Source organism: Bacillus rossius, chromosome 2 (assembly GCF_032445375.1).
Source record: "Bacillus rossius redtenbacheri isolate Brsri chromosome 2, Brsri_v3, whole genome shotgun sequence".
Lineage (NCBI taxonomy): Eukaryota > Metazoa > Arthropoda > Insecta > Phasmatodea > Bacillidae > Bacillus > Bacillus rossius.
In genome coordinates, this window is record NC_086331.1 from 834,187 (window position 1) to 978,365 (window position 144,179).

The window sequence follows — 144,179 nt, forward strand, 5'->3', positions numbered from 1 at the left end:
TCCCATTTACACAAATATTCTAGTGATTAAGCACGTACTGGGTGAAACGTTGAGAAATTTTTGAGATAGACTAAAAAGATAACAGTTATCATAATTTTACAAAACATTATCACATTTAATTACAGCATAGTTTATGAATTTAACATTTTTGTAGAATAATTTTTTACGTGAAAATTTTGTTGTTTAATTCCAGGAAAATATATAGCTCTTACAGGAGTATGACATTTTCCGGTGTTTCCCTTCGTTGCAGTTTGATTATAAACTGGTGGGCATTCAGTAAAATAGTCAATAATATTGCTACTTTATTGAGCTCTTTTGAAGAACGGTTAAATTAAATACTGTTTTGTTTTATATTATAAGTTTTCATACTAATCACCGATATTGGTACCTATATTTTGCAGAATTATTGTTTCAAGATAACGTGTCATGACTATTGTTTACGAAGATTCATGTGATTTGTTTTAACAGACTCGCAATTTAGCCACAAGTGAAGAAATGTAATTTTTTTGCACATTTGCTTATATAAATTTGCTATTGTACAAGAAAAACAAAATCATTTTTTTCTTTGCTTTAATATTTGTCACAAGAATAAATTACAACAATGGAAAATTAGCTTGTTACATATAAAAATAAATAAGACTATTCTAAATCGTGAATTTATTACCTCTTGAATGATGACATTGTTGTGAATGAGCAGTGAAATGAACAATACTATGCTATAAATACAACACAGTAAATAACATAACAATTGGGCACTTCTTTGTTTCTGCTGGACGGTAAGCCTGTCATACTTAAGTGTGTTTATAGCATTTAATTGAAATACAAGTATTTTTACATGGTGTTTAAAAGTTAAACATACTTCTGGATGTATTTTTTTTAGTAAAATAAAAGTGTGTTGGTAAGACAACTCACAATTTTACCTAATACACTAGTCTAGCGAATTAAAATCTGAAACAGTTGAAATGAGATAACACAATATGATCAAAAATTTCACTAGTATTCTTAAGTAGAGTTCTGAAGATAGATTTTCACGCAGTGCATTTTTTATGAGTATACGTTTTATACTTTAAAAACATCGTGAAATATTACAAAAAAAAAAAAAAATACAAATGTTTGACGACTTTCTAGTTAATTTAATCTTAGCAATTGTACCGATTTCTTCGAGTAAATGTATACGGCTAAAAACATCCCTCTTTAGTACCACAAAAGACTCAACAAAAATGCAATTAAACTTGCTTTTTACATACCATGATAATATCACTGCCTTATATAGTTGTGTTCACATTTCCTGGAATGATTGTTAAATATTAATTTTTAATAGGTAAAACATTTTTCGTAGTAAACAGTTGATAATCACAAAAATAAATTAATACATAACACTTCAAAGCTTACAGTCAGATGAGCAAATCAGTAACACATTTAATTAAGCACATTCGATTCTTCATTTGAAATCGCTGGGCGCAAACTACCTAATTTAAAAAAAAGTGTTAAACAGTCTTGGTTTTATTAAAAAAAATGTTATGTTGTATTCTTAAATGTTTGTTGTGTCAGAGCACTTGGCCTATCACAATGCATTGAACACCTCAGTGCCTAGTGATGTACCTCAGCGTATGGACACCTTTAAGATAATTCAGGTATATCACAGAACAGCCATGGTTTCTATAAACATATTTCCTCGCTACTGTGTTAACATGAACTATGACTGGAAGTACTTCATGCTGAAGCACCAGATCACATTGGTCAAAATGGAAGAGTGGAATTAACTTTCACTTTCGTAACGTGTACTCATATTCCGGTAATATTTGGTAGTTGAGTAATTCCTATAATGAAAAAGAAATAACTTTCTTCGCATTGCCTCGTATAAAACAATGTTAAAGTGAACCACTTTAATCAACGAATCTCTCCAAAAGGTGTTGTTTATAACATGTGCAACCTTTGTCTCCACAAATACATCACGTATTTGTCGAGTAAGGAAAAACACACCAATATTTATATTTCGCTCCTCGAGTTAAGTTTAGTTAGCCACTTTCACAAAATCCGTATTGTCGTATCCTTGAACAAAAGTTGTCGCTCCTTTCCTATCGAAAGCTCTTACTCTCACGAACAAGAATGCAGCTACGAGACAGGCGACGACCAATACTAAGAGGAGCATTACCAACCCTCCAACAAAACTCGGAACTGACATGCAGACACTCCCAGAGTCTGGTGATGCCGAGGCAGACTGTATAACTAAAGTTTCGTTGCTCGCTGCGCCATTTAGTGCAAAATTGACGTCTCCTGGGGCTACGACTTGAATTATCCTACTCGTGTTGACGTCAGTCATCTCTTGAGCTTCTCTCTTGTAGACCTTGGTGACGACGACCATCGGCGCACTTCTCCGCCGGCGGGCGCCATGGAACTCCACCTCCACGGACCTGGGCCGTCCGCCCAAGGTTGCCAGGTTGCCTTCGATCTCGTCGATGACGCCGCCCTTCCTCTTGACGGTAGTGTAGGCGGCCTGCTGTCCAGGCAGGGGCGGCGGGGGCAAGTGGATGTTGTTGCTGCTGCTGCCGAGAGCCCCATTCTGGTGCGTCGACTGGGCTTGAGCTGGCGGCGGCGCCGAGGAAGAGTTCGGAGGGTTCGATGTAGATGAGCTCTGCTGCGCCTGAGAAGATGGCGGCGGCACGACGTCTGCTTTGTTTTCGGAATACGCCCCAGAAGGCCCAGTAGGGTGTCTCGGATCAGGGAAAGCAGGTAGGCCGTATTCGGAAAGGGAAGGAGGTCCATACTCGGAATGTAGGCTGTTTCCTCCAGTTGGAGGAGGTGGAGGTCCATATTCTCCTGAAAGTCCATTGCCATGAGGTCCTCCCAGGGCAGGTATACCGTACTCCCCACTCAAACCACCGCACTTAGGATTCGGGCAGCGATGCCTGCAGACTTGGATCACGCACTGGAAGTGGACGTTCATGGAGTCGGGGAACTTAAAAGCCTGGAAGTAAGCATATGACACTACAGATGCTGAGGGTCCAAAGTGCTTGATCTTCTGGAATTTGCTCATAATTTTTGGCCTCACCACACAACCATACTGATCAACAAGTTGTATTGGTGCTCGCTTACCATCGTGAGCAACGCAGTTTCTGACCAACATATCAAACTTGCTTTCGTCATCTTTTATGGCAAGTACCATCGTCATAGTTTGGCCAATTTTAACAATCCCAGAGACTTCAGAGGCCCAAGGGCCCTTCCCAACTTGAATTTGCATCCAACACTGAAGATTGTCTCCAAGGAAGTTCGCTGTAACTGCATGTAGCATGTCTACTTGGAAAGGCCTAAAGGTAACTGCTTTCTCGTAGAAGTCGTACCAAGTACAGCGCAGTTTCCTTGCTTGATCCCATACTTCCTGTACGTAGGGATCGTACTGAATGATGATCGTGTTTTCAACATAACTTCCGCTGGGCGTGGGACTGCCGCCATAGCCGTCAACATTGTGATTCGCTGAAGAAGACATACCGCAGCTGTTGAGGAATATTTCGAAGGTGGTGCTGAGATGACCAGTCCCAGGTTTCAAGTGAACACAGTGAGGATCACTGTAGAAACCTGTGAACACCAATTAGCATGGCATTAAAGATTCAGTGAAACAAATATTAATTTTTGGTCTGCAGTAAACTTTGTAGTTTTGGTTAACATGTTTTAATGACCTGTGATAGATACTCTTCAGCAACATATTTTCATAATAATAATGGAATCAATTAGTACAGTGTTTCTGATGAGCCTGTGGACATCTGTCTTCTAGTTTAAAACAAACATGTACTGTACGACTAAATATTTATAACACAGTACGAATGTTAAAATTATAGAATCATCTTCAGTTTTATTGTTTGTTTATTTTATTTATTTGCAACCGTTGTGCTGTAACAGTAGTGTTTCAATCCTCTAGTATTTTACACATTATTTCCGCAGAGTTTGCTTCAAATTAACTAATACTGTTTTGACAGATAATATACATCACCAGGTAAGTACTTAAATGTTTTGCAAAATTAATGTACTGTTAAAAATATTTTTTTTCCCTCTGAAAGCTCTAAGACATGGCAGCTCAATACACACACACAATATTCGTATTCAAATTCTTTATTTTAGTATATCATCCGTTAGTAATATTTTGAGTTTTCTAAAACCACAGAAACCTGAGTTTTCAGGGTTCTGGGAAAACCTTATTTTTATTGACTTATGAATGATATAAGTACCTAAAAATAAAGAGTCTTGAAACGATGGCTACATACGAATAAATAATTTAACGCTGTATACCACTCTATTTCATTCTTTTAGTACATGCTAGGACTGACATTAATATGTACATGAAGTTCATAATAACATCATAATAAGGAATTTTCGGTGGAAAAATCTTCTATAAACAGATATATATATATTATTTTAAATTTATTGAAAATCATGTGCAAAAACAAGAAATAGTAGTAGCTACATAATTTACGAATATATCCCTTAGACCCTGGCTGGTCCATTCTCTCTGAACACAAAACTGTTGAACGTCTACTGTAATGGTAAAAATGGTTACAACCGCTCCAAACTGATTGATGATGGAATATGTTTAAGCGTTTACGGTGAAATTTCACAGTTGTTCGCCTACAGGTGTGGCATCATGGTTGAACTTTGGACTAGTACCCTGGAGGGCATAGGTTCGAATCCTATAGTTTCCAAAAGTCACTCCATGCAATTGGTGGGAAGGGGGGGGGGGATAAATATCCTTCCACATGCCAGTGCGTGATGTGTGTTTATTTTAAATGACCTCGCCGTTTGCTTGTATCAATGACGCCCCTTAAAGAATCTGTCAAAAAATATTATCATATGTAGAACAAGTTTTCAGCAGATACCATTATGAGGCCATGATATTCTCACAGAACCACTGAAGAATTATTTTGTATACTTTTGTGAATTTCGTGTTATTATTTTGGTTCTGATATATTTATCTTCTATAAATACTGGTTTTTAAGAGAATAATTTTTAAGCTTCTTCATCGCATGGCACATGCTGAATGAACTGGTAATCAATAGTGACACATGTATTTCGCGATTTAATTTCATGTCAAGGTATTTCACAAAACACTGTAGCTTTTCCTAAGAGTCATGGCAAATTGTGAGGGTGCAGTGCGGTGACCCGTCAAGAGCGGGACGACACCTCTCACCGACCTCAGCCAATAACCACAGGAGAAAAGCTACAGTGTTTTGTGAAATACCTTGACACGAAATGTATTCGCGAAATACAGGTGTCCCTGGCTAATCAGACAGAGAAGAGCTCACCCTTGGAGAAGATCATGCCGTAGAAGGGCCGGTCGAACTCGATGTTGACGCGCATGTGCGTCTTCTCGCACTGCACCTGCAGGTGCTTGATCTGCGGCATGTCGGGCGCGGCGAGGGGCCAGGGGTCGTCGCCGCCCCCGAGCCCGCCCCCGGCCAGCGCCCCCGGGGGCGGCGGGCCGTACACGGCGCGGTGCTCCAGCGGCAGCGACGCAGACTCCACGTCGCCGCGCGCGCTCTGCAACAGCCGGTGCGAGTCAGTGCGGCCACTGCCATTCACACTATTCTAAACATACAGTTTAAAAATGAAATATAGGAACATAACTACTCTTCCGCCTTTTATTTATTTTTTATTTTTTAGCTCGGCATACCGTATGTGAGTAGCTATTTAGAAAGATTGATATAATTTATCAACAAGACGAGGTACAGACAATACTTTCCATTCCTTTTTTCAGTTTTTACTGTCAGGCTCTAACATGTAACTGTTAGGAGGAAATAACGGATTGTTTGACACGGGCCACTGTAGGCGACGTAATTTTGACTACGAATTTGACTTGAATTAGTGTTCAGCTCTAGGTGCTTGCTTGTGTTGGCAGGACACTTCAGGAGGGCAGCAGCTGACAGCCAGGAGTGCCTGGAGAAGCTAGCGCGCAGACTTCAGGAACGCGCGTGTTGCATGTCATACCGCATGATTACTGGTACAATTTTACTAACATGGTTTGACAATATATATTTCATCTTCAAATGAATGAGGGAATTCCTGAATATCTTGCTTAGTTGGATCGCTTTAAAACGGCACATAAACCCAGGATAAATTTATTTGGCGTGCGCACAGAGAAAAATATTAGGTCGGTGCAAACTAACATTTTATTGTGTATGGCGAAACAAATATATATTTGTTGTAACAAAATATATGTTAGCTTAACAAAATTCGATGTATAATAAAATAAATTTGGTACATCTTACGAAATATACTTTTACGCTGTCAAAACTATTTGTTGGGTCAACGAAAAAATCTTTCCTAAACAAAATATGTATTTGAATCAACTGTATACATGTATATATTTTACCATATACATACAAACAAAAATACATATTTTTGGGTCAAGGAAACCTTAGTCTAGAGGTATGTTTTTGTAATTCTAACTAAATTATTGTCGTTTTTTTAAAGGAAGTATAGGTATAAAGAAAACGAACAAATCACTTTAAGTAGATAAAACACACTTTTACGTGAACAATATCACGTGCATTCATATTTCTAGTGTAATATTATCCCTCTGTTATAATAACACTAAATTGCATAGTTCTTTACACTTTTTCATTATAAAGTTCCAATATATTTATGGTTGGTGGAGAAAAATCATCGTTTCATTAGTAAAGTGGCTGAATTCAGGCAATAAATCGTAAATTTATTTATGAGTGAAAATAACTCCTTTATAATGGTCTTATATCCATTATATATTATATTGAAAATTTAGTGGTGTATTAAAATTTACTAAGGCTTAAAGTTTAAATTTATTTATAACTTTGAAGGTTATTAGTTTATTTAACTTAAATCCTTAAGTTAATATAATAGTCCAATCACTGATTAAATTCTTATTAAATTATTTTATTATTATTATTATTATTTAAGTTTATAATTTTGTTATTCTCAATAACTGTCATAAAAATGTATGACTGTGTATGCAATGTATGTGTTTTAAACTGAACACATTTGAAACCCAAAAATAACCTAATCCTAAAACTGTATGAATTTAAGTTTTTCCTAACATAGTTGCCAACAAGCTAACTAAGACACCTGAATGTATTAAAACAAAATACTTTTTTGTTTCCTGTGCAATTACTTCTATAGTGATAAATAGCCTCGATTTGCCACACTTCCCGTGATTGAAGCATGAACGGAAGTCTTCAGAACAATAGTGGTGATGGAGTTGTTTGGTTTCTGGATTGTAGCCGCGTCGAATGCGACGATATCACTGGCGTTTTGGTCGAAGTTGCTGTCACCATCATCAGGGCAGTTTCCTACTCAATAGTAAAAACAGTAGGTGACTGCTCCCTGATGATCGCGATTGGAACGTCGACCGAAACGTTGGTGATATCTTCGCCTTCAACGCAAAAGGCGAGCAACTCCAGACCGTGGCCGCCACAGACTGCGATGTTTGCCGATAGTGTGATGTTTGTTTTGACATCGCGGCGCCAGTTGCCACTAGGCAACCAAGTTCACAAGCAAGCATACCATCAACTTGGCATCGCAAGCCTGTCAGCTCCGATCGAAGTTATCGAGGCGAGTTATGATGGCAAGCTCGACTCAGCCTTGCGGAAAAATACTGAATGCAGTTTTGGGCCATCTCCATAGAAATTAATCTCGACACATTCTCGAATAATGTTGTACCGGGAATGTTTGTGCGGCAACAACGTCGCTTGGAAATGGTTGCGTGAGATAAGCGGGAGGTATTGTCTGCGGGAGAGTGCGGGGCCCCCATTGTGTCGCAGCAGGTCACCGGGGCAGACACTCGGTTTCACTTTCTGACTTCCGTGCGGGCATCTGGCATCGCGTGGCGATCCAGCTGTATGCAGCTCTGCCGGGCGCTTCACGTCCAAGCAGTGCGTGAGCCACAAGTGTACATCATACACGTGGCTATGAAACAATAAAAAAATTAGTTTGGTCAAAATAAAAATTATTAAAATAATGTCTTAGAAATTAACAAAGTGTGACTGAAAGGTTAATGTATATATCGTACTGCCAGTCCCTATTAAATCGATCTTAGTAAATAAAAACATCCTCACCTTTCGCCTGGAGCCTAGCCAGGCCGGCTATGTGGGGGCTTCTAACAACTAACTCGTTCACTAGGTAAGAAACAAACCCACGACCTAACAACTAACTTGTTCACTAGGTAAGAAACAAACCCACGACCTAACAACTAACTCGTTCACGAGGTAAGAAACAAACCCACGACCTCAGGTTGGAAAATCATACACGCTGACCATTAGACCACGTTTCGCAACACAATAATATGTACAATTTTTACAGCCAAAAATGTTTTCATGTCAATAAGAAGAAAATATTTTTAAACTACAAATTGGTGTTTAGTAATAACAAAAATTTTGTCATAAAAATTCAAGTTTTCCACTGAAAAGATTATTTCAGCACAGTGAATTTCAAAATAATATGATTTTTGCTGGAGTACGTTTCAGGTGACGGAAATATTCGTTTCCAATCAATTTTGTGAAGGGTTCAATCTGTCCTAAAAAACTAGTTTATTTTGAAAAAGCAGACGTATTCTTTTGTTCAACACTAAACTATAATTCAAACAATACGTTAGAATAGTTGCTTGAAACTCAGATTCTAAGCAGAGATTATCATTTTAACTAATTGTAACATGTCTCATAGAGCACTTCGTAATTCTGACTCTAATGTTATCAGCTCTATAAGCAAGGCACGCACACAGAAAATGAACCTCTATTCCGCTGGTGAAGTGTATGAAGTGTCATCTTACGAAACGACAATCAACCAATGGCCCTGTAAGTAGGCTGTTGTATTGCATGTGTGTTGGCTCGATACCGTCTCAGCAACTTTATTTCGCCGTGAAGTGGTTAAAAACATTTATACAAAAATAAAAACACATCTCCTTGTATTGTATCTCATCCACCACAAAATATTGCTGGTGAAATTTATAAATATCTGGTATGAGTAAATTTGTTTGATTAAATTTACTACTTAAAATAACCTACAAATGGAATTAAATCAAAATATTTGAATTACCATCAGTATGACAAAGATAAAGAATGCTTTTCACTTTTAACGTAGGGACTTTCACTTGGAAATGATCATCTATCACAAATAAATATTACATGGCATGATTTTGACCAAAAACATTTAAACTGATTTCAATTAGCCTTATTTTCGGTATGAATATTGGATGTAATTTATCTGACTGGCACTAAATATAATTTTATCGAAAATAATTTTTTTCCAAAGAGATAACGAATGATTCGCCTAGCCAGACTTCATGTGTGTTTCAAAGCGCGAGTGAACTAACTACTAATGCACTGCGGATAAAACTAATTTTCTACGAATGTCTTGATTTTGGAATTCAAACAGAATCCCTTCAACCTCGAAAAAGGTTTTAGATATTTAGAAAACTAATTAAAACAATGACCTTTGTGTTCTAGATGTGTGTGCCGTTTCTATTATGTTAGGTTAATTTAATGTGTATTCCATCCGGATTAGCTTATGCAAAATCTGGCTCGTTTAACGTCCCAATAAAATAACAACAGTTAGTTGATTCTTTAATTACACTTTCAGAAGCCTTGCTTAAGATCTACTTCCAGTGCTTTACCGCCGCACATCGCTAGAATGTCTCAATGTACAAAAATTAAAATAGAGCCATTTTAACAGGTACTAATGTCGAATACAGAACATTTTATAATACGATAGGTCAAAGAAATGTTGCACGCCTGAGCGTAAAGCGTGCGGACATATTCTTACACCTAGTTTTTCGAGGAGTAGTTTTTTAACTTTTGATTTTAAGTGTGTACAAAAAAGGCCTAAGTGAACTGTGTGACATAGTAGTAATTGGAGGCGTTAGGAATACTTACGTCTATCAGCGTGGCTGGGAGCCATATAGTCAGGATCAGCACGGATCTCCACATAGTCCCACACATTGTTGAAGAGAATCCAGATTTCTGAAAAAAAAAGAAAAGAGTAGTTCCACTTATCTCGCTAGTGTCTTCAATACATGCTCACTGACTGCTACATCTGCTCAACCAAACTAAACATTTAAAAAATCAACATCGAACAATTTCTGGTTTTACGCTACGCATTTCCATACGAACAGAAAGGCTTCATGCATAGGAACCCAGTGGAATTTTACTAGGTTGGGAAGCTCTCGGGTCTCGAGCCTGGTGCTCATTGATGATGAGGCATGAGGCATGAGGCATGAGGCATGAGGCATGAGGCATGAGGCAGGGAGCGCATGCCTTGCCAGAGTTGAGACAACTCGGCAGGCATAGCCGTGGAATGCTTCCCAACAGAAAAACATCGAATTTATGGGACAATGAGAAAATATGGCCAAATAAGTGCCCACAGAAAGGTTATGTTAGTTGAAATGGATAAAAGGTAACTTCAGTACCAGCAACAGAAAACCCCAGTACAGAACATTCTAAAGTATTGTTACAGGATCAGTTATGCAGCACTTATAACCCATACATTGACAGACTGGAAGGATCGTGGGTAATAGCATTTTGGTTCCCACGTCCACATATTTTTCTCAGTGCGGTGAAATGGGTGAATAGGTCATAGGTCACCGTGTGGTTTTCAAGAGACTATCCATTACTTGACTGTAAGGAATTCATGTTTTGTTTAAGTTATTCTGCATAAAAATTGCTCGTATCACGTTCGCACTAATGAAACCAAACATATAAAACCCACTGCACACTGACCAGTTCACGTGCAATCAAGTTGAAAGTATTTACACGTCTTCATGCCTGAAAAATTATTTTCATGTGTTAATTAGCAGCCATTCGAATCTTTTACATATTGTTATATACTAATTTGCAATACAGTTTGCGTAAAATTACCTGCTTGAGTGAATTTATATACTATTGCAGAGCTTCATTGGCTACATTGTGAACTTCACAAATAACATTTCACAATAAAAATTATTTCTTAAATACACGCTCTTAATGCGCGCTCAAGTAATTAAGTGCACGCGAACTGAAAGTGGTCGATTTACACTTGACTTTAACATAACATCAGAAGACTATTTTCAAAGTAGATTAAAAGAAAGGGTGGTACAAACGCACTTCATTAAAGTATCAAACTCTACTCAGTAGCTACGTTTTTTCGCAATTGTAACACATGTCACTAGACCAATGTCAATATTAACTTTTTTTTGTGAGCTGATCTACTGAGCTTAGAATTAATGAACGAGAGCTTATCGTTAACCACAGAAACCTGAGTTTTCCAGGGTTTAGGGAAAGCTTGATTTTTGTCGATTTATAAATTAAATACCAAAAATAAAGCGTTTCAAGGCGAAGGCTTCATATACGAACAGTTAATCTAAAACCGTATACCGGTATACCACATGATTTCATGCTTTCAGCACAAGCTAGAATTGCCATACAATTTTACATTAGGTTCATTAAAAACTCTAAATAATGATATGTTTAGTAGATAAAAAATACTTTTAAAAGCAATTAAATGTGGTTATATAATGATTCAATTAAAATTATGTGCAAAAACACAAAATATTATCTGACAAATAACTTAAGATACTAAACCAATAATTGAGACAGGAAAAATTCACGGATTATTTCGTGTAGGTTAAAATTAAAGTAGTTATACCTTAGTGCTGCCTAGCTAATCTGAAGGACTCTGGGCCAGTGAGAAACACTCAGCCAGAACTGTATCTTCTCACAAGCCACTGCGTTGGGACGTCTCACATGACAGCAGCCAATGGGTGACATTTGCCCGAGTATACGTGGGACTGCGGAGTCAATCCTGGTCAGTGAACCCGCCAAATGTTCCGGTCCCTACCCATTAAGCGGCGAAGAAGTGAGAACTAAGAGAAACGGGAGAGCCACGAGAAAAGCCATCGGATCACGGCCACAACCGGAAGTCGAACCCGCAGGACCTTGGGGGAAGGCGGATGATCCGACGACTCAACCACTGAAGCCGTGTGGGCTCAGGTTTAGTTTGGACGCCAGACGCCAACAAGCCTGCTGGCTCGGAGTATGGGGTTAGTAGGGTCCCGGGTTCAATGACCCCCAGGATGGAATTCACAATCCTCTGCAAACTCTGGTAAGTATCACTTGTTCATTGGCTGCAGACTTTTCAAATTTCTCAACAGGGTAACGTGTGATTCGTTAACTCCTTTGTTAAAGATCGTCAATTGGCCCAGAGTCCTCTATATTAAGTATTAGCCAATAGGGGACGCAGCACAAAGGTATCAGTATTTGCATCTTAGCATGTCACGAAGTGGATGTGCGAGTTTTTCTTGTCTCTAGGAGTTAGTAAGTCCAATAAAAAAATAAACGACGTAATAATGTTGGAAGTAGATATAGTCCGGCAATACAACTAAGTAGGTGGCAACCTCTAGCCAGGTTGGCAACGCATGTGGCGCGGATGGCGAGATAGGCCACACAAAGCGAACCAGTAGAAAGTTAGTTCTTCCAGCGACACGCTTTCTAAGCATAGTCCTGCAGGAAAGAATGTCTTCTCCCGGGAGAGCAGCAAAGTGCAGACTGCGGGTCTGTGAACTCAACAACAGCGCCGGCCCACCGCGAGATGCCGCGAGTAGTTTCACAAACTACCCAGGGCTCTTCTTCAATTTACCGTTGTGTTCGTAAAGACACGGGTACTATACGAAAATAATCTTGTTATACTAGTGAAAAAAATGTCAAAAACATTTTCAGTTCCCTGCTAAAACACTCTCTTATTTCTTCCGCGAGTGTGTTTGCCCTATAAACATCACTCGGAAGTCTAAATACTGCCTATTTTCTACGAAGATTCAGTTATGTGAAATTACGAAGAAATGTTCGTTCATTGGAGGTGAATTCTTCGTTTAAAAGTATACTCCGAGAGTGTGCATTGCGCTCTGCGGGCTGCCTGGGAACAACTCACTTGTTCCTTGCGGATCCGCGCAAGCGCAGCAAGCGCAGCAAGCGCAGCAAGCGCAGCAAGCTCCCTGCCTTCAAGCAACACTGATAACACAGATTACGCGCACATTCAGCCACTGCTTCCAAATAAACTAGTTCAGTCCCGCTAATCTAGGCCTCACTCGCCGGACATCCGGTTAGTCCGGATCACAAAGACGTTTTGTTTTGTCAGTCCCACATCCGTTCGTAAATTAAAAACTTTGGCCTATGTATACAGCAGTACTGAAAATAAAATAACCTTATGAAAACTGGTATTTATGATAAACTCTAATCTAAAAGTTCAATAGCGTGCATTTTAAGGCAAATTCCGTTTAATCCAGACTTTCAGTGATTTTGTTCCATCCTGTCCGGATTAGTGGGACTCTACTGTATATTTTTTAAGTCACTAGAATGCTGCAGATATTATTCTTTAAGCTCATCCGTATTAAGTTTGTATAACAGTTTCAAATAAACCCATTATATATACATACACACACCTGAACATATGTAATTACAGTACGGAATTTGAATTTTGTCATCAAAAACCTTCCCATTTGCTGGTTCAGATTTTTTACTTTGCGTTAAATGCAAACTCGAATTTGCACTAGTCTGAAAGATTGTGATTTCCACCTTTAGAGAAATTCCTGTCAGTAGTTTCTAATTTATGAAATTATTCATTACTTAGTTTACACCTGTTTAGGCTGACAAAGAGCTTAGAAAATTATTTATCGTGAATTCCTTTTTTTTTCTTTTTTCAGTATGGGCCATTCCAATTGAGAAATATCGCGTAGAGTTTTAGTTTTTCCTTTTTATTCTGATATGTCTGAACCAATGTGACACTTAAAATCGTTTATTCGTGGTTGTATTTGCTTATTTGAAATGCCTGTTTTATAAAAATATTTATGAATGCCTTATTTATTTGCGGTGACAGGATTAACGTTAAAATAGGTATGGGGTGTTTATTTGCATTGGTAATGTGAAACTGGGAAATTGTTACAAACAAAAACAGACACCTATTATGGTAAATCTTTCTCTGCACTGTTAAAAATTGTCACCTTAAATTTACGAAGAACGCTGGTTATTAACTATTCACGCGTGTTCATAACGAAAAACAGAATTTAAAGTTAAAATGTGGCGTTGTTTCTAGGAAGACACAGTTATCTGGAATTACAAATAACTCTTCCTTTATTTTGAGCGAATTTCTCGTTGAAAACTCCATAAATTTACTGAAATTTTGTAACAGTGTGCCGTACATAACCAAAATAAGAGACCAATTGGGTGATTGGGGAAGGGATGAAGCAGTGGATTACAATTCTTCATTTTATGACGCCATTAACATCCATGACACAAGTGTTCGGACTGAGATTAATGCTACACCCTTTTTTCACTCAAGTATCCCACAATGTAGTACTGATACATAGGGATATATATTTTTCGCGAAAAAGTCTTAGAGCTCAGACTGCAATAAGGTATTCCCTCGCCTGAGATGTTTCTTCCTTGTAACTGGCGGCCGTCTGCAAGAGAAGCCAGTGCCCTATTTGACCAGACCACTCAGGACGCGTTTGCTTCGATACTGAAGGGCTGTGATTCGTGTGCTAACAGTTAACATGTACCTTCAAGACGATATTAAAGTGTTTTAACTCTCAACTAGTCCCCGAAAACTTTTCGCTATAAATACATCCCTCGCTTATTCACAGTTCCAGCATAACTACTCATTCATCCTTTTAGATAATAAAAAATTACATAAATGGTGGCAACATGATGATTACAGTCAGTATGAGCCCAGGCTAAAGTTTCCTAAATGACCACCACAGGGAAGAGACGCCGGATGTACAACAGAGGCTAATCAACATTATTCTGCAGTGGTTTGACATCTCCTTCCGCGGTTTGGTACGCGGAGAAGTATTATTCTTAACCCGCAGTTGATGTAAATACTGACTGGCTTACCGACTTGAACCGTGGTGTTAATAAGCCCAGGTATAAGCCAAAAATAAATAAGATCAACAACATAGTCTAGACGAAAACTAAATAGGATATAGTAAAAACAAACAACAAATCAGTTAATTTCCCAGGAAAAGTGTCAAAACTGTTACGAATTGATTCACGATGGGTTGAGACCTGAAATGTCACGGATTATTTTAGTAACAAAGTAGAATGCAAATATATTTACATTTACATTGCTTTGATAATTGGATCACAATTCTTTGGACACTCCCATCTGAGACTGTGGGTTAGGCATTACCAGTCAGCAATAAGGAATTAGCCAACAGGAAAGCATATATCTGTAGAATATATATAGGACTGTGAATTTTAGCTAGACACCAAATGAATCCACGAAATTTCCAGGTTAATAACGATAAGTTTGCGGAATAATTCCGCGATATGCTAAAATCCCATTATTACATGTGCAGAACTATGAAACAATGGGAAATCTTCAACCAAAGAAGTATCGGATCACAAGTTACCCAGCTGAGACGCCTCACAAGTCAGCATGCAATGAACAGGTGACGTTCGACCAAATATCCAGAGGATTGTGGAGTCTGTCCTGGAGATCACCAAACCTGGGAATTTTTCCAGACTCTAGCCGTTGAATGGGACTGGAAAAATTCGCGCTCTCAATGACCACTAGGATAGACTCCACAGGCATGCACTTACTCGGGAAAACAACACCAGCTAATCGGCTACTGACTGGTGATACCAATACGTCTCCACTGGGAGGTCTTTGATTCGACACTTTCCCGGTCGAGGGTCCTCCGCATCAGCGGCGATACAACAGAAGATGCAGCAGTATGGTATTTAGACGTATTTAAATGTTAGCCTATCGCGAAAAGAATCTGCGAAACCTTGTGGTCTGTATCTGACTGGAGAGAGTCACCTGTGGTGCGAGAGGCGTCGCTCCTACTGCGGACAGCGGCGCTAACCAGGCCAGTCTCTGCAGCCTACTGCCTCCCGCCGGCACACATTCGCGCGGCCTGCCCCTCCCCTCCTTCACCCCCTCCTCCTCCCCTCCCCTCCGCAGGTCGACCTGGCGCATAGGACGGTCGTGCGCATACAGCGCAACAACCGATGAGAGCAGAGTAGGAAGCCATTTTGGCAGCACTAGAGAACTGTCTATATTTATAAATAATATTGTGGCAAGAAACTGTAGATATATTACAATGCTCAGGCGCAATTCCTGCTTTAAGAATTAATTTATTCTATTACTTATAAGTCACTAACAAAAATTGTAAGTACAAATGTTTCCTGGTTATAATGGTTAAATAAAAAAAATTATATTACCCTTATTTATATGTTGAAAAACAGTGCTCATAAATTGCTGGTCAGATGTCACGGGATAATCATTCGGTAGTTAATACTGTACTTACGAACACTGCCAACAGTGTCGGATTGGCTGAAATGGACCGATTACGCACAGGTCGTGTGCAGTCAGCATGGCAGCTATGCGCTCGCTTGTGTTTTTAACTGAGAACTCAGCCTATCGCTGCCATGCCTGGCAGTCCCTCCTAGCACACGATGCATGGCTGACCCCAGCATGACCAGGCGTAATGGGGAGTCGCACCTAGGTTCCTTCTACGAAGTAAACTAAGCTTTAGTTAGGTTAGGAAAGAATAATAATAATGTGCAAATGTCTGAAGCCATGGGGCGTGGCGCTTGGCATAAATTTAAAGAATTCTGTATTAAATTCCGTGACCGAGAGTATGTGCCACATAACATTGGCTCATTACCAAGGTTAGATGTTACACATCTCTGGCGCGTATTGAAATACTCGAACACATTTTTTTTTTTTTAATATTTGTTGTGCGAAATGCATTTTCATGCGCGTTTGATTGTATATACCTGTAGACGATTTGGAAATGCCTATTGTGTAATGTTGCCGTTTCTGCGCTACAAAAAAAATCGCGTTTAAGAATGACACAATGTTGCGCCTGGAGCGACAGCGGACGAGTGGATCCGAGGACTGCGCGCCTGGAGACAGAGGTCTTCAGGGACGCAGCAGTTCGTGGCTACAAGGACCTCAAAGCTGGAGTCCACTACAATTGCTCACTTGTTCGTTGGCTGCTGACTTTGAGACGTCTCAAGCGGGTAACTGCTTTGTTGGTCTCCCAGATTAGCTGCGAGCCAACAGCAGAAGCAGCACAAGGGTAATAAGCACATGCACACCGACCAGCGTGGCGAGATCGGGACGCAGGGTGATCGGCGAGGGTCGTGGCTTCGACTCCAAGCCAGCCACAAGCCTCGAGTGGTCCGCACCAGGCCGGGTTTGTCAACTACAATAGAAACGCAACACGCCAAAAGTTTCAATAGCGACGTTTTCAAACACCCGATACAAACCACGTACGACGCCAAGAAAACAAAAAGCAAATCAAGCGACTTCTGGCAGACGGCTTGCCTTTCCCGCCGTGCGTTTATAAAGTGAAGAGTTCTGAAAACTTTTAAAGAGGTAGACGTTGTGTGACGATGTTGTTTTTTTATAACCTCCAGTTTTCACTTGTTACACTTTCACGAAGTAAACAAAATAACAATTTTAATTCAAATCATTGACCGTTTCGTATGTTTTCACGATAAACATTAATTATCAAAATAATCCCATGGAAAAAAAAGAATTTTTTTAACACGTTCAGTGTGCTTTATAAACGACTGTGGTTGTTTTGTTGCGTTGGTGGCGTGTTGCGGTGTTGTGGCGAGAAAGTAAGCTCAGGACGCTACAGTCGGGTCATGGCTGAGCGGACACTTGATGCGCCCCGCCACGCTGTATGTGTCTCACCAGTTTGGACATTATCCACGCTCATGAAGCTATGTGGGCGTAATAAGTAGGGCCATGTACCCTCGCGACAAAACTTTGTAGGATTGTCTGTTTCATGGTTGACTGGTTGTATTTCAGGCACGTGTCTACTGTCAGCGCACCAATCACAGCCATCCAGGGCGGAATGGCCCGGCCAAATAGGCTTATCTTGCAGACGGCAGCCAATTACAAGGAAACCATCGCTAGCCCCGGCATAACTTATTGCCTCAGTCTAATGAGCGATCTGATTATTTTATTCCAAAATTCATGCCCTTAGTAATAAATTCAAATGGTAAATACATTAATATAAATACATACAATCACTCCAATGTTAATAAGAATAAAAATACAATTCATACAATATAAAATTTTTGCTGGTACAATTGCCATACAGTGTATGAACACTAAAGCCTGCTGCGTGGCAAGTTCACGGCGCAGGCCCTGATTGGCTAGAGGCTGCATCTCCGGTCATGTGTCCTCCCGGCACGAAGCAGTTCCCTCGCCTCTGTCCTTATTCTGTGTCGGCCTAGATCCCCACATCATTCTGTATTAGGAACACCAACATCGCAAACATTTCTTGGCTAAAGATAGTCTACAAAACACACTAGCTTCTCCGTACTATTTTGGTTGGAATAAATATGTTTGACATAATGTAGTTATTTTTAGACCAATAATGTAAGAACTGTAATATGTTCAACAGCTGCGTTCTAAGTGGCTCATTTAACAGATATAGAAGCTTTTTTTTTATGGACAGACGCAGTAATGTTTGATAAAAAAATACTGTGAATGAATTTTTATAGCAGCAATTGCTGACGCTACATCTATGTGAAGTAATAAGCCCGGTAGCCTGGTCTGTTGAGATGGTGATTGTCGAGTTTGAACAAGTCGTGACTTGTCAGTCTGCTTCCAGAGCCGGAAGAGCGAGGTCGTGTTTACCGTGTCTGTCTCTGTCGCGCTTCGTGGATGGATTTCGAACAACGCGTTAACACATTTCGACACATTCCCGACATTGAGAGGACCACAGCGCAGCAGCCGAAGGCCCTTCAAGAAATGCTTCTAATCATGGAGTGAACAATGGAATAAGTGCGTATCGCTGGCCAAGGAGAGTATTTTGAAGCTCAGTTCAAAATATATGTAGGCTTATATCTTTGTTCGTAATCAAATTTTCACCGTATTTCTTCAACACACCTCGTAAATAAGGACAGTGATTTTTTTTTTTGCGAAACAATTAGAAACTCTACTAGGTTGCAACATGGTTTTCCTGTGCTAGCATTTTCTATCTTGCAACTTGCGTCTGTCTGGATGATAAGTAATTGCCTTATTTGGCCGGGCTTGACGTTTTTGATTCCGAAAAGAACGGCTGTGACACGCACGTTGACAGCAGCCATTTATTTGTAAGAAACTCGACCAATCGCGAAACACCCACAATGCTATTTTTTTTTTAACAAGCAGCTAAAACCAAAATATTTTCGCAAAATCTCACTGCTCCTATTAATGAGCTTTGCAAACATAAACAAAGCGTGTTAAAAATGCGACAATTTCTACATTGTAAAAAACCTTGGTTAAATTCCTGAACATGTGTGAAATTCACTAGTATACACATTGTTTGAAAAATTCACAGTGGAAAATTGGTACACGTCTGGCGAATTTAGCATTATACTAAACAAATGTCGGAGAAGTACCATGATTAACAGTAATATCTTTCCGTTTTTTAAATTTATTATTTGATCTATGTGAATTTCCCAACCATTTCCTACAACGCGGTTGAATAGAATACTGGTGACAGTGTGTCCACAAAAATCTGAAATAGAATACTGGTGACAGTGTGTCCACAAAAATCTGAAATAGAATACTGGTGACAGTGTGTCCATACAAATCTGTAATAGAATACTGGTGACAGATTGTCCGCAAAAATCTGTAATAGAATACTGGTGACAGTGTGTCCACACAAATCTGTAATAGAATACTGGTGACAGAGTGTCCGCAAAAATCTGTAATAGAATACTGGTGACAGTGTGTCCATACAAATCTGTAATAGAATACTGGTGACAGATTGTCCGCAAAAATCTGTAATAGAATACTGGTGACAGTGTGTCCACACAAATCTGTAATAGAATACTGGTGACAGTGTGTCCACAAAAATCTGAAATAGAATACTGGTGACAGTGTGTCCATACAAATCTGTAATAGAATACTGGTGACAGATTGTCCGCAAAAATCTGTAATAGAATACTGGTGACAGTGTGTCCACACAAATCTGTAATAGAATACTGGTGACAGTGTGTCCATACAAATCTGTAATAGAATACTGGTGACAGTGTGTCCATACAAATCTGTAATAGAATACTGGTGACAGATTGTCCGCAAAAATCTGTAATAGAATACTGGTGACAGTGTGTCCACAAAAATCTGTAATAGAATACTGGTGACAGTGTGTCCACACAAATCTGTAATAGAATACTGGTGACAGAGTGTCCGCAAAAATCTGTAATAGAATACTGGTGACAGTGTGTCCATACAAATCTGTAATAGAATACTGGTGACAGATTGTCCGCAAAAATCTGTAATAGAATACTGGTGACAGTGTGTCCACACAAATCTGTAATAGAATACTGGTGACAGTGTGTCCACAAAAATCTGAAATAGAATACTGGTGACAGTGTGTCCACAAAAATCTGAAATAGAATACTGGTGACAGTGTGTCCATACAAATCTGTAATAGAATACTGGTGACAGATTGTCCGCAAAAATCTGTAATAGAATACTGGTGACAGTGTGTCCACAAAAATCTGTAATAGAATACTGGTGACAGAGTGTCCGCAAAAATCTGTAATAGAATACTGGTGACGGATTCACCCTGACTTTTCCCCGGCTTTCCATGACCTAACCTTCACATTTCGAGAATTGTTTTTAATTATCATCTTAGTTTTGCTATTGTCTGAAAGAAATGACAAAAATACATCCTCCACTATTCCCATAGCTGATCTACAATTAAGTATATAACAAAATTGAAAATTCAAACAAATATTTTCAAGCGTACTTAATTTTAATGCGCTAAAACACTACATATATTAAAAAAAATGTCTAATACAATCTAGGTTATAAAAGATGGGAGCATGAAATTTTCCTTTCAAATTACTACCACTGGGGCATTTCAAAGTCTAGATGTGCGGGCATATCGCGGATTCGTTTATTGGCAAGCAAGAATGCAATCCTTCACGCTCTCACGCTGTTTTCTCGAATATACCGCAGTTACTTTGATGGTCCCTTCTGCAGCCGTGAGCCGACTATGCCCCGCCAGGCAGTGTTGTGTGACAAGAACAATAAGGTTCTCACTGAGAAATCAGCCAATGGAAAAGCAAACGTTGGTAGAGCAAGCATAACGTTATGATTTTTATCCTGAAGCCAATTGAATTCGCGAAATATTCGGGTCTCTATCTTTGACTAGAGACAAAAAAATTCGCGGATTCATCTTGCAATTGGCATAAATTTAAACGCTTGTACCTTTGCGCTGATTCTGGTATTGGCTCATCACAGTTTATCCGGAGGACTCTGGGCCAACGAGATACCATCAACTAAAGAAGCATCGAATCACAGGCTACTCAGTCGAGACGTCTCACAAGCTAGCAGCTAGTGACAGGTAGGTGGCGTTTTCCGAGTGTGCAAGGACTGTGGACGCTACAGCCTAGAGAATTGTTCCAGTTTCCTATGCATGACCTTCCCAGGATCTCAGTAAGTTCCCTGACTTTCCCTGACTTTCCAGAGCGTGAACACCCTGTGGCCTGTGGTAAGAAATTAGTGGCGACGTATCTGAAGCGTTGGTAGCCCTGTTGTCCGCTTCTTCTAGGGTCACGGGGAAAGCATCGATACCTTTTGATATCGAGAAGTTTTCTTTCGGTACCAAAACTTTTCTATTCAATAATTTTTAATCGATGAAGTTACGCTTACGAGCCTTTTACAGCCGGAATCATGACGAATAATCCTAAATTAATATTTTTTTATTATCTTGGAAGTAAAACAATTTGAAACTAATCCAAAATGTGACCCGCATTAGTCAGTTTCACACAAAATACAAAACAAGTTGTAACGAAACGTTTAGATAAAATACAAGTATAGGGGTTGGGTGGATGTTTAAACGTAAGATTTTCTTTATTTACATTTACTTGTATGACTTTTCAATCGTTTTGCAGTTTCAGTGTCAATCTGTTTCATAATTTCGTGTCATGATTTTTTTTTGTAGCTGAAATTTTAACATTGATTTATCCCTTATTTTAATGTTCACTATTTAATGTGATGAATGAACGTTAAATATCAAAGGAAAATTATCGATACCTCAAGGCATCGATACTTTTCATTCGAGACTTTTTATGAGTACGATACTTTACTTCAGGAACTACTCGGCGACGGGCCAGCTGGAGGTGTGGGGGGGGGGGGGGGGGGGGAGTGACGCCCCAGGTGAGGTCTGCCACAGAGGCGACAGCCCAACTCGCGACCTTGAAGGTCGACCTTCGCGCCTCCGCGCGATCCTTCCGCCGGGAATACAGACCGGAAACATTCGCGCTTTTATTTACAAATACCGAGCAAGAATATGCTCACGTGGATGGATGGCATTTGCCCGAGTATTCGGAGGAGTATGGAGTCTATCCTGGAGGTCAACGAATGTTACCAGTCCCTAGCAATGACGCAATAACTCCAGTAACAATACGTGTCGAAAAACTTTAAGATGAGGCCTCACACGAGTTGTTTAATGTCTTATCTCTTTCATTTTCTCGTCATTACTATTATTTAAGGTGTATTTCTGTACATTTAACACTGAACCTCTCTTGCATTAGTTGTTATGTCACAATTGTTTTCAACATATAGCTATTTACTAAGTGTTATATAATTAATCCAAAAAGTCACGCAAGTGATTTCAATTACCAACACTTGCGCGACTTTCGAGACACATTATATTGCACTTAGTATATCTGTTGACAATATTTGCGAGCGAACAACAAACGCAAGAGATGTACAGTGTTGAATCTAAATAAAAAATAACTTTAAAATTGGTATTTAAGGAAATGATGTAAATCTGCCTGGAGTGATTCCGTAAGATATCGGAGAAGACAAGGCATAGGGCTGCGAACCCGGGTCCTCCGTAGCACGCTAACAGTGCGTTACCACTACGCCACTCGCTCTGCTCACGAAGCCTTCATCCGTGCGGTCGAAATAACTGGCGTTGTTCCGAACTAAGTGGATTGGCCCAGCTCCGATTGTCTGTTCCTTGGCGACGACTAATCGGCAGCCAGAAACGCCTACACGGACTGGAACTGAAGGTTTTTTTTCTGTATAAGCATATTGTTTGTGTCACAGTCCCTGCGAGTCGGAACCCGGTTCTCTCGCGAGCGTGCTACGCCAACAAACAATAATAATTATACTTTTTGTATTTTCACTAAAGATTCCTTTGGAAACCAGATGCCAAGAAATAGCGTAATACTACGAGGAAAATATTGTAAATTTGTACAACACATTGCTCTGGTTCATTTAGCATGTATGAAATATGTTTTTAGAAACAAAATGAATATTTCTCGTCGTACTTTCGAAAACTGGCGCAAATGTTAGATTTTGGTTTATGTTTTAAACAAGCATAAATCTTTTTCAAACATGTGAAAGATAATCGAATATTCAACTTTTGGACTTTATTTTGGTTTTATTATTAATATGCTCAGGTAATGCTGGAAATATATTCAGGGAACAGTTCACAAATAACTAAAGGTACTGGGATAACACAAAGCATATATACTCAGGCAAAAATCCGAACCCAGTATTACTGCGAAATGTTTTTATAGCAATACAGTTGATTTCATGTCAATACATATATTTACAACTATCTGTAATTTTATGAACATATCGCTGCTGAGTGCCTAATCTGACCTCTACCACAACCCGATAATCCCGAGAAACCCCCCGCATTCCCATGGCAGCATCCGCCACGTTCTCCCACACTCTTGCAACAACTCAGGGCTGGGATCCGCAGGAATTCGAACCCAGAACTTCGTGGCGAGAGACGAGTAATGACACAGAAAATGGTAAATGTTTTATAAAGAAAATAAATCCTAATCATACTAATTATTATCACATTTTCTAAGTAATGAATTTAAATTTTAGGCACTTAGATCTCACCAACTACCTATCAAATGGAAAGATTGTCCTAACATTATTATGTTATAAGATCAATTTTACTGTACTTACATGAAAATAAGTAAATTTATCAGAGAGCTGCACTAATCATGTATACCAGAAAATCTTGCTGGCTCAGCAAGATATGTCTCGTCGCTGCAATGATTTAAGCACACTTGATCGGGGCGTCTATCTTCTGTCTTCAGCGAACTAATAACATCCGCCCGAGTCATGCTCCGTGGACTCTAGGCGTTCAATAGGCCGGGAGTAAACGACACTTCTAGCAACACAACACCGAGCCTTGTGCCCCCTAGGCGTTCAATAGGCCGGGAGTAAACGACACTTCTAGCAACACAACACCGAGCCTTGTGCCCCCTAGGCGTTCAATAGGCCGGGAGTAAACGACACTTCTAGCAACACAACACCCAGCCTTGTGCCCCCTAGGCGTTCAATAGGCCGGGAGTAAACGACACTTCTAGCAACACAACACCGAGCCTTGTGCCCCCTAGGCGTTCAATAGGCCGGGAGTAAACGACACTTCTAGCAACACAACACCCAGCCTTGTGCCCCCTAGGCGTTCAATAGGCCGGGAGTAAACGACACTTCTAGCAACACAACACCGAGCCTTGTGCCCCCTAGGCGTTCAATAGGCCGGGAGTAAACGACACTTCTAGCAACACAACACCCAGCCTTGTGCCCCCTAGGCGTTCAATAGGCCGGGAGTAAACGACACTTCTAGCAACACAACACCGAGCCTTGTGCCCCCTAGGCGTTCAATAGGCCGGGAGTAAACGACACTTCTAGCAACACAACACCGAGCCTTGTGCCCCCTAGGCGTTCAATAGGCCGGGAGTAAACGACACTTCTAGCAACACAACACCCAGCCTTGTGCCCCCTAGGCGTTCAATAGGCCGGGAGTAAACGACACTTCTAGCAACACAACACCCAGCCTTGTGCCCCCTAGGCGTTCAATAGGCCGGGAGTAAACGACACTTCTAGCAACACAACACCGAGCCTTGTGCCCCCTAGGCGTTCAATAGGCCGGGAGTAAACGACACTTCTAGCAACACAACACCGAGCCTTGTGCCCCCTAGGCGTTCAATAGGCCGGGAGTAAACGACACTTCTAGCAACACAACACCCAGCCTTGTGCCCCCTGTAACCTAACATTGGCCGGGAATCGAAACCACAATGCTCATCACTGGAACAAACCGTCGGGCGAAGAGTAAGGCTGGGTTTATAAACCACGCAAGAAACGCAAAGACGCAACACCGCAATAAAGTCACAGTCGTTTATAAAGCACCCAAGTCGCAAGACGTCACCAACCATAGAACTGCTTATAACTTAAAAATAGGAAACAGTAGAAATCATATTTCACACTCCGGGCTTCTTTTGTTACTTCATATTTATCACGAAAACAAACGAAATTGTAAATATTATTTTTTAAAGTTATTTTCTATCACTGTGTGAAAGTAAAGCAAGTGTAAAATGATGTTATCTATACGCTAAAATACAAATAACATCGTGGGCTTCAATGAACATAACTTCTGAGTTTTGGTATATAGCTGTCGAAAACGTTAGAAAGTTGAAAATGGAAACATACTTGTGTTGCGCGATAATGCCTTGCGGTTTATAAACCAGTACTCTACATCTTGCGTTCCTTGCGTGGTTTACAAAGCCCGCCTAACAGCGCTCCTCTATAGGTGCGTCAGACGCGATTAGGCGGGCGAAAGAAACTCGAATGCGCCAGAGAGATTCTGGTTCGCGAGATCGTTTTTAAGTGGAAGGATCTGGCCGGCATACTAATGCGGCGGAGGTGGTTTCCTCGTGCCACATATCGCAGCCAGTCTACACGGCAGACTCGCTCCAGCTGCTGCACTTCCACTCGAGACGATGGCCTACTTTCTTCTCTCGCCCCTCTCGCCTTCTTCGGCCTTCTTCGGCCCTCTTCGGCCGGCTTCGGCGAGTCTCGGCCTCGCTTCGGCTGCGGTCGGGAAGGTCGTTCCTTGAACCTGAGCCACCTGCTTTTCTTTTTTCTGTTATTTACGAAACTGGTTCGCGCGGGAGTGTTTACGGAAACCCGGCAGGAGTTTTTTGTTTTCCGCCCCGCTTCAGGTCCGCAACACTTCCGACAAGGATCTGTGGCGTGGACACATTTTCTCTCCTGAAGGGGATAACTATTGTCCACGACAACATTCCTCGAAGTTCAGGCTAGATTTACGCTTCTGTCACAAATATCATTATTGGACAGCAAGTTATATCGGGAATACTTTTTTATTTTACTTTTACGCTTTTCAAACTATATATAATTTAAACGTATTTTAGACGAGTCATGCAGAAATAAACATAGAATGGTTTTTATATCTGTTAATATCATCATTCCTTAGGATGAAATAATAAGTGGTTCTCGATTTAAAAACTGTGTAGATCATTCATTTTTTCGCCCTCAGAGACATTAAGATCAGCTTACATTCTGACACTTTCCTAGACTGTGGCAGTTTATTGCTGTAATTTAACGGCTTCCAGGTTTCAATCGTCGAGTAGAAATAATTAATTCCAACACATACTCAACTGGTCTATACGTAAGGCACTGACCTTGTGTGATCTTTGCGTCGGTAACCATATCTTTTTATAGTGAGTAGGGGGAATAGAAGAGAGTGTCACAAGTACATATTTATGCTACGTAACATATTATCATTCGTTTATTTTATTCTTAACAACTATTGTGAATACACTTGAGTTATTGCAGACTATTTAAATGTTGTAAATGATCGCTGAAATATATAAGTAAATGATACCACCATTGTTCGAATTTAAATTTTTATTTGTAATCGAACTACGCAAGCCAATATAGATTTTCTCAATTATTTATTTTTGACTGAACCTTTATGCATGATTTGCTGACGTAGGCAATTGATAACTAGCCATCGCATATTCAGTTCTACAACAGAAATTTGGAAAGCCTTTTATTCCCGGATGTTACTGTTCAAAGGGATTGTGGCCTAAAATTGTGGCCAAGAATTCAATATTAAGAATTTCATTGTCGAAAAGTAATCATTGTTTGTTCAAAGTCACCGGGTTGCTAATTCTACGCTAACATGTCTGTAAAATGATAACTAGGCATTTACCAAGCTTACTCGTTCTGATTTCTCATTTCAGTAAACGCTGATTTGTTAATCGTACCAATTGAGTGAGTTCACGCAGTGATAAGATACTTTTAGGCAAATTCTGTTACGGTGCCTTACGTAGGCAATTGTAAAATACTTCTTCCAGTTTCCCTGTATTATGTCTTGTGTATCCGCCCTTAATTATATCAGTGTCGACAGGATGTCCAAACTAAAATTAATAAGTAAAAAGTTCCGTTCAGTTCTTCATGAGAGAAGTGGCTTACTTAATGAAAATTATACTTCGTAGGATACGTCTTTTTCAAAACAAGGAGAGTTAATCAACTGGAGATCCTCTTCGAAGTTCCGGTTTTACAACGAACGGCAAACCTGTTTTTCCTGTATATTCCCGCAGCTATATTAAAAGATGCCAAAAACCAAATTAGGATCTAACCTCTTTTCACGTGAGCTACATGAATGGAGAGCATTACGTGCTTTAAACTCGGGATTTAGGCTGGTTATACGCATTTAGAATTTCCAAACTTGTCAAGTTGATGTTCAGGCCCAGATAAAATTTGTTGCTAAGGTTTTGAATCATTTTCGGCCCATCACCTTACTATTGATCGTTATGAGCATGCATTTTTCTTGAAATAATCTGATTGTTCATTTAACTCAAGTAAGGTGTGCACGCACTAGCTATTGTTCCTTTGTGATTGGCGGCCGTCTGTAAGAGAAGCCATTGCCCTAATTGCCCCGGCTATTCAGGACGAGTTTGTTTTCACACTGGATGGCTGTGATTGGTGTGCTGACAGCAGACATGTAATAAACCCAGACAACCACGAAACACAGACAATGCTACAATGTTTTAACACACAGCTGGTCTGGGAATATTTTCGCGAAAAGTACGAGGCCCTATTGATCGTTTATGCTTTGTATAATTTTTCGATTATTCTTCGTCTTCTTTTAAAGTTTAACGGCTTTAATATAATGAATCAATTTTGTTTTGTGGTCTCTTCAGAGGGTTATGTGACTGTAATATATATATTTTTTTAGTGTTAACGGAGATGCGCATTACTGACAGCAAAAATTTTTTGTCGTTACTAAATGGTTTTGTTTAGAATACAAAACTAAATTTTTTGCCACATAGTATTTTGTGGGGTATATCTCCTTATATTATATTTGTGGGTTCCACAACTTATTTTTACATGGCGTCTTTTTACAGTTCAAATCCGATATTGTTTCGGTATAAAATACCAGCAGGCTAAATACAAATGTTTAGCTATTGTATATAAAAAAAAGAATTTAGAAGAAGGAATTAGGTAATTAAACATTGTGTGCGTGGCCGCCACCAGCGTTTCAAGTGAAACTTCACACTTTAATATTCAACTTGAAATATAATACAAAATAGTCAATTATATACTTGAACTATAAGACTAAACATGAAGTAGGTACACAGTGGAGGTTCAAACTGTAAGTTCACAATGAAACACACGGAAACTAAAAACCCGCAAAAACTCTTACATTTGACTGACTCTCTACTTAAATAGTAATTCCCCTCCTCATCCCTCTCTTCGCCATCGAGTGCCCCACTCCTGAGCGTTGCACTTTTCGTTACGCTCCATGAGTCATGGTATCTACTTACCCTACCAGCTGTAGATGATTAAAAAATCTTGAACACAGGAACAAACAGAACGGATAATAGAAAGTAGGAAACAAAGAGGTTGGAACGCTGACAAAACGCACGCACCTGTGGTCGAAGCAATGGAGGTCGCACGGAAGAAACCAGAGACTGGCAGTGGCCAGTAGCACCATTAGAACTCCTCTCGTGATTGTGTTTTGAGCGATGAGCGACGCTTTGGGCCGAACCACAGTCATGACAGTGATCACGGATCGCCACAGTGAGAGCAGACATATCTGCAGTTTGTACTACATTTCTAATCGCATACACCGAACACATTTATGAAAAATCCTGCTTTTTCTCGCGTAAACCCACATCCACATCTAACAACCATATTTTAAGTGTTTTAATGCACGTTATTTTAGTTTAATGCTTTAATAGGGACTTTTATTTCGTTACAATTACTTTTATATTAAATAAATAATTATTCTAAGCAAAACCTAATCATATATCCGAATGTTTTGTTTCACAGCAGCTTTTAACGTTTTTCAGAGGCTGTATCCGAATACATAGGGATACGTCCATAGCACACGCATCCCTACATCCCTTAGCAAATGCAGCCATAATGTAAAGGACGCATTTCTAAGGGATGGATAGTATTCCACTACTTTTCTGTTAGCACCACCTGTTGACAGTTGGTCTTACTAATGTTCACTTAGATATTTTGAGTAGGGATATCTACGAATATTTACCAATAAGTAAATAACAACGACCACTTTAAAAAAAAAAGTAGCATGGAGGTTATAAAGGTTTGCGTTCAAAATAAATACATTTTATATTAATCTCAAATAGTAAAAATATTTATAGAGAGCATTAAATACTTCTATAAGATATAAGTTCACTTTACGGTAAAATTTATTAACGTTTTCATTTGTCACTATTTGCATTATTACTTACGCTTATAATGTTTTAAACAAACCTATCTTATGCCAGAAATCTGAAGTAATACTAAACACAAACGAAGTTAATGCGAAGTCGCATCCCTAGAAAGTAGTGTAGAATAATTTCTCCGGCAACAGGCTTCAGGCTGTGAAGCCATGGAGCCGACCACCATCTTGGATTATGACGTCATGGCGGCCATTTGGATTACCTTTACCTTGACGTTTGACCTGGACCTTCAAAATTTGCCCAAAATTCGCCAAAATCCTCCAAACTTTAGTGTTTGTTTGGAAAAAAATTCCGCCAAAAAATCTCAAAAATTTTGAATAGTAAAAAATTTCTCTACTTCGAGTAAAAAATTCCCGTTTTGAGGGAAATTTTCTAATTTTAGTCCTCAAAAATGTAGATGGCCAAAAAATTCCTAAAAGCGGCTTAAATTCCACAGTGACAAGCCGCTCTAAGCCACCGAGGTCAAGATTTTGACAATTAGGATGACAGGACCGCCATTTAGAATTATGACGTAACTGTTGCAATTATCATTACGTCCGCTAATTGAAACTCCGTATTTTTATGCTAAAAAATCGGGAAATACTTTAAAATTTATAACAATTAATTAATAAAGTTTTAATAAAAAGTTATTTACAAATAAGCGTTGCACAAATCGTTACGGTCGCCATATTGGATTCTAGAAATGTTGCATATTTCTTTACACCCGCCATCATGAATGTGTATGACATCATCGTTTCGTTTTCCTTTACAACCGCCATCTTGGATTATAGAACGTTGCAATTTTCGTTACGGCCGCCATATTCAAAATTCGTAATTTTTATGCTAAAAATAGGAAATGTTTTGAATTGATTTAAAAAATTCAATAATCAAATTTAAATAAAATCATTCCGCCATCGTGGATTATGACGTCACTACCGCCATCTAGAAAATCCGTATCTTTTATCAGATTATAATGAGAAAATATTTTAATTTTATAAAAAATTTAACTAATCAAATTTTAATAAATTATTTAAAAACGCACTTACATCATGGAGGATCTGGCTGGTCTCTGTCTTCAGTAAACTGATTGAAGCTAAGAATTAGTTAGTTCAAGCCAATGCAGAACTAAATGTTTATAAGATTGCTAACTTTAGCAAATGTTCCTGTAGTAGAATATAAATTATGTAATCCATTGTTTTTGTAAAAATAGTGCAGTGTTTTTCGAACATGTCACTTTTATAAAATTGATGTGATATTTAATCAAATTAATTTTTTTGTATTGACCATGGATTGACCCGAAGAAATTATTGATCGAATAGATTAGTTAATTAATGAGTGATTATTTTGATGTTTTTTTAGAATTTTCCCTGAATTTCTACGTTAATTATTACGAATTTTCAAGATTGCAGTTAATATGTCCTCATCGACTTACTAGAGGCTGGTATTATAGGAAACTAAGATACTATTAAGACGTTTCACCATATTTTATTAAATAAGAGTTGTTTACATAAAATTAAAATATTTGCATCGGTCAAGAATCAAACCGAGGACAGGAACTGATCGAATCAATCAGTATATTAATTGCAGATTTTTTCAAAGAATTTTGGAATTTTTCCAGAATTTATAGCCAAATAATAACGAATTTCCAAGATAACATCCATATTTCAATATGGCGGGCACCACAGTAATAATAAATGATTACTGCACTCTAGCGGGTAAAAATTAAACTAATTTGGTGTCAGTGAACTCTAGTAAACAAAAACCAAATTGTTGCATCCAAAGGACGAAAACAAGATGGGGGACGTGATGTCATAATAGTTTGCGACATATATGCCTTGGCATTAGTGATGAGAGGCCAGTCTGTCGGTGACTTCCGTGGAGGAAAGAACTATCGACATTTTTTTTTGTCCCTCACCAGGTTCGAACTGTGGACTCCACATGTAAGTGAGTTTTCAAATAATTTATTAAAATTTGATTAATTATTATTTTTATAAAATTTAAATATTTTCTCCTTATAATCTGATAATAATTAAGGATTTGCAAGATGGCGGTAGTGACGTCATAATTCACAACGGCGGAATGATTTTATTAAAATTTGATTAAATATTTTTTTTAATAAATTCAAAAAATTCCTATTTATTAGCATAAAAATTGCAGATTTTCAATAAGGCGGCCGTAACGAAAATTGCAACGTTCTATAATCCAAGATGGCGGCTGTAAAGTAAAACGAAACAGTTTTTCCCGATTTTCTAGCATAAAAAATACGGAGTTTCAATTAGCAGACGTAATGATAATTTGAACAGTTACGTTATAATTCTAAATGGCGGTCCTGTCATCCTAATTGTCAAAGTCATGACTTCGGTGGCTTAAAGTGGCTTGTCACTGTGGAATTATAAGCCGCTTTTAGGAATTGTCTAGCCGTAACATTTCTGAGGACTAAAACGAGAAAATTTTCCTCAAAACGGGAATTTTTTACTCGAAGTAGAGAATTTTTTTATTTTTCAAACATTTTTGAGATTTTTTGGCGGATTTAAAAAAAAAAAAAAAAAAACAGGAAAGTTTGGAGGATTTTGGCGATTTTTGGTCAAATTTGGACAAATGTTGGGTCATTTTTGACAAGTTTTGTAGTTCAACGTGAAAGGTCAAGGTCATCCAAGATGGCCGCCGTGAGGTTACAAATGAAGATGGCGGTCGGCTCCATGGCTCCACAGCTTGAAGCCTGGCGCCACACCGCTCTAGGAGTCCCGATGTTAGAGGAGTCAAATGTCTAGTTGGTGAAGTGCGCTGCGGAGCGGAGAAAGTGGCGGCGCCTGGGGCGCAGCTCTGCGCTACTCCACTGAGCTTGTTAGCGAGGAGCACCGGACATGCGCCGCGGAGGGGAAAGGGTGTCAGCGGATCGACCCGACCACCACCACCACCACCACCACCACCGACATCCCAACATCGCCTCCCGACAAACAAATGAGTCGATGGGCGAGCTTTCCCGGACACCTCCCACGAGAGCGGTGAAGGGAACCGCCTGCCACACCGCTCTCTAGAAAGCTGCGAGAGCTTTGTGGGCGACAATAGCAGTGACTTTCCTGCGCATGACGAGTGGGGCAGCACTTTCCGCGAAAACATTTCCAGACCAGCACTGTCTGTGTCTCCAGTCCACTGTCAGTAACCCATTGATTGCGGAAGCAAACGCGTCCTGAATGGCTCGGCCAAATAGGGCGATGGCTTCTCTCGCAGACGGCCGCCAATCACAAGGAAGAAACCACAGGTGCGGATATACCTTGTTGCAGTCTAATAAGTGTTCAGAATTTTTCGCGGAAAATACCTGCCCCTACTAATAAGCGATCACCGATCAGATATTTCCCTCAAAAATGATCATAATAAGTCACTCAGAATGATTTCTACTGCTACGGCTAAAATTTCCGCAGCGTTTTGTTTTTGTGGACCGGGAAGGGGGGTACTGACATATCATTAGACCGATTTTCTTAGAGTGCTTTCAAGAATGCACTAAGACATTTCATCAAAGTCGAACGTGCAAACAATTTATCGAGAAGAAATCACCGAGTGTAATCTATCAACAGCTCCGGTTCCACCACTTAGTGTACAAAGACACGCCTGTATTTCACGGGAAAATTCGACTGTTTGCATTAATTCGACAAACTATGTTCATGTTATGCACTATTTGTTTCAAGTGTATGTGTTGCTCGGCAAGATGTGTTGTTACGCACTTGCCTGAAACAAAGATAGCGTAGTGATTGCACTAATAAACATCTGTGATTCGCTTGAAAATACCGACGCCTTGTTAAACATCATTCTACCGACCGCAAATACAAATTAACAGATTACAGTGTTTTGAGAAACATATTGACACCAAAAGTTTCCGCAAACTACATGTGTCTCCCCGATTTGTCGGTTAGGGCTGGATGAAAGTTTTTGTGCTCTCTGACCTACAGGATGGACTTCATAATCCCTAGTTTATATAATAAAATATCACATGTACATTGGTTATTGGCTTGCCACGCGCCTGGAGCGTTGATGCTTTAGCTTCGACACATCTTTTACTGACGGTGTCGCGTTGATTCGCAGTGTCCTGCCTAACCGGTGTTCGATACCATGGCAGCTGCAGGTATGAGTACTTTTTTTTTAAGTTTCAGCCTATCGGGAAACAAACCCGCGGATGTGTCCCGTCTGTGCACTGGAACTCAGAAGCGAGAAGGGCTTTACGAACTGCGGCCATTACCCGCAAACAGCACCAACAGTCCTGGCCTGGCCAGCCAGAAGAAGGGACATGTAGGACTGCAGCAAGGAACCGGCGGTGTGTCCTTGTGATTGGTGGCCGTCTGCGAATAAAGCCAAGACGCACTGGATAGCTGTGGTCGGTATATACCTGAGAGAAACTCAACCAATCAGAAACAATGTTTACCACTCAGCTAGTTACGAAATCCCCCATCCAGGGGCGGGTTGACCCGACAGCAGTCCAAGCCAATGTGAGAGCTACCAGGGCACGAATTGGCCAATCAGAAACAATGACGTTTCTGTAGTCTCGCGCAGCCAATAATCACCTGCACCATTTATCATCAGTACGATTTTTTCCTTTGTCTTGATTGTGCCAGTTTGCATAGAAACTCGGAATTCCCGCGGTTACGTTAAACGACTAGTAAAACTGCGAACCCTTGTATGTTTTTGCGACGTCTTCATTAAGGCCCATAGTTGTTATGGACATACCGTAAGGTAGTCAGCTCCAGTGACAAACCATCAGAATTTGTACAGTAGAATCACATTAAAGTGATCAGCAGCCATTGAACAAGTCATTAAGGTCTGAAAAAACGTAGATCCGACATTAGCGCAATGACCGCACGAGCTCAGAGCGTGTGGTCGCTAGGGCGACACTAGCTCCCACAGCACACTCCTCACAGCATCTACGGGCTCTAGTTATAACATACGTTCAAATACGCGTTATCTCCTGTCCCCAGCGTAGGCTGCACAAGTCGATGTCTCGTGTTCATTGGCTGCAGGCACATTCCACCTTCTGTCTGCGTCGCACGCGACTTGGACAGCGGTTCTCATAGATGTGTTTGTCATTGGCTTCTAGCCCTTCAGCGCGTATCAGACAACTCGCGATTCAATGTTAAGGGTCGTTTAGGTACACAAACCTTTGGAATGTTTTTTTTTCTCTTATCTAATATTACCGCCAATTCTGCTGTATCTAGTTATGAGTTGCTTGCATATCGCCAATACAAGCGTGTAGCGCATTCACGGCAACAAAATTTGACACAAATCATAATAGTCAATGCTTATAACAGGAAAATGTAACCACCGCCATGATACCGTGTATTTTTGTGGCGAGCGGTGCTTTCCGTAGTGGAGAACTTTTTATTCCTTATTTGATTTGTTTTACCGGTGACAGATTTCTGCTTCTGTTGGATACACTAAAAAAAAAAAAAAAAAAAAAGCGATTGGAATAAACTGACAGTATGAAACTTGGATTAGAAGTATTGTAGAAATACAAACCCAAATTAATTTTCAAATATATATATATATATATATATATATATATATAGGCTAGAGAATTTCTCTAATATTTAAGTAGTATTTTTTTTTTCCTCTGATAAAATATTTACCTTTATTTTATTTTAATCATGATTTTCAATTTTAAATATAGTTGAATTAATGAAAATGTTGATGTAACACAAAGTTATTCGATGCTATAGAATTTTTTTTTTTTGTTTTTTGGTTTTTGTGTGTGTAATTTTTTGTAATTTCTTTATTAATTTTTTTCTTTTTCATTGCATGGAAAATGTACTTAAAATACCGCACGTAGCATAACGAGACTAGCAGCACTCACGCACTGTGGCTTGCTGTTGTGAGTGTTAAATCTCCCGGAAACACTAAGTGTGAATGTGTAAATGACGTGAAACACTTAGAACAAGTTCAAACGCGAGGATGCGAAATACATCGTTCAGTGTCGCCAATGATTTCACAATCACAGCCGCTTATTTTGCGTGTAATGTTTGTAATCACATAACTGTTGCATTTCTGTTTTAAGTTCTTTTAATATTTAACTTAATTAGTAGTACAAAATGTTTGAATTTTAGTTCTGTAGATATTAGGCTGGAGTAGTTTAGTACAGTATGTCCATAAAAGAATGTCCCAGTTTTACATTTTAATAGTATCAACTTAAAGTGTTGTATAGTGTTGGTTCAAGGTCACAAAGAGTAACGCAAACAGGTTTAGGTAAGCGCATGTGCGAGTAATGCTTTGTTGTTTTCTCGCTCGCAGCGCCACCTGCGCAAAATGGCGACTCCTGAGCGTAAAGCGTTTTGTGCTCTGCAATTTTCTAAGAGTGCATCTGTAATTTCAGGATGGAGCCCGTCCCCATTGGATTCTCTTTGTAGGAGAGTGGTTGACGTCGAAGTCCCTGGCCGTTGGATTGGTCGTAATGGCCGAGGCGACAGAGCTCTTGGCTTCAAGTTCACCTGACCGAACGCCGGCGACTTTTTCCTTTGGGGCTCTATAAAAGATCATGTCTACGTTCCGCCGCTACCTAATGATATGCCAGAGTTGAGACACAGAAATGAAGAGGCTATTTCTTCCATTACTCCGGACTTGTTAGCAGAAGTGTGGGAAGAACTGGACTTTAGGTTGGATGTGTGTCGTTTAACCACAAGTGCACATATTGAACATTTGTATGAAAAACAAGGTTAGTTTACTTTCAATTTGATGTGTTTGTTGTAAATAGTGCAAATTAAGCTGTTGTGGTATACCATTGAACTAATGGACATCGCGTATTATAGGTTTATGAATGTGCAGTGATGTGGTTGCGTGTAAGAGCAGGCTAAACGCGTTAACTTCACAATCAAGTCAATAAATGAGACAATGAGAGGCCGACATGGCGGGGTTTGTACAGCCCTGGTTCCCACCCGGGGCGGATGTGTAAAATAACCTGTGGGGTGGCAGCCGCCGGTAATGTAATTCCTTTCTCCTCTTGACCCAGAAACCCACACGCAGGCACCAGGCAACATCTGGGATTCCTGCTCGCTCCTTGGAGGGGAGCTAACATAACGGTACATCCGGGTTGCTAGGGAGTGGAGGGGGGGAGGGGGGGGGTCCACCTGCTTCCTCGCCTGCGGGAACTGGGCTGCCAGGCTCCTGCGACGCCCGCTACACTTGTGCTACACTTCAGGCTAGCATCCAACATCCTGTACACACTAGAGCCCTGCCCTTAGAGCCACGGTTATTCCACTCCAGGCTAGACCCAACCTTTCGCGGGTTACGCCTAGTTGCTGACCAATCAGCACGCCGAAGAGGCTGGGGTTTAGTGTCACAGTAATTTGTAAGACACTTACAGGTTCTTGCTCTCTCTCTCTCTTACATATTTATTTTGAGACGAATAACAAGTGTGCTCAACACAACAGCTAAGTCGAGCCTGGCTGAGTTAAGGCCCGTCGATCGCGCAGAGCTCCGCGCTATTGAAACCTCCACGTACCGAGTGGGGTCGGCTTACGGATAGTGGAATGCCCTTAAGGACACTCTGAGGGAGTATCAATGGTTCTGTTTCCGTACTTCGTTTATAAATTGTAGTTTTAGAACAGTGAGGATGGCTAAAATGCATGTTTTCAGAATAATATTCAGGCAGTAAACATCAGGTAAAGATTCTTGAAAGCCCTCAAGGGATTTGCATTACACAATTATCTTCATTTCTCTACCTCATAGTGCCATGGTTACCACTGTAATATCATAGTTGCCCTATGCCCGACGAGAGGCCTGTGAGCCAGTTCAGACATGCGCTAGGGGCGATTCACTGTAAAACATTTTTGCATCGTTGCAGCTGAGTTTCCAAGGATTTTTCCTTGTGAAAGCACACACCATTTTTACAGTGTACCGAACAATAGAAACACCAGCGAGCGACGTATTTATCATCCCGCCTCATTAAAACATATTCACCCCTGAATAGGCGAACCACTTAAAGTACGGAAGCCTCGGTTTTGTTTCGTAATTTTTTTTCCAGGTAAATGTTAACTGTTGGTACACGGTTCACAGTCACTCAGTGTGTAAGTAAACGAGTCTGAATGGCCTGGTCAAATAAGGGGATGGCTTAGCTCGCAGATGTCTGCCTATGGCAAGGAACATACCTTATTGCACCTTGGCCCTATTCATTTAAGAGACAGATGAATTAATTAAGCATGTAAGAACCAGCTACGGAAGGAATTTCCAGTCTTGAAAAAATGTGTCCAAACATTTAACTTATCTCGCAATGCATCTTATATAATGAAGTCATTACTCATTATTACTGTGGGCAGTCATTTAGCGCTAAAAAATCTGAACGCTCCCTTGACTACAATACAAACTTTCTCCGCAACAGTAGATTCTTTTTTATAATTGGTGACTGTCTACAGTCCAAATATGAAACTGTTGCAACTACAGAAAATCAGTGGCATTTCTCTAGAAAACAAATTGTTAAATTTCTCAATTGTTAATATGTTTAGAACAGTTTTAAGAATTGCCAGTGAAACTCCACGGATTCAGAGTAATTGTGACAGTTTGGTATTGAGAGTGCAAGAGAAACAACTGCCCAGAGGTAGGGATCTTCAAAATTCGCGTTATTTCTGGTGTCGAGCTAGACTCTACAAACTTGTGGATAGTCAATTCGTGATCATGTGTTCATTGGTAGAGACTGAATTCATTTTGTGAAAGGCTATAATTCAAATACTTGCACCTTTGTGTTGATTGTGCTATTGGCTCACAGTTAATCTGGAGGCATGAGCCAATGAGCAAACAGAGCACCGAATCACACACCACCCAGTGAGACAGCAGCTCATTTTCCCGAGTCAGATGAGGATTATGAAAGCTAGCCTGGAGGTCAATGAACCCGCGAATGTTACCAGTCCCAATGCATTGTCACCTTCTCTCACGGTCGTATAAGAATCGGTTAAGGCTTTTATAGGTATTTATGATTGACTTCTAATCCTTCGGGGTGTGTGTCAACTGTCAAATATCCCTTGATCGAATGAGAAGTGTCATTTCGAGTGATGTATACACTGTTTCATTCTAGACTGTCGCCGAACAATGACGCGAATACAGCAAGCCTGCTCATGCTGCACAAAGTAAATCAGTAAGCTATTGCTTCCGCAAACAAAAGCCAAATATGACAATGACTAAGGGCATGTACTTTCTCGCAAAAAAAATCTGATTGCTGATTACACTGCATTAAGGAATGCCTGCGCTAGCGATTGTTCCCTTGTAATTAGAGGTCGTTTGCAAGAGAAGCCATTACCCTAATTTCCCCGGCCATTCAGAACGCGTTTGCTTCTGTACTAGATGGCTGTGATTGGTGAGCTGATACTAGACATGTACCTGAAATAAACCCAGCCGACCACGAAACAGACAATGCTACAGCATTTAAACACCCAGCTGGTCTGTAAATCTTTTCGCGAAAAATTCGTGGCCCTAGCAATGAATGACTCCTCTTGCAGACGTCCGCCAATCACGTGGGAGAAACTGCTGGCGCGGGCATACATATTTGCAGTCTAATGAGTGTTCAGATATTTTTTTGCGAAAAGTCGGTGCTCATAGAGATTACTACTTCCGAGCTAGGAAACAGGAAAGATAAACGTTTTAGGAGTTGCGATGTTTGGGGGGCCCGCAGATGTTATTCCGCGAGCAACTAGTCGACAAGTCTGGCTTGTCGACCAGTCTGGCTTGTCGACCAGTCTGGCTTGTCGACCAGTCTGGCTTGTCGACCAGTCTGGCTTGTCGACCAGTCTGGCTGCTTGTCGACCAGTCTGGCTGCTTGTCGACCAGTCTGGCTTGTCGACCAGTCTGGCTTGTAGACCAGTCTGGCTTGTCGACCAGTCTGGCTTGTCGACCAGTCTGGCTTGTCGACCAGTCTGGCTTGTCGACCAGTCTGGCTGCTTGTCGACCAGTCTGGCTTGTCGACCAGTCTGGCTTGTAGACCAGTCTGGCTTGTCGACCAGTCTGGCTTGTCGACCAGTCTGGCTTGTCGACCAGTCTGGCTTGTCGACCAGTCTGGCTGCTTGTCGACCAGTCTGGCTGCTTGTCGACCAGTCTGGCTTGTCGACCAGTCTGGCTTGTAGACCAGTCTGGCTTGTCGACCAGTCTGGCTTGTCGACCAGTCTGACTTGTCGACCAGTCTGGCTTGTCGACCAGTCTGGCTTGTCGACCAGTCTGGCTTGTCGACCAGTCTGGCTTGTCGACCAGTCTGGCTTGTCGACCAGTCTGGCTTGTAGACCAGTCTGGCTTGTCGATCTGTTGTATGGTTGACAACTTTAAACTGTTATAGCCACTAATAAACCGCAAAACAAATGTGACGTATCGAAAGTTTTGCTCCGCGCGCATTCAACCTGAGGACACAAAGATCAGCGAAATTCGCGTTATGTCCTGAGCCAGACTGTACTTACCTACTTGTACATAAACCAGTAAGTGTCTTTGTTCATTGGCTGCTTTTGCATCTTTATTAACATGACGCTTTTTCAAGCCCCCGGATTGCACTTGATTGGCTCAACGACATTGTTATTTTCTTATTGGCTTCTTTTCCTTCAGCACGTAAATACACGACCCACTGAAAGTTACATTCCAATATATAATCGTATACATTACAGCCTGCCCGTATATATCAATACGAATGAGGGGTGAAGGATGTGGAAGCAGCAGTGGCGAGATGCAATGGTGAGGCAAAGGGAGTACTCCGATAAAACCTTCCTGCCACGCCTCCCACGTGCTGGCCAATGAACCAGTCCCCCTACTAACCCCTGAGGCTCTTTCCTGCTCTTGGCAAGCAAGTCACAAGTAAAAGCTCCATCTCACGCGCCATGTTGAATTTTTACTCAAGTGCTTCTTATTGAATTTTAGCCGCTTACCTCCCTTGCATTTGCTGTTCCGTCACTTGTATTATCAACAGATATTCACTAAGCGTAATTCAAGTCACGCAAGTAATAGTAATTATTGTTACTTGCGCGAGGTTTTACGCCCAAAAAATTACACTTAGTGAATATCCGTTGGTAATATGAACCAATGGGAAGTCCTCAACCAGAGAAGTATCGAGTCACAAGCAATCCAGTCGAGACATGGCTCACGTGAGCAGACAACGAATAGGTGACATTTGCCCGAGTATTCAAAGGACTGTGGGGTCTATCTCAGAGGGGATCGAACTGCAAGTTTTTCCAGTTCTTGGCTATAACATAGCGCTAAATGGCAAATTATCTACCAATTAGAGAACTTACATCTTAAACGCTAATTATTCTAACGCATCGTTGTTATTTAGTTGAACGCCAATGATAAAACTTTGACAGTGAACTCTTAGGCCTTGCACTTTGCCATTAAAAACCTAGTAATTAATTAATTTCAGCGGAATTTCACAAAACTTAGCAGAAAGAACCGAAAAAATTGAGGACAGTGAATGAATCGTTATTTTTTTTGTTACGACAAAGCTTGTGAATAGCACGAAAATAAAAAAGGACTTATGTCCCAGATATTCTGTAGATTAGTGTGTCTTAACTGTGGGTGTCCTGTATCGCCCTACGCACATTGCAGCCACTGTTACCTGCTTCACACAGTGAAGACTTCTTCCGACTCTACGGCAACCGCCCTCTTCCCCTGCTCAGCCAAGTAAACAACCTTGACTGCTTTCAAATGTCCAGAGAGTTTATACCGGTCACGTCCTCGCTAGCTGATCAGTATTTGATATTGGCATACCCATCAGGACGAGGCGATAACGTTTTTCTTGATAAAAACTAATATTCAAGTTTGAATATTTTTTTTTTTTTTTTAACGAACCATTTGCATTCTGAAATCTCCCAGTCCCTGAGCAATATCTGGGTGACTTCAAACCGCATCACAAGTGTTTGTTAGAATTGAAAAGATGCGCTGCATTCTGTACAGACGTATAAAATGCGCATAAATTAATGTAAGGATTTATCTTAAAAGAGAAGGAATAAAGAGATTTATTTATTCGCAGGGACAATAGATTTCCTCAATACCAACATAAAAAACATCGTAAGTATTTAGACAATTTGTTCTTAGTTATGAAACAATATGAGAGAGTAACAGGAGATATCGTCCTTCAGAGCTAGAGTTGCAAAATGTGGCGCCATGCTGGACGAGACAGCTCACGACACACGGGCTGTGACGCTCGTACAACCACTCTCTCCTCTCCGACTGCGTGAACACCAAGTTGCCTGAATGTCAGAACAGTTCTAAAGTACGGCGATGCTTCTCAGAGCAAAAGTACTACTGATTGGCTGCTGAGTCCTGTACGGTCCGCGGCTAGCTGGAGACTCTGACACCAAGATGGCTTCACACTTGAACAAACAGTACGCTGATGATGACATAACCTTACATTAGCAGAGACTGGCCCCAGGCTAGGCTGCACAAACGTGTGCAGAACCAAGTTCATGCCTCGTGTTCATTGGCTGCAGCCAGAGTGCCCCGCCCCTACTCTCCGGGTCGCTCGTGATTATGTCAGCTGTTTTTATACTGGCTGCTAGTCCTTCACAACTCGTGATCCAATGACAAGGGTCATTACGTGAACAAACCTTTGCAACCTCTACTGCCATCAACAAACCACGCGAATTTCGCAGGTCTCTATACTTTATGTCAAGATTGTGTTATTTTAATTTTAATCTACTATAAATAGGGACTGGAAATTTGGGCGGATTCAATGACCTCCGACCCTCTGCATACTTGGGCAGTGTTCATTGCCTGCTCACTTGTGAGGCGTCTCAACTGTGTGACTTGAGATTCCATGCTTCTTTGGTTGATGGTATCTTATTGGCCCAGGGTCCTCAATACAAACTGTGAGCCAATAGCAGAGTTAGCGCAAATGTGCAAGTATTTGAATTTTAGCCTACCGTGAAATGACTGCGCGAATTTTTCCAGTCTCCACTCATAGCTCACTGGGACGTATCAGGTAATCTCTCGTTCGATTGCGAACAGCGTGAAAACTTACAAGAGTGTTGAGTTCAACTGTCATCAGATGATTTCGCGAAATTTTCCGGCCTAAAATAATCATTTTTAATCTCGTATGTTTTGAGCATTAATTAGCTATAAATCCTCAAAATTCGCGTAATGTTTTGACATAGTACATTGTACATTTTCAGGATGGAGTTATTTGTTAATTGGCTGTTGCTACTTTGTTCCTTCTGTTCTGGTCACATAATTTCCACTATATGGGTTTCGGTTTCGAGTTCTCTTCAGATCTTCGTGATCCAATGATACGAGTTTTTAAAAATAAATAACAGTTTGCAGTATAGACTGCTTCCAAATTACAAGAATTTTGCCGTTCCTTATGTATAGTCAAATATTTTAATCATCATTATGCAGTTTTAAATATTTTAGTGCTAAATAAATCTCCCATTTGATAAAAAATACTATAGTCACTACCTGTAACAGCGCTTCCCTTTGAACGCGCCTATTGGCTGTACGCTCTACCAAGGCGCGAGATAACCGCCTCTCGTCCAATCGAATCTTCGTCAGTGACACGTGCTTTGCGTGTACCGTGTTGCCGGCTCGTTCACGCCTCTGGCCTGTCTCTGCATCTATGGATTGTGACGTACAGGATAGACCTAATAATCCTCAAGTGGAGTTTCGCTTTATGGTCAAAAACAACGTTAAACGACGGGTGTGTTAAGGAGGTAGTAGCCTAAATTAATTTGTGTCTCATGTTTCGTGTTTTGCAAATGATTTAAAAAATTCATAATATAACCATATGTAATTGTTTATAAAAGGCTTTTTCTACTCAAAGAGTCCTTATTTAATGTTTTTTATGAACTTGAAGGCAAATTTTCATTGCAATCCTAGCAAGTATTGAAAGCATGAAATCCTCTAGTATACAGTTTTGTATTAACCGTTCGTATATGGCATTCGTCTTCAATAACTTAATTTTTACAATATTATTCATAAATTTATAAAAAAATAGGTTTCCCCAACCCTCTGAATAACTATGTTTTATATAGTTTTTTGGAAAACCTAAATTTGGTTGATCAAGTGAATAAATAGTATACTGAAAATAAGGAATTGTTAGTCGAAGGCTACATACGAAAGTTTACTCCAAAACTGCATACAACATATATGTATGTCAGTACATGCTAGGACTGACAAAAGTGTTCCATAAAGTTCTTAAACGTTAGGAAAAAAATGGAATACGACTACTGAAGATGAAGCAGGATGGCGAGTCTGGTCGGCCCACATCACATCCGGCCCACGGCTCCAGCACACCAGCACACCAGCACACCAGCACATCCTCGGTCCTTGCAACCCCCACCACATCACGTCCGGCCCACGGCTCCAGCACACCAGCACACCAGCACACCAGCACATCCTCGGTCCTTGCAACCCCCACCACATCACGTCCGGCCCACGGCTCCAGCACACCAGCACACCAGCACACCAGCACATCCTCGGTCCTTGCAACCCCCACCACATCACGTCCGGCCCACGGCTCCAGCACACCAGCACACCAGCCCACCAGCACATCCTCGGTCCTTGCAACCCCCACCACATCACGTCCGGCCCACGGCTCCAGCACACCAGCACACCAGCACACCAGCACATCCTCGGTCCTTGCAACCCCCACCACATCACGTCCGGCCCACGGCTCCAGCACACTAGCACACCAGCACACCAACACACCAGCACATCCTCGGTCCTTGCAACCCCCACCACATCACGTCCGGCCCACGGCTCCAGCACACCAGCACACCAGCACACCAGCACATCCTCGGTCCTTGCAACCCCCACCACATCACGTCCGGCCCACGGCCCCAGCACACCAGCACACCAGCACACCAGCACACCAGCACATCCTCGGTCCTTGCAACCCCCACCACATCACGTCCGGCCCACGGCTCCAGCACACCAGCACACCAGCACACCAACACACCAGCACATCCTCGGTCCTTGCAACCCCCACCACATCACGTCCGGCCCACGGCTCCAGCACACCAGCACACCAGCACACCAGCACATCCTCGGTCCTTGCAACCCCCACCACATCACGTCCGGCCCACGGCTCCAGCACACCAGCACACCAACACACCAGCACATCCTCGGTCCTTGCAACCCCCACCACATCACGTCCGGCCCACGGCTCCAGCACACCAGCACACCAGCACACCAGCACATCCTCGGTCCTTGCAACCCCCACCACATCACGTCCGGCCCACGGCTCCAGCACACCAGCACACCAGCACACCAGCACATCCTCGGTCCTTGCAACCCCCACCACATCACGTCCGGCCCACGGCTCCAGCACACCAGCACACCAGCACATCCTCGGTCCTTGCAACCCCCACCACATCACGTCCGGCCCACGGCTCCAGCACATCAGCACACCAGCACACCAGCACATCCTCGGTCCTTGCAACCCCCACCACATCACGTCCGGCCCACGGCTCCAGCACACCAGCACACCAGCACACCAGCACACCAGCACACCAGCACACCAGCACACCAGCACACCAGCACACCAGCACATCCTCGGTCCTTGCAACCCCCACCACATCACGTCCAGCCCACGGCTCCAGCACACCAGCACACCAGCACACCAGCACACCAGCACACCAGCACACCAGCACATCCTCGGTCCTTACAACCCCCACCACATCACGTCCGGCCCACGGCTCCAGCACACCAGCACACCAGCACATCCTCGGTCCTTGCAACCCCCTCCACATCACGTCCAGCCCACGGCTCCAGCACACCAGCACACCAGCACACCAGCACACCAGCACACCAGCACATCCTCGGTCCTTGCAACCCCCACCACATCACGTCCGGCCCACGGCTCCAGCACACCAGCACACCAGCACACCAGCACATCCTCGGTCCTTGCAACCCCCAACACTGCACGTCCGGCCCACGGCTCCAGCACACCAGCACACCAGCACACCAGCACATCCTCGGTCCTTGCAACCCCCACCACATCACGTCCGGCCCACGGCTCCAGCACACCAGCACACCAGCACACTTGCACATCCTCGGTCCTTGCAACCCCCACCACATCACGTCCGGCCCACGGCTCCAGCACACCAGCACACCAGCACACCAGCACATCCTCGGTCCTTGCAACCCCCACCACATCACGTCCGGCCCACGGCTCCAGCACACCAGCACACCAGCACACCAGCACACCAGCACATCCTCGGTCCTTGCAACCCCCACCACATCACGTCCGGCCCACGGCTCCAGCACACCAGCACACCAGCACACCAGCACATCCTCGGTCCTTGCAACCCCCACCACATCACGTCCGGCCCACGGCTCCAGCACACCAGCACACCAGCACACCAGCACATCCTCGGTCCTTGCAACCCCCACCACATCACGTCCGGCCCACGGCTCCAGCACACCAGCACACCAGCACACCAGCACATCCTCGGTCCTTGCAACCCCCACCACATCACGTCCGGCCCACGGCTCCAGCACACCAGCACACCAGCACACCAGCACATCCTCGGTCCTTGCAACCCCCACCACATCACGTCCGGCCCACGGCTCCAGCACACCAGCACACCAGCACACCAGCACATCCTCGGTCCTTGCAACCCCCACCACATCACGTCCGGCCCACGGCTCCAGCACACCAGCACACCAGCACACCAGCACATCCTCGGTCCTTGCAACCCCCACCACATCACGTCCGGCCCACGGCTCCAGCACACCAGCACACCAGCACACCAGCACATCCTCGGTCCTTGCAACCCCCACCTAATCACGTCCGGCCCACGGCTCCAGCACACCAGCACACCAGCACACTTGCACATCCTCGGTCCTTGCAACCCCCACCACATCACGTCCGGCCCACGGCTCCAGCACACCAGCACACCAGCACACCAGCACATCCTCGGTCCTTGCAACCCCCACCACATCACGTCCGGCCCACGGCTCCAGCACACCAGCACACCAGCACACCAGCACATCCTCGGTCCTTGCAACCCCCACCACATCACGTCCGGCCCACGGCTCCAGCACACCAGCACACCAGCACACCAGCACACCAGCACATCCTCGGTCCTTGCAACCCCCACCACATCACGTCCGGCCCACGGCTCCAGCACACCAGCACACCAGCACACCAGCACATCCTCGGTCCTTGCAACCCCCAACACTGCACGCCGGTCACTTTTGACATTCAACACGTCATCAATATTATGTTTCTCATTTTTTAAGATAATAACAATTTAAGGATATAATAAACTTGAAACTAAATATAAGTAAAACTCAACAGCTTGAAAAATTACTTTTTTTTTTTTCCAAGTTTCGATTTAACGTTGAGCTATTAAAAAAAACTGGCTCCCTGCTCCCGGGAGAGTTCACTCCTTGCCACGGTCAGCGCAGCAGCCCGTGTGCTGCAGTGAACCCCTGCAGCTTCATGTCGTCTATTGTTCACAACTATCACGACATTTGTACGAATACATCCTTGTCCAGTGATCTGGGTTTTCAGTGCTCGTTAAAATCTTTCCGGCCCCCGAGACCACATCACACCTCTGCTCGCTGGTTCTATTTATATTGTGTATCTGTGGTCTTGGCAAAATCATCGCCATTTTTTCTCAAAAGCAAATTTTTAAAATTATAATTTAAAAGCTTGTAAGTTATGCAATTTTTTTCTCGTATCTGTTTTAATTCTTTTTTAAAATAAATATCAATAGGTTTTTTTTTAAATATATATATAAATATAAGATTCCAGGAATTTCTTGTGTCTGCATATTGTATGCGTAACTTCTACTTTTCTAAAGCCTGTAAAATTTGATACCTTGAAAACTTATAAAATAATTTAAGTAATTTAAATTTATAAAAATACTTTTTAATGTCAACAACGGTGGAACAATTAAACTAAAATAAAATTCACCAATTGTTTAAGGGCAGGAGCATGTTTTACTTATTTCGTAAAGGTCCTAAATTTGTACGTTTACTGCATGCGTTTCCTGGTTGATTGAGTTAAATGTGGAACGAGCGTATTTAGCCAACAAGAGCCAATTAAAACAAATGCTTCAAATATGGACTAATTACATCGAATCCTATGAAACAGCGGCGGTTTATTCGACCACCAACCTAGACTCCACGGTCCTAAATAATACGATCGAGAGGCAACCAAATTCAATAATTACCGCTTGCGTGGGATGTGATCTCCATCGTTCGCAAATCCGAATGATATTCGAACAACCGGGGACTCGATGTCCCCCAGCATGTGCTCATTCGACGATGGTGCCATCGCAAAACGTAAAGACGTACAGATCTTGTAGGAGAGCGTGGTGGTAAAATGTACTTCGAGGATGGTAGTGCCCTACATAAGTAACCAAGAACGCAAAATAAAAGCGTCCAAGTCGCATGATATCACCAATCCTACATACAATACAAATGACTACATATAAAAAAAACTCCTTCCTAAAATATTTATTTCATAGTACACGTTCATAAGAAAGTTTTGAAGTTTTAATTTGAAGTTGAAACATTATTCGCCTTCATTGCGCGAAAGTGCAAGTAGTAAAATCGTAATGAAAACACACAAACCAGAGATAAAGTTGGCATCTAAAATTATTTAGCGTTCGTTGCGTTGCGTTGTTGGGTCCGCAGCAAGCGTTGCCACAGGCGGAGGGATATATGTGGGTTGGGCGTGCCACTGGTTCTTGCGTCGTTTTATCAACTAAGCCCTTCACCTCACGCTGTTTAGCGTCACTATCGCGAAACTGCACGCATTCGTATGGATGCCCTCTTCAATCTAGACACGCTTGCTTATCCACGCTTTTAAACTACTGCCAATCACCGAGACACTAATCCGTTTGCATCAGTTTTAATGGTCTTACAGTGCATTACTTTTAACAGTTTCGTGTTTAGAGTGCATTGGCGTTCGTTACCCTGTGGACTGGAAGTGATGTGGTCCCAACTTTGCTGGCTTATGGCTTGTCAGAGCCGTGACAGAATAGCTCTAGCCCAACCATAAAGCAAAACAGATTAAAACACTATGTTTAAAGGTGACTCGCAACCAAATGAATGAGCAAACTTCCCGGTACTTGGTGATATGACTGGAAAACTGAACGTCAGGATGGACGGGATAGTACCATGTAAACTTGGGCCTATGTCATCTGTTGATTGAATGCTAAATTCTAAACAGGTTCGTTTATGGCTACATGTGTTATAATTTTAGCTTGTCACAAAATGAATCCGTGAATTTTCCCGGTATCCGATAGTAGTGTTCACGATACTCCAGAAATGTTTGAATTCAACTGGGCGCCTACCCGTACATGGAAATAACTAAAACCTAAATGCCTGCGTAAACTGTTTGTCGAGTTTCGTCGTTTCTAGTCACTTTTTCCGCGTGTTCAAAGTATTTTAAGACTCGTTATATGAACGGTGGCCCTATCACAAATGTTTGATCCTCTCTTGGGAATAACCTCTGCTTTGTACGAATTCACAAAACTTAGTGAGTGCAACTTCTTGACATAAAATATTTATCTAATTCAGTGAGCTTGATATTTAGAAAAGCAATATTTCACCTTGGGTTCTAACGAAAACCAAAAAGTTTAAATTTGTGACTATAATATGTGTGTTTGTTTTCTTCATTTTATTTAAGCACACCACAGTAAGAATCAGAGTGACGCAAAAATAATTGTCTGTAGGTGAATTTAGGATCTGACGCAATAGGAAGTGACCCACAGCTTTGTTTATTCTGACATATGGCTGGTAAAACAACCATGACTGGCTGGCGGAGATTTTAAACTACGCCCTCACGAATGTTCACATGAACTGTAAACCAGTTGTACGAGCGTAACGGCAGCCCTGAAGATACCTGTAGCTCTCAGACCACAGAAACCTCAAGAAGACACGGAAAACAGCTAACGCACGAATCAGTACGAATTAGCACAGTGCGTCATTTTCACGCAGAACGCCTAGAAACCCGACTGCTTAGTGATGAACTCCATTTTATCAGTCCCAGCGGTTTATAGTGGCCAGTGCAACACAGTTATAGCGCTCCATCGCTGTTCAAATACCACCTTTGAAGAACCTATTTTATTTTTTATCCACACGGGCCGGAAAGTGAATATCCACTGAATCTAGAAACTAAAGTTATGTTTGATCGCAAGGCTAAATATAAAAGCTGTGTAGCCCCAATCTTATGCTAGCAGATATATACGGTCTTGTTGATAGGAAAAACATATTTCTGGTACTCGATTAACGTCCATGAATGTTTGCGCTTCCATGGCATCACGATAAACATCGTTGAGGTCTTTGAAGCCGAGGTTAGTAACAAAAGAGTTCGTCCTGGTTGGAGAATTGCGAGCTTAAACTTACTTAAGCAGAAATTTAAAATTGATATATGCATTTTTTTTTTGCAAAAGTATTGCAAATTAAAAACACACCCTTTTTAAGTTAATATCACAATGGAACTAACCTACGAAATATTTTTTTATCCAGACATATCAATAGCTGTAAAAAATATAACAGAAAAATTGTGTTATCGTTTATATGGTTTCAAGTTTTAAATGACCAAATACCAAACTCACGCTGCCAGAAAAACTAGTTTCATTTAAGCTGGTTTGCAGTTTGATGAAAAAATTCACCAAGTGTCCTAAATGCTAATTTAGTGCTTCTTTACCAAGCTAAAACTAAACTATTTAACAACGGGCAAGAATATTTAATTATGGACACCAACTTGATGATAGAGCGTTTCTAATCCCATTATAATATTGACAACCCCGTCACCTTAAACTACCTCCGTACATAGCTTTATCACGTAAAACTCTTTTTTTTTTTTTTTTAATTTTCAATGTAATTAGTAGCTATTTTTAAATAATTTAAAATGCCAGATACTCCTTGACAACTAAAACTACAGATATATTACAGCCAATATTTGCACATTATTGATTTTAAATATTTTTGATGTAAGCCTAATAAAATATTATGAAATGAGGAAAGTAAGTCTATATCTAATTCGACCAAATAGTTGATTATTTGGCACGAAACAAAGACTGGCATTTTATAACAACCCATAAAAACACAACATTTCAGTTGCATCTTTGTAATGTTGGAGATACATTACTTTGTTTCACTACAATTTTGAAAAGTATTGGCTATAATTAAATGTGCAATCTTCATATTAGACTGCCATAAAAATTGTAATTATTTACACTTAAATTCAGTGGAAAATAAATAGGCGTAAAAAGCACAATTTAAAAAAAAAAAACATTTTTCACTTGACATAGTCTAGTATAATTATTTTAAATTCACTAAGAACGTGGCAATGTTAATATCGACATCCGGCGGAAGTGTTAAAAAAAAAAAGGAATTCCAAGCAGGGCTGTCACTAGAAACAAATTTTAGTAAATGATTTTAGTGCCGAGATGTAGCGATGTTCTTACCAGCGGCACGGCGGAGAAGCAACTGGGCGAAGCGCGCGGTGGTCGGTGGTGGTAACAGATCTTCAGGCACCGAGGGGTTGGCAACTACTGCGCGACGCCGGCTGCTCCCCAAACAAGACACTGTCTACTCTCGCCCGAGCTGCACGCTGCAGCACTAAATGGAGGTCAGCGTCGGGCCGCCGCATTTATACTCCCGCCACTTTCGTGCTGCGCCGCATATGTAGTGCAACCTCCCCTCCCAGCCGTCCGCTCCCCTCCCAGCCGTCCTAGCCCTCCCCTCTCGCGGCAACCGGACATCCCCTGGGAGCGCAACCGCGTTCAACCCCCCGCATGGCACACTCTTTCCTGCCCAGGGTTTTCCCTGTGTCTGTGCAGGTTTTACCTGGGCTCAAATTATCTAGTTTTAGTCTAGTATAGTCAGTGAGGGGAGTTAGTCATGGCGCCAATCGCTGCCATGGCTGGCCAATCCCCCTCCTAGCACACGATGCATGCTACCCCTCCTGCATGATTAGAGCTTATAGGCTTCGGCCTGAGACGCACTTAGTCTCCCTCCCTAACCCGGAACCCTGACCAACACACTTCGTTTTTTAGTTAGGTTAGGAAAAAAAATCGCTGCGGTGGACCGGTAACTTGCACACATTCAGGAAGAAACACGCGAGTTAGAAATCACTCGAGACATCCGAGTGGGTACTGTTTAAGAACAATTAAGGATAATTTGAGGGCGCATATAGTTCTGTTTACGTATTTGTTTTCAAACTGTATTTTTAGGTGAATGAAAACAGCTAAAACGGGTGTTTTCAGAATATAGTTGTTCGGCACGGAACTCTCTGTACAGATTCTTGAAAGCACTCCAGGGACTTGTATCTTCATGTGTACGCCATGCAGTATTATTACCGCCCAGATGTCACAGTTGTTCAGAGCCGATACATTACCACCACGCCCAGGGCCACAACTAGAGTCTCTGGCACCCGGGGCATGAATGGATTCATGCGCCCCCCCCCCCCCTCTTTTTTTTGCACATACCACACCAATAAAGCTGGGGGTCCGGTGGGCCTCCCACGGGAAAATGGTGCTATTTAAGCATTTTCCATACCTGCATGTAACAGTTTCTGTGCTACTGTAACTTCCATGCATGAACCCACTATGTCCATAAAGTAGTCCGTATAATCACTAGACTTGTTCATTAAATATGTTGAGACGTTTTATTGTAAATCAGATTAGACATTCCTGGCATGCAAGTTAAAAAACTTTTTACCTGTTACCAGTTGTAGTAGGAAGGAATTACAATGCAAGAGATTTCGGCGCCCCCACAGCTTTGCGCCCGGGGCGTATGCCCCGCTTGCCCCCCCCCCCCCCCCAGTTGCGGCCCTGACCACGCCTCACTGACTAGGCAGCTTCAGTACATGCCAGAACTATGAGTCTATCACACGACCCTTCATGAAAATATTCTCAAAATTCGATTAGGCCTATAAGTTCATTTACTGTGGTAATTGTTACTCATATTGATATAAAAAGTGACTTATTGCGTTTAATTTTGCATAATTTTACACTAAAAATAATAAAGAAATACACCTTGATCATTCTTATAACATATTTTATCTTTAGACGCAGCACGAAACAAAATACTAATAGACTCAAGGTTATAGATATATTAAAATATTACACACAATTAAAAACTATTACGTCCATGAAAACGCCCAGCTGACACTAAGACTTCCATAGAGCATTCCATACCAGCGGATATTAAAACTACAAAGGAATATTTCGAGAAAACTTCCTTATTGACGTATCCTTTCATGAAGCGAAATAAAAATAAAATATAGTGCCAGCAGGAACATATGTAGTGTATCAAAAATACTTTTGCGTCTTGTATATATATGATGAATTAGAATTTGACCAATCATCTTCGGCTGCATTTTCACTGCAAAAAAAAATAGTTTAGAAACATAAGTATGCTTATCTTAAGTACTTCTCAAGGCTGGTACACGCCTTTGAATTTGGAGCTGAACAACTTTCTTATTGCAAATAAAAAAGGTTTTCAAAGGCACACTGAGCATCTGGATAGTGTTTATAAGAAGGGTAGGGGCGACAGCCAATAAGAAATGAGTATAGTGGGCTGTGTAGCCAATGACATTAAACCTCGAAAGGGAAAAAATTACAGAAGGAGCGGGGAGAGGTTTTAAAGTGGCGATAAACAAATAATTTCTGGATGTACCCGGGGGGGGGGGGGGGGGCGGAGCTGGGTAGGGGGTATTGCGAGAATAAATTAACTATCGGGGTTTGATGGGGGTTAGGGGGGATGTAAGTTCATATTTTCTTTGAAAAAGTGGTGCTGGTAGTCTGCATCTGCCACCACAGGGGGAGGATTTAAATAGTTTACCCCATTCGGGTACAAACTGAGGACTCCATGAGGTAAATGCGTAAATATTAGGACGTGTATTTAGTTAATTTTTTATCAATGTTAAATTTTGGATTTACAATATGGCGGCTGCGACGTAATTATTAAAAAAAATGTTGGAAGTGACGACAGTGGCGAAAAGTTCTAGAAAACAAAATGGCAGCGGTCACATCATCCAAGATGACAGATCTAAATGGCCGCCATGGTTAAGGTCAAGGGTAAAGGTCAAGGTAAAAAAGCTAGATCATCCCAGATGGCGGCCGTGATATCACAATCCAAGATGGCGAACCACGATTCCATGGCTCCACACCCAGAACCCAGTCCCAGGAGAAACTATTATATACTACTCATGATGGTTTTTGGATAAAGTTTGAAGTCTGATGTCATCATCGCCGTGAAAAATTACTAAGGGTGAGGAAAATGGCGGAATTCTGGAGGGTCACTGCCTTCCGTGACAGGAAGCTCCCAGCTCTGTGTCCGGCTGGGAATCAAACTGCGGGGCATTGTAACCGTTTAGGTTTTTCTTAGAATACAACCACCCTTGTTTCGTGCAGAGCTTAAGGGCTAGTATCCTTACATATTGTGCTTATAATAGTTAGTTCTTTTGTACACGATATTAAATAAATTCACAATATAATCATATTTATATTTTTATACCATGATGATTTTACTAGATAAGTCCTTATTAAAGGTTATTATAAACTTATTGGCAAAATTATGAATCCTAGCATGTTTTTTTTTAAATCCTGAAAAAAATGCGGCGTACAGTTTTGGATTTACTGTTCGTATATGTAGCGTTCGTCTTGAAACTCTTAATTTTTGGAATATCATTGATAAATCAACAAAAAATATTGTTTTCCCAAAACATTGAAAACTTAGGTTTCTACGGTTTTTGAAAAAAACGTATTTTTTTTTTAAATTAATGAATGATATTCCAAAAATAAAGTGTTTTAAGAAGAAGGCTACATACGAACGGTTAATCAAAAATTGTAGATCACATGACCTGCCAGCAAGTGTGCTATATGCGCGGCTACAATGTTCTAGGGGCGACTGCACTGTCCCTAGGACTACCTGCAGAGTTGCCACTGTCCCTAGGACTACCTGCAGAGTTGCCACTGTCCCTAGGACTACCTGCAGAGTTGCCACTGTCCCTAGGACTACCTGCAGAGTTGCCACTGTCCCTAGGACTACCTGCAGAGTTGCCACTGTCCCTAGGACTACCTGCATAGTTGCCACTGTCCCTAGGACTACCTGCAGAGTTGCCACTGTCCCTAGGACTACCTGCAGAGTTGCCACTGTCCCTAGGACTACCTGCAGAGTTGCCACTGTCCCTAGGACTACCTGCAGAGTTGCCACTGTCCCTAGGACTACCTGCAGAGTTGCCACTGTCCCTAGGACTACCTGCAGAGTTGCCACTGACCCTAGGACTACCTGCAGAGTTGCAACTGTCCCTAGGACTACCTGCAGAGTTGCCACTGTCCCTAGGACTACCTGCAGAGTTGCCACTGTCCCTAGGACTACCTGCAGAGTTGCCACTGTCCCTAGGACTACCTGCAGAGTTGCCACTGTCCCTAGGACTACCTGCAGAGTTGCCACTGTCCCTAGGACTACCTGCAGAGTTGCCACTGTCCCTAGGACTACCTGCAGAGTTGCCACTGTCCCTAGGACTACCTGCAGAGTTGCCACTGTCCCTAGGACTACCTGCAGAGTTGCCACTGTCCCTAGGACTACCTGCAGAGTTGCCACTGTCCCTAGGACTACCTGCAGAGTTGCCACTGTCCCTAGGACTACCTGCAGAGTTGCCACTGTCCCTAGGACTACCTGCAGAGTTGCCACTGTCCCTAGGACTACCTGCAGAGTTGCCACTGTCCCTAGGACTACCTGCAGAGTTGCCACTGTCCCTAGGACTACCTGCAGAGTTGCCACTGTCCCTAGGACTACCTGCAGAGTTGCCAGGAACTGACTTGAAGTTGAACCACAGCACCGCACAGGGCAGCCACTTCTTATATCGGCCGTCAAATCACCACTGTACGAAATTCAAATGAACAGCACTAAAAATACATATATTTTCTAATCCTAAACGACAATTAATTAAAAAGGTGAAATAGTACTCCTTTATGCCGAAAAGGATCGTGGTTACAAGAAAAAGAGATAAAGCCAAAAATGTGATTCTTTGAGTTCGGCAGTCCCACAAGTAAGTATACTTTATCACTGTTTACTCACGAACTCGCGGCAAATTTTCACAAAATCTCGTTTAGTACGGAAAGCTTACACAGGTACCTAAAAGAAAAGCCAAATTAAATTAACACAATAAAATTAAGTCACCCTGGATATTATGTTACAGCAAAGATGAACACATATAAAGAAATTGATATTTAAATATAAACTAAGGATGTTAAGTGCAATCTAAATTGGATGTGCTACTTTAAAAAATATATTTATCTGAAAATTTTTGTACTGCTTTTTTGGAGAATCATTAGGAAGAAAAAAAAAACACTGTGTAATAAAAAGCTTGACCGCAAGAAAAATCTATGTTGAACAAGGATATAATTTTTAATGTAGTCCGAACATAACTAACATACCGCATATTTATTTCCGGCGCAGAAAACTGAATAGGCTAACTGCAACGATAATTTAGACAAAAGAATGATAGAGAAAAATAAGCTGCTTGTAGCAGTGTATATTATGCATTTTATTCAAAAAATTTGCCATAAGATATATTTATCAAACAAATTATGTCTCCAATATTTTTTTAAATAGTGTAACATGTCTTTATATTACTGCAACCCAAAAATAATACAAAAAAACTTTGATAAATTGCGTCCATCTATACTAATATTATAAAGCTGAAGAGTTTGTTTGTTTGAACGCGCTAATCTCAGGAACCACTGGTCCGATTTGAAAAATTCGCTGAGTGTTGGATAGTACATTTATCGAGGAAGGCTATAGGCTATATTATATTATCAATAACATTAGGGATCCTTACTAAAAGTCCAATTTAGAATCAAATGCGTTGGAGGAGGTTAGATACAACATGCAGTACATGTACGAAGTGTGTGTTGACAATGCCGCAGGCGCTAGAAGTTTATTTCCTATTGCCTATTAACATTGTTGCCACGCACTAGATGCCTTATCATTCTTAATTTTTCCATACAAGTAAAAAACACCCGTGTGATATTAACAACGAAGCAATCAGTACCCTCATAAGAGTTCAATTAGTATTTAAATACTTTTTATCACTTTAAATCGCAAACGTAAACTATTGTTTTTTTTTCCTCTCTCTGTGTTTAATTTGTTTTTTATTGCCCTTTTTTTCAAGTATATATATTTTACAGACTTGAAACTTTACAGTAATGTTCCTTATATTACGCAGGATGACATTTTCCCATGGGTGGTTAAAACCAGGCAACAGTGGGTACTTTGTCTGCATGAGAACAGGATTTTGCATTGTTCATGCCTTCTGCGTCTCCATGGCAACGGGCATCCCGCAGCAGTGGCGTACCCACAAGGAGGGGCATGTATAATGAGCGGCGCAAGAGTGATCAGCCTGTAGACTGCCGTAGCGAAGTACGGGTACATCAGTTGTACGTTGCGTGCACGAGTCTGGAAACCATCGGTGCTATTAATTTTCTCTCCGGTACATTATACAGCATTGTAATAAATTTTCACTGAATTTTTTTTAATTTACCATTACTGTAAATGGGAGATGTGGCTTAATTTTGTTCCATTAGTATAGCCGTGCGAAGCCGGGTCGGGCAGCTAGTACATATATATACATACACACCTAAATTTGTAAACGGTATAAAATACATGATTCAGTGCATGTTAAGATTCTTGTGCTTTTAAAATATTTCAGAAGGTGCAAGATTTTCAAATTAGGAGATCGCATAAACTCAAAGTAATGTGTACAGCATAGTATATTTTTTGAAAACTAGATGCCAAAAATATTTTTTATAGTATACAAGCATAATATTTCTCATTTTAAAATTATTTATGAGATTTACATATTCAGAGATCGCAACATGAATTTTATACATTCTACCAAAATGTGTACCTACTAAAATATAAAATGTTTAACAATCTTTAAGAACTATATTTAAAACACTTTTTTTTTGTAAAATCACGCGATTATTATTACTGTGTATGCTCATACAAAGTATAAACAATTCGGAATACTTTCCAGCATCATTTGTATATCTTCGTAAGCAAACAGTAACAATTCCTTACTAATTTCGCACATATTTGTAAAAAAAAATTAAATGATAAGTTCCTAAACAGCCATGATCCCAACAGAAAAAGAAATATGTCGTCTCAGTTTTGCTAAGATACACAAATGTTTTCTGAAAATTCAACGCAAATTTTTAGTTAATTTAAATGTTTACTGCCGGCAAAGCATTAATCCCAAAACGAGAAAAGTATCATAGTTATACTGAGACATATCAAGTACACTTTATTAAACCATTCCTGTAATAATCATCTCGTACATTTTTTAACAGGAAGCAAATGTACAAGATAAATTAATGAAAAATTAAACATTAAGTTCGAACATATTCGTTAATAAATATCATTTCTGTAAACAACGTAATTCATTGAAGAAAATGTAAATGTACAAACAAACAAAAAATAATAATTAAAAGGTACTATTTACCTAAATATATAACTGGAATTTTCATGGCTGCAAATGAAAAATTTCACACAATTTTCGCAATAGCTCATAGCACTTGTAACAAAACTGTTCCTTGGTCTTTGGCCGCAGCAAAATGTTCTAGAAATCGAAATGGCGGAATTAAAAATTTCCCTGTATGGGTCAAGGTCAAAGGTCAAGTTCATCTAAGATGGCTGCCGTAATGTAAGATTCCAAGATGGCGGACATCGGCTCGAGCTCGCTGCCCAGCACCCATCGCCAGAACCTACTAACATATACTACTCAAATAGAACAGTTTTCTCTTTGTGTATGGTATGTTGAAAACCAATCATTAGAGACCTGCAAAATTTGCGGATTCATTCGGTGATAGGCTAGAATTCAAACTCATATACCTCTTAGATAATTTTGCTATTGGCTTACTGTTCATCTGGACGAATCTCAACCAGTTATAAACCCTCAACCAAAGAAGGATCGAATCACAGACAAACCAGCTGAGACGACTTAAAAGTCGGCAGCCAATGAACTTGCGTTATTTGCCCGAGTGTACAGGGGTATGTGCAGTCTATCCTGAAGGCCATCGAAACCGCTAATTTTGCAGGTCTCTACGGCAATCATACAAAATTAGAGAAGATATTCTAACTTTAGTGTTAGTTTATGATGTTACTGGTGCAAGCTTAGCTGACACAGTGTTAGAGACCTTGTCAAGTTTAGGCCTGACGTAAATAAAATGAGATTTCAGGGATATGATGGTGCTGCCATGACGAGAGAGCAATTCAGAGGGATAACTTCTATCAAAGAAAAAATACTACAAGCCTTGATTACACATTGTTCTTCACATAGTCTATATTTGTGTTTGTCGGATGCAAGTAACATTCCTTTGATAAGAAATGTAATTGGTGTTATCAAAGAAGTCTGCGGATTATTCCATATGTCAGCCAAAATAACTGTAATACTGGAATCAATGACATATGCTTACTGTCCTGAACAGGAAAAACAAATAAACTTATTTCACTACGTGAAACACGATGTGTGGAAAGGTACAACTCGGTAATTTATTTACAGATATTTTTGAACCAATCATTCTCTCGCTTTTGAGAGAATCAAGTGACTAAGCACCTAAGGCACATGCTCTAAGTAGTTCTATCAGTCAATTTCAATTTTTTGTCAATCTTTTTCTTTTGAGCCAGATGCTGTCAACTACACATAACGTATCTGAGAAGCATATAAAATAAATCTTTCTCAAGCCATAGCAAATGTTACAAGTGTTTTAGATCTGCTGTCGAAACAAAGGGTAAATGCTAATGTCAACTTTGAAATCCTGTATGCTCAAGTAAAAGAATTCGCTGCAAAACTCGACATTAAAGTAGTATAGGATAGCCGGAGCTGGGACAGGCGGCAGGCGGTGGATTGATGATTGTCGTCCGCCATCTTGGATTGTGACGTCACGGCGGCCATCTTGGACTCAAAATTCCTCAAAATTCCTCAAAATTGACTCAAAATTCCTCAAAAATGACTCAAAATGACTCAAAAATTCCCGTTTTAAGAAAACATTTCCCGTTTTCGAGGGAAAAATTCCCGTTTCGAGGGAAAATTTCCCGTTTTATTCCGTAAAAATCCCAGCAGTTAGAAATGTCCATATGTAGGCTTAAGCATCCATGTCTACAGCCTCAGATAAGCCTCATCATGGATGACGTCACCGTTTCAATTTTCGTTACGCCCACCATCTTGAAAATCCGTAATTTTTATGTTAGAAAATCGGGAAAAATTTTAAAAATCATTAAAAAAATTATTTGATCAAATTAAATAAAAATCTTAAAAACCACTGTTGCAGTTATCGTTACGGTCGCCATCTTGGATTATATAAATGTTGCATATTTCGTTACACCCACCATCTTGGTTGAGTACCATGTCATTCTTACACTTTACGTTTCGACCACCATATTGGATCCTATTAATGTTGCAATTATCGTTATGGACGCCATCTTGAAATTTAGACGCCATCTTGTAATTTAGACGCCATCTTGGAAATCCGTAATTTTTATGTTAGAAAATCGGGAAAAATTCCAAAATTCACCAAAAAAAATTAACTTTTTAGAATTCTGATTGATTATATCGATTCCCGTCCTTGGTTCGAAACCGATGAGGGCAAAAAAAAAATATCACATCAGATCCTTCCTCCACAGAAGCCACCTACAGACTGACCTACCACCACCAATAACAGGGTATTTACCATCAGCTGGTATGACGTCATGTCCAACATCTTGTCTTTGTCCGCTGGAGGCCGCCATCTTGTTTTCGTCTGCTAGAGTGTGCTGACGACATGTTAGTATAATGTTCTGTTCACCATAACTTTGATCTCTTATATTGACATTGAACTTTGTCATTGACCTTGAACTTTGACCTTAACCTTGAACTTTGACCTTGACCTTGAAATTTGACCTTGACCTTGAAATTTGACCTTGACCTTTAAATTTGACCTTGACCTTTAAATTTGACCTTAACCTTGAAATTTGACCTTGACCTTAAAATTTGACCTTGACCTTGAAATTCGACTTTGACCTTGAAATTTGACCTTGTTATTGTCGACCATCATGGATCCGTCATTTTATGTTTAGTACATGCTAGCGGTCATTGCCATCATCATGTTTTCATCTGCTGGTGGACACCATCTTGTGTGTACTTGTATTATAGAGTACATTTCCATCATGATAGTTTTATTCTAACCTGTTACAGTGCAGTAATCATTTATTATTACCGAGGTGCCCGCCATCTTGAAATTTGTCCGCCATCTTGAAATCATGTAATTATTTATCTAGAAATGCGGGAAAAATACCAAAAGTCTCCGAGGAAATCAATTATTAATTTACATATTGAATCGATGGATCCCTGTCCACGGTTAGATTCTTGACCAGTGACAGTTGTAACTAATTATGAAATAAATTTTAGGTTCTGTTTTCCATTACCTTTCGCGGAGTTTATTGCCCATTCACTCTACGAAAAACAACTCAAGTCAATATACCTGATCAACGAATTAATACTGTGCCGATTATCCTATTATGAAGGTCTAATTTTTCAATAATCTGAATAACCTAGAAGCCGTTCATGTACAAAGCCATACATATAGATCAATTGTCTTCAGTCCATGAGACCGAGTCACGTCATTATCAGACGTATAGGCTAGTCATTTCAGGTCCGCATGAACTTCGTCGTTAGCTAATTATATTCAATTAATCCATCGTGACATTTTTTATACTTACTAAAGGACCAAGTGACCTTGAAAAATATTTTAGTAACACCAAGAGGTTTTAAACCTGTAAATATTCAATCACTACATTTTGTACTACACGCAATCAACAAAAAGGAAGCACCGTCATCGAAAAGGCAGCACCATCAATGAAAAGCCAGCACATTTGGAAGCACCGACAACGAAAAGGCAGCACCACCAACGAAAAGGCAGCACATTTGGAAGCACCGACAACGAAAAGGAAGCACCATCAACGAAAAGGCAGCACCGCCAACGAAAAGGAAGCACATTTGGAAGCACCGACAAAGAAAAGGCAGCACCGCCATCGAAAAGGAAGCACATTTGGAAGCACCGACAAAGAAAAGGCAGCACCGGCATCGAAAAGGAAGCACATTTGGAAGCACCGACAACGAAAAGGAAACACCGCCAACGAAAAGTCAGCACATTTGGAAGCACCGACAACGAAAAGGCAGCACCGGCATCGAAAAGGAAGCACATTTGGAAACACCGACAACGAAAAAGCAGCACCGGCATCGAAAAGGAAGCACATTTGGAAGCACCGACAACGAAAAGGCAGCACCGGCATCGAAAAGGAAGCACATTTGGAAGCACTGGCAACGAAAAGGAAGCACCGCCAACGAAAAGTCAGCACATTTGGAAGCACCGACAACGAAAAGGCAGCACCGCCAACGAAAAGGTAGCACCGCCAACGAAAAAGCAGCTCATTTGGAAGCACCGACAACTATAAGGCAGCACAGTCATCGAAAAGGCAGCGCATTTTAAAGCTCCGTCAACTATAAGGCAGCACCGCCAACGAAAAGGCAGCTCATTTGGAAGCACCGACAACTATAAGGCAGCACCGCCAACGAAAAAGCAGCACATTTGGAAGCACCGACAACTAAAAGGCAGCAACGTCAACGAAAAGGCAGCACATTTGGAAGCACCGTCATCGAAAAGACAGCACATTTGGAAGCACCGACAACGAAAAGGCAACACCGCCAACGAAAAGCCAGCACCAACAACGAAAAAGCAGCTCGTTTGGAAGCACCGACAACTATAAGGCAGCACCGCCAACGAAAAAGCAGCACATTTGGAAGCACCGACAACTAAAAGCCAGCACCGCCAACGAAAAGGCAGCACCGCCAACGAAAAGGCAGCACATTTGGAAGCACCGCCAACGAAAAGACAGCACATTTGGAAGCACCGACAACGAAAAGTCAGCACCATCGACGAAAAGGAAGCACATTTGGAAGCACAAGTTACGAGAACTAAGTTTTAGTTAGAAATTAGAATACAAGAAATAAAAACATTTAATTTTTATTATTCAAATTATTTTTTTTATTTCTGTACATTATACAAATACAAGTAAAACAAGCCATTATTGTATGTAGCCAGCTTTCCTCAGTTCTTTGAGTATGAAGGATATTTCTTTGATGCACGAATAGTTTCCTGCACAAAGCGAGCCATGTAGAAGTCTTAGCCGGTTAACCAATATGTTTGGATCTTTCCATGATGTGAAATCAATCTCTTCTACCACCATTTTACTTACTTGTTTATTATAAATATTATGATCTCTGGTGTATTCCGTTTTAACACCAACCTCAGGGTAACTTTCATTATCGAGATAGTGATCATCACAAGCTTGATCAGATTTATTTAATATATCTCGACGTTTCCATCGTTTCGGTCTCAGGACACCGACACAGTCTTCGATCTTGCATGCTTTAGCTGCTTCATCACAGTCTATATCTTTGTCAACAGCCTCAGAGTCGCTGTAGCAATCACCGTAGAAGTCATCATCTTCACACAGATTACCGTAAGAATTCGATGCCGATGATGTCGAAGTGTCTTCATCGTCTTCATGCTTCCTTTTTAGGAGTCCATCATTTTTACAGAGTAGGAAAGATCTACTTGAATTCGGCTGGAATGAATTCTCACTTTTCACGTTAAGGATTCTTCCATTGTCTTCATTCTTACATAAATCAACATCATCCTTCAATTTAAGTTTTTTGTCGAGATCGGAAGAGCCGCGAACATAATCTCTCCCAAGACAAGGAAAATTATTGTCGTAATGCAAATCGCTCTTCCTTAGCCTAGTAGAGCCATCGTTGTCCTCTAGCTTGTACGCAGGCTTGGCGTTACAAGTTCTGCCATGTCTTTTTAAGCTCTCTCTCCGCGTAAACGACTTGCTACATCTAACACAACTTATCATATTACGTAGTGGATTTTTAACACAGTCATTCTTCTCGTGTTGTCTGCCATTCTTTCTCAAGATAAATTCTTTGCTGCAAAACTTACACCTGTGTCCTTTCAATACAGCAACAGTCACCGAATCAGGATTCATATTAGTTACTGAGACTATTGTCAGATGCAAACTGAGTGAATTAAATTAGATACATTACTTAAATAGAATTTTCTAAATATTTCAACAGCAAGAATTAAGTTACATCATACAAAAGAAATTGTTCCATGCGGTTTCGATTATTAGCATGAAATGTCGCCACGTGTTGTGTTGAGTCATAATTTATTTAGTTCTTTTATGTGGTATGCGGGATGCTCACTAACGTTCGCAAAACAAGGATGGCTTCGCTAGACATCAAGGAGAAGGAAGTTTGTCTTTCATGTTAATGCTTCTCAGCTGTCTCAAAGCATATTATTTGTCTGAGTAAAGTTACTATTTTTTAAATCCGCCTGATAAAAATATTGTATGTTCTGATTTATTGACTGAATTTCACTGATTAAATGTAACTCTGAATAAAAATGACATGACTCAGTAAGTAAAAAATTCTTCATGCAGAGATAGATCTCTAACAAATAATCAGGAGCACTCGGTGAAAACCATCAGATGTCTAGCCAGGAATAATCGGAAACACTTGGAGAAAGCCATCAATATAATATCAAGATTAATCAGAAGCACTCGGAGAAATCCATCAGATGTCTAGTTAGGTATAATCAGAAGCTCACGGAGTAAACCGCCATATTATTGTCAAGAATAATCGCAAGCTCACGGAGAACACCACCATAATATTGTCAAGAATAATCAGGAGCACACGGAGAAAACCGCCATAATATTAACAAGAATAATCGGAAGCACACGGAGAAAACCACCACAAGTTTTCTTTAATATCATAAAAATACAGAAAAAAATATTTAATAAATAACAAAAAAAATTAATAAAAAATTTTAAATGACAAAATAAAATACAAAAATACATAAACAGATTCTGCTAGCTTGTGAACTTCTCATTGTTGAGCAAAGATATAGTTCTAGTACAAGCCAGAATTTTATGTATTTTTGTATTTTATTTTGTCATTTAAAATTTTTTATTAATTTTTTTTGTTATTTATTAAATATTTTTTTCTGTATTTTTATGATATTAAAGAAAACTTGTGGTGGTTTTCTCCGTGTGCTTCCGATTATTCTTGTTAATATTATGGCGGTTTTCTCCGTGTGCTCCTGATTATTCTTGACAATATTATGGTGGTGTTCTCCGTGAGCTTGCGATTATTCTTGACAATAATATGGCGGTTTACTCCGTGAGCTTCTGATTATACCTAACTAGACATCTGATGGATTTCTCCGAGTGCTTCTGATTAATCTTGATATTATATTGATGGCTTTCTCCAAGTGTTTCCGATTATTCCTGGCTAGACATCTGATGGTTTTCACCGAGTGCTCCTGATTATTTGTTAGAGATCTATCTCTGCATGAAGAATTTTTTACTTACTGAGTCATGTCATTTTTATTCAGAGTTACATTTAATCAGTGAAATTCAGTCAATAAATCAGAACATACAATATTTTTATCAGGCGGATTTAAAAAATAGTAACTTTACTCAGACAAATAATATGCTTTGAGACAGCTGAGAAGCATTAACATGAAAGACAAACTTCCTTCTCCTTGATGTCTAGCGAAGCCATCCTTGTTTTGCGAACGTTAGTGAGCATCCCGCATACCACATAAAAGAACTAAATAAATTATGACTCAACACAACACGTGGCGACATTTCATGCTAATAATCGAAACCGCATGGAACAATTTCTTTTGTATGATGTAACTTAATTCTTGCTGTTGAAATATTTAGAAAATTCTATTTAAGTAATGTATCTAATTTAATTCACTCAGTTTGCATCTGACAATAGTCTCAGTAACTAATATGAATCCTGATTCGGTGACTGTTGCTGTATTGAAAGGACACAGGTGTAAGTTTTGCAGCAAAGAATTTATCTTGAGAAAGAATGGCAGACAACACGAGAAGAATGACTGTGTTAAAAATCCACTACGTAATATGATAAGTTGTGTTAGATGTAGCAAGTCGTTTACGCGGAGAGAGAGCTTAAAAAGACATGGCAGAACTTGTAACGCCAAGCCTGCGTACAAGCTAGAGGACAACGATGGCTCTACTAGGCTAAGGAAGAGCGATTTGCATTACGACAATAATTTTCCTTGTCTTGGGAGAGATTATGTTCGCGGCTCTTCCGATCTCGACAAAAAACTTAAATTGAAGGATGATGTTGATTTATGTAAGAATGAAGACAATGGAAGAATCCTTAACGTGAAAAGTGAGAATTCATTCCAGCCGAATTCAAGTAGATCTTTCCTACTCTGTAAAAATGATGGACTCCTAAAAAGGAAGCATGAAGACGATGAAGACACTTCGACATCATCGGCATCGAATTCTTACGGTAATCTGTGTGAAGATGATGACTTCTACGGTGATTGCTACAGCGACTCTGAGGCTGTTGACAAAGATATAGACTGTGATGAAGCAGCTAAAGCATGCAAGATCGAAGACTGTGTCGGTGTCCTGAGACCGAAACGATGGAAACGTCGAGATATATTAAATAAATCTGATCAAGCTTGTGATGATCACTATCTCGATAATGAAAGTTACCCTGAGGTTGGTGTTAAAACGGAATACACCAGAGATCATAATATTTATAATAAACAAGTAAGTAAAATGGTGGTAGAAGAGATTGATTTCACATCATGGAAAGATCCAAACATATTGGTTAACCGGCTAAGACTTCTACATGGCTCGCTTTGTGCAGGAAACTATTCGTGCATCAAAGAAATATCCTTCATACTCAAAGAACTGAGGAAAGCTGGCTACATACAATAATGGCTTGTTTTACTTGTATTTGTATAATGTACAGAAATAAAAAAAATAATTTGAATAATAAAAATTAAATGTTTTTATTTCTTGTATTCTAATTTCTAACTAAAACTTAGTTCTCGTAACTTGTGCTTCCAAATGTGCTTCCTTTTCGTCGATGGTGCTGACTTTTCGTTGTCGGTGCTTCCAAATGTGCTGTCTTTTCGTTGGCGGTGCTTCCAAATGTGCTGCCTTTTCGTTGGCGGTGCTGCCTTTTCGTTGGCGGTGCTGGCTTTTAGTTGTCGGTGCTTCCAAATGTGCTGCTTTTTCGTTGGCGGTGCTGCCTTATAGTTGTCGGTGCTTCCAAACGAGCTGCTTTTTCGTTGTCGGTGCTGCCTTTTCTTTGGTGGAGCTGCCTTATAGTTGTCGGTGCTTCCAAATGAGCTGCTTTTTCGTTGTCGGTGCTGGCTTTTCGTTGGCGGTGTTGCCTTTTCGTTGTCGGTGCTTCCAAATGTGCTGTCTTTTCGATGACGGTGCTTCCAAATGTGCTGCCTTTTCGTTGACGGTGCTGCCTTTTAGTTGTCGGTGCTTCCAAATGTGCTGCTTTTTCGTTGGCGGTGCTGCCTTATAGTTGTCGGTGCTTCCAAATGAGCTGCCTTTTCGTTGGCGGTGCTGCCTTATAGTTGACGGAGCTTTCAAATGCGCTGCCTTTTTGATGACTGTGCTGCCTTATAGTTGTCGGTGCTTCCAAATGAGCTGCTTTTTCGTTGGCGGTGCTACCTTTTCGTTGGCGGTGCTGCCTTTTCGTTGTCGGTGCTTCCAAATGTGCTGACTTTTCGTTGGCGGTGCTTCCTTTTCGTTGCCAGTGCTTCCAAATGTGCTTCCTTTTCGATGCCGGTGCTGCCTTTTCGTTGTCGGTGCTTCCAAATGTGCTTCCTTTTCGATGCCGGTGCTGCTTTTTCGTTGTCGGTGTTTCCAAATGTGCTTCCTTTTCGATGCCGGTGCTGCCTTTTCGTTGTCGGTGCTTCCAAATGTGCTGACTTTTCGTTGGCGGTGTTTCCTTTTCGTTGTCGGTGCTTCCAAATGTGCTTCCTTTTCGATGCCGGTGCTGCCTTTTCTTTGTCGGTGCTTCCAAATGTGCTTCCTTTTCGATGGCGGTGCTGCCTTTTCTTTGTCGGTGCTTCCAAATGTGCTTCCTTTTCGTTGGCGGTGCGGCCTTTTCGTTGATGGTGCTTCCTTTTCGTTGTCGGTGCTTCCAAATGTGCTGCCTTTTCGTTGGTGGTGCTGCCTTTTCGTTGTCGGTGCTTCCAAATGTGCTGGCTTTTCATTGATGGTGCTGCCTTTTCGATGACGGTGCTTCCTTTTTGTTGATTGCGTGTAGTACAAAATGTAGTGATTGAATATTTACAGGTTTAAAACCTCTTGGTGTTACTAAAATATTTTTCAAGGTCACTTGGTCCTTTAGTAAGTATAAAAAATGTCACGATGGATTAATTGAATATAATTAGCTAACGACGAAGTTCATGCGGACCTGAAATGACTAGCCTATACGTCTGATAATGACGTGACTCGGTCTCATGGACTGAAGACAATTGATCTATATGTATGGCTTTGTACATGAACGGCTTCTAGGTTATTCAGATTATTGAAAAATTAGACTTTCATAATAGGATAATCGGCACAGTATTAATTCGTTGATCAGGTATATTGACTTGAGTTGTTTTTCGTAGAGTGAATGGGCAATAAACTCCGCGAAAGGTAATGGAAAACAGAACCTAAAATTTATTTCATAATTAGTTACAACTGTCACTGGTCAAGAATCTAACCGTGGACAGGGATCCATCGATTCAATATGTAAATTAATAATTGATTTCCTCGGAGACTTTTGGTATTTTTCCCGCATTTCTAGATAAATAATTACATGATTTCAAGATGGCGGACAAATTTCAAGATGGCGGGCACCTCGGTAATAATAAATGATTACTGCACTGTAACAGGTTAGAATAAAACTATCATGATGGAAATGTACTCTATAATACAAGTACACACAAGATGGTGTCCACCAGCAGATGAAAACATGATGATGGCAATGACCGCTAGCATGTACTAAACATAAAATGACGGATCCATGATGGTCGACAATAACAAGGTCAAATTTCAAGGTCAAAGTCGAATTTCAAGGTCAAGGTCAAATTTTAAAGTCAAGGTCAAATTTCAAGGTTAAGGTCAAATTTAAAGGTCAAGGTCAAATTTAAAGTCAAGGTCAAATTTCAAGGTCAAGGTCAAATTTCAAGGTCAAGGTCAAATTTCAAGGTCAAGGTCAAATTTCAAGGTCAAGGTCAAAGTTCAAGGTTAAGGTCAAAGTTCAAGGTCAATGACAAAGTTCAATGTCAATATAAGAGATCAAAGTTATGGTGAACAGAACATTATACGAACATGTCGTCAGCACACTCTAGCAGACGAAAACAAGATGGCGGCCTCCAGCGGACAAAGACAAGATGGTGGACATGACGTCATACCAGCTGATGGTAAATACCCTGTTATTGGTGGTGGTAGGTCAGTCTGTAGGTGGCTTCTGTGGAGGAAGGATCTGATGTGATATTTTTTTTTGCCCTCATCGGTTTCGAACCAAGGACGGGAATCGATATAATCAATCAGAATTCTAAAAAGTTAATTTTTTTTGGTGAATTTTGGAATTTTTCCCGATTTTCTAACATAAAAATTACGGATTTCCAAGATGGCGTATAAATTACAAGATGGCGTCTAAATTTCAAGATGGCGTCCATAACGATAATTGCAACATTAATAGGATCCAATATGGTGGTCGAAACGTAAAGTGTAAGAATGACATGGTACTCAACCAAGATGGTGGGTGTAACGAAATATGCAACATTTATATAATCCAAGATGGCGACCGTAACGATAACTGCAACAGTGGTTTTTAAGATTTTTATTTAATTTGATCAAATAATTTTTTTAATGATTTTTAAAATTTTTCCCGATTTTCTAACATAAAAATTACGGATTTTCAAGATGGTGGGCGTAACGAAAATTGAAACGGTGACGTCATCCATGATGAGGCTTATCTGAGGCTGTAGACATGGATGCTTAAGCCTACATATGGACATTTCTAACTGCTGGGATTTTTACGGAATAAAACGGGAAATTTTCCCTCGAAACGGGAATTTTTCCCTCGAAAACGGGAAATGTTTTCTTAAAACGGGAATTTTTGAGTCATTTTGAGTCATTTTTGAGGAATTTTGAGTCAATTTTGAGGAATTTTGAGTCCAAGATGGCCGCCGTGACGTCACAATCCAAGATGGCGGACGACAATCATCAATCCACCGCCTGCCGCCTGTCCCAGCTCCGGCTATCCTATACTACTCATTAAATAAGAGATTCCCACAGCTTGCAACAGCGCCCTTACAGAACAGAAGAAAAATACTATCGACGAGCTGTTTATGTACCTTACCTTGATGGTAATTGTAATTCACCGAAGGAAAGCTTTGAGTCTCACAAGGAAGCAGTTGCTTCCTTACAACACATCCTTCCAGGATTTTGTACCAAAATAGATTTCGGTTCATTGGAAGCTTTCAGCTTTTACGAAGCTTTGACACATAAAGAGGTCGTGCAAAGTGGGTTTATGTTATGGAAAGAAAAGTGGAGTCACGATAAATCTGAAAATATTCCCCAAACAGTCATTAGTTCTCTTCTCGCCTTCAACTCGCATTTCTGCCTGATTCTGTTGCGACCGTAGAAAGAAGCTTCTCAAGCTTAAGAAGACTGAAGACTTACTTAAGAAATACTTCATCGGAAAGTATGCTTAATGGACTAGCATTGCTTTCGATCCATAGAGACATAAAAATAAGCGATGAAGGAGTTCTTGACCAGTTTGCTATTGTACCATAAATCTAGTCTTCGTTTTGTAAACTTTAAATAAAAAGGCAAACTTCTTTTTTAATGTAGTCACTTTATGAAACCGTATTTAAAGCTCAAAAATTAGAAACCAACATTCTTTTCCGTTGTACAAATTTTTAATTATTGGGTTTTTGGGACCAGAGCAAAAAAAAATTATTAATAAAAAATTAACACATTAATTTAGTAAAAAGTAAGGTGAGTGAAGAAAATAATATTAACGCGAATACAATTAAATGTTAAATACGTGCATGTAATAAAACGTTCTATCATATAATAAAACATTAGTTCAGTTCAGTTATAAAAATAATTGAAAACTTAAAGAAATAATAGTAATAACTATATTGTTTAGTCAAAAATCTTTGCTTAAAACTCCCTGAAAACCATCCTTAATCATTGAATGATAGTAACTTAAAAACAACCAAATATAAAAAACAAGTGTAAATAATGTTAAGCTTGGTCATATGGTTCCCCCCCCCCCCCCCCCCCAATAATAACCAATATTTGCCACTGCTGAAAGTTGTTAATAAATTCCTTAAAATTGTAGGTTTTTCGCAAATTTACAGTTTTTGCAGGTAAGACATAAAGATGGAACATGTGAAAAATAATGTTAAATACTGTTTCATTGTAGTGCGATGTGTAAGTACGACGTTTAAAGCGCTTGAAAATTAGCTAAGCCCTCTTCGACCCAACGTTTTTGACCAACTTGTAGGTCAGTTACTGAACCAACTTCTTTTATTTCGGGTAGGTAATTTGATACAGCACATGTAATTTAACTCATCGCTATGTAATATAAACTTAATCTAACAATCTGCAATGGAATAAAAACTACTTCTAAATTATTTGCGTGGATCTGTTATTATTGCAGTCGTATGCGTGCATTACGAGTTTTAGTTGTCTTTTTACTGTTTGTATCACAGATTCCATGCAGTTTTTCAACGGAATAATATAAATTACGTAGCAAGATAAAACGAACCTATTGCTAGGATGGGTTTTTAAAGGAAATTCAACGGACGATGCAGACCTAGGCAATGTGTGTTGATAATACATAAACATTGCAGCATAAATATGCAGAAATAAATAAACGAATATACGACCATTTTGTTGCTTAGCAACTACTTGATTTTAATCAAAGTGCTCCACCGTGTGATAATTTTATGTACAACTATAATCAAATGCTGTCCCAAAAAGTATTATTTTTTAATCAATAAATATTAACAGTAGAGCCTCTAGGAAAATAAAGTACATAATAACTGAAGCGAAAACTTGAGTTTGTATGTCAGATACATTAATAATATGTAAAATCTGTGTTATATTATTTATACATTTGTTAAAGTGTAGTGTCTTAATCCCTATTAACTTGAATTATTTGCCTTATTTCCCAGGAGCCTCTACTTTCTAAAGTTACTATATTGTTACATGCGTGCTAGGAGACAAGGCCAGTGAGTCTGGCTGCGCTGACGTCACGCATGCCACGTCTGCCCGGTCGGGCTAACCACCCCCTCCGCTCCCCGCTCCTGACCCTCCCGAGGTCACCGCGCGTAGTGGCGCGAATAAACGCCGCCTTTCTGGACTTTTCGGGCGTCGGGTCGGCCCGGGATGACGCGACACGTCATAGCCGCTCTCGTCCCTTCGAGAAGGACGCCACGGGTATATAAGCGACGATGCCGGCCTCCGCGGGAGTTCCGAGAGTTCCAAGAGTTCCGCGAGCGAAGGGAAGTGCGACATCGGCGAAGAGGGTGAGAGACCCCTCGAGAGTGGCGCGACGCGGAGAGACGGGATCGAGAGAGTGCGACTGAGTGGCGCGAGACTGTGTGTAGACAGGCGCGAGGTGAGGGGCGAACCACTGCTGAGCCTGGCTCCAGTGAGGAGTGCGAACTGAGGAACTTGACAGACATTGAGTGAGTTGCGAATAAACATTTTTAAGTACTAGTTATTGGTGATAAGACATTTTTAAGTACAATCGTTTATTAGTAATGTAATAATTAGTAATTAATAAAGAGGCAATAAAACTTAATTGGGCTATCCCTTACGAACCCAGTTATCCCCACATTAGTTCGTAACAATATTTTCTTCAAGTGCTCTCTCCTCACCCCCTTCTCTAGAGAGAAATTTAAGTATGTAACATGTTTATACATACCTAATTTACGAGAAAACTAGCATTCATAGCAACAAGGAAAAAACCTGTTTACCTCTTCACGTTCGAAAACCAACCCTACAATAAGGCTCTATATACATGCCTTGAAGGCTGAACCAGTAATTCTAAAGATTAGCAGCTTCTCGAAAGTAATATAAATTATACCTTAAGTAAATGATTTATTAGTTCAGTTACATAATAATGCGTAAAATCTTGTCAAAATGGTAATTTAAGTATTACAAATTGTGCTTACCGAATCTTAAAATCTTTTCACATAAATTATAATTGATTTATTTCTCCGAAGCCACTAATATCCATGATTACCTTGAAATTTAATAAAGATGTGTAATTTACTCGCGCAAAAAAATAAACTCCTACTTACATTAATTTACTAGAGTGTGTGTGTTTTTTTATAAAAAATTAAAAATAGTATTTTTGAGAACTTCTTGCCCCGAAAAAATACAGTAAAGTATTTTAAACATATTGTTCCAAATGGGTTACTACCTGTATTCTATTTGAAATAATATCACAATGACATTTGATGTAATCATCAAATTGAATCAGAGAAACTCACTGAAGCAATTTTAAGAATTATTATTTTAATTTTTTTAGAATAAAACTTGCTTAAACAAATAACCTCTTACGTGTTTAAATTATTGCTATATATGGTGAAGCATATATTATAATAAAACAGAAAATGCACTTTGCTTATGTACCTGAACACCATTTGTCGTAAATCACCTTTTTTTAAAACACTAACTTGAGTATACCACCTCGCTACCACCCGATTTGTCAGAGTCTATGTCACTATACCTATATGCACTACGCTTACAACAGTCATATATTTATACAAGTTTAATTAATCGACATGTTTAAGACATCAATTATATTAATTATAATCTTAATATGAGGTCTCTGTCATGAAGGAAATCAAGGACCACTAAAGGATTACGATGAGTAATAATTATATTTATTATATCAGAAATATTTTAATTTGATTTGGAAACGTTTTTTAGGTATCCATGATGCCAATAAAATCAAATATTTTACTAAATATATTTAATACAAATTTAACGTTCATTTGGGAAAATGAGAGTGCGACATTTTGGGGTTAGGTTTCCTAGATAAAAAATTAGTTGTCTGTATAGTCGGTTTACGGACGATAGTTTAACGTGACAACGTCATAACAAAACATTGATGAAATGATTGCATACTTTTATGAATAAAATTGATTCAGTTTTATTGAATTATCACTATTTTGTATGGATACAAAGAAGGAGTGAAATGAAATCTACAATTTAAATGATAAATTTACTTTTATTTGAACCCATTAATTTAAATATGTTTATTACTTTAACGAATAGATTATTTTAACTATTACTTTTATACATGATTGCTATTTAACTTCTTCCAATCTGTGTTATTCTGTTAAGGATAGGACGGTGATAGGAAAAGTAGGAAACGAATGGGAGTGTTTCAAGTTTAATGTACCTCGAAAAAGTCAAATCGATGGTTGTTCCAATCGAGTGGAAGAGAGATAGATGCGGCGCAAGCGTAAAATGAGCGTAACGGGACACAGCGAAACGGGACAATGTGCGTAACGGGACACTTTTTCGTGCGTGTAGCCGGCGTTCATCGATTTATTAGACGTTGTCACGTCAAAAATGTAAAGTTACATGAATGGTTCTGTATCTGTAGGATTTACAAATTTAAAATGTAGCTAACTATACCTAACTAACCATCCTTATTACACGATATTGGTCTTACTGTAGCTAATCTAAATAAATGATTCACACAATTTCGAAGTATTTTTAATGTTATTATTCTAACCTAACCATCATCACAGTATTATTAATATGGTTGACGTAATCTAACCAACCGTGCGCACAATTTCACAGCATTTTTATAATGTAACTAACCTAACCACTTGTTAAAATGATAAACTATTTAAAGTATTAAACGGAGAATGATGGGAAAATATGTTAAATACAAAAAAAGCATTTCCAATTTTTATTTTATTCAGAAAAACAAGACTTTCCTTCAGACTTACCCTGTCTTTATGCATAAAAACGCTACTAGATGCAATTTATTAATGACAATCAAAGATTTGCAATTTACCCGAGCAAAAAAAATGGCACATAACATCTTTGCTAGTGATTTATCGAAACTCGTATTTATGAAGAAATACGCAGGTTTTTACAACCGCCTATGAAACCGGTCTCATGAGGTACAGTGCTCAATATGTTAACTCATTTTTTACATGGCGAGTTTCACCAGTAGGCCTATATCATGTGATAATTGTTCCTTATCACGTATCTAAGATTAGCTCTTGATACTGATCATGATCCTTTATACTCAGATCCTATAGTTCATAATTCTTGCTGTTTTAATTTAGTACGTTAAAAATTCCTGGACAAAAAACTCGAATATCACAATACGTAGTCTACTAATTAAATAAGGTATTGTGGAAATGTATTCATTCGTATTTAACTAACGATCATAATTCAATGGTTTATAACAAGTTTTCGTTACGTCTAGGTTCTTTCAATGTACTAAATTAAAACAGCAAGCTTCATGTACCACAGAATCAAGCAATAGGATCGAGGGATAAACTTATATACATAATAGAGAATTTTTACCCTTGTTTCCTACAAAAACGTATTTTATATTTGTTACTGTAATTCTAACAATTAGGTAGATATTTCAAAATTTGGTGACAGTGTTAACAATCTTACCAACAGTGTTTATTTATATGAATTATAATTTAAAGGCAACAAGTATTATATCAAATAGTTCATCTTCCCGCACAATACATTATTGTGAATACTTTATATCGAGTAATTTATCTTCAATACCCAATTGCAATTACATTGGGCAATATATCTAACTAACCGTCAATATTTGGTGACTGATTAGTGTATTTTAGATTCTACCAAGGATGCGTTGGTTGTAACCACAAGGTAGTTTCATACAAAGAAATTGAATTTTTTTCTGGGAAAAACTTGGCCCACAGTTTTGCTTTCAAATTATTTCCTTTTATAGGTGAAAATTATAGATTTTTTATAGTTCTTTAAGGATTTCGATTTGGGGGAGCGGGGGTGTTTCCCACCATCCCCCTCACACAGATTTACGCCCCTGTTTCTGAAATCCACGAACTAAACAAGCTACTAAGTAGTTGTGTTAAGTGTATATAAATACGGAACTTTTACCAAAAAAACTGTAAATTTACAACTTAAAAATATATTTACATGACTAAAGTGTTCTAATTTTGAACTGCTATTGTAGATCACTATAGTATAGTTACGTATAGCAAAATAAAATTTATTGCATGTTTGTTTATCACGATTTGCCTTTTGCTGAACATTTGCGTGAGCCCACAACCTCTCAACTACACAGCATTCGCTCTTGTCACATCGTTCGTAATAAAAATCCCTAATTTCCAACACACAAATATTTCAAAAAAGCTAAACTACGTATATGAAGCCGAAATATACCATTATTGTTTTTATTACTGTTGGTTTATCAACATTGTCCTTCGTAAAGAGCTGCGATAATATTCGTCGATTCTTAATGAAAACAAACACCTGAAAAATAATATAACAATAACTTCCAAAAGAAAATACATTTATTCCGATATTTTGCAGAAAAACTACATAATTCTCTGCATACAGCCCTGATTCCAAAAAATGTATTCCTGAAGTCCATTGCTATGCGATGCTCTGTTCGTGCGACTGTATGCCACTTAAGAAATTGGCCCTTTTTTTTTTTTTTAGTTTTTAACTGACCCTGAACAAAAACATCACATGGTCAAAATCATCAGTCACTTAAAAACATCACCTTTTTTTTACTCCGTCGACTTGCTACAATTCACATTTTAACAAGCGTTAGCATGTCGAGGTTGCCTCTTTTATGTTGGCAAGGATTGCTATTAAAACATTATTTTGCCCACCAAACTGTCAAACTGCGTCATCAACTTTGCTGCCGGAGATGGTTCAGTTGTAATCAAAGATGGCTTCCCCACTAGCAGTCTATATATATATATATATATATATATATATATATATGTCGTTGGATAGCATGCATCATATGCTTTGTTCGGGGATTGGCTAGCAATAGATGCCACGACTAACTCCCCTATCTTAGATCTGGACTAGTCCAGGTAAAACCTGCATGGACACAGGGAAAACCCTGGGCTCATGCTTGCGGGGTTAATCACTGCAAGCATTGAGCAGGCAGGTTCAGTACAGAACAGAAGGATGGTCCCATGCTGGGACCAGTGGCAGTCAGCACGTGTGCTTGCTACTGCGGAGAGGCAGACGGCGTTGAGCGCACATTAGTAACACTTATTGTGAGCAGACGACGGTGCGACATCCGAGCGCCATCACGACCCGGACATGTGACGTCCACCGCCGATACCGCCGATGCTTTCACCCGCGCGAGCTGATGCGCGCCAGCGATGCTTGCTTCGCCTTCTCGCACCGTGCGTCATTTATGAGAGGTATTTGCAGAGTCCGGAGAAGTTCGCGGATTCATTTCGCGTTTTGCTGAAATTCCTACATATATAACTTCATATTGCTTCTTTGATTGGCACACAGTTTATCTGGAGGACTTTGAGCCAATGAGATACCTTCAACCAAAGAAGTATCGCACCGGAAGCATTCCAGTTGGCAGGTCTCGCAAGTCAGTAGCCAATGAGCATGTGGCATTTGGCCGAGTATGAAGGGAATCGTGGAGACTATCCTAAAGGTCATTGAAACCCCAAATTTTCCCGTCCCTAGGTATTTGAAAACGTTGTTGAACTTTTTTGCATCTTGCGTTTGTCGCGTTATTGCGTTACTTTATAGTTTATACACCCGGGCTCAGTGTTAAGCCCTTAACTAATACTAATAAAGAAATAAATGCAGGTATTGAAAACATGGCGCATGAAACTCAGCGTGATGCGCCGCTACAAGGCCGGGCGCGGCGGTGACCTTGGAAACAAAGCGGGGGGCGAGGCCTGCCAGTGGGTCAGCAGGCGCGGGAGAAAGTCAGCAGGCGGCGGACAAGATGGCGGCGTGGGAGGGGGAATCGGGAACAGCTGCGCGCCGCGTGAGTCAGGTGTTGGATTTTTTTTTCCTAACCTAACTAAAACTAAGTGTATTTTGGAGGGGTCCGGGTTAGGGAGGGACCTAGGTGCGTCTCAGGCCGAAGCCTATACGCCTAGTCATGCTGGGATTAGCCATGCAAGGAGAGGGTCGCATGCATCATGTGCTAGGAGGGGATTGGCCAGCCATGGCAGCGATTGGCGCCATGACTAACTCCCCTCACTCTTAAATCTAGACTATAACTAGAGATAGGTTGGGCCCAGGTAAAACCTGCATAGACACAGGGAAAACCCTGGGCACATTCATGCGGGATGCAAATTGGCATGCATTACGTGTAGGAGTTTACAGGAGACAGAGGATGGTCTGGATGAAGTGTTGGACAGAGTAGAAAAGAGTCTACCATGCGGGGGTTGGGAACTTGGACTCGTAGTCCGCTTTGCTTTTTATCCAGGACTGGATTTAGTGACCAGGGACGCAAGCGCCCCTGGTGGTGAGTGGTTGCACTGACCACTCACTCCGCCGCCAGTCAGCACCTAAAAAACTAAGAAACTAAAACAGAAAAAAGATAAATGACTTACAAACTAGGCATTTCGTTACGAAATATGCAAACACCCAACTCAGGGATGGATGTGCAGTGCTTAAGATAAAACTAAAATAAGAACTAAAAATATATATATTTTTTTTAGTTTTTGTTTTTTTATTTTTTTATTTTTTTTTAGATTTTTTATTATTATTTTAGAAATATATATTTTTGATGACTATTACTTAGTATCTAGGACTTATTACTAATTTACAAATCTCTAATATCTACTACTATACTACTAGTTAAATATAGAGGAACTGTCGGTGTATAAAGTTACAGGTGAATTAAGTCAAGACCTATTCGCATTCTGGCATTGTTGCAAGCTTGCAATTCAAAATCCCATGTCTTTCAGAAACACAACCGGCACTGGAGGTGAAGCCTGCCAGGCGGGCCATGCCCATCGTACATAGGGAGTCAGCCCTAACACAACAGGCAGTGAACTCCCGGGAGCCGAACCTACACCTGCGTGCTTCGGACCATTTTGAATAAGCAAATTATTCGTTAATGTCTATATTTTAAGTTTCAACTCGCGGGAGACTGATTGGCCGATCGCTCAGCCAGCCACAGCACACTACGGAGGTCTGTGAGCCAAGATTGAATTTGGCATTTTATATTTTCCATGCAACTCTGGATCTTGTTCGCCCAGTGATGAAATATATGGGTTTCTGCTTATGGCACATTTATCATAGAATTTTTGCGCAGTTCGGAAATAATAATGTTTTAAAAGTTCGAGTTTGAGCTCTCTGTGCATAGCCCTTACGGGGCAATACACAGGTGCATCTGTCGCAATACGAATACTCTTATTCTGAATTCTCTGTAGCTTGATTAAGTGAGATTCCGCTGCTGTTGCCCACACCGGCGCTGCATACGTGATTATTGGTTTTATTAGTGCGTTATAAATTATTATTCCGTTTTTAACAGAGCTACCTAAACGTCTGCTCATGACGGGGTAGAGGGTCATGAGCCTAGTGAAAGCTGTTTTTCTTTTCGCCTCTATGTGATCGCGCCATAGTAGTTTCCTATCCATGTGTACGCCTAAATATTTAACCACATTTTTGTGAAGAATTTGCTCATTGAAAAGTGTTAGTCGTGGTCTATCTTCAAGTGGCGGGAGATGTTTACGCGTAAAAACTATAGCTTCTGATTTAGTAGGGTTTACCTTAATTCGCCATTTTGTGCACCACTGTTCTATTGAATTTAACGCGGTTTGTAATCTGTCTGCTGCGAGTTCTAGAATACTAGATCTGCTAAACAATACCGTATCGTCCGCGTAGCAGCCAAACTGAACTGATCGGTGTGCGGGCTTAGGCATATCGTGGATATAAATATTGAATAAAACCGGCCCCAAGATGCTGCCTTGTGGGACTCCTGCTTTAATTATTTTTAAATCGGACTGTGCTCCTTCTGTCGTGACTCTAAACGATCTATTTTCTAAATACGAGGCCAGTAATTTAATATAACAATCGGGGAAGCCAGTTTTATATAATTTATAAATTAAGCCTTCATGAAGTACTCTATCAAAGGCTTTTTCTATGTCCAAAAACGCTGCGAGATTATAGCTATTCTGATTGAACGCAGTTATTATTTGTTCTGTCATACGGACCAGTTGATGCGTTGTTGAATGCGCGCTGCGAAAACCAAATTGTTCGTCCGGCAGTACGTCATTTTCTTTAATGTGAGTATTTAGTCGCTGTAGAATTATGCATTCAGCTACTTTTGACAATGTACTCAGCAGACTAATGGGCCTATAATTTTGGGGTAGTGTCTTATCTTTTCCGGATTTATGAAAAACTATCACATTCGCTTCTTTCCACTGCGATGGAAAATACTGTAGTTTAAGTATTCCATTTATTAATTGAGCTAGGTATTCCAAAATTTCATCGGGCAGTTTCTTAAGGACTACTGCCTGAATGCCATCGTTTCCCGGTGCCTTACGTGGTTTCATACGCCTGATAGCCTGTTTAACTTCCTGAGATTGAGTTAAGTAAGGTTTTGAGGTTAAAGGCTGATTAAGTTTAATTGTAAGGTCTCTGTATATTCTGGCATTAAATTGCGGGTCACAGGGTTCGATATTAGGTTGAAAGGCTAATTCAAGGGTATTCGCGAAGGCTTGTGCTTTGTCTGTCGGTGTAAAAGCGAACCCAGTGCGTGTTTGTAGCGGAGGTATTTTATCTATCTTATGAAGGAATCGCTTTGTCATACTCCAGGTGCTACCATCTTGCACCTGTAGCTGAGAGACTTTCGTCTCCCATTGGCTGCTCCTCCATAAAGTTATTTCATCGGAAATTATTTTCTGTAATTCATTAATTCTCGCTTTAATGTCGCGCTGCCTACGTCGAGTATATTCGCGCCTTAATCTATTTTTCTGAGAAATTAAATCCCTAATATACACCGGCAGTTCATCTTGCTTAAATCTAACCACCTTTTCTGGGATGCACGAGTTAATTGCAGTTTGAATTTTAACTGTAAGTTCAGTGACTGCTGATTCGATGTTATCTTTTGTTTTGAAGTTGGCAGCATCGGCTGCAGGCAAATTATCGACTAAATACGTCTGAAAGCCTCTCCAGTCGGCTTTCTTGTAGTCTTTAATTTTTCTCGGAGGACTGATGTCAGTGTCCACGTCATCGAATAGTAGATGTACTGGAAAGTGGTCAGACGACATTTCGTGAAAGACTCTGAGTTCGAATCCCGTTTTAACTCTCTTATTTAATGCAATATCTAAAATATCGGGGTTGTGCCTTAGTACTCCGCTATCGTGAGTGGGCTCTGAGGGAGCATGTACTTGATAATTTTTGTTAGACTCGTGTCTTTGCAGCAGTAGGCCATTGGCTGTATTGCTCCGACAGTTCCAGTCTTTATGTTTGGCATTAATATCGCCGACTGCTAGGAATGTGGGAGCTGAGCCATATAAGATGTCCAGCTCGTTTTCAGTTAGTGACCTGCCCGGTGGTGCATACATCGAAATAAGCACAATTTGTTGTTTATTGACTTTAAAAGTAATTGCCACAGCTTCTAATTTATTAAATTCAGGTAAATGAAATTCACTATGTTGTATACTTCTGTGGATTAGTAGGGCAACCCCTCCACTTCTGGTATCGCGGTCGCGCCTATAAATAGTGTAATTTAAGATAGTTAGACGATCTGTTGGAATTAAGTGTGTTTCGTTTATCGCCGCGATTCTAATATTATGTTTAATTAAATGATCGGTAAATTCGATTATTTTATTTCTAATTCCTCGTGCATTCCAGTAAAGGATGGTACTTAATCTACTGTCTACGGGGGTAGTATTAATGGCAGAACCTAAATTAAGGGTGTGCGGCATTAAAGCTGGCCGCTAATGCTGTCACGAAGCCCGTGGTGGCTTTTATTTTGTCCTCTATTGACTTGGACGGATTACACCAAATAGCCATTAAAATGCACATTGGTTCCAGGACGTGTGCAAGGTTAGGGTCCTTTGCAATGGCATCCGATTGGCCTACGAGCTTCAGAAAGTCACTCGCGCCCATCGCTGGATTCTCCAAGGGTTTTAGCTGCGGTGAAGCAGTTGGCATTACTGTTGGTGAGTCAGTCTGCACCGGGCTGGCTTGTTTCCCAGGCGCGACTTTCTTGGAATCACTGGGGGGAGGGGTGGAGTTGGGTGGCGCCTTAGTACCTGGCTGATCCGTCACCTGACCTTGCGCCCAGCCTTTACCGTTTTTGTGCCCCGAATGGTGTTTCTTCGGGGGCCTCTGGGGCAGGGGCTGGCCTCTAGGCCTGGGTGGGTTTGCCAAGACAGGATACTCCAGTTCATGCCTATCGCTCAACACTGAATATTGGTTAGGGCTCTGCCATTGCGGGGGGGCGGGGTAGCTCGGGGCTCGCCACGGCTGCCTTGGGGGCTGGGGGCAGTAGCCTGAGGGGCCGGCTTGTTGTGGGGGCGGGCGGACTTGAGCTGCGGCAGCTGCTCGCTTGTTTTCACGCACTGCGCGTTTGGACTGCAGCTCTCTGTTTTTCCGCTCCTGTTGCGGGAGGTGACGCCAGTTCTCCCTCTTGTAGGCCATGCAGCCTCTGTAATTGGCGCAATGCGGGCCTTCACATCGCGCGCACTTTGCCTTCGTCCTGTCACCTCCCTGGGGGCAAACCTCGGTTTTGTGCCCTTGGCTGCACCATCGGCACACAGGGGAGGCTCTGCAGCCTTTTGCGGGGTGGCCAAACCTCTGACAGTTGCCACATTGGAGGGGGCCTTTGGGGTGTCGATAGTCCTCAACACGAATGCTGAGGCCTCCGAATGACTTCAGGTCGTAAATCCTTTCTGGATTTACGGCCTTCGGGAGCTCTACGACTAACTTATTTATAGGCTGCCTTGTCTGCCTGTTGTACAGAAACCAGAAGTTCTGCACTGGAAGACCCATTGCGGCGAACTCGGCCTGAATGAATTGTTTGTCGGTGCTGCTATGCACTCGACAAAACACAAACTTGTTCGGGATCTCGTCCCGTTGCAGCAGCACAGAGTGTTGCACTCCGGCCTGCTCCAGTGCACGCACTGCCCTGTGGTACTCCTCCACAGTGGCAGTGTGAATCATGAGCTGGTCATGGCCGCGACTGACGCACGACCAGCGCTCCTGCAGTGCTGCATCCAGCACTGTTTTAATGGCCGGGTAGCTGTGGCCAGAATCAACAAATACATACAGGGGTTTCACCTGCATTTTCTTTGCCTGAGGGGCAGGGTTTGGCGGGGCAGGGCTCGAACCTGCGGGCGTGTTGGCGGCCGTTTGACTGGCCGAGTTGTTTGCCCTTCTGACGGGCTGCTTGCGAAGTCGCTCGGCCTGCTGCCTGGCGATCGCGGAGTTCGTCAGTGGGGGGCGCAGTCTTTCGTCCTTTCCTCCCGTTTTTTGTTTTTTTGAGACGACTGTTGTAAAGCCGTCGTCGCTAGACATTTCTTGTTCGTCGTCGCTCGGCAGGGGCACATCGATGCACTCCTGCATCACCTGTTCGTCACTTAACTGGTCAGTCATGTCGCTAGTTACACCCTACAACGCACTAACACCCACTGACCACGCACCCGGTATTAAGCCGGGTTGTGGCTAGGCTGTAGGGTTAGCTACAACCCGGGTTGTTTTGCACGCTTACACTTCTTAGAAAAAACCTGGGAATACCACCTGGCCTGTGTGCGAGCAAACAGGCTGTTCCTGGAATCTCGCAGCTCCTTATCAGGTGTTGGTTGTGCGCCGAGGCGACCCGAGAAGACCCGAGACGACCCGAGGCGACCCGAGGCGACCCGAACGCCCCCGCTCATGCGACTGATGGACCTCCGCGAGAAACAACCTCTTGGGATTTATTCACTAACTTTCACCACTGAGCAACACTAGTCCTATCTCTCAGCGTCTCTTGGACACTATCCATAACTTGGCATGCTTTAAGCACTCTTGTTAACAAAGTACAAGTTAATTTGAAAGGACTTGGCAACTCAGCATTGTGGCTTCTTCGACATACAACATTTCAATTAAAAGCTCAAGAGTTTCTAAAAAAAAAGAAGGGGGGGGGGTATTAAAGCAGGAGCACATTATTTTCTTTATTCTTGAGCAAATTTCGTTATTTGCTCAATATAGTTCAATATAGAGAGAATTGTGGTGATATTACAAGGTAGCCAAGTATTTGAAATTGAGTTCAAACACAATTATAAGTAAAATAAAACATTTTTGTGTGACGACTATATGTTTAATGAGTGTATCTGTTCAATTCGAAAGTTTTTTTCACTTTGAAAACAATTTGCTAGCTAGAGTTTCTCATGTACAATTTAAAAAGGATAACGACTGATACTGTCAGTAAAAATGTGAAAATAATCGTAATAAAAAAAGGTTTAAAGACTTAATCATGACTTACAATAACCTTAAAAACAGAATAAATAATATTTATGTGATTTTTCTCATTCGATGCAGTAGAATTATACTTTAAGTAAACTTATAACGAAAAATTATGATTTTACACTAATTTTAATTCTTGTTATATAAATAATATTATACACACAAAAATATAAATGAAAAGACTGTTTCAATAACATTTGCTTCTTTATTTGCATCTCGCGTCTTATTTAACCCCAGTCATTTTAATTTCTTTCAATATTTGGCTATCATATTTCGAGAGATAAGGTCAGTAGCAAATTAACGCCAATTAAAATCAAGCCGTTAATTTAAGGATAGAATAAGAAGAATGTGCGATAAAGTGACCATAAAGCATATCATGTTGTGCGCGAACTTCGTTGCATTTCCATTACTTATTAAAATATCAACCTCAACACACCAAAAAAGTACTATATATTTAAAAATGGGAATGCAACACACGAGAGATAAATGCATTAAAATTTAATTTACACAAAGAATACTTTCTTCCCCACACAGTAATGATTTAATTGTTGTATTTTAACAAAAGATTCCTTTAGGAACCAGTTGCCAAGAAATAAGAATAATACTACATGAAGAAAAAAAAAAAGTAAATTTATATTACACAAGGATGTGATTATTTTTGAAAATATGAAATACGCTTTTGTAAACAATACTGAAAATTTCATGTAGCGCTTTCTAAAACCAGCGCATAATTATCAATTTTGTTTAATGCTTTATACAAGAATTAATTTTCCAATATGTGAAAGATAATCAAAATTCCACGCATGGACATTATTTTTGTTTTATTATGATTATTAACGTTCGAAATTAATGCAGGAAAGCTATCCAAGAAACAGTTTTAAAATAACTTTAACTAATGCAATAACTAAGATAACAAACACCATAAATGCCCAGGCAAGATTCCAAACCAAGTTACTGCGAACATTTTATTTTTGCAACAATACAGTTAAATACGTGTAATTTTCCAATTTACTAATATCTGTGATTAACATTATTATTTCAGTTTTGTTAGCAGAAAACAACACAGTTTGCGGGATGCGCGAGGTGCCATACTCTGGCGTAGCGTGCGTTCCTTGCAGTTGGGTGGGTGCTGGTCTCGTAGCTGTGAACAGCAGGAGTACCTGTATTTAGCGTGCGTGCCTTGCTGTTGGGTGGGTGCTGGTCTCGTAGCTGTGAACAGCAGGAGTACCTGTATGTAGCACGTGTGCCTTGCTGTTGGGTGGGTGCTGGACTCGTAGCTGTGAACAGCAGGAGTACCTGTATGTAGCACGTGTGCCTTGCTTTTAGGTGGGTGCTGGTCTCGTAGCTGTGAACAGCAGGAGTACCTGTATGTAGCGCGCGTGCCTTGCTGTTGGGTGGGTGCTGGTCTCGTAGCTGTGAACAGTAGGAGTACCTGTATGTAGCGAGCGTGCCTTGCTGTTGGGTGGGTGCTGGTCTCGTAGCTGTGAACAGTAGGAGTACCTGTATGTAGCGTGCGTGCCTTGCTGTTGGGTGGGTGCTGGTCTCGTAGCTGTGAACAGCAGAAGTACCTGTATGTAGCACGTGTTCCTTGCTGTTGGGTGGGTGCTGGTCTCGTAGCTGTGAACAGTAGGAGTACCTGTATGTAGCGTGCGTGCCTTGCTGTTGGGTGGGTGCTGGTCTCGTAGCTGTGAACAGCAGGAGTACCTGTATGTAGCGTGCGTGCCTTGCTGTTGGGTGGGTGCTGGTCTCGTAGCTGTGAACAGCATAAGTACCTGTATGTAGCACGTGTGCCTTGCTGTTGGGTGGGTGCTGGTCTCGTAGCTGTGAACAGTAGGAGTACCTGTATGTAGCGTGCGTGCCTTGCTGGTGGGTGGGTGCTGTTCTCGTAGCTGTGAACAGTAGGAGTACCTGCATGTAGCACGTGTGCCTTGCTGTTGGGTGGGTGCTGGTCTCGTAGCTGTGAACAGCAGAAGTACCTGTATGTAGCGTGCGTGCCTTGCTGTTGGGTGGGTGCTGGTGTCGTAGCTGTGAACAGCAGGAGTACCTGTATGTAGCACGCGTGCCTTGCTGTTCGGTGAGTGCTGGTCTCGTAGCTGTGAACAGCAGAAGTACCTGTATGTACCGTGCGTGCCTTACTGTTCGGTGGGTGCTGGTCTCGTAGCTGTGAACAGCAGGAGTACCTGTATGTAGCGTGCGTGCCTTGCTGTTGGGTGGGTGCTGGTCTCGTAGCTGTGAACAGCAGAAGTACCTTTATGTAGCACGTGTGCCTTGCTGTTGAGTGGGTGCTGGTCTCGTAGCTGTGAACAGCAGGAGTACCTGTATGTAGCACGCGTGCCTTGCTGTTCGGTGGGTGCTGGTCTCGTAGCTGTGAACAGCAGGAGTACTTGTATGTAACACGTGTGCCTTGCTGTTGGGTGGGTGCTGGTCTTGTAGCTGTGAACAGCAGAAGTACCTTTATGTAGCACGTGTGCCTTGCTGTTGAGTGGGTGCTGGTCTCGTAGCTGTGAACAGCAGGAGTACCTGTATGTAGCACGCGTGCCTTGCTGTTCGGTGGGTGCTGGTCTCGTAGCTGTGAACAGCAGGAGTACTTGTATGTAACACGTGTGCCTTGCTGTTGGGTGGGTGCTGGTCTCCTAGCTGTGAACAGCAGGAGTACCTGTATGTAACACGTGTGCCTTGCTGTTCGGTGGGTGCTGGTCTCCTAGCTGTGAACAGCGGGAGTACTTGTATGTAGCGCGCGTGCCTTGCTGTTCGGTGGGTGCTGGTCTCGTTATTCTTTTGTTCTCCTCCCGCTTTCTCCCGTCGCTGGCTGGGCCAGCCCTGCGTGGGAGCGGCAAGAGCTGCGAGGCGACCGGCCTACAATAGCACTCGCCATTCTGTCGGTCGCTTTGCGGTCATTAGTTGTTTTGCTTCTTATATTTCGTGTTTTTAAACCTGATTTTAAATATATCCATATTATGACCATATGGAATGGTTTACAAAAGATTTTTCTACTATACAATTCCTTGTTATCGCTTTTCATGAACTTTATGGCATTCTTTTAAAGCAGGTACTAGTATGTACTGAATGCATAAAGTCATTTAATATACATTTTGAAGTAACTGTTCTTATTTAGTTTTTGTTGTCAAGCATTTTATTTATAGTATATCTTTTATTCAATCCATAAAAATTATGTTTTCTAAACCCTGAAAAAATAATTGTTCTAGGTTTACTAAGAATAAAGTGTCTGAAGACGAAGGGTAATTATGAACGGTTAATCCAAAACTGTATACTTTCCACATGATTTTATTCTTTCGGTACATTCGAGGACTGATTACGAAAACCTTTAAAAAAGGAATTGTTAGGGACATGTACGTTTCGCGAAAAGATTTCCAGATTAGCTTTGTGTTATAATTCTGTAGCATTGTCTGTGTTTCGTGGTTGGCTGAGTTTATTTCAGGTACATGTCTACTGTCAACGCACCAATCATAGTTAGCCAACGCGTCGTGAATTACCGCTTATTACAAGGGAACAATCGCTAACCCCGGCATAACTTACTGCAGTGTAATGAGCGATCAGATTATTTCGCAATAAATGTATGCTGTAGAAACATGTAGTGTCATCTGTTGTTAAAGTGCAGAACTACTAGCGACAAGTTTTTGTATGAGAGAAAATAACTCTCGTTGTTAAATGGAACTATTGGAGCAATTACAGCAATTAAAGCAGTGAAACACTATAACAATTGGAGCTTTGAAGGCATTGGAACACTTAGAGCACTTTGAGCTGTTGGAGAAATTTGAGCTCTTGGGCAGTTGGAGGAAAAGACTTTTGGGGCCAAATATTGATGGAGCACTTGTAGGTGTTGGAACTTTCTGAACAATTGGAGCTGTTGGAGCAATTGGAGCTTTAGAGCATTTAGAACTTTGGAGCTTTGGAGCATGGGAGCAACTGAAGAACTTGTAGCCTACTGGATATTGGTGAGATCGTATTTCTGTGACAAGATCGTATAACGCCACATCAAATTTTCGTCCAAATGTGCTTCCTTTTTATCAAATAAGCGTCCTGTGTGTATTGCATAATCGTTGAGTGTCCTATGTGTGCGTGTACTGTGTGTACATTGTGCGTATAGTGTGTTTGTACTGTGTGTACACTGTGTGTACTGTGTATGTACTCAGTGCTCATTTAGTGTGTACTGTTTGTTCATTATGTGTCCAGTGTGTGTTTACTGTGTGTCCATTGCGTGTCCAGTGTATGTACTATGTGTGTCCAGTGTGAGTACTATGTGTCCATTGCGTCTACTGTGTGAGTAGTGAGTATTCATTAAGTGTGTACTGTGTGTTCATTATGTGTCCAGTGTGTGTGTATTGTGTGTCCAGTGTGTGTAGTGAGTATTCATTAAGTGTGTACTGTGTGTTCATTATGTGTCCTAGGTGTGTGTATTGTGTGTCCAGTGTGTTTACTGTTGTTCCATTGCGTGTACTATGTGTTCATTGAGTGTGTACTGTGTGTTCATTATATGTCCAGTGTGTCTACTGTGTGTCCATTGAGTGTACTGTGTGCGTACTGTGTGTCTATTGCGTGTACCGTGTGCGTACTGTGTTTACAGTGTGTGTCCAGTGTGTGTACTGTGAGTCCATTGTGTGTATTGTGTGTTCTTTTCTTTTGTTGAATGTGTGTCGTTTCATTAAATATGCGTAGTCAAATCTGTAGTAGCTCTGAATATTTACTAGTCCAAAACCTCTTGGTCTTGAAAAACATTTTTCAGGGATTCTTGGTCCTTTAGTAAGCGTAAAACATGTTCCGATGGTCCAATTGCTTGTTTTTTTTAAATCGATACTTTAGGTCTGACAGTTCAGAGACTTTCAGCCATATGCAGAGGTCATCCTTTACTTTAACTTTAAGGGATACTTCATGAAGGGAGGCGCCGTCCTTATAGTTTAAGTATCGTGCAGAGTCGCTTGAAGTACAGCCTGTTCCTTTACTTTATAAAGTGAAGGTTCGCCTCTTACTAAATTACGAGTGAGGCCGATCGTGTCCGAAGTTAACCGAACTTCCGTGACGTCACGAATACGTCATGGTTAACAGCCAATAGGAACTGACCCACGATTGACTTGTTTACTTTTTTGATAACACGTTGATTGTAGTTGGTTTGTATTTGTTAGATTTATATTCAAATCTACCTTGAGAATACATCATGACGTCCTCTCAAAAATCCGAGCGATTTTCATCTATCGAACGAAGCATTTTGTTAGGGCTTGTTCGTTCCTGGGCACATGTCATCGAATGTAAGAAGACAGACTTCAGCAACTTGGCTGCCAAGAAAGATGCCTGGGCGCGAATTGAATGCGAGTTCAATTCCCAACCTGATGTCATCAAGGTACGTTATTTGCATTATCATATTGAAGTAAATCCATGTGATAGTTATTCTTATATATATATTACAATATAATTTGGTTTAGATATATATTAGGAAAAAAAAGATCGCTAAATGATTGTTCTTAACCATCAGTGACAGGTTATTTGTTATACAAAATAAGTAGTTTTCTCTATTGGTGTGCAGAACAAACTATGGACTCAACAGCTGGCTGAGCACCTAAATAAATACAAGTTGTTTTAATTTTGATTATTTTCTTACCACCAAACATTGATTTATACTTTATAGACAGAACCATCTTTTTAACTTAATGTGTGTACATTTAGCACTACATTTGTAATTCGCATATAATAATTATATCACAGCTAAATTAATTTTAACTTGCAGCGCTCCAGTGCCCAGCTGAAGAAATGCTGGGAAAATGTCAAGACCAAGCAGAAGAAAGCCCTTGCTCTTGCCACAAGACAGCGAATGGCAACTGGTGGAGGACCTTTTGTTAAAGATCCTCCCACAGATCCTGAGCTGGAAATAGCATTGGGCGGTGTGTTGCATTGTGTGGATGATGCTGTAGACTGTGACATGACTTTTCCTTCAGAAGCTTCAGCTTCTGTAGAAATTGTGATGCCACAGTCTAACAATACTGGCTCTGGTGCACTCAGTACTGGCAGCTTACTTGTGAATGCATCACAAGAAGAACCTCATAGTATTGTTCTACCAACACCTGTTTCTGGTTTTCGTGCTAGAAATAAACCAGCAATTGATGTGGAGGTGGAGCGCAGGTTTTTAAACCTTGAGCGAGCCGACAAGCGTGCACGGAGAGTTCTCGCAATGCAACAGGCTGAGCACAGGCTTAAGTTGAGAGCAAGTAAGGCAATGGCAGAGGCAGAAGAGCAGCGCCTTGCAAACGAGCAGGCAGAAGCGGCTCGAGCAGTGGAAGCTGAGAAACGAGCTATTAAATTTGAGCTCATGGCAGAACAGCGTAGGGCTGAGCTGCACGCACAGCAAATGCGACACGCTGACGAGCTACATAAGCTGCGCATCAAGATCCTCACGGAAGCAAATGATGTAGTGTTTTAAAAACAATTTTTTTTTTTTGTTTTTAAGATACTGCATTGTTTGCTTCGCATTAACATGGTAATAGGCCTCCTGGGGAACTCGCCATTTAAAATAAAGAGTAACGAGTTGAGTGTTATACCTCCAGATGTTTACCACACGTGGTAGACATCTAAGGTGATTTGGAAACTGGCACAGTCAGGTAAGTATCGTCTTGTTCCAATTATGCTAAATGTGCATGCCAATATTTTTTAATGGTAAAAAAGTGTCCTTTAGCTTCTCTTACTGATCTATTTCAATTAAAGTTATCTGTGACACTACTTGCAATGTGTGGTTGCAAATGTCTCCTGTACACCTTATAAATTGGGTATTGTTCTTATTTATTACAAAGTGAAATTTTTGGTGTCTATATAATTCATTTTATTTACCAAATTAGGTCAATTTGTAGCATCATTGCTACTAAATATTAATCTGGGGTAAATCTGGGTCATATTCTTTATTCCAGAAATGATTTCCAATTATATTCTAAGCACACTACTTATTTTTAATAAAGATAATCAAATATAACTAACCATCAATACAAATTGTTTATGCATAAATAAACTTAGTTTTTACTTTCTCTCCAATTACGTAGCATTTAGTGTGTAGTCAAAATCACCCTTGCAACAATTTACCTAAGTGATGACTGCATAATATCCAAAAACATCCTTACAATTGTTTTTCTACAGTAAAACAAGGTTGCTGGTAAAACAATCAGCTATTCACAATAACTGGTTATACAGTTAAGACATATCCTATTAAAATTCATAACACAGTTTACAAGGAATAGTAAACCTAGCCATACAGAAAATGTAGTACTCATAGGTGAACTTATGGGCATTGAATTAGGATTCATAAATGGTTCACAAGGAGTATGAAGCTAAATTGGATGACATAATTTAGGACTGGTTCACAATATGGTAATTTTTGTAGAGAAGCAGCTTCTGGGAAATAAGGGTAATACCTACTTATGTAAAAGGTTTATAAAGTTAAGTCAGAAACATTAATAATAAGTATTTAATATGTAAGTAATACTTTAATATGTAATAATATGAGTAACCTAATCAACCTTTCACTTATTACTTGTCTTACTTCCCAGAAGCCACTTTTCTGTAAATTTCATTTAAAACATTGTGATGTGGCATATGGAATGTTTTGAAAAATGTTAATTTTAAATGCATACTAGTGAGAACTTATTAGACATTATAAATACACAACAAAATACTCTACTCTGGGTTAAGAACTCATCTGATGTGTAGAAGGAATTAAATTATTATTTTTTTTATAATTTATCATCAGCTGAATTACTTGATGGTACTGTATGCATTAATGTCAGTAAATATTCTGCATGTTCAGTTTCATAACTAAACAAAGGCTTTAGCTCATTCCAATTTTATTAAAAGTTTAAACACAAAAAACAACAAAATACATAATAGTTCCAAATTTTATTTAAGAATTTTACTTTCTACACATTACTCTTTGTAAAAGTGAATGATTTAAAATGAAATTTTAATTCCTGAATATATCTTGTGAGACAATAAGCTAATACAGAGAAGTATCGAAAGATAATCATGTAACTTCCATATTCAGGTATTATTGTGTAAATGTAGGAATTAACAAGACTGATCATGTTTTAAAGCATCTTTGAATGTATAATGCAGCAAGGTTAAAATTCCTTGTGCTACAAACACATTCATTCTAGGAATACCTTTAAGAAGCATAGATACACAATAAGTAGCAAAAATGAAACAAAAAAGGCACTACTTACCTGTCTGTGCCAGTTTCCAAATCACCTTGGATATCTACCACAAGTGTTAGACCCTAGAGGTCTACCATGGGTGGTAAACATCCGGAGGTACAGCACTCAACTCGTTACTCTTTATTTTACATGGCGAGTTCCCCAGGAGGCCTATTACCATGTCACTACAAAGCAAACAACGCATTATATTAAAAATAACTTAAGGAATTATGTTTAAAACTAGCTGCCCGACCCGGCTTCGCACGGCTATACTAATGGAAAAAAATTAAGCCACAGCTCCCATTTACAGTAATTGTAAAAAAAATTCAGTGAAAATTTATTACAATGCTGTATAATGTACCGGAGAGAAAATGAATAGCACCGATGGTTTCCCGACTCGTGCACGCAACGTACAACTGATGTACCCGTACTTCGCTACGGCAGTCTACAGGCAGATCACTCTTGCGCCACTCATTATACATGCCCCTCCTTGTGGGTACACCACTGCCGCGCGATGCCCGTTGCCATGGAGATGCAGAAGGCATCAACAATGCAAAATCTTGTTCTCATGCAGACAAAGTACCCACTGTTTCCTGGTTTTAACCACCCATGGGATCTAATTTTCGGAAAATGTCATCCTGCGTAACATAAGGAACATTACTGTGAAGTTTCAAGTCTGTAAAATGTATATACTTGAAAAAAAAAATGTTAATAAAAAAATCAAATTAAACACAGAGAGAGGAAAAAAAACAATAGTTTAGGTTTGTGATTTAAAGTGATAAAAAGTATTTAAATACTAAAAAACTCTTATGACGGTACTGATTGCTTCGTTGTTAATATCACACGGGTGTTTTTTACTTGTATGGGAAAATTAAGAATGATAAGGCATCTAGTGCGTGGCAACAATGTTAATATGCAATAGGAAATAAACTTCTAGCGCCTGCGGCATTGTCAACACACACTTCGTACGTGTACTGCATGTTGTATCTAACCCCCTCCAACACATTTGATTCTAAATTGGACTTTTAGTAAGAATCCCTAATGTTATTGATAATATAATATAGCCTATAGCCTTCCTCAATAAATGTACTATCCAACACTGAAATAATTTTTCAATTCGGACCAGTGGTTCCTGAGATTAGCGCGTCCAAACAAACAAACTCTTCAGTTTTATAATATTAGTATAGATTCTACGCCGTTTGCTTTTGTGATTACATGTTGATTAAAAAATAACATTGGTGGTAAGACAGGGTTTTCAATCTACTCAAAATAAATCAACGAAATTCAGAAAAAGTTTCGCTGAATAAAATCTGCACGCACTTCAACTCCACGATTATTTCGTGGTGCCGCATTTGCAACAGGAACAGCAGGCATGAAGTGCTCCTCGTCAGCTGGAGGAGGTGGCAGTGGCTCACCACGTGCAACAGCTATATTATGCAAAACAGCACATGCAGCGATGACCCTGCTGGTAGTATGGAGACTTGAGCGTAGCTTGTGTCCCAAGCATGAGAACCTCCGCTTCCATACTCCAAACAGTCTTTCTACTGTATTCCGGGTCCGCTTGTGGGCTACATTGTAGCGAGTTTCCTCAACTGTATTTGGCACCAGTATTGGAGTAAAAAGAAAATGCAGTTGAGGATAGCCATTGTCTCCCAGCAGTACTCCTGGCAGAACTCTATTTTCAAAACGAGTCATCACCCGGCTGTTGCTGAAAATCCTTGAGTCATGTGTACTGCCAGGCCACCTTGTCACAATATCAAGAATCTCAAGGTTAGGACCTGAGACAACCTATAAAAAAAATGGACAAACACCATATTTGCATACTGTTGAAATTGCAAGTAAATACCAGTTTCAAAAAACTGTCATAGATATTTATTATCATCGTTCCATCTTTTTTCAATAACAGTACTATAATAAATATCTCAGAAAACATACCTGAACATTGAGAGACATGTAACCCTTCCTATTACGGTAGAGTTCTGCAAACTGGCCACCAGGGCTTCTAATGCCAATGTGAGTGCAGTCTATGCACCCAGTTACACCAGGAAAGCCACCATTTACATAGAACTGCCTATGGTATTCTTGAAGTTGCTGCCGTCCAGGAAAATAAACATACTCCAAAAGGTGCTCGGCCAATTGTGCAGAAACAACCTATTACAAAGTTACCAGATTAGTCAGTTTTTTTTCAAAAAGTAGGTATATATATTCCACTACTTAAATATAGGTAAAACTTAAGTCCCTGCAAAAATAAAATAATAAAATAAAGGCTGAGTAAGAAACTAACTTAGGTTAGGTACGATATGTTACAAATGCTTTGAAATTGAAATAAGAGATAATGGCAGTCTAGGCTAGGTAGGCTTTATTATAAATACAATTAGTAGGTTAGGTTAGCTAATTTAAATATACTATAAACTACTGAGGATGGTTATTTAAGTCTAGCAAGATATTGTTTAAATCAGTAATCAACTAGGCTTTCTAATGTAAACAATTAACGGTAATTTCTCTGAAACTATTAGGTATTTCTTATGTCAGGATTTTGAAAAATATAGAGGAGTTTTAATAGCACTAAATTACATTTGTTTGACATTTTAATCTTTTTTTTTTTTTTTTTTAAAGAAAACGGGGTTAAACTAGAATTTTACCAAAATTCATTAAACTACTCACATAAAATTATCTTACATGTGTTAACATTGCATTACCTTTACAATCCTTGACACTGTTGCTTGATTGACATGGCATAGGTCACCACATACATTCTGCAAGGGAAACACATGAGATTACTCATACTGTACATAAAAAAAAAGTAATTGTACAAAGTAGTGGCTTCAGGAAAACTAGATGAACAATAAGGTTTTTTGGAATTAATAAATCACATCGATTAAATTAATATATCTTTCACTACTTTTTAAAAATATTATTACAATAGCTGACACAACCTACCTTTTATTAATATACATAATTATTATCCAGCAAATCTACTCCGCCAAATTACCCATTGAGTTAAAATTTAATTGGGCAATTAAACACACACTAAAATAATGTTGTATGTACATACCTGAAAACTATTGCTGCCATAAAATCGCAAGGCTATTACAACTTTAAGAACTGGTGGCAATGGCAATCCTCTCCTATCATTGTTGTCGGCAGCAACAAGAGGCACAATAGTGTCCATCACAATCTGTTTAGAAAATCGAAAACGTTTGACGAATTCGATGTCGGAGAAGAATTCGCAAGGATTTTGACCATCACGTAAATACCGTCGGGGATGATGGTTTTCTCTATTTTCGACCCGTTGAATAAAATCTAAATATTCTTCGTCAAACAATCTCGGGTCATCCATCAGAGCAAATATAAACTCACACAGTACTTTATTTACTCTAAGAACACACAATAATGTTTAGAAATCACTTACGAAACGGCTATTTTCTAGTAAATAAAGTAAGCACTTCAAAATGTAAACAAAGATGGTCTGGGTGGATATGGGATAAGTTGTTTTAACACTAGAATATTTAAAAGAGTCGCATATGCAACAAAACTCTTCCTACACATTCATTTTAAATAATTATCATTATTTACAAGCAGCGCAAGCCCAATTCCTCTTTATATTACAGTAGAAGTTTAATTAAATGAGTTATTTTTTTCAAATAATGACCGCCATCTTAATTTAGGGTCCCTTAAGGCTCGGATCGGGCGGCCTAAAGTATGACAGCTTCCTTCACTTGAAATCTAGGGTGCCGTGATGAAGTGAAGTAGAAGGGAGGTTCTTGCACGGTACTTAGGGCCACTTTTTGCGTTTGAGGGACCCTTAAAGATAAAGTGAGATCTCTGCATATGGCTGTTTATCTTGACTGATTGAAATATGTTCTATTTGTTATCGACGAAGAAGGTCTTGTGGTTCTGAGACGTCTGGTCTATACGCCTGACATTGTACATGAGTTGGCCTCGTGGTCTGAAGACCCTTGGCCTATACGCCTAACATTGTATATGAACTGGTTGGAAGGTCTTCCAGGCATCGAAAAATTATACCTTCAGTGGCAACGTATTTAAATCGTCGGAACGGTGTCTTGTATATAGTCTTTTTTCGTAGAGTGAATGATTAATAAACGCCACGAAAGATAATGGGAAACAGAATTTAAAATTTATTTTAAGCTTTAGTTACTCTTATCACTGGCCGAGAATCAAACTAACGATGGATATCGATTGAACCAATCATTATTTTAATGAGTGATTTTTTGATGATTTTTGGTGGTTTTCCCTATTTTCTATGTTAATTATTACGAACTAAACAAAACTCGGAATACAATATCATGTCTCATATCGAAATAAATGCATGGGGTGTTTATATTCTCAAGAATAACCTGAAGCACACGGGAAACACACACAATATTACCAGGAATTACCGAATAACCTGAAGCACACGGAGAAAACCAACGGAGTAATGACGGCCCTGCATGCACCTTCAAGAAACTCAACCAATCACGAAACACATACATTGTTACAGTGTTTTCAACACATATCTTGTTTCTAAATCTTCTCGCAAAAAACACAGTCCTGATGTACAATTAACGGTACATAAATTAATTAACTGGCCGTGGAAACACAGAAAATTAACTTATAGTTACGAGCGATTACCAGGAGGGGGGGGGGGGGGGGGGCCGTAGGATAACGTTTATGGTTCCAATTTCACAGTTGCGATTTTGCAAACGCAAGCGGACCCCTCAGAAAGGGACTTGCCCCCCCCCCCCCCCCCACACACACACACAAACGGGTTCTACTCCTGTGGACGCAATTAGCAATTTAAAAAACACAATGATTTAACACACGGCTAGTTCTGAATATCTTCGCGAAAAATCATAGCTCCTGCTTACAGTGCATGTCACAATTTAATAGAGGCCGGTAAAAACCGAGAGAGGCTTGAAGACAAAACCTTTTAATCTTTGGGCTGCATATGATTCGCTTTGTTATGAATGTACCCCGAGGAAAAAGACACCATGTCATCAATTTGTAAAATTTCAGGAGAACAAGTTTTCGATTTGTTTCAGCATTTGTTTTCGGCATTCTTCGCTAGAAATAGGAAATTGCTTCTAGAAACTTTAACACATGAATATTTGGTATCCTTTATTAGACGGCAGTACAATTTTCAAGACGATATTTTATGTTTTAACTGCACCATCTGTATTAATAAAAAAATTGACATGGTGTATTATACCTGGGTGGGTATAGATTTAGAGAACGGCTAGAATGCTCACAACAGTTCATTTGTATGGAGGTGTCCATGATCCACCGGCAGTTCGACCTGCCCCGAGGACCAACAAAACAATAAAGACATTGTTAACTAAAGATAGTCAGTCACATGCTGTCCGTACGGAAGGTAAACGTGGCTGCAGTCCAAGAACAAGGATGTCAAAATGTTCAGGCACAAGTGTGTGTGGCCTTTAGCCTTCTGTCAGAACATAATGCGAATATTGCAGGTCTCCAGCTTAAAGGCTCACAGATGATGTCGAAGAATATGAGCCACCGAGAGACCCCAGTTCAAGGAATTCTGAGCGCAAAACGTAGAGAATAACGTCTCAGGCGGGCAGAGCCTTGGTGAGTCTGAGGGGCCTCATGCACGTACAGTTTGGCCTTCAGTTCGGACTGCCACTTCAGGTAATCTGTCCAACTTGCGACCTGGTCGAGTGTACACGCGCAGAAAGACGTCGTGGGGAAAATGTAATCAGTTGATGGGCTGCAAGTTTTCCCAAACCCGTCATGGAGCAATCCACTCATGAGCGTTGCACTTTTCGTTACGTTCAGCTGAGTCATCGCCCCCACCCAGCCAACCGGCCGCAGAGCAGTTTCGCTTGCGAACAAGTCGTGAATGGACGCGACGAGGTGTCGAGTGTCGAGCCGTGATTCAGAGGCGGAGGCGACCAGCGCTCCCGGACACGGCGCGGAAGTTGCGGTCACTTTCTCCCGCGACGATCTCACTTTCTCCCGCGCCCCCGTGACGCGGCCACGACAAAAGACGAAGCGTGAAAGTTATTAGGTTCATTATTCTCTCTCCCTTCGTAGTCGCGGCCCGCCAACATGACGCATTCCACACCTCACCTTCTTCGTTGGCCGAGTTAGCACCCGCCCACTGGGGAGTCCGGGATTTGGGGTTGAACATACCCTTTGCGACATTATTGCATTATTGCTTCATGAACGCTTTTCGCGAAGCCATTTCCAGACCAACTGTGAGTTAAATCCCTGTGGAATTGTCTGTGTTTCGTGGTGGGCTGGGTTTATTTCAGGTACATTTCTACTGTCAGCACACCAACCAGAGTCATCCAGTGCGAGAGTAAACTACCTTGTTGCAGTCTAATGAGCGAAAAATGCATAATCCTAACTATAAGTAGGGGCATGCAGATTTCGCGAAAAGATTTCCGTACTAGATTATAATTAAAACAATGTAGCATCGTTTGTGTTTCGTGATTGAGAGAGTTTCTCCCAGGTACATATCGATTGTAACAAGACCAATCAAAGTGATTCAATGCGGAAGCAAACGTATCCTGAGTGGCTCGGTCAAACAAGGCGACGACTTCTCTCGCAGACGGTCGCCAATCACAAGGAAGAAACCACACATGTGGGTATATCTTGTTGCAGTCTAATAAGTGTTCAGATCTTTTCGCGAAAAATTCCTGCCCCAAACTATAAGTACGGGCATGCATTTTTCACGAAATAATCTGATCGCTCATTTTACTGCAATATGTTATGCCGGGGCTAGCGATTGTTCCCTTGTGACTGGCGGCCGTCTGCGAGAGAAGCCATTGCCCTGATTGGCCGGGCCATTCAGGACTGGATGGCCGTGATTGGTGCGCCGACAGTAGACGTGTGCCTGAAATAAACACAGCCAACCACGAAACACAGAAAATGCTACATAGTTATAACACACAGATGGTCTGGAAATCTTTTCGCGAAAAGTACATGGTCCTAACTATAAGTTAATTTTGTGTGTTTACGTGACCAGTTAATGAATTAATGTTACTTTACTTAAACAGGAGGACTCAGAATTTGACCATTAAACTTCGGTTGTATCTTTAACACAAAAGAAATAAGTTAAAAACAAATATACGATTTATGCTACAAGGTGTCCCAAGACTTCTTCGGAAGTTGGAACTGTACTACTATTTTTGGTGTAAAATATATGAAATATTTAAAAGTGAACACTGAGAAACTGAGTAGTGTTAAATTGAAAAACACAATTATTACAACCATTACAAAATTTTCCGCTGTCGTAAAATATTTATTTAAAAAATGGGGGCTAGCAACGCGTCAGACAAAAAAGGTATGGTAAATAAAAATTTAATAATAAATTACGCTATCTTGAATTAAGACATCACCATTACAAATTTCGTTATGGTTGCCATATTGGATTCTAGACACATTGCACATTTCATTATGCCCACCATTTTGGTTGTGTATGATGTCATCGTGGCAGGTTAATTTACGGCCGCCATCTTGGATAATAGAATGTTGTAATTTTCAGTATGGCCACCATCTTGAAAATCCATATTTTTTATGTTTTGAAATCGGGAAAAATTTTTAAATTTATGAAAAATTAATAAAAATTTAAATAAAAAACATTCCACCATCTTGGGTTACGATGTTACGGCCGCCATATCGAAAATCCATAATTATTATCGGAAAAACTTCGAAGAAATTTAACATACCAACATAAAACTTTAATTAATCTTATTTTAATAAAATTTTACTTAAAAAAACGCACGTTGCGTCTTTGGTTCGAACCCGGCGAAGTCATTAGATTAAAAATGGCGACAGATCCATGGAAGCCACTTGCATACTGACCGCCCACCACTAATGCCATGGTATATATATCGCCAACTCTTGTATTCATATGCTGGAGGCCACCATATTGTTTCTGTCTGCTGGAGGCCACTTTCTTGTTTTCGTCTGCTAGAGTGCACTGTCGCCATGTTACTTTAATTTTTACCCACTAGAGTGCAGTAATCACTTATTATTACTGTGGCGCCTCCAACTTGAAATTTAGACACCATCTTGGAAATTCGTAATTATTGAGCTATAAATTCGGGAAAGATTCCAAAATTCATTAAAAAATCTGCATCTAATACACCGATTGATTCAACCGATTCCTGTCCTTGGTTCAATACTTGATCAATACAAATAATTGATTTCATATAAAAATATTAATTTAAATAAATATATTGAAAAGTCATAAAAAAGCTTAAATTACTGTACTACCAGCCTCCAGTAAGTCGATGATGACATTCGACTGCTATCTCGGAAATTCGTAATTATTTAGCTAGAAATTCGGGAAAAATACTAAAATCCATAAAAAAAAATCACTCATTAATATAATGATTGATTCGATCGATATCCGTCCTTGGTTCGCTACTTGAATAATGAAAACAAATTTTAGATTAAAAATACTTATTTACTAAATTAGTGATTTGTAAAATTAAATCTTCTTTGTTGGTGTAATTTTACAGAAAAATGTGTCTTTATACACAATTGTGTGAGTTAAAATTCACTCACACATGTGGAGTGAAAATACACCTACATCGGTGTAGACAGCCGTCACATGCTTTGGTGTATAATTACACTTTTTTACAGTGTTTCTGCTACAAGAGTTACTGAACAGCAGAATAATTTCGTGTAAAAATATTTACATACATTTTTTATCTCAACACTTTAACATTGTTCAAAAAAAAACCTACAATTATTGTGGATGTAGACTATTCGTATGAAATGTGTGATTGTCATTTGAATTTTGTTAATTTAACATTAAATTAAATAGCCCCCATTATGAAGGATCTAAGCATTCTTGAAGGGGTTTAAGCCAGGTTTGGTATGTTACATTATATATCGTCCATATTGTCGCCAATCATTGTCTTGTAACTATAAAAAATGAAACCTTCGTGAGGTGTCATATCCCCAGACTCCACAGACGTGTGCATCATCAAGTGGATTTCAGGTGTTCATTAGCTGCTTTTATGGGTGTTTGTCACTGGCTGCTAGTCCTTCAGTGATATAATGGTGTACAAGCCTTTACAATCTATCTGTAATCAAATAATCATGCTAATTTTGTAGGTCTCTACGCTAGCTATGCCTAACAAAATCGCCAAAAAAATCTGCCAGCTCATTAGACTGCAATAAGGCATTCACGTGCTAGCGATTGTTCCCTTGTGATTGGCCAGCCGTCTGCAAGAGAAGCCATCGTCATGTGTGTCAGGGCCATTCAGGGCGCGTTTGCTACCGCACCGGATGGCTCTGATTGGTGTGCTGACAGTAGACATTAACCTGAAATACACCCAGCCAACCACGGCATAAATAAAATGCTACACTATTTTAACACACAGCTGGACGCTAAAACAACATGATCCTGCAGAATCGCTACAAAACGCTCATAAGAATGTTCCCGGAAACGATGTTCACTTAACGGCGGGACAACCATGGTTGAGAATGTGAAGTGAGTAAAGAGCAATTAAGGTCGGAGACGCAAGTAAGCTTTCTAAGAGAAAACTGACGTGGATTTTATCGGCGCGGGTTGGCTCGACGTCTAATTAGCCGCGGCGAAGCGCTCTGGAGCTAGCGAGCTGGCCCCATTACAATGGCCGCGCGGTCGAGCTATTCAGAGCGCCTTAGAGACGGACCAGCAACTCGCATGTCAAGGGAATTCGGCAAAGAAACGGCCATGCATTCTTCGCGAAAATATTTCCAGCCCAGCTGTGTGTTAAGACTTTGTAGCATTGTCTGTGTTTCGTGGTTGGCTGGGTTTATTTCAGGTTAATGTCTACTGTCAGCGCACCAATCACAGACATCCGGTGCGGTAGCAAACGTGTTCTGAATGGCCAAGCTAAATATGATGATGGCTTCTTTTGGAGACGGCCGACAATTACAAGGGAACAATATCTTACTGCAGTCTAATGTGCGAGCAGATTCTTCTATAATCTTGGAAGTAGTGTTTTAAATTTCTGTGCACAACCGCGCGACGTTAAATCCTACTTTTTTTTTTACCTTTTTACATGTAGCGAAAGTGTAGCGATTTCATTAGCCACTATTTAAATTTAAACTATTAAGAACTTAAGAAATCCATAAGAAATAGATGCTTAGTCACTTCTATCCCTGAGGCACTCAGTTATCTTGCAGTATTCTCGTGCTTACAAGCCTTTGTGAGATTTAAGAGGTAACTTTCTTACGTTATGGCGTAGTAAAAACGCACAAAGCGTAGGGTACTGTATTTTATAGAACGTCGGTGATTCGCTTGGAAATAACTATGTCATATTAAATACATCCCTGCCAAACCTGAAGAATGAGAAGAAGTAATGTTGTTTAGCAAATTACCTTTGGACAAAAACATTTTGCGAAAAATCATTACTTTTAATTATAACTGTTCCATATTTTGTTTCTTATGATTTACATACGTTTTTACAGTATTAGTTTTTTTTCTTTCATAGCTGCATTTTTTAGACTGATTTTTCTCGCTTTGCGGGAATGCCATACATGTTTTATTATATATTATTATATCTGATTATTTAAGGGAATAAAATTGTTTAAATCTATAGTAATTTATAGTTTATAATTTAAAAAAATTCTGTTTTTAATTTAACACATTTCTTTGGCAATACGACATTGACATTGCAGTTTTGCACTGTTAATCATGGAAAAAATTCAAGACTGCAAAATAAAAATTAAAACTTAAACCCACAGAATCAAGCCTAAATTAGCTCATGTCAAACTTCTTTGTCTGTATGCATTTACTGTTTCATGTTGAAACTGTCTCGTCATTGTTAGGCCACTGTGTTAGTTTGTGCTGTTATTTTTTCATAACTAAATTCATTCCACGGAATATTCTGTGTTGTCCGATATTTAAAGTTTGACACCAGATGATTTAGACTTGTTCTCTGGTTTTTTCTTCATTTTTTATTTAGATTCTTGAAATTTTTTTTCATGAAAAACAGTGTAAAACTGCAATACCATATGTCCAAAGAATCGTATTCAATCAAAATGTCCTTTTACAATAATCATTTAAAGAACTAATAACTCTTTATTCTAGAGAAAAAAGTATATGCAGTAATCGATATTAACTGTTTTAATACGCCCTTCTGTTATAATTGTAGGAGTAACCATTTTCCTGGAGCGTTGTTTAGTTCCATCATGAAGTATATCTTACAGCCGAATTCATGACTTGTTTTCGTAAATTCTATTCCATTCTCTCTAATTACATGCAGAGGTTCAGCCAGAGAATCATCTTCGCTGTAATTGTGGATTACTCTTCTCCTGACGCTCATGTATAATTATCTTTCTCTTCTTTGAGATGCTCAGTTGAAATGCCCCTAAAATAATTAAAGCTGGGTGTCACTTCAAGGTCAGATCTCAGTTACTTTATGTTCTAAAATAACCCCAGAAAATCCATACAAGGACATTAAGGTAAACTAAGTATTTGCTTTGGTTTGATATCAAAGCATTGTTGTTACAAAATATCATTTTTTGGATAAAGTTGGCAATTATGCATATCTAGAAATAATTTACTATTTACTGTGATATCCAGGGGACAGTGGATTTTTTTCTCGTAAAACTCAGACAACTGGGTTCAAACACATTTGTTTTTATTTACTAACGATTCTTTACCGTACATCTGTAAAGTTAATATTTTCTTAATCAGCAACCCCGTTGATAATTTTTACCAACCGTTTTATTCAAACAATCTCCTAAACATAAAAAAAAATCACTTTTACTATTTACAATACAAGGCTCACGTAAGACTTCTTGACGCATTCGACGACTGTTTCGCGGACTCCGTTTGCTCGAGTCTCGACTCCTCTGTTCTGAGCGCTCGTTAGACTGAAAAAAAGTACATCCACGCCAACAGTTACTTCGTTGTAATTGATAGCCGTCTGCACCGTCTGCAAGAGAAGTCATTGCCACCTTTGACAAGGCCAATAACGACGAGTTTGCCTCCCCACAAAATTGCTGCGATTCGTGTACTAACAGTTAACACGTACCTGAGAGAAACTCAAGCAATCATGAAACACAGACTATGCTACAGTGTTTAAACACACAGCTGGTCTGGAAATATTTTAGCGAAAAACACGTGCCCTTAAGGATAGGTAGAGAAAGTGATTTTTCGCGGAAGAATTGTAACACCTACTAGATTGCAATATGGTATGCCTGCGCTAGCAGTTTCTTCTTGCAATTGGTATCTGTCTACACGATAAGTAGGGCCAAGTTGTTTTCGTGAAAATATTTCCAGACCAACTGTTTGTTAAATCCCTGTGGTTGGCTGGGTTTATTTCAGGCACACGTCTACTGTCAGCGCACCAATCACAGCCCTCCAGTGCGGAAGCAAACTCGTTCTGAATGGCCGGGGCAATAAGGGCAATGGCTTCTCTTACAGACGGCTGCCAATCACAAAGAAGCAATCGCTAGTGCGTGCATACCTTATTGCATTCTTATCACTTATCAGCGATCAGATTATTTCGCGAAAAATACATGGTTCCAACGATAATTAATTGCCTATTTGGCCAGGCCATTCAGGACGCTATTGATTCCGTAAATGACATCGTGATTTTGTGCCGACAGCGGAAAATTTTATATGGAAGAAACTCAACCAATTGGAAAACACCAGCGATGCTACACTGCAACTGGTCTCGAAATCTCTTCGAGAAATATCACTGCTCCTAATGATAGGATCACATTTATTCTGACACCCCTTGGACAAAAAAGGGCTTATTTGACTTCATCATATGCAAACCAATACAAAGAACGAAAATCCCATCAACCTAGTATTGGCAGCCAATGGGTGCATTAAATGGCTTGGTTATTTATAGAATGTTTAGTCTAGCATTAAGCGAAAAGAATATGCATAGAGATAGTGACATATATTTGCCAAATTCGCGTTTGTTGTGTCCCCAGGCTAGTATACACTCGAAGTGTACCGAATGTCACGTGTCCATTGGCTGCAGCCACATTCCATCTTCTCTCCGGGTCGCACGTGAATTGGTCCGATGTTTTTAGATGTTTGTCATTGGTTGCTAGTCCTTCAGGGCGTGTCAAGTAACTCGTGACCCAATATGGCAAGGTCATTTAGGTGTACAAACCTTTGCAATCTATACGGTCATAACGGGAAATTTGCAGGTCACTAGTAATAAATCACAATTTTTTGTCAATATAAGTTGCAAATTATTTGCTATATCAAGGACTGCGCTTCTCTCACCGAACAGCGCCAGTTAGAAACCAACAGCAAACATGAATAAAGAATATCAAAACTCAACGAACAGTCTAATTTTCCCGTGAAAGATCACCTTCCTTAAAATATTCATGTGTCTGCTTATAAGAAGAAAATTTTCCATTTCGCAATATGTTTACCGCCACGTTAGTGTTTACGACCCTATTCATATTCGAGAACCGGTATTCATTCAAAGGAATTCCTCTGAAACCAGATTATCAAATACTAAATCTTTCCATTGGTTCATAATTGAGTTAGACGTGTCAAATCATCGAAGAGTTAAATCACAAGCGAGAGAGACTTGTGAATAATATTCTGAGATCATCCTTCGGTAGTCGAATGAAACGTGGAAATATGGCTCTCCAAACTACAACCAGACGATGTCGCTAGAGTTGTAGTACACGGAATAGAACCTTGTTGAGCAGAATGACGTTTTTCTGTTCATAAACTTCGGGTGGTGCTTTTGAAACAGGTACATTAAGCGAATGAAGTCCGTAATTTCTTTAGCACGAGTGCTCTGAGTGTAAAAGTTTCGCCTTTCCTTCTTCCTCACTTCTCCCTTCCCCCTCAAGTTATGTGTGTCGCCACTCCCCTTCTTCAGTCTGCAGCAATCTCGCCCGGTCAGGTTAAATCAGGCTTCTGGACAGCTGAAAGAGAAGCACCGTTCTGCCTGAAAACTTCCGAGAAGAAAGAAAGTGATTGAATAAAAAAATACCATACTGCACGTGGTGGTACAACTTTAATGTTCTACGTGTAATGACCTGTATTTTCACGAGAGAAAAAAATTACATGTCCGTGCAATAAGCTATAGGTATAATAAGATCTTTGTGGGTTTATTGTTCCGAAGTAGACCTATGGACATTGAACCCCCAAAACAAATCATCGATTTTGTTGCCTGGGTGTCTCTATGGAATGTATTTTGTTCGTTTCATGCTCTCTGACATGATTTATTGATGCATAAAGGTACACAGCTTACTTACATTTTAACACTAGCGCTGCAGTAATTGAAACAGTAGGCCTAAATTAAGAAATTGCGTGTATTGCGTGTCCATTTATTTCGTTGAAGTTACTTCCAAATTTGCTACCTTTTTATAGTGTGCTTCCTTTTTTGAATGTTGTTTTGACTTGTGTATTATAGTAATTGGTTCATGTTTTATCTAGAATATCATTCGACCGGTTAGGTGCATATAGGCGAGTTATCAGCCAGTGGGACTTTCAGTTTGTTACTGGCTGCGACGGTGTAAGGATCACCTAGTTTTTCTCATCTGTTGCCTAAGTACGTAATTACCTGTTCTTGTAAAATCGATGACATCTTTACCGTCTTTAACGTTGAACTCGATGAAAGTTGTACCATCGTCTACGGGAACCCTGACGTCAGCGACGATGGTGGTGCAGATCCCGTTGGCAACGTCGACGACAACACTAGAGAAGACTTCAACAGTCGTGGTTCCACCAGCAGAAGACAGCTTAATGACTTCAGTGCTGGCTGTACAGGAAACCTCGATCGATGAACGTCGTTTCGCCCTCGATGGAGACTTCACTGGTTGGTGATTCGACAACAACTAACGAGCATCGATGTCGTTACTGCGACAAGATTTTTTTCAAACAACAGCAATGCTCGACGACACGAGAAGAGAGAATGTGCTAAGAATCTTTCTCGTAAAATGTTTGGCTGTAAAAAGTGTTGCAAGCAATTTATAAGAAATGTTAATTTGAAACATCACTTGAAGATATGCAAAGGCCCTGCTGCGCTGCAGAAAGTAAAGGTTTCTATCAAACGAATGATTGATGTGCATAAGAGTACACCAGGAATTGGTACAACGGCAGTAACATCAACATCTGGTTCGGGTTCGTCTTCAATGACTTGACATCCTTGCGGCTACCACGATATGACGTTTGCATTTGCTCATGATGTACGGAGACACGAGAGGAGTAAATGTACGAAGAATCCTTTTCGCACAAAGTTTCGCTGCGATGAGTGCCATGTTTGGTTTACTCGAATTGGCAATTTGCGACGACATGCGAAAAATTGTACGTGTGTCCGTGTGCCTACTGTTGAACTACCTGTAGAAAGTTCGACTCCTCGGTTTAGATTGGTGACTCGTGAGCGTACAAGCAAAGAAGCAGATCAGCAACAACCTATTGCTATGACATCTGTACATGAAACTAAACCCAATACTGTGTTCAGTACATTACAGGTGAATGCTAATGGGTTCTACTTGGCGCAGTCTGCATTTCGTGGAACATTGAAAGACTACTATCGAACGACATTTTTACCTACTTTTCTTGAAGATATGAGGCAGGACATAATCAATCAGCTTACTGATGACGTAGTAACAAACGGTCTTTTAAAATATAACTTGTGGCTGGACTGTGTATATGGTAAGCCGTATTTGTTTGAGAACAAAAAGAAGAAGTGTGCTTTCAAGACATCGGCTGCTGTAATTTGCAGTTCTGACGATGTGAAGCAAGCTGTTAAATACAGTGTCCTGAAACTCTGTCAAGAAGAAGAAGAAGACTATGTCAGTAAAGGATCTGGTTGGTCTCTTGTCTTCAGTAAACCGATTGGAGCTGAGAATTAGTCCAAGCCAATGTAGAACTAAATGTTTATTAGATTGTTAACTTTAGCAAGTGTTCCTGTAGTAGTATAGGATTCGTAATAAATTTTATTTGTAAAAAAGGTATTTTTTTCGAACCTGGCACTTTTATGTTATATTGATGTGATATTTAATTAAATTTAATATTTTGCATTGATCAAGGATCGAACCAAGGACTGGAGTCGATAGAATTTATCAGTAAATTAATGAGTGATTTTTTTAAAATGAATTTTGGAATTTTTCCCGAATTTTTATCTAAATAATTACACAATTCGAAGATGGCACCCAAATTATAACATGGCGGGTGCCTCAGTAAAAATAAATGAATACTGCACTCTAGTGGCCATAAGTAAACTAACATGACGGTAGCGCACTCTAGCAGACGAGAACAAGTTGGTGGCCTCCAGCAGAAGAAAACAATATGTGGACATTACGTCATACTAGCTGGCGATATATATATATATGTATGTGTATATATACACACACACCTTGGCAAAAGTGGTGGGAGGTCAGTGTGTGTCGGCGGCTTCCGTGGAGGAAGGATTTGGTCATTTTTTTTATTTTTGCCCTCACCGGGTTCAGACCAAGGACATAAGTGCGTTTTTAAAATAAATTTTTATTAAAATTTCAATAATTTTTTTTTTGTAAATATTAAATTTTTCCCTATTAAAATCTGATAATAATTTACGGAGTTTAGAGATGGCGGCCGTAACGATAATTGCAGTGGTTAGGTAAAAATTGTACTAAGAATTTTTTAATATATTAATAAATTACATGTTTGCTGTCGCCGGGAATCGATTAAGTTAGAAGTAAGCAATTTTTTTTATATTTTTGGGAATATTTTTTGAACTTCTAGGTCAAAAATTGAAGAATTTGAATTTTATGGTCAAGGTCAAAGTCATCCAAGATGGCCGACAAAGGCTTAGGGCGGCTTGTCGTTGGGGAATTTAAGCCTCATTATGGAATTTGTGTTCTTTCTAAAGGCAAAAGTCTTTTGAGGTTTTTCGAATACCGAATTTTTGAATTTTGGTGGAATAAAACGGGAAATTTTCCCTCAAAACGGGAATTTTTCCCTCGAAATAGGGACTTTTTAGAAATTTTGAGTCATTTTTGAGTCCAAGATGGCCGCCATGACACCACAATCAGAGATGACGGTCAGCACCAAGCACCGCACCCTGCAACCCTGTGCCCGGAGCTCCTATTATACACTACTAATGCTCCACGATTTGCTACTCCAGGCTTTAGCGGATAGTTTTACCTACCGCCTGGACTCGGGGGTCTTAGTGGGGCTTGCGAAATCGAACTAACGGCCTCAGAACTGGATGTCTGACACAAGGCCGACGCCAAAAGCTTAAAATGACGCTGAAAGATCAAGGTAAAATGCCAAGGTCATCCCGGGAGTCCGGGTTTGATGACCTGATTCAAGATCTTGGTCAGCCCACAGCTCTTCAACTTAGAAACCCACGCGCTAGACCTACAAACTTTTCTGCATACATTGTCCTTAATTATTCGGAAAATATGCCTCCTCTTAAGGGAAAAGGATAGCAAACGACGGCATCCTCTGTGTTTACGTCAAAACAGTTTTTAACTCTCAGTACTACTATATCAAAAAACAGTTGAGTTCAAAATGAATTTTGTGTTCTGCCTCTCCCGCTGAAAGGTTCAGCCCAGCTAACATCTGACCGGTGTATTTTAAATGGATGTAGATTGAGTGAGGTGTAATGAGTAAACTTGGCTGTAACATAAATACGCCAGTCATTGTAACATTTCACCTCAATGAAAACTAAATGTTGTATTCTTGATAAAGTTTTATAAAATAACATGATTTTAAATTTAGAATAAATATATTTCTAAATAATGTTTAAAGATATAAAAAAATTTAAAAAATCATGACACAAGTAAAACTCTAAATGCTTTATCAATCTTGATAAACCACACCTGGTAAAAATTATTTCAATATTCATTTATTTTATTACTTATATTATGTTGCGTTACACTTAACCACACAATTGTTTACAAAATACGTATTGTTAATAATAAAAAGTATACAACTAAGTTTAATTTAATAAAAACTATAGCCAAGGAAATGAAACTACTCACAAATTCAGTACAATTTGTGCCTAGAAAATATTTCCTTTAGGACCAGTAGTGAAAATTATGTTTGCCTGTTAGGAGTTAGACCTGTACCACTACACCAAGACAGTACATATGACATACATAAACCAAAATATGCATGTTGTACCCTTAAGTATTTTCATAAAGTGCAATCAAAAAAGAACTCAAGTCCAATGAAATCAAATTTTTATTCATGAGTTCACAATATCTATCGTTGATATGCTTACAATGCTTCCCGTCAACGTTTTTAAACGAGGTGTACTTAAACATTAAGGCTCGGAGTCACACTCCTTGTTATTTTTTTTTTTAATTTCTGGTCATTTCTGTTGTTTTCAGTGAACTACGCATTTATGACGATAACTCTCTTACATTCCCTGTTTGTCGCAAAGATGGTCTTCAGACACAAATAAATGTTTTTGTGAGCTGTAGAATGCCACGCATTTATTCCTTGGCATGCCAATTGGATCCGTGTTGATTTGAATAATTTTTTAATAATTTTATTTGTAGCATTTTGTTTTCATATCAAGGTCATTTTGAAAGAAATATATTTTTTCAACCGAGAAAAAGAAATGTCTTGGAAACGGGCACATACAACGGAGACAATGACATATTGTGCAGAGCCTGTAGCCATCCGGCATTTGCCAGGAATGGTCTCGGGAAGAAACGGGAAACTAGCGCAGGTTGGCTGCACTGGGATCTGTGCCGAGTCTTCCGAATGCGTGGCTCAAGTTTTGACACAACTCGGTTGGTGTACTTAATTTAAAAAAAATCAAAACAATATTAATCACACCATTTTACAAAACAAAAACTTCAAACATGTAACAATAAGCTTGGAAAGTGTCAAAGTCAGGAGCGGGCCCTGTGCGGCGAGACAGCCGGCGACTGGGGCCTGAGCGCTGAGTGGTGTCCGTCGCAGAAAGGTAGCGCAAACTCTTACACGACGAGAAAAACAAGGGGGAAAAGTAAACGAAATCGGGATGTGCTTACCGGCAATGTAACACGGGTACTTTCGAGCGCCAGGCTTATAATTGAAGTCTAATGTCGTCTTGTATCCAAAATACAGAGATTTACAACCGAAAATTTCCAAAATCACCATGTTGGCTACAAAAATTATTATTATGATTAAGAAACCAGTTTTTATCATAATCAAACCGTCTTTTGATAGCACAAGCTGAAATCAGAAAATAACTATCAGCCTCCCAACACCCCTGGATAGGTATATATATTTTTTCTAAATAATTTCCTGAAATCAACGCATTGGTTACAAAAATTAAAAGACTGTTAAATCAATCAAAATGATAGTATTTCTGTTTTCTGATATGCGGAGATACACTACAGAAGTTTCCCAAACTGGTATATTAAGGCTCGGTATCACACATAATATATTTTTAAAACTTTTGTTTCCTCATTACAATTATAATGGACTAGGTACATCTAAAAATCTAACTCAATATTTCCCTTGCATTTGTTTTTCTGTCACAAATGTATTTGACATTCACTTAGTGTAATATCATGGGTTTAAAACGTCGTGCAAGTGATGATAATTACGAAGACATGTGCGCATTTTTACACCCGTGATATTCAACCAACTGAATATCTGTTGAAAATATGTCTGGCCGAACAACAAATGCAAGAGAAGTATCGTTTTAAAATGAAAAGAAACAGCCAATGGGAATTGTTGGAATAAACTGAAATGATAGGCTTGTTAATTGTAAACTGGCGGCTGAGAACGGGAGCGGAGCAGGATTCCTCGGGCGGCACTTTCTCCAGGCGTGACGCCGTGCGGGAACAACAACTGCTTCCATCGGGGAAGAGGATCTGGGTCACCGGGTCGGCCAGCAGGATCCGGTTTGCCGGGAGAAGGGAGCCAAGTGGAGTAACACAGCTGCGTTGCTGCGTGGCTGCACGGGGCGGCGTGTAGTTACTTGCGTCACTGCGTGGGGTCGCCTTTCCTTGCCTGCATTACTGCATGGAGCAGCATTCCGTTACCTGTAGCGAGCACTCCTCGACAATGAATGCCATGTACTTGTTTGCTCTACACTGCAAGGAAATCCACTATTGTGTTCAGGGACGTCCGGAATGTTTTAGAATGGTCGGAGGCAAAATATTCTAAGTATTAATATCTTGTTCGTAAATATCTATTTTTATTTACTTTGGTAGTATTTGTTTCGACACAGCATTGATTTTACAGTGTGATGTATCGAAACTTACAGCTGCTTAAGTGAAGCTTTTATACACAACAGAGTCCAGTATTTCAAAAACACAATTCTATATAAATATTTAATAATGGTTAAAAATTTCTAAATATATCTTTGTGTGGTATAAAGCGAACTTTACGTGCTCTGTTCTTAATGTAAGACGTTCTTCCATAATCTTGGCAGTCACCTGAACATCTACTCAATCTTCCGTTTCGACTAGCTACTCACTTACTTGTCAAGTATACATCTGACTACTTATAAAGTCGCCTCGTTCCCGCCAAATATTTGCTTCGATGACATCAGCTAACAAAAATGATCATAGTAAGGACAAAAGGACATTAGTGCAACAGGTTTACAATTGAACGCAAACAAATCTTCGCTGCCAGTTCAGTGAACATTTAAAAACAAAGATTAAACACTTGCATAGTTTCAGCAACAGTTATAATATGATATTTACAACCTAGTTTATTGTTGCCCCACATTAACAGTATTTTTGTTGTGGAAACATACAATTTTTCTCATTGTACATGCTTAACATATTTATATTCAGTGCAATACTAGATTACATAGTTCGAATTTATTTCTGAGAATTTTTTTTAAATTAATTTTTATGTCGTATATCTCAAAGTTTTCCAGTTCTAGAAGCTAAATTTATAGAAATAAATTTCCTAAATATGTAATAAAACACAATTATTAAATTACTGAAGCACGTTAAAATTATAGCACAGACAGCTTAGTACGCTAAATATATGCTACATGATTTTGTTCCTTAACCAGATGAATTAAAAAGTCTACACACTGAACAATGAGCTGGAATGCCTTCAGTCGACGAACCTCCAGGAACATGTTCGGCTCCGACTCTGTGCCGAGTGCTGTGACCTTGATTGGCTACATGAGCGCGGAGAGTGCTTCTTCTGGCATTTCTCCAGAATATCCCCCCCCCCCCCCCCCCCCCAGAAAAACAACTAATGCCGTCTTTCCTTTCCGGGAACGATTTCAGCAACTACGATTCAATCAGTTTACCGGTTCGTGTAAACGAAAGTCGAAAGTAAACTTCTGATCACAACAGCTGGATATCAGTTTCCTTTCAAGAACACAACTGAAAATAAAGTTGGACTCACAATGCTCTGTCGCGTCGCATCTGTCCGACATCCGTGCGTCCGTCAAACACGTGACGTGCAGCCAATCATATGGCCCAGAAACTTCCACCCATCCGTCTGTCAAAACCTTACAAATCTTTACCTTTCGACGGATGGACGGATGAAATATAACCTTAAAAATTTCTGCAAAGCATTGAATTTTTTAAAAGTAGATTTCTTTTTAATTTTTGTTTATTTGCTTCCAAAATGTGTTTTAGCATACGTTTAATACATTTCAAAGCTCTGTATTTGTAACAAAAATTGACCTATATACAAACGTTTATCAGTAACGTATGGTGACTCATAAATACACGTATACTAATCAAAAAGGGAGAAAAATAAATTAGATAAATGATTTATACGTGCTTAGAAAAGGTACATGTTATAACCTTTAAATGAGAAATTTTCTTATAAATTTATGCTTTAAAAGCAGTTTTCAGCATCCAGGTGGAAAGCTATTATAACGGATGTGACGGATCGTTGTGAATCAGCCGTCTTGTTGACGGGCAGACGGATGTTGGACGGACGTGCGGATCGTTGTGAATCAGCCGTCTTGTTGACGGACAGAAAGATGGTGGACGGATCATTGTGAATCAGTCGGCTTGCTGACGGACAGACGGATGGTGGACGGACGTACGGATCATTGTAAATCAGTCGTCTTGTTGACGGACAGACGGATAGTGGACAGACGTGCGGCTCATTGATAATCAGTCGTCCTGTTGACGGGCAGACAGATGGTGAACGGATCAGTGTGAATCAGACGTCTTTATGACGTGCAGACGGATGGTGGACGGATATGACGGATCATTGTGAATCAGTCGTCTTGTTGACGGACAGACAGATGGTGACGGATCATTGTGAATCAGTCGTCGTGTTGACGGACAGACGGATGGTGGACGGATATGACGGATCATTGTGAATCAGTCGTCTTGTTGACGGACAGACGGATAGTGGACAGACGTGCGGCTCATTGATAATCAGTCGTCCTGTTGACGGGCAGACAGATGGTGAACGGATCAGTGTGAATCAGATGTCTTTATGACGTGCAGACGGATGGTGGACGGATATGACGGATCATTGTGAATCAGTCGTCTTGTTAACGGACAGACAGATGGTGACGGATCATTGTGAATCAGTCGTCTTGTTGACGGGCAGACGGATGTTGGACGGACGTGCGGATCGTTGTGAATCAGTCGTCTTGTTGACGGGCAGACGGATGGTGGACGGATGTGACGAATCATTGTGAATCAGTCGTCCTGTTAACGGGCAGACGGATGGGGACAGATGTGCGGATCATTAAGAATCAGTCGGCTAGCTGACAGGCAGACGGATGTTGGACGGAAGTGCGGATCGTTGTGAATCAGTCGTCTTGTTGACGGACAGACGGATGGTGGACGGATCATTGTGAATCACTCGGCTTGCTGACGGACAGACGGATGGTGGACGGACGTGAGAATCATTGTGAATCAGTCGTCTTGTTGACGGGCGGACGAATGGTGGACGGATATGACGGATCATTGTGAATCAGTAGTCTTGTTGACGGACAGACGGATGGTGGACGGACATGCGGATCGTTGTGAATCAGTCGTCTTGTTCACGGACAGACGGATGGTGGACAGACGTGTGGCTCATTGAGAATCAGTAGTCTTGTTGACGAGAAGACGGATGGTGGACGGATCAGTGTGAATCAGTCGTCTTGTTGACGGGCAGACGGATGGTGGACGGACGTGCGGATCATTGTGAATCAGTCACATTGTTAACGGACAGACGGATGGTGGACGGATATGCGGATCATTGAGAATCAGACGGCTTGCTGACGGACAGACGGAAGGTGGACGGATATGATGGATCATTGTGAATCAGTCGTCTTGTTGACGGACAGACGGATGGTGGACGGATGTGCCAGATCATTTGAATCAGTCATCTTGTTGACGGACAGACGGATTGTAGAGTGATAATTGTGAATCAGTAGGCTTGCTGACGGACAGACGGATGGTGGACGATCATTGTAAATCAACCGGCTTGCTGACGGACAGACGAATTGGTGGACGGATGTGACGGATCATTGTGAATCAGTCAGCTTGTTAACGGACAGGCGGATGGTGGATGGACGTGCGGATCATTGTGAATCAGTCGGCTTTTTGACGGACAGACGAATTGGTGGACGGATGTGACGGATCATTGTGAATCAGTCGTCTTGTTGACGGACAGACGGATGGTGAACGGACGTGCGGATCATTGCGAATCAGTCGCCTTGTTGACGGACAGACAGATGGTGGATGGATCATTGTGAATCAGTCGGCTTGCTGACGGACAGACGGATGGTGGACGGATCATTGTGAATCAGTCGTCTTGTTGACGGACAGACGGATGGTGGACGGATGTGCCAGATCATTTGAATCAGTCATCTTGTTGACGGACAGACGGATTGTAGAGGGATAATTGTGAATCAGTAGGCTTGCTGACGGACAGACGGATGGTGGACGGACGTGCGGATCCTTGTGAATCAGTCGTCTTGTTGACGGACAGACGGATGGTGGACGATCATTGTAAATCAACCGGCTTGCTGACGGACAGACGAATTGGTGGACGGATGTGACGGATCATTGTGAATCAGTCAGCTTGTTAACGGACAGGTGGATGGTGGACGGACGTGCGGATCATTGTGAATCAGTCGGCTTTTTGACGGACAGACGAATTGGTGGACGGATGTGACGGATCATTGTGAATCAGTCGTCTTGTTGACGGACAGACGGATGGTGGACGGACGTGCTGATCATTGCGAATCAGTCGCCTTGTTGACGGACAGACAGATGGTGGATGGATCATTGTGAATCAGTCGGCTTGCTGACGGACAGACGGATGGTGGACGGATCATTGTGAATCAGTCGGCTTGCTGACGGACAGACGGATGGTGGACTGACGTGCGGATCATTGTGAATCAGTCGTCTTGTTGACGGACAGACGAATGGTGGACAGATTTGACGGATCATTGTGAATCAGTCGTCTTGTCGACGGACAGACGAATGGTGGACGGATGTGACGGATCTTTGAGAGTCTTCCTTCAGTGTGTAATATCCTATATGATTTTGCTTCTAACATTTCGTGATTTTGCACATGACTTTAAAAAAATCATAATATGATTCTGGTTTATTTTTTTTATAAAATGCATTTTATTCTAAACCATTCCTTATTTAATGTTTTTTTGAACTTCAAGGCAAGCTTGTACTGTAATCATGAAATCACGTTATATACAGGTTTGAATTAACTGTTCGTATGCAGCCTTTGTCTTAAAACCCTTTATTTTCAGTTATCACTGTTGCTGTTCGAGAGGAACAACAAGTGATTTAAACAGAACGAACACAGAAACTGTGCTGATTTCGTCGTATCTTTTGAGAAATAAATCAAACACAACAATTCACAATAGGTGTTTGAAACAACACATTCTCTCTTGTTCTTTTGTACAATCTTCCTTTTATGATAAGGAGTTGCTCTCGAATAAATAGTGTTGTCAAACAGAAAAAAAATTACTAATTAGTATAACACCATATTAAATCTTTATACAAATATGACAGCCTTCTCAAAAATAATTGGTAAATATTTAGCTACAGCTACAAAAAAATACTATAACAAAACTGCCTATAAGATAACTGAATATTTAGCTTGGTTAGCAATTATCTTCAAAACACTAAAATGACTTGTTCGTGGGAGCCACAGCAATAAAAATAAAAACCTCTGCCACATCAACTTTGGTTTAAGACAATTATTAATTTTATAATTCTCTCCAAAATAAATATACCAAATAAAAATATTAGAAACACTGGAAACTTATCATGTGGCAGCGACTGAAAATAATATTACAATGTGGCCAAAATGCCTCTTCAAAAATTTAAAAAAAAAGCACATAAATGGCTTTTACAATTTCCTACAATCATTATTTCCCCCTCTGAAACTAGGGATTTTCGAAGGTGGTAATTTGCCTCAACATCCTGGAGAAGCCATCCCAATCCCGGTTCTGCGGCGAGTGTTTTTCCTGTGACCACTCGCCCGCCGAGTAGCACTCTCTTCCCCCGGACTTGGTTGGCGGGAACAGCTAGCGGGGACTCCTAAAGAAGCCCTCTGAAGACTCGACCACCTGGACGCCTCCAGTCTCCGCCTCTGCACACTCGTTCACAACCGTCTTACTTCGCGAGCGTGTCCACTGCACGATTCAACACACGACTCGTTGGTCTTCGTTTATTTCGACCTTTCGTACTGAAGGGTGCTGGGTTCGATAACCAGTGTAATACCCCAAGTGTCTTAAAGAATAATTAAGTAATTAGATAAAAAGATTTGGAAACTCTGAATACTGGGGCCCTCAATTGATAGCTATAAAAGTCAACAACAGAGGCGACACTAGGAGTACCTAAACAAAGAAAATTTAGAGACTCCCTACGAACACTTGGGAGAAAAAGGATCGTTATTATATATTAAATAAATAAAAACAACTGTTACGTCTATAGACTTCCTTATTTTATTAATCATTGTTCTTTCTTTTTTATAGATTAAAGTTTCCTTAGTAACATCTGTTTTTCATTGATAAGTGATCTTATTTAAATTCCTCACAATTACACTTATTTACTAATTGAACTTATTTACTATCGGGCCGGGCCTGAATGTTTAACAAAAATAACAATACTTAAACACATGAATGAAATCAACATTGGTAACTTTAAAGGTTGTACATATAGTCCTTGCAAAACATAACATAAATTTCTTCTCCTCGAACTGCTTTTACTGTCCGCTGTCTTAACTGGGTTACACTATTTTTTTTTGAGTTCGTGAATAGAATAATAGAATTATGCGGGTATCACCCGGGGCTGTAGGTGGACGGTGATCGAGGTAGTAGGCCTAAAGATGGTGGATTCTGCTCAGGAACCGACTCCAGAGGTTCTGGCAGAGGATTTTGGCTGCCCCAAACTTGGAACCCTGTCTGAAACAGAGGTCCAAATTCCAAAGAATTAGACCTGTTTCCAGACAGTATACTTAAATGGCGCAAAAGGCCAATAGAAGAAAAATTAAAGGGGGGGATGACGTCAAGACTTACCAAAACAGGGTGTTGGTCCTGGCGCTCAGGAGAGGGCGTCTCGTCTCCGAAAACCCGAACCACGATGCGCGGTAGACACGGAAGTCATCATGAGTTAAAAAAATAAGTATATAATTATAATTTAAAAAAACTAAGGTTCTCTACTTTCAACTAAACTACTGACTGGTTAATATTAATTTTGGATAGGGACTTCATCCCTCTAGTCTGAGAAGACTACATAATATACGATGCGATGTCGATGATTCACCGAAGATCGCAGTTATTAACGGTACCAGTCAGTCAGGAGGCACGCACCGAAGTAATTTCAGAGCGGGATATCACCAGAATATCATAAGCGCGAGGTCTCTAGAGAATGGGAGGGGGGGGGGGGGGGGGGTAGGCTCTGAGCCGAAAATTAGCGGGTCCACCCGAAGGTGTCCGGTATAAAAAAATTAGATCTTACTGGAGTGACTGCGCGACTGAGGCGCTATCTTTTGGTGGCGAGAAGAAGTACTAATAAATCGACTAGTGACCGAGGAGAGTGTCAAGCTAGGGGGTAATGGAGTAACCAGAGGTGTCACCTAGCGGCCCGAGACATAAGTAGGAGAGAGGTTGTCGTTACCTCCGCGCGAGCGTGGTAGTGTCGGCTCTGCCGACGCCCACAAGTGGCGTTAGTGACCACAGCCGTCGCTAGATGTCGTTAAAGTGCAGAATCTTAACTGCGGCTGTCAAGCCTGAGATGGCCTTGACTTCGGTTAACGTACCCGAGCGGTCGTCGCTCCTAGCTTCACTTCTGAGAAGAAAGGGTGGGTGAGCAGTAGGGGGATGGCTTCAAAAAACGCATGGTCTGTGGGACGCAAGGCCCACAGGATCCTCCTGTCGTGTCTTGCTGCTAGTGAACCTTATACCGATTCGTGACAGAGTTAGCAGGGCTCAGCACTGCTTCACAAGCTGCTCTAGGCAAAAGTAGTCACGCGAAGAAATAAAGTTACCGGCCCCCGACGTGCCTGGAGGCGGGAGAAATATTAGCCAGAATGCTAGCCTAGCATGAGGCTGGGAAAGAAAATCAGCTCGCCTCTGAGAACAGAGGCTGAGGGCCTGGCCGTAAAGAAAATAAGATGAGAGAAAAAAAAATATTTCCAAAAATATTTAAGATTACAAAATTTTAAATAAAACGTGCCTAAATCCCTAATACACGGCACACCAGGAACCTCCGTATCTGCCGACGAAGAGAGTATACCAGGAGGGGTTGCTCTAAGCTCAATTAGAGATGTCTCGTTTCAGTGTATTGATGAAGTATGCCATTATAGTTTTCCTCAATGGTACAACCATGTCAACATTTATTATTGACGCCAATATAATTACAGGTACAAATATAAATACAGCTACAGTCTGTATAACAGGTACAATAATTAAGAGAATTACCTTTATCATGAAAATCTATAATATTTATAATACACAGGCTAACAATGCACATGAACTAACAACATTTAAGCAAGAAGTAGAAGCTCTACACAAAATATTACAAATAAGTAAGCCTCACGCGACCTGAACAAGGTAAACGGGCGGTTGAATGGCTACCTGCGAAATTTGATACGCGTGACTTGAAAGAAAGCGATTACCACCACGAAGGCACGCCCAACCATAAGGACATTAGGGAGCATCGGCCTGACAAACAATTACAAATTTGTCATGCAAGTTACATATAGAATATAATATAAATAAAAACCAGCGAACACGAACACGAGAGGTGGGACCGGACAAAGCACAAGGCAACAATAATACGCCAAGACTTGAAATGCCACAAAAGAAACGACTTCACCAAAAGTGAATTTATAAGGTGGCGGCCGAAACAAAATTTTGATAAACTGGGAAATTATATCCAAAGTAACTTACATAACGCTGAGCCACCTTCAGCACCAAGCAACAACAGCTACGAATCAAAGAAACATTTTCCTTACACAGTCCGCTCGTCGTCCGTAATTCGCACATATACTAAACTTCTACATAACGTACCAAAAACTAACTAAATTTTGGCATAATGAAGGAAGAGACAAGGGTCGCCAGAGCTTAAATACTAGTCGCGGGGGCGTGCCGCGCAGGAATGGGACTAGAGAAAGCGAAGGGAAGGGATGAATGCACTAAAAGGGAAGGAGGGGAAACGGAGAATGAGAGAGGGAGAGGGAGGGGGGGAAGGGACAGCCACGCCGCACCGATTCACGCCAATGACGATGAAACACGTTTCAGTACTACTGTCTGTAGCCCGGCTGACCTTTGGCTTGTCACCGCTATTGACTTAGCCCCTTCCTGCACACACACTCTTGGCTTGCTCGCTTTCTCACTACTCGCTGGACGAGTAAAAAGTGTCACATCATCGGCGAGTGTTTTTGAGTACTGGGTGGTAATTTGACTACCTAACTGTACGCAGAATCTGATGAGCGAGTTTTTAAAACTTATTCGCTCAGAAAGTACCAACTTTCTAGGGCGAGTTGAGCAAATCAGTCCTTGAGCGAGTTACCTTCGTACACTGAGCACTCACTCTCCGATGGCAGTCACTCCCTTCCTCATGACCGCTGGTGGCAAGTCCGCTCTCGTGGATAGGTAAAGTCTCTCTTTCACTTATCTGCGGCTAAGTCCAACATCGGGCATCCCAGCATGGCGGTGACATGACGTTCTTCCGTGCTTCTGTGGCTCTGCGGTTCGCATCTACCTGCTGTGGCCCCGCGGAGGGATATATGCACCCAGCAGCTCGGCAGAAGTATCATTCCGCGTCCAGAGTTGGGTGGATGGGTCGCGAACAGTCTCGCACAGGAACTACTTGCGGTCGCATGACCCGGTCACATAACTGGCGCAGTAATCTTTCTCTGGTAGTGAGGCAACTGGAAATGCTTCGATATATGGCGGGTGGTAAGCACACACGGGGTAACATGATACAAAGCCGGGAAGTACAGAAGAGCGTTGCGGGTGGCAAAATTACACCCGTAATATCAATCATAAATCAACAAAAAAGTTATTCCCGAAACCCCTCGAAAACTCAGGTTTAAATAGTTTTCGGTAAACCTAATTTTTATTGATTTAATGAATGATTTACTAAATGAGGTGTTTTAAGACGAAGGCTAAAAACAAACGGTAAATCCAAAACTGTAAACCACAATATTTTATGCTTTCAGTGCATGCTAGAAATGAAATCAAAATTTACATTAGTACTTAAAAAAAAACAATAAATACGGAATTGTTTGTAGGAAAAATATTTCATAAGCATTTATATATAGTTATAATATGAGTTTATTAAATAATGTGCAAAAAAACGTAATAATTGAAGTCAAATAATGTAAGACTTTCACTTAGTTGATCGGCGTGATGGCATTGCCAGACCGGGGCGCGCCAGGCGAGATGAATCCGCGATGGCGACCCACTGTCTTCCGCTGCGTGAGGCGCAGGGTCACCGCTCCTTGTCCTGCGCCCGGGAGGAAACCAGACCACTCAGCCAACAGACACAGCTACTTAGTTCTCGAATGATTTTTGCGGATAGAAAATTGATTAAAAACATTTTAAATAAAAATATACTTTTGCTGGTTTACACTGTAAGTCACAATGGACACGAAATATTTATACAAAAGCAAACAGAAAAGCAAGCCAAATTCAGCCGATGTCAAATGAATGAAATGTATCTCAAAATTATAGACAACACAGAGAATTCCGTGGAAGGAAATGGTCACTAAAATAACACAGTGGGCTGACATACAGTGAAGACCAGATATAGCGTTAAATCCCTATTTTTTTTTTAATTACTTAGTACTGACGTGCACTATCCATTACTTACAGTGGTTTCCGCTCATCGACCAAGGCGCGGCAAGCAGTCCCCAGCAGAAGACAGTGCAGGGCAGGACTCGCCTGGCAAGCAGCAAGGACTGCGAGCCAGGCAGATCCACTCCTCTGCTCGTCGACCAAGGCGCGGCAAGCAGTCCCCAGCAGAAGACAGTGCAGGGCAGGACTCGCGTGGCAAGCAGCAAGGACTGCGAGCCAGGCAGATCCACTCCTCTGCTCGTCGACCAAGGCGCGGCAAGCAGTCCCCAACAGAAGACAGTGCAGGGCAGGACTCGCCTGGCAAGCAGCAAGGACTGCGAGCCAGGCAGATACACTCCTCTGCTCGTCGACCAAGGAGCGGCAAGCAGTCCCCAGCAGAAGACAGTGCAGGGCAGGACTCGCGTGGCAAGCAGCAAGGACTGCGAGCCAGGCAGATCCACTCCTCTGCTCGTCGACCAAGGCGCGGCAAGCAGTCCCCAGCAGAAGACAGTGCAGGGCAGGACTCGCCTGGCAAGCAGCAAGGACTGCGAGCCAGGCAGATACACTCCTCTGCTCGTCGACCAAGGCGCGGCAAGCAGTCCCCAGCAGAAGACAGTGCAGGGCAGGACTCGCCTGGCAAGCAGCAAGGACTGCGAGCCAGGCAGATCCACTCCTCTGCTCGTCGACCAAGGCGCGGCAAGCAGTCCCCAACAGAAGACAGCGCAGGGCAGGACTCGCCTGGCAAGCAGCAAGGACTGCGAGCCAGGCAGATCCACTCCTCTGCTCGTCGACCAAGGCGCGGCAAGCAGTCCCCAACAGAAGACAGTGCAGGGCAGGACTCGCCTGGCAAGCAGCAAGGACTGCGAGCCAGGCAGATCCACTCCTCTGCTCGTCGACCAAGGCGCGGCAAGCAGTCCCCAGCAGAAGACAGTGCAGGGCAGGACTCGCCTGGCAAGCAGCAAGGACTGCGAGCCAGGCAGATCCACTCCTCTGCTCATCGACCAAGGCGCGGCAAGCAGTCCCCAGCAGAAGACAGTGCAGGGCAGGACTCGCCTGGCAAGCAGCAAGGACTGCGAGCCAGGCAGATCCACTCCTCTGCTCGTCGACCAAGGCGCGGCAAGCAGTCCCCAACAGAAGACAGTGCAGGGCAGGACTCGCCTGGCAAGCAGCAAGGACTGCGAGCCAGGCAGATCCACTCCTCTGCTCGTCGACCAAGGCGCGGCAAGCAGTCCCCAACAGAAGACAGTGCAGGGCAGGACTCGCCTGGCAAGCAGCAAGGACTGCGAGCCAGGCAGATACACTCCTCTGCTCGTCGACCAAGGCGCGGCAAGCAGTCCCCAGCAGAAGACAGTGCAGGGCAGGACTCGCCTGGCAAGCAGCAAGGACTGCGAGCCAGGCAGATCCACTCCTCTGCTCGTCGACCAAGGCGCGGCAAGCAGTCCCCAGCAGAAGACAGTGCAGGGCAGGACTCGCCTGGCAAGCAGCAAGGACTGCGAGCCAGGCAGATCCACTCCTCTGCTCGTCGACCAAGGCGCGGCAAGCAGTCCCCAGCAGAAGACAGTGCAGGGCAGGACTCGCCTGGCAAGCAGCAAGGACTGCGAGCCAGGCAGATCCACTCCTCTGCTCATCGACCAAGGCGCGGCAAGCAGTCCCCAGCAGAAGACAGTGCAGGGCAGGACTCGCCTGGCAAGCAGCAAGGACTGCGAGCCAGGCAGATCCACTCCTCTGCTCGTCGACCAAGGCGCGGCAAGCAGTCCCCAGCAGAAGACAGTGCAGGGCAGGACTCGCCTGGCAAGCAGCAAGGACTGCGAGCCAGGCAGATCAACCCTGACGCACACGGCAGGTATGATGCTAACAGGGACCCTCTTATTGACCCAAGGACGGGGAGATTTGTAGCCAATGAAAACAGTTGCTCGGTTGAGGCATTTATTGACATGACATGCTTATACAAAGCACTGCTTTGACATGGCCTGAGTTACATCGGAGCCGGGACTCGGCGCGGCACGCCTATGTTCACCCTTAGCTAACAATTATAGGTGTTTAGCTTGAGTTCGATTAGTTGGTGTTGATGCTGGACTATCAGGCATTTCCGACCTTTGGATGCCGTGACAGCGGAAGTATACCGAATGTAGTTTTAATACAAACGAAACATTAACCGTTTCGTAGGCTTTAATATTTGTATCGAGATTTAGGAATTTAATACTCTCAATATCAATTCATACTTAAATCTTTGCATTGACCTTTTTTCTGAGAGCATAACAAAAACTCTGAACATTAATCCATAAAAAAAAAACAATATGGCATGCATACTTGCCATATAAATTGAAGTAAATGTTCATAATACCTACCTACTGCCTTGTCATGTTTTTGTGAACCAACCAACAAACAAATTATTTTAGAATTTAGTGTTAACACCTACTTAATTTCCAGTGGACCTTTGTATATTACATGCAGTTTTTTACCTGTGATTTTTTTTTATGTTTTGAACATTCTTCCCTGTTTGCAAGATAGCCTACATAATATCAATTTTTCGCAATTTGTATATGAATTTGATACGATTTTCATTTGAGTTCTGTGAAGAACAAAAGAATGAAGTGCGATTGCTACTAACTTGTTGGCACCTTTGGGATTCATATTCTTTCTTCTATATTTGTTTGTTAATTTATTTATTCTGTTTTTTGTATAATGTTTACATATCCCAATTTATTTTACTTTATTTTACAGTTTATATTTTTTGGTTTAATCAATTTGAGTTTTTGATTTAAAATTGCTTAAGTTCAAACCTTGGACTAATAAATTTCATTTCCTGCTCGCTGCCTCCAAAATAGCTGAGGGTTTTTGTTATTTTTTTATGTAATATTCATGGGTATGTCACGGGTATCACTAAAGGAATATGAAACCCTAACAAGGCAGGAAAGAACGGATGCGAGTGTGTCAGAAAATTAGGTGCCCAGTAGAATTCGCAAATACAACAATTTATTAACAGGTATATTATCACAAACGAATATCTCATCTCATTCTCGAACTGACATCGATCGTTATAAAGCTGTACCCCTGCGTGGTGGGGTTGAATACTCGTTACAGGTCGGCTATAAAGAAAACATACAAAAAATTAACAATCTGATAAGAATATCAAAGCAGCACCCTTAATCATCTTGTGCCTGCCAAGGTTCAACCTACTGAGCATACACTGTCAATTACAAAAATGGTTGTCATAGATTTACGTGGTGACACAAAAATATTATAAACATGTTGCAGCCCAGTACATAGACAAAATACCTAAAAAGGATATAAAAATATATTTATACAATCAATAACAAGTACTGGCTGTGGTTCAAATTATTTACTACCATGGTAAGTACACATTAAAATTAACTAATTTGGTATCCGTTGAAGTTGGCTAAAGTTTTAATTCTGTCCACAAAATAGCTCGCTGTCACCCAAGTCACACGTAATATACGCGGTTATTCTTATGGACCTCGTGCCATGTGTTAATACTGCAAACTGTCTTGTGACCACGGTGTTACGTTTTCCAGTGTTTGGTTATGCACAGAGTTGGTAGTCGACGTCAGTATTGGTATTTATGTATAGTGTTCTCTTAATGTTTTTTCCAGCCCCACTCGCTTGCCCTCACGGAAGTTGCCTTAAACTCGCCTATCATGACTTCATACTTGAGACTTGATTTTAGTTTCCAACTGCTCTCAGAGTTTTATGCTTGCGAAGCGACACTATTTTAATTAACTTGTCTCTAGCAATGTTTATGACATGAAATAGTCTCACAAACAAGAAGTTCGTCGGGATCTCTAGGCGGCGGCGATTCCTCGATGTTTACAGCGTAGTTTTTTTTTAGGTTTTGACAAGTCAAGTATCACCTATTGAGCATGATACTCACTCGTGTAAATTACACAATCCCACCACCAACAGTTGGGTTCAAACGCTCCAGCTCTTGGAACTCTTTCGTAAACACTGCTACAAGCGGGGGAAAATAAAGCAAAGAATGAAAATAAGGTATTACCAGCAAAGGTATAAAATGCTGGGAAAAATTGGAAAACCCAGCCCGCAGCCAAGGTGGAGGGGCAGCAAAAGCAAACAAAAGGACGTTTCGCTAACAAAAGAAAGAAAGAAAGTGGTAGGAAAAAAGAAGAACCGGTGCTGATGAACAGGTAGGGCGGTCAGCAAGAAACCACGAGGGGAAAGAATCTTCACGTTAGAAGGGAGCAGGCAAAGTCATGCCAACGCTGGGAGGACAGGCCTTGGTTCTTCACTAAGGTCAAGGGGGATCATGCGGCGATGAGCACGGGGTGCCGCGACGTCATAATCGCCGATGGCCGCAATCACCGGGTTGGTATGCCGGCAGATCTTCCAGAATAAAGAGGCAGCAAGCAGTCGAACCCGCTCCTGCGGGGAGGGCACATTCCCCAGTCGGTAGAGAAGGCGGACTGCAGTATGTAGCGGCCAGCCGAGGACGATGCGGAGTCCGTGGTTGTAGCTGGAGTAAACGGGCCGCTTACAGTACTCCGGCAAGTACGCCCAGACGACGGCGCCGTACATCAAGATGGGCAGGATGAGCGACTCCCACAGCCGGAGACAGGTATCTTGGTCCAGAGGGCAAGCGAGCACAAGAAGAGGGCGCACCGAACGGAGAGCAGAACGGGCCTTGGCGGCCATGGTGGCAAGATGATGGGTCCACAACAGCGTGGAGTCCAAGTGGACTCCCAGGTACTTGATGCGCAGCTGCCATGCCAGTGGGTGACCGAGCAGAGTCGGCGGTGCAGGAGGACGCCGGCGACGTTTGGTCAGGAACATGATGGAGGTCTTTGCCGCGTTGGGCAAGACGTCTAACCGCTGAAAGAAAGTGCTCAGAGAACGGAGTTAGCACTGCGTACGGGCCTGAAGCTCCAGAGCATTCTCCCCGACCAGGTGGACAGCAGTGTCGTCAGCATACTGGTACACCGTGGCGCCCGGCAGACGTGGGAGATCGGCCACATAGAGGGCAAACAGCAACGGTCTAAGGATCGAGCCCTGTGGCACGCCAGCGGCAACAGACAGCGGCCGGGAGAGGGTGTCGGCCACTCGAACCTGGAATCGGTGTCCACGAAGGAAACTACAGAGCAGCGACAAAAGGCGTTCGGGAAATTGGCGCGACCGAAGCTTGCAGAGAAGACCATCATGATGTACAGAATCGAATGCCCGGGACAAATCGAGTGAAATGAGCGAGGAGTGCTGGTGCAAGCAAAACCCTTCCGTCACTTTGACGATAAGGGCCGCGACGGAATGGATGGAAGAGTGTCGACGGCGAAAACCGAACTGATGGTCGGGCAGGAGTTCCAAGACATCGGCAGCAAGGACGAGGCGACCCAAGATGATACGTTCCGACACTTTGGCCAAGATTTTGATCAATCAGATGGGCCGGTAGGACATCAACAGATGCGGCGGGCTGCCAGGCTTGGGCACTGGCACAACGATGGCCAACTTCCAGGCCGCCGGGAAGTACGACTGGAGGAGCATGCCATTAATTATATTCGCCAGGAAAATCACAGCCTTGCGCGAAAAAGAGCGAATGAGGCATGCCGGAATCCGGTCCACACCAGGTGACATGTGGATGGACAGCTTGTAAATCGCACGGGCCACTTCCTTGGGGGAAGTCAGATAGCTGTAGGTAGGTCCGAGTCAGCTGCCGGCGAAAAATGTGTGGTACCCAGCTACTCCCCACGGCGCCAACAGGAGAGACGACAGAGTGGAACGTAGCTTCGAACCGTGCAGCGAGAGCTTCAGCCTTGTCGCGGGGATCCTCGAGGACCACCGCGGCATCGTGCAGGGGGGGAATGCCCCGAGGGCGGGCTCGCATGCTGCGGACGTGGTGCCACACCGAGCCCGACGAGATGGACAGCGAGCGGAGGCGTGAGAGTTGGACAGCCGCCTGCCATTGAGAGACTGCCTAGTTGGTAGCACAGCGGGCCCTGCGGTAATCATCCAGTCCGGCCTCTGTGTGCAACAACTGCCAGCGAGAGCGAGCACGGTCCCGGTGGCGAATCAGGTCTTTGATGGCGCGCGGGAAAGGCATCCCAGCGTTCCGCGGCCGACATTTAGAAATGGCCAGGTCCACAGCACGGAAGACGGCAGCTTCCAGCACTTGGACAGCGGCGTCGATAGCGGCCAGCGAGCGAGGCGAAGCGGCAATATTGAGCTGCCCGGCCAAAGAACGCCTGTACGAAGGTCAGTCGGCACGGTGGAAGTCCCAATGGATAGTGGCGTCCGAGAGGTCAAGTGCCGCCTGGAGCTCGGCCACTACAGGCAGATGGTAAGAGGCAAGGCCGAAATGAGTGCGAACGGCAGAGAGGGCAATGCCAGGCGTGGTCAAGAACAAGTCCAGCATGGAAGGCCGCTGGTCGCGACGCGTGGGCACATAAGTGGCAGATGGTGGAGCGAGTATGCGGAGACAATCAGTCGTAGCGACACGGAGGAGGCCTCGCCCCCGATAGTCCGTGGCGGCACAGTGCCAGCGGGTATGTCGGCTGTTGAAATCACCAGCGATGATGACAGCTGCATCCAATTGAGCCAGCAGCGAGATGCCCGCAGAAGAAACTGCCTATGAGGCGGGAGGTAGGCTCCCACAAACGAGAAAGAACGCGCCGTGCCAGTGATGCGAACAGCAATGGCCTCAAAAGGCAAGTCTTGAGGCAGGACACGTCGATAATGGCGCACATCCCGGCGAACGAAAAGCGCAACCCCGCAGCGCATCGCATCCAAGCGGTCAGCACGGTGGATGACATAGCCAGCTGGGGAGAAGGTGATCCGGGGCGTGAACCAGGTCTCGGTGACGCCAGCGACCAGAGGACGATAGGTGTCCAGCAAAAGCGAGAATTCTTCGCGGCGACAGGCCAGCGAACGGGCATTCCACAACAGGAGGTTGTCAGGCATGGCGAGTGGCGACATCATCGGACGACGGAGGAGCATCGCCACACACATCGAACAGCGAGGACAGGGCCATGAGGACTACGTCACATTTGTCCGCCAGAGAGCGCGCCGCTCGAAAAGAAGCCAGCAGGTGTCGGAGACGACCGAGCCACGCACAAAGGTCCAGCTGACGGAAGAAGGCGAAGAGCTCCCGTAGCGACTCCAGAATCGGAACGTCTTCGGTCGAGCCAGATGCCGCAGGACCCCGGAGTCCGGAAGACCGGGGGAGACCCACAGCGGCAGCAGCAAAGGAGCGTGTTGGGTCATGCCAAGCGGGAGAAGAAATCTGCGCAGGAGCCCGTACTGCCTGGTCCTGCTGACGGCGGGCCTTCCGCTGAGTCACTTCTTGACGCTTAGGGCAGCCGGCATAATTGGCCGAGTGGTCACCACCGCAGAGACAACAGGTGGGCTTCTCAGTCAGTGGCCGAGGGCATTCCTTCGCCGTGTTGCCTCCCCCACAACGCACACACTGAACAGGCTCGTTAGAGTTGTGGGACGTATGTCCCAAGGACTGGCAACGGTAACATTGGACCAGCCGGACACCACCCCAAAACAGCTCGATCTTCACCGCCACGTGGCCGAGGTGGGACAATTTCAGCACATCCTGAAGTTGGTCGGTGCCTTCCAAGATGACCAGGAACAGCGGATATGGCTCGCGATGCGACTCCAACTTCTCAAGGCGCAGAATTCGGGAGTGCCGAATGCCTGCCTCGCGGAGACTGTCCGAGATATCATCCGTCGGCGTCTCAATATGTAGCTTCCGAGTGACCACACGTGCATTCCTATCTTCTGGGCAAGTCCACGTATGATAAGGAATGCCGTGCTGCCGGAGGAAGTCCGTCATATTGACATGATCGGCTTTGTTGGCCATCTGGGAGGTAGAGGAATCGTTGTAGTGCTCAGCAACTAAATCGGCACCAAACTCGGCGTGCAAGGCAGACATTTCTTTGATGGCAGTTGGTGGTAAGCCACCACGACAGACAATAAGAGGCGGCCGGCGTGACCGCGCCAAGCGTTCGTCCGCGGGCGGGGCGCGCGGCTGTTCAGATGGAGCGACTCGACGGGAGTCAGAAGAGGACGGACGGGACGAATGGACGGCGAGAGAACATCCAAGAAGAATACCAGAGGGAGAAGGGCGCGAGCCAATAGGGGCAGAAGGATAGACAGCACGACCCCTTGTATGTGGGGCGGGAGCACGGGCAGACGTGGAACGAGCCTCAGCATGACTGGCCGACGGTCGGCGAGAAGCAGGAGATTCGGAACGCGCCGGCGTGACAGCACGGCTTCCGGCCCCAGGGGCCCCAGCAGTCGAACGAGCAGACGCCCGAGCTGCGCGGGAAGACTTGGCACGTTGGTGCTTGGGTTGAGAGGCAGTCCAGTCGTCGGAGTCGTCACACCAAGCTGTCGGACCTGGGCGCTTGCCAAGTCGCCCTTCGGCCACATCCATGTGGTCAGGATTAGGCAGCTGGACCAACGAGTTGGTGTATCGGTAAGCAGGTGGCGCGGGTGGGCCCATAAGAGCACCAGCCTGTTGCGTAGGTGGCAGTGGCAATGGAGAGATCGCTGCAGCAGAGGAGAGGTCAGGCACCCAAGACAGCGTAGTCGAAGCTGCCTCAGGTCGGGGCAGCACAACACCAAGCGGCGCAGCAGCCGGAACAGCAAGACCAGCAGGCGAGGCAGAGACAAAATCCTCTAATGGCGACGAGGGCAGAATGAAAGGGGCGGCCGACTGGCATGGGAAAGAGAGACTCGGGTCAGGGAGGCCGTGCGACTCGGCAGAAGGGTGCGGAGCAGGCACCGAGAGCGAGACAGACGTCTGCGACAGGAAAGGAGACTGATCGGAAACAGTAGAGGACCTGGTGGACAGCTGAGAGAGAGACGCAGCAGCAGACATGCGCGTGGAGCAGACAGTGGTCGTGTAAGTGCTCGTGGTCAGCATCGTCGTGGGCGACGAGGCCGGCACTGGTAGGTCCCCCGCTGTAGAAGATGGCGACACGGAGATGTGATGCGGGCCAGGGGCAGCACTCTTCACCCCCTGGGAAAGGGCAGCACCATCCGATTTATCCAGGGACGACGAGGAAGCTGCACGGGAAAATTCGGGTGAGCTGCACGACGTGCGGCTGGATTGAGATCGCGACGGCGGCTGCAGCGACATCGGGCGAGTGGGGACGCGGCCACAGCCAGCCGCATCAAACTGGTCGGTGGTGGAGGGCGCCTGAGGACGCCTGTGTCCTCTCCTGTGGCGCGCAGTGGCGGACTTCGCAGACCCAGCATCGGGGCCTTGACTGGCAGCATCGTCAGCAAGCGCAGCAAATTGATTGCTTGTGGGCAGCAAAAAGGACGGCGCAGAGTCCGGGATGGACTCGGCCGGATGAGCAGCATGCGGTTGCCTCCGGAATGGGCAATCAGCCATAGTTGAAGCACAAAACACAGCCGAAAACAGCGAACAGCAATAGGTGGCACAGACAGCAGGCGACAGAAAATGCATAAAGCAATTAACAACAAGATACCACAACAGGACCCAGCGCAGAACAGACAGCAAAAACAGACAGCAAAAACATGAGCACGAAACAAAAGCAGCGAACAGCAGAACAGAAAAAATATACAAACTCTCAATGTAAGAAAAGCACAGGCAGCACAATGCACAGCAAAAGAAAAGAAACCATTCGGCGCTAAGCAACAAGGGATTGTATAAGTGAGGCGAAAGTAAACAACATCTAGGCAGTAACATACAGAACACACAAACCCGCATGTATAAGTAGCAGCAGAAGGAGAATAACATCAGCGACGAAAAATCGGAGTCAAAGCGGAAAACCAACAAAAACGAAAAGACGAAGCGCAAGTGACATCGCAAACAGCTAAAGGACTGGCACACCACACAGACAAACAGCGAAAACAGTGTGAAGCAGAGACGACCAGCATAGGAACAGCAAAACAGCATTTGAGATCCAGGACGCCAGCGAGGGTGAAGTAGTTGAGCTACAGCACGGCGCGCGGCCGACGCTGCCACCCAGCGGAGACGACGTGAGCGCGACGGGGACGGCGATTGGAGTTTGCGCCCGGCGACACCCCACGACAGCTAGACGCACAAGTTCCCTAACTATGCTACGACGTTCACGAAGGCGGCGAGCGGTGTCCGGGCAGCGTGACGGCCTACCTCGGTGAAGTCCCAGTTGTTCTGCTTTCTGTTGACTCGAAGCATTGCCCTCTTATACGCGCAGAACTCCTTGCTGGGCTAGAACAGAATAGTCTCGTACGTTTGGGGGAACGATGGTCGACTTCCTTTTCCGGCGAATCGGCGCGCAACCGAAGAAGCCCGACCACCGGCCGCAGCGTTCAAAGCCCCCGGCTCAGTGTTGCGCAGGCGGCATCCTCAGACATGTTAGGGACACTGTCGATTCTGAGTGTGTACGAAGGTACACACGTTACAGGTAAATGTAAAAAAAAAAAGCAATTTATTAAGGTAAAAGGTTTTTGAAAATTATGATTCCAAGTACCACTGATGTTGTTTGACTATCCGGCAAAATAATGGTTTTATATTTCCGCAGGATTATGGTAATCTTGGTAATGGTGAGGATGATAAAAGTCAAGAAAATGCCAGGAGAAAAGCATTAAAAACAAGAAAATTATCATCACAACTATAAAATTTAAATGACAGCTATAATAAATAATATTCCTTCAATATTTTTGCCATTTTAACTTATTAAATCTCAAATTTTCCTCTGCACCCAAGCCTTAAACAGAGTTTCTGAGAATCAGTTGGACTAAAAGACTCAATTTTGCAAAAATTTATACATTTTAACAATTTTACAGTTTTTAAAAAGTTACTGATATAATTTAACCAACCCTTCAGTAAGTATCCCGTAGAAGTGGAAACACTTAGCCTCCTCTTTAAAAAACATTCTACAGTACATTTCCTTTTGCGAAAAATTTGCATTACCCACACAGTTGTAAAATAGCATAAAAAAACACCTGAAATACTTACCCCTCCAGAGTCACTGTGAATGCTGGGCATGGCTCGCACAGACATTAACATTAATTTACAGGAACATAACCTCACTTATATAAATACACTTGTAAAAGTTTGACATCGTCCGGGCCTACGGCCCCTTGTAAGTCCGATATGCCACCCAGGGCCGCAACTAGGGACTCTGGGACCCGGGGCATGAATGGATTCATGCGCCCCCACCCCCTCTTTTTTTGCACATACCACACCAATAAAGCGGGGGGTCCGGGGGCCCTCCCAGGGAAAAATGGTGTTATTTAAGCATTTTCCATACCTACATTGCCGTCGTCCGGGGTCTCGGGCTCGAGTCCCGGTGTGGCTCCTAGTGAGAAAAGGCGGTTCTTGATCTGTGTTGTCCGGGTGGGCGCCAGACTAGCTCGTTTCTAGTCGTGAATTTGGGGTCGTGGATGTATGTGCCCCTGCGTGGCCCACTAGGGCCGGCGGCGGTGTTGCGTGAGATGATTTTAAATAAGAGACGTGGAGTTGAGGTGTCGGTGTCGTACCTTTTATTCAGAGGAGCGAGTCGTACACAATACAACACTCTACAGTGGTCCCCGGGGGGGGGGGGGGGGGTTTTACTTGTTATTCCGTGGCGCCGTATTGTTTGTGTTCCGCGTTACGTGGCCTCGGATGCTGTTATGTCTCAGACGTCTCACTGGGTACGCAGGTAACGTAATTTCGTAACACAAAGGCGGGACACAAAATACACTGAATTAAGGGGGCACGTACAGGTTACGTGGCACTCGTTACTCGGGTAACGTAAGTTAGCAATACAAAATACGGGATACAAAAATACACTGAATTAAGGGGGTGCGCACAAGTTACGTGGCACTCGTTACTCGGGTAACGTAAGTTAGCAATACAAAACACAGGATACAAAAATACACTGGATTAAGGGGGCGCGCACACGTTACGTGGCACTCGTTACTCGGGTAACGTAAGTTAGCAGTACAAAATACGGGATACAAAATACACTGAATTAAGGGGGCGGGCGATTGGAGACGGCCAATCCCGTATGCAAATGTCTCGGCGCGGGTGTTGTGCCCACTGTGGTGAAACACGCACCGCAATTAAGTTTGTCCAAGTTCCCTTGCGGGTTTGTGGTCAGCGCCGTGAGCTGCGCTGAACTGCCGAACTGGCATGGCGTCCGAGGGAGGCTCGGCTTCTCTCGCGCCAGGCGTGACCTCATTACGCTAGACTCCAAACGGATGTGTCTGGAAGAGATTTTATTGTCGCTAAAATCCTAATTTAATGTTTCAGGAGGAATGGGTACGGTTCTTCTCTTGTCTACTCAGGTTTCCGCGGTTTTGCCTTTAATTGCTGTTCGGCTCGCCTGACTCGGGTGGGCCATGGCCAGGGGTGCGTTCCGTTAGCGGGAGCGTATACTGGCGGGTGCAGGTCGGGCTCTGGGGTGGTCGTCGGCCAGACGACGTCAAACGCTCTTCCCCTGTGAAGCCCGACCTTGCGCCGCTTATGGTCCCGCTAACATGGGGCCACCCCTAGCTCCGGCCGCTCCATCCCGGCGTGGTTCGCGGCTCAGCAGCTGGTTGGCTCCGCGTACTGGACCTGGTGATCGTAGCCGACTGGGCTAGCGTGCGCGCCGCCCCGGTTGAAGTCGTGGCAGGCGTGCCGGGGGCGGCGTCGCGGCGCCTGTGCGGGGTCCGCGGCTGATAGGGTCAGCGCACTGGACCTGGTGAACGTGGCCGACTGGGCCAACGTGCGCGCCGCCCCGGTTGCCGTCGTGGCAGGCGTGCCGGGGGCGGCGTCGTGGCGCCTGGGCGGGGCCAGCGGCTGATAGGGTCAGCGCACTGGACCTGGTGATCGTGGCCGACTGGGCTAGCGTGCGCGCCGCCCCGGTTGCCGTCGTGGCAGGCGTGCCGGGGGCGCCGTCGCGGCGCCTGTGCGGGGTCAGCGGCTGTTAGGGTCAGCGCACTGGACCTGGTGAACGTGGCCGACTGGGCCAACGTGCGCGCCGCCCCGGTTGCCGTCGTGGCAGGCGTGCCGGGGGCGGCGTCGTGGCGCCTGGGCGGGGTCAGCGGCTGATAGGGTCAGCGCACTGGACCTGGTGATCGTGGCCGATTGGGCCAACGTGCGTGCCGCCCCGGTTGCCGTCGTGGCAGGCGTGCCGGGGGCGGCGTCGTGGCGCCTGGGCGGGGTCAGCGGCTGATAGGGTCAGCGCACTGGACCTGGTGATCGTGGCCGACTGGGCCAGCGTGCGCGCCGCCACGGTTGCCGTCGTGGCAGGCGTGCCGGGGGCGGCGTCGTGGCGCCTGGGCGGGGTCAGCGGCTGATAGGGTCAGCGCACTGGACCTGGTGATCGTGGCCGACTGGGCCAGCGTGCGCGCCGCCCCGGTTGCCGTCGTGGCAGGCGTGCCGGGGGCGGCGTCGTGGCGCCTGGGCGGGGTCAGCGTCTGATAGGGTCAGCGCACTGGACCTGGTGATCGTGGCCGATTGGGCCAATGTGCGCGCCGCCCCGGTTGCATTCGTGGCAGGCATGCCGGGGGCGGCGTCGTGGCGCCTCCTAGCTCCGGCAACAGCTCCACCCGGGTGGTGCTCGCGGTGGCCGCAGTTGGTAGGGCCCGAGCACCTGTCCCGGGTCGTCCCACGCCGAACATCCGGGGGTCGACTCGTCGAGGTGGCCTTGCGGCTGACAGGCTCTGCGCCCTGTTCCCAGGTCGTAGTCGGCCAGGCGAACTGGAGGTCTGTGGGCCCGTCGGGGTCGTTCCGCGGGCTCGCTGGCGGGTTCGCTTGTCCCCAGTCGATGTCCCGGTCCGCGGAGGTCCTCCTTCGGCGGCGGTTGACAGTTCGTGGACTGGTACGGAGTCCGTTCCTGTTCGGGTATGGCGGCTGATGCTGAGGCGGCGATCTCCGGGTCGGTCTCCCCGGGTTGCGTGACTATCGGCGTTGGCCCGTCGTCGTTGCATGCATCGGATTGACCTATGCTGTGCGACAGCTCGGCGATCTCCACGGCCTCTTCGTCCTCGCCCCGTGGGTAGTATTGCGGTGGGGGGCTCTCGTACACCACGCTCCCCTCCCAGGGTACCACTGCCGTCTCCGGTGCGTCCTCGTGGACCTCTTCCGGCTCGTCTGGCACGTCGTGGGCGGGGTCGCCCCCGGTGTCCCCCGTGGCCGTGCTAAGTGCGTAATCGTCAAGGTACGTGGGCGGGCGCCGCCACCGCCGTGGTTGTGGCCTCGCCTCGTCGTCTGACGCGGCCTCTGCGGGTGATGTCCCGGGCGTGTCCGCGGGTTCGTCGCGGGGCCTGTTGGACGTGGTGTTCGTGAACACCAGGGTGCGGTATGGGCGCGGTTCGGGTCGGCTCCTAGCGGGGGTCGCTTCTGGCGAGTCGTCCTCTTCCTGGACTACGTCGCTCTCCGGCGTACGGCGTCCGTTTTCGTCCGGAGTGGGGGGTCCTGCGTCTCCGTCTGGGTTCCTCTCCCCAGGTAGGGCGGTGAGCCGGATGTCATCCCTGTGCACCTTCTTCAGGCGCCGTCCCTCCGTGCCGACTAAGTACGTCGTCCTGCCTAGTCGTCGCCGTACCGTGTATGGCCCGCCCCAGCGCGGGGCCAGTCCCGCGCAATAGTTGCGGGGTGCGGCTGAAAGTGGGTGTAGTCGCGCGAACACCTGATCGCCGACCTGCACGGCGGGTGGAGGATGATCTGTGGTTGGGGTGATCCGGTTGGCGTACCTCTCCTGCCTACGTCTTGCCTCGTCGTGCAGAGTCACCCGTCGTTGGTCACGTTCCTCCGTTGTCTCGTCGGGATGTGGAGTGCCGTGTGTGGCCCATTCTCCCGGCAAGGGCAGGTTGTGGCCCTGTATCATTTCGGCCGGTGTGCGGCCGGTTGCGGCGTTGGTGCGGCGTCGTACACAGAAGAGGGCGTCAGCCACGTGCAGGTCCCACTGCGTGTGGTCCGCCCCCAGCCGGATCCGGAGCTGTGCCTTCAGTTCCTGGTTCCGGCGCTCTGTCGGGTTCGCTCTCGGGTGGTAGGCGGGCGTCGTGTGGTGCTCGATCTGGTGTTCGTCGCACCAGCCCTTCCAATGTCGCCCCAGGAACTGACTGGCGTTGTCCGTCAACACCGACTGGGGGTATCCCCAACGTGACAGGAACTCCCTGGTCAGCAGGCTGATGATGGTAGGTGTGCGCACGTTCCCGCATGGATACGCCTCCGTCCACCGCGTGAAGAGGTCCGTCACGACGAGGAGGAAGCGTTTGCCGCGCGGCGTGCGGGGGTAGGGGCCCATTACGTCTAAGGCTATCGTTTGGAAGGCGGTGGTGGGTTCCCTGGGTCGTTGTTGCTCCTCGCCGTCACGCCGCCTCGCTTTCCTTGCCTGACAGACCTCGCATTCGCGCACGTACGTACGTACGTGGTACGTGACGCGGGGCCAGTGGTAGTGCCGGGTGACTTCTCGTCGTGTCTGATCGGTCCCCGGGTGTCCAGCGAGGTCGTGGTCGTGGAAGAACCGAAGGACCGCTTCTCGGGCTTCCGTCGGGACGTAGGTCCTCCAGTCTTCCTGGTGTCCGGGTGTGTGAGTCTGAATCAGGCCGTCTTGCACGCGCCACGCCTCGTGTCCGGCGGTCGCTTGCTGGTGGCGTCTTGCCGCGTCTATTGACGTTTCCTGTGCTCGACGTACCCGGTCTTGGACGTCGGCCACGGTGTTGGGTGGGTCTTCGTCCCCGTCCGCGTCGGCCGTGATGCGCGCGCATGCCGAGTCGTGCGATGCGTGTCCGTGTGGTGTGTCCGGGGGTAGGATCTCCTCCCAGTCGTCCTCGTCCGTCAGCTCTGTTCGGTCGTCGGGTTCCCGCGACAGTAAGTCGGGGAACTGGTTCTCCATGCCGGGAACGTGCTCGACGTCGAAGTCGAACGACTGGAGGAATAGCGCCCATCGTATGAGTTTGCCTTTCCGTCCCTGCATCGTACGCAGCCAGGTGAGGCAGCTGTTGTCCGTCCTCAGTGTGAAGCACTTCCCCTCCAGGTGGGGCCGGTACTTTTTCATGGCCCAGACTACGGCTAGGCACTCTTGCTCGTTGCTGTGATACCGGCGTTCGGCCGGTCCGAGCTTTGCGCTAGCGTAGTCGATGACCTCGCGGACCCCGTTCGGGTCCGTGTGGAAAAGCACCGCGCCCACACCGAGTGCGCTGGCGTCGGTCTGAAGGTAGAGGCGGCGTCCGGGGTCTACTCGTGTGAGGGTGTGACAGCGAGTGAAGGCGGCTTTTATTTCTTCAAAGTCGCGTTGCGCGGGTTCGCCCCAATGGTACCGTGCCCGTGGTGACAGGAGGTCGGTCAGTGGTGCGATGGTACGGGAGAAGTCGGGGATGTACCCCCTGAGCCAGTTCACCAGGCCGATAAACCGTTGGAGTTGCTTCCTCGTCCGCGGTGGTGCCGCTTCAGCGATCTTGCGCAAGTGAACGGGTTGGGGTCGGTTGCCAGCCGCGCTTACTAGGTGGCCCAGGAATTCGACCTCCTGGGTCCCGATATGACACTTGTGGTGTGCGGCCGTGAGATGGTGTGTGGCCAAGCGTTCTAGGACCAGCGCCAGGTGTCTGGCGTGGTCCTCCCACGTCTCGGAGAAGCCGATCACGTCGTCGAGGTACGCGATCGCAAACCGGCCCAGGTACCCCTCCAACACTCGGGTCATCATTCCCTGGAACGTGGCCGGTGCGCACTTTAGCCCAAAAGGCATGGCGCGAAATTGAAACTTCCGCCCGTCTGGTATCGTGAACGCGGTTTTTCCCCTGTCTTCCGCCCGTATGGGCACTTGCCAATACCCAGCCTTCAGGTCGAGCGTACTGAAGACTTTCGCGCAGCCGAGTCCGGCTACGGCGGCGTCGACGCTGATTTGAGGTGGGGGTGAGCTAATCGTAATCGCGTTTAGCGGCCGAAAATCGACGCAGAAGCGTAGCGAACCGTCTTTCTTTGGGGCTAATACGACGCAAGCATTGTAATGACTGTTGGACGGTTCGACTACCCCATCGCGAAGCATGTCCGCCACTTGCTCCCGGATGGCCCTCTGCTCCCGGAACCCGTAGCCTCTCGGGGCCTCGTGTACTGGGTTGTCGTGGGTGGTCGGGATGTGGTGTTCGGTGATGGTGGTGCGCTTCAGTGGGTCGGCTACCGCGAAGACGTCCTGCCTTTCTGCCAACACGCGTTCCACTGCTGCTCGGTACTCGTGGGGGACGTTGTGGCGGAACTGGTCTAAGGTTACTTTCTCCCCCTGACTCTCGGGGGTAGTGCCTATGGCGTACACCGTGAGCCGCTCGCGGGTGCCAATGTAAACTCGTCTGGGTTTCATTTCGATCACCGCATCTTGTCTCGCTAACCATGGTTGGCCTAGTACTATCCCTTCGTGTAAGTCCTCTACCACTAGGGCGGTTACCGTGGTGACGTCGTCCCGAATGCGTACCTCGAGTTCGGCTTGCCCCACTGTCCTTCCCGGTTGCGTGCTGGTTGCTAACCGTAACTCGGCTTGGTGGGGCTGCAGCGCGCCGGGGGGTACCAGGTGGGGGGCCACGAACACGTGGCTCACGCCCGTGTCTACCAGGGCCGCCGTGGGTCGCCCGTTGACTTCCACGGGGATGCGGAGTAGGCCGTCGCGGGGACGGACTAGCTGGTTTAGCTGCGGTGTGGCTATTTCCGCGGCGGGTGTGGGTTGGCTCGGTTTGCTCGGAGGCGCGGGTTTTACCGCCGTGCCCCCGGGTGGGCGTTTCCCGACGTGTTGGTGACGGGTGGTGTTTGCCGGCGTGGGCAGTCGACATGCCAGTGGCGGGTACCTGCGGGGCAGCCCAACTGGCATCGTGGTAGTGGGGGTTCCTGCTGTGTCGATGACCCATCGGGCCTACCAGGTGGTGGTGCGTCCTCGATGGCTCGTCGCGGGCGGTCGGGTGGGTAGCCCCCTGCTTCCCGGTTCTGGACGCAGGCTATTCTCTGACACATTGGGCATCTGGCCAGGTCCCGGTCGGTGTTCGGGGGGTCGTAGTGTCGCAGTCCCCGGATGTTCCGTTCCGTGTCTATGGCTTGTCGGACGTAATCCTCGACTTCCTCTGCGCGGTAACACCGCATGAACGGTTGCAGTTCATTGTGTAGGAGGGTGGTAATGGTTGCGAGCACGGTGGCTGGCGCGGCGCCGGGTGCTACTCGATTGAACAGTTGCATTTTCTTGGCCAGAAACTGCTCGACGGGTTCGCCGTCGCGTTGGCGTTCGCCATAGAACTGTGTCGTGCATTGGACCAGTGCGTGTTCCGTGTCAAATCGGCGGTTGAACGACATGGCAAACTCCTCCCAGGGCATGCCGAAGCGTCCCCAGATGTTCCACCATTGGCGGGCGGTCCCCTTCAGCTGTTCGCTCGCTCGCCCCGACCACTCATCGGTCGGTATTCCGGACCGTGCCAGTCTGACCTCGCAGTGTGTTAGGAAGTCTCTGGGTACTTCGTGCCCTATTCCGCTGAACTCGGGTAGTGCTAACTTCCCTGTGTAGCACGGGTTGCGTGTATGCATCCCCGTGTTTGGTCCGGTGATTGCGCTTGGTGGTGGGATGTATTTGGGTGCCGGATTGGTCCGCGCACTCGTGAGGCCCATAGTCGGTAGTATGCCTCCCAGTGTGACGTTAGCTTGTGCCTCCGTCTTAAGCGGTGCCCATGACCACGGTAATTGGGTGTGCAGCTCGCCGAGTAACGTCTCGCTCCAGGGCTTGCCCCAGGTCTGCTCGGTGACGTTGTCCCGGGTGTTCGCGCATTGGCATGTCCCGTACCACGGCAGTGATCCCGTCAATAGGTCTATTTCCCTTGGTAATAGGCAACGCGTGCACACGAGGTCTGTAGGTGGTGCCTGCATGTTGAGCTGTATGTTGTACGTTCAAGTTCGCCGTCTGTGACGGGCTGTTTGTAGTCTGGGCGCGTGTTGTAGCGCGCGGGTTTGAGATCGGCGGCGGGCAGGTGCCCGGACAGCCGCACAAAGAGGAGGCGAAAACGGTCAGCGCGGAGTGGGGGTGGTGACGTCGCTCCGTTGCTCGCCTCGCCGTGATGACGTGCGGGGGTGGGGGTGGTTGGAGTGTCCTTTGTCCGCTCGCCTCGTCGCGCCGGTCTGTCTGGCCTTCGACCCTTCCTGTGTCCAAAATGGCCGTTTCGTGTCTCCGCTGTCGCCTGTTGGTGAATTTATTTCGAAAATGTCCAGAAGGGGGAAAAAAAAATTTTTTTCACGTTATTTTCTGCCCCACGCAGCGGGCGCCAAATGCCGTCGTCCGGGGTCTCGGGCTCGAGTCCCGGTGTGGCTCCTAGTGGGAAAAGGCGGTTCTTGATCTGTGTTGTCCGGGTGGGCGCCAGACTAGCTCGTTTCTAGTCGTGAATTTGGGGTCGTGGATGTATGTGCCCCTGCGTGGCCCACTAGGGCCGGCGGCGGTGTTGCGTGAGATGATTTTAAATAAGAGACGTGGAGTTGAGGTGGCGGTGTCGTACCTTTTATTCAGAGAAGCGAGTCGTACACAATACAACACTCTACAGAGGTCCCCGGGGGGGGGGGGGGTTTACTTGTTATTCCGTGGCGCCGTATTGTTTGTGTTCCGCGTTACGTGGCCTCGGATGCTGTTATGTCTCAGACGTCTCACTGGGTACGCAGGTAACGTAATTTCGTAACACAAAGGCGGGACACAAAATACACTGAATTAAGGGGGCGCGTACAGGTTACGTGGCACTCGTTACTCGGGTAACGTAAGTTAGCAATACAAAATACGGGATACAAAAATACACTGAATTAAGGGGGTGCGCACAAGTTACGTGGCACTCGTTACTCGGGTAACGTAAGTTAGCAATACAAAACACAGGATACAAAAATACACTGGATTAAGGGGGCGCGCACACGTTACGTGGCACTCGTTACTCGGGTAACGTAAGTTAGCAGTACAAAATACGGGATACAAAATACACTGAATTAAGGGGGCGGGCGATTGGAGACGGCCAATCCCGTATGCAAATGTCTCGGCGCGGGTGTTGTGCCCACTGTGGTGAAACACGCACCGCAATTAAGTTTGTCCAAGTTCCCTTGCGGGTTTGTGGTCAGCGCCGTGCGCGTGACCCTAAATAAAGTTCTGTACGTTGCGGGAGACGGCCCGTGCCGTATGCTGAAGAGCAGCCCCGCTGACCAAGTGTGGTGCGGGGTGTCCTTAAGTTGATGTGGCCGGATTAGGTCCTGGACCGAAAAAAGGGACCGGGTACTCACGGAGAGGTTAAGTAATAAAAGGGGTTTTGTTAATTAGTGACTATATTTACCGGACGTTACTTTCAATGTAGACAAAGGATGTTGCCTCTCCGTGGGACGTAGGTCCGCCCCGGTCCGTGAGCTGCGCTGAACTGCCGAACTGGCATGGCGTCCGAGGGAGGCTCGGCTTCTCTCGCGCCAGGCGTGACCTCATTACGCTAGACTCCAAACGGATGTGTCTGGAAGAGATTTTACTGTCGCTAAAATCCTAATTTAATGTTTCAGGAGGAATGGGTACGGTTCTTCTCTTGTCTACTCAGGTTTCCGCGGTTTTGCCTTTAATTGCTGTTCGGCTCGCCTGACTCGGATGGGCCATGGCCAGGGGTGCGTTCCGTTAGCGGGAGCGTATACTGGCGGGTGCAGGTCGGGCTCTGGGGTGGTCGTCGGCCAGACGACGTCAACATGTATCAGTTTCTGTGCTACTGTAACTTCCATGCGTGAACCCACTATGTCCATAAAGTAGTCTGAATAATCACTAGACTTGTTCATTACATATGTTGAGACGTTATATTGTAAATCAGATTAGACATTCCTGGCATGCAAGTTAAAAAACGTTTTACCAGTTACCAGTTGTAGTAGGAATTACAAAGCAAGCGATTTCGGCGCCCCCACAGCTTTGCACCCGGGGCGTATGCCCTGCTTGCCCCCCCCCCCCCCCCTATTTGCGGCCCTGATGCCACCGCCCAAACACCATCCACCCTCCATTCAAACCTCCCGCCTACCCGTACGTACGTGTGCGTGCGTGTGTGCTCGCCCGGCAAGAGGGCGCTGTCGAGCCAGTGCGCCGTACCCCTAAAAACATAAATATATATAATTGTGTTGTTTGTTTTAAATTCCCTAAGTGCAACGTGACGGCAGATCGGCCGGGAGGGTTTTATGTACGTTTATTTTTTAACTAATGTATTAAAATATCATAGCGTTTCCGGACATTCCCGAGGAAACCCGAAGCCAGACAATAATTACGTTTCAATCTTAATAATTATTATTTGTACAATCTTTTCTTTTCATTTAAAAATTGTTACATAATTTTCAATGCATTCTTGTCATGTTAATTTAGTTTCCCGTGGCACGAATTCGCTAATATCTTTTAACGGCAATTGTTTCGGCGGGAGGGCGCCATGTTAGTCGAGCGAGCCATGATCTCACCCCCAGTCTTCCGCCATCAACGACCGAGAGCAGACGCATCAGCACTCCGGGGACCTCACCGCTTGTTTTCTCTGCCAAGTAATTCTGTTAACTTTAATTTCGTCTCAATCGCTTTCTTTTAGTCCTCGGAGCAGCTCTCGGTCGGGGGACTGCTTTATTAATTAATTTACGGCCAGTCTCGGTCTTTTTCTTCGTACTACGTAATTCAATATATATGACCACGTGGTGGCTCATCACCTGTAAACCGATTCGTGCCGCGGGCGTTTTGTATAGTTTCAGCCGTGTACGTGTGTGAGCAGAATTAGCGGAATAAATCAGGTGTGTGAATTTCACGTATTATTCTTTTATTTTCTATCTGTGTGACCACGTGGAGAGTGACGGTGTGTGGGACACCTGAGAGCCCACTTCGTAGGGAAAAGCGTGCCCGACGCTGACAGCGGGCAGGAATTAGTGCTAGATGTTTTCAAGGGGGGATATCACGTCTCACATGGGCGACGTCACGCCCTGAGTTAGGAGTCTCACCAGGTCCACATGCCGTACCACGTGGTGGCGCCCACTAACAATCCACCGTAAAGCCGACCGATCGACCCCCCACCCCCCGCGACAAGTGGCTCCCAAGAGCGTAGGGCATGATAAAAGACGTCTAGTACCGAGACCTGTACGAGCGCGTGAGATAGGCGGT

The 144,179-nt window shown here is 42.9% G+C and overlaps 3 protein-coding genes across 4 annotated transcripts; 1 reads left to right on the forward strand and 2 right to left on the reverse strand.

The window, feature by feature from the left end:
• Positions 1-556: 556 nt before the first annotated feature.
• Positions 557-51,038, reverse strand: LOC134529010 (uncharacterized). 2 transcript variants are annotated; one of them, XM_063362678.1, is made up of 4 exons: positions 50,885-51,038; positions 9,891-9,977; positions 5,295-5,529; positions 557-3,576 (listed from the first exon to the last, which is right to left on the reverse strand). In XM_063362678.1, exons 2-4 carry the CDS (start codon positions 9,954-9,956, stop codon positions 2,015-2,017), a joined length of 1,863 nt encoding a protein of 620 aa, XP_063218748.1. In that variant the 5' UTR covers positions 9,957-9,977; positions 50,885-51,038; the 3' UTR covers positions 557-2,014. The 2 variants fall into 2 exon arrangements, with proteins under 2 accessions (XP_063218748.1, XP_063218749.1); XM_063362679.1 differs by lacking the exon at positions 50,885-51,038 and adding an exon at positions 15,805-15,857 and having other exon boundaries at positions 563-3,576.
• A 37,789-nt stretch (positions 51,039-88,827) lies between these two features.
• LOC134529013 (uncharacterized) lies at positions 88,828-90,643 on the forward strand. Its single transcript, XM_063362681.1, has 2 exons — positions 88,828-89,184; positions 89,569-90,643. The coding sequence occupies exons 1-2, from the start codon at positions 89,002-89,004 to the stop codon at positions 90,256-90,258; spliced, it is 873 nt and encodes a 290-aa protein (XP_063218751.1). The 5' UTR covers positions 88,828-89,001; the 3' UTR covers positions 90,259-90,643.
• Positions 90,644-92,362: 1,719 nt separating this feature from the next.
• Positions 92,363-95,844, reverse strand: LOC134529012 (putative nuclease HARBI1). Its single transcript, XM_063362680.1, has 4 exons — positions 95,067-95,844; positions 94,711-94,767; positions 93,947-94,162; positions 92,363-93,799 (listed from the first exon to the last, which is right to left on the reverse strand). Exons 1-4 carry the CDS (start codon positions 95,349-95,351, stop codon positions 93,296-93,298), a joined length of 1,062 nt encoding a protein of 353 aa, XP_063218750.1. The 5' UTR covers positions 95,352-95,844; the 3' UTR covers positions 92,363-93,295.
• Positions 95,845-144,179: the final 48,335 nt, after the last annotated feature.

Excerpts from the sequence above, each read along its gene's own strand:
- LOC134529010 (XM_063362678.1), bottom strand. The coding sequence starts at position 9,956 with ATGTGTGGGACTATGTGGAGATCCGTGCTGATCCTGACTATATGGCTC. Across the intron at positions 5,530-9,890 it reads TCCCAGCCACGCTGATAGAC|AGCGCGCGCGGCGACGTGGA; the intron begins GTAAGTATTCCT and ends CGGCTGTTGCAG. Across the intron at positions 3,577-5,294 it reads CGGCATGATCTTCTCCAAGG|GTTTCTACAGTGATCCTCAC; the intron begins GTGAGCTCTTCT and ends TGGTGTTCACAG.
- LOC134529013 (XM_063362681.1), top strand. The coding sequence starts at position 89,002 with ATGACGTCCTCTCAAAAATCCGAGCGATTTTCATCTATCGAACGAAGC. Across the intron at positions 89,185-89,568 it reads CCCAACCTGATGTCATCAAG|CGCTCCAGTGCCCAGCTGAA; the intron begins GTACGTTATTTG and ends TTTAACTTGCAG.
- LOC134529012 (XM_063362680.1), bottom strand. The coding sequence starts at position 95,351 with ATGGATGACCCGAGATTGTTTGACGAAGAATATTTAGATTTTATTCAA. Across the intron at positions 94,768-95,066 it reads ATGGCAGCAATAGTTTTCAG|AATGTATGTGGTGACCTATG; the intron begins GTATGTACATAC and ends TTTCCCTTGCAG. Across the intron at positions 93,800-93,946 it reads ACATGTCTCTCAATGTTCAG|GTTGTCTCAGGTCCTAACCT; the intron begins GTATGTTTTCTG and ends TTTTTTTTATAG.